This window comes from Onychostoma macrolepis, chromosome 20, assembly GCF_012432095.1.
Source record: "Onychostoma macrolepis isolate SWU-2019 chromosome 20, ASM1243209v1, whole genome shotgun sequence".
NCBI lineage: Eukaryota > Metazoa > Chordata > Actinopteri > Cypriniformes > Cyprinidae > Onychostoma > Onychostoma macrolepis.
Window position 1 is genome coordinate 27326681 of NC_081174.1, and position 143364 is coordinate 27470044.

General features: G+C 36.7%; 3 protein-coding genes, 1 long non-coding RNA gene and 44 other non-coding genes across 53 annotated transcripts; 45 read left to right on the forward strand and 3 right to left on the reverse strand.

Annotated features, from left to right (window-relative positions):
* Positions 1-17215: 17215 nt before the first annotated feature.
* On the reverse strand, positions 17216-27809 carry LOC131527704 (uncharacterized). 3 transcript variants are annotated; one of them, XR_009267724.1, is made up of 6 exons: positions 27672-27809; positions 20386-20460; positions 19839-19896; positions 19538-19616; positions 19309-19413; positions 17216-19206 (listed from the first exon to the last, which is right to left on the reverse strand). It is a non-coding gene; the product is annotated as an uncharacterized LOC131527704 (long non-coding RNA). The 3 variants fall into 3 exon arrangements; XR_009267725.1 differs by lacking the exon at positions 27672-27809 and adding an exon at positions 23365-26315; XR_009267723.1 differs by lacking the exon at positions 27672-27809 and having other exon boundaries at positions 20386-26305.
* Positions 27810-36172: 8363 nt separating this feature from the next.
* trnal-uaa (transfer RNA leucine (anticodon UAA)) lies at positions 36173-36255 on the forward strand. Its single transcript has one exon. It is a non-coding gene; the product is annotated as a tRNA-Leu (tRNA).
* A 397-nt stretch (positions 36256-36652) lies between these two features.
* trnal-uaa (transfer RNA leucine (anticodon UAA)) lies at positions 36653-36735 on the forward strand. Its single transcript has one exon. It is a non-coding gene; the product is annotated as a tRNA-Leu (tRNA).
* A 403-nt stretch (positions 36736-37138) lies between these two features.
* On the forward strand, positions 37139-37221 carry trnal-uaa (transfer RNA leucine (anticodon UAA)). Its single transcript has one exon. It is a non-coding gene; the product is annotated as a tRNA-Leu (tRNA).
* Positions 37222-37709: 488 nt separating this feature from the next.
* On the forward strand, positions 37710-37792 carry trnal-uaa (transfer RNA leucine (anticodon UAA)). Its single transcript has one exon. It is a non-coding gene; the product is annotated as a tRNA-Leu (tRNA).
* A 414-nt stretch (positions 37793-38206) lies between these two features.
* Positions 38207-38289, forward strand: trnal-uaa (transfer RNA leucine (anticodon UAA)). The gene has a single exon. It is a non-coding gene; the product is annotated as a tRNA-Leu (tRNA).
* Positions 38290-38591: 302 nt separating this feature from the next.
* trnal-uaa (transfer RNA leucine (anticodon UAA)) lies at positions 38592-38674 on the forward strand. Its single transcript has one exon. It is a non-coding gene; the product is annotated as a tRNA-Leu (tRNA).
* A 766-nt stretch (positions 38675-39440) lies between these two features.
* On the forward strand, positions 39441-39523 carry trnal-uaa (transfer RNA leucine (anticodon UAA)). The gene has a single exon. It is a non-coding gene; the product is annotated as a tRNA-Leu (tRNA).
* Positions 39524-40273: 750 nt separating this feature from the next.
* Positions 40274-40356, forward strand: trnal-uaa (transfer RNA leucine (anticodon UAA)). The gene has a single exon. It is a non-coding gene; the product is annotated as a tRNA-Leu (tRNA).
* Positions 40357-41032: 676 nt separating this feature from the next.
* Positions 41033-41115, forward strand: trnal-uaa (transfer RNA leucine (anticodon UAA)). Its single transcript has one exon. It is a non-coding gene; the product is annotated as a tRNA-Leu (tRNA).
* Positions 41116-45222: 4107 nt separating this feature from the next.
* On the forward strand, positions 45223-45305 carry trnal-uaa (transfer RNA leucine (anticodon UAA)). The gene has a single exon. It is a non-coding gene; the product is annotated as a tRNA-Leu (tRNA).
* Positions 45306-45507: 202 nt separating this feature from the next.
* Positions 45508-45590, forward strand: trnal-uaa (transfer RNA leucine (anticodon UAA)). Its single transcript has one exon. It is a non-coding gene; the product is annotated as a tRNA-Leu (tRNA).
* A 403-nt stretch (positions 45591-45993) lies between these two features.
* trnal-uaa (transfer RNA leucine (anticodon UAA)) lies at positions 45994-46076 on the forward strand. Its single transcript has one exon. It is a non-coding gene; the product is annotated as a tRNA-Leu (tRNA).
* Positions 46077-47488: 1412 nt separating this feature from the next.
* trnal-uaa (transfer RNA leucine (anticodon UAA)) lies at positions 47489-47571 on the forward strand. The gene has a single exon. It is a non-coding gene; the product is annotated as a tRNA-Leu (tRNA).
* Positions 47572-49661: 2090 nt separating this feature from the next.
* On the forward strand, positions 49662-49744 carry trnal-uaa (transfer RNA leucine (anticodon UAA)). Its single transcript has one exon. It is a non-coding gene; the product is annotated as a tRNA-Leu (tRNA).
* A 401-nt stretch (positions 49745-50145) lies between these two features.
* Positions 50146-50228, forward strand: trnal-uaa (transfer RNA leucine (anticodon UAA)). Its single transcript has one exon. It is a non-coding gene; the product is annotated as a tRNA-Leu (tRNA).
* Positions 50229-50429: 201 nt separating this feature from the next.
* trnal-uag (transfer RNA leucine (anticodon UAG)) lies at positions 50430-50512 on the forward strand. Its single transcript has one exon. It is a non-coding gene; the product is annotated as a tRNA-Leu (tRNA).
* Positions 50513-51098: 586 nt separating this feature from the next.
* On the forward strand, positions 51099-51181 carry trnal-uaa (transfer RNA leucine (anticodon UAA)). The gene has a single exon. It is a non-coding gene; the product is annotated as a tRNA-Leu (tRNA).
* A 399-nt stretch (positions 51182-51580) lies between these two features.
* trnal-uaa (transfer RNA leucine (anticodon UAA)) lies at positions 51581-51663 on the forward strand. Its single transcript has one exon. It is a non-coding gene; the product is annotated as a tRNA-Leu (tRNA).
* Positions 51664-53381: 1718 nt separating this feature from the next.
* trnal-uaa (transfer RNA leucine (anticodon UAA)) lies at positions 53382-53464 on the forward strand. The gene has a single exon. It is a non-coding gene; the product is annotated as a tRNA-Leu (tRNA).
* Positions 53465-53573: 109 nt separating this feature from the next.
* Positions 53574-53656, forward strand: trnal-uaa (transfer RNA leucine (anticodon UAA)). The gene has a single exon. It is a non-coding gene; the product is annotated as a tRNA-Leu (tRNA).
* Positions 53657-54045: 389 nt separating this feature from the next.
* Positions 54046-54128, forward strand: trnal-uaa (transfer RNA leucine (anticodon UAA)). The gene has a single exon. It is a non-coding gene; the product is annotated as a tRNA-Leu (tRNA).
* Positions 54129-54528: 400 nt separating this feature from the next.
* trnal-uaa (transfer RNA leucine (anticodon UAA)) lies at positions 54529-54611 on the forward strand. The gene has a single exon. It is a non-coding gene; the product is annotated as a tRNA-Leu (tRNA).
* Positions 54612-54724: 113 nt separating this feature from the next.
* trnal-uaa (transfer RNA leucine (anticodon UAA)) lies at positions 54725-54807 on the forward strand. Its single transcript has one exon. It is a non-coding gene; the product is annotated as a tRNA-Leu (tRNA).
* Positions 54808-55596: 789 nt separating this feature from the next.
* Positions 55597-55679, forward strand: trnal-uaa (transfer RNA leucine (anticodon UAA)). Its single transcript has one exon. It is a non-coding gene; the product is annotated as a tRNA-Leu (tRNA).
* A 1442-nt stretch (positions 55680-57121) lies between these two features.
* On the forward strand, positions 57122-57204 carry trnal-uaa (transfer RNA leucine (anticodon UAA)). The gene has a single exon. It is a non-coding gene; the product is annotated as a tRNA-Leu (tRNA).
* Positions 57205-58461: 1257 nt separating this feature from the next.
* trnal-uaa (transfer RNA leucine (anticodon UAA)) lies at positions 58462-58544 on the forward strand. The gene has a single exon. It is a non-coding gene; the product is annotated as a tRNA-Leu (tRNA).
* Positions 58545-58647: 103 nt separating this feature from the next.
* On the forward strand, positions 58648-58730 carry trnal-uaa (transfer RNA leucine (anticodon UAA)). The gene has a single exon. It is a non-coding gene; the product is annotated as a tRNA-Leu (tRNA).
* A 600-nt stretch (positions 58731-59330) lies between these two features.
* Positions 59331-59413, forward strand: trnal-uaa (transfer RNA leucine (anticodon UAA)). The gene has a single exon. It is a non-coding gene; the product is annotated as a tRNA-Leu (tRNA).
* A 1421-nt stretch (positions 59414-60834) lies between these two features.
* trnal-uaa (transfer RNA leucine (anticodon UAA)) lies at positions 60835-60917 on the forward strand. The gene has a single exon. It is a non-coding gene; the product is annotated as a tRNA-Leu (tRNA).
* Positions 60918-61991: 1074 nt separating this feature from the next.
* On the forward strand, positions 61992-62074 carry trnal-uaa (transfer RNA leucine (anticodon UAA)). Its single transcript has one exon. It is a non-coding gene; the product is annotated as a tRNA-Leu (tRNA).
* Positions 62075-62475: 401 nt separating this feature from the next.
* On the forward strand, positions 62476-62558 carry trnal-uaa (transfer RNA leucine (anticodon UAA)). The gene has a single exon. It is a non-coding gene; the product is annotated as a tRNA-Leu (tRNA).
* Positions 62559-62746: 188 nt separating this feature from the next.
* trnal-uaa (transfer RNA leucine (anticodon UAA)) lies at positions 62747-62829 on the forward strand. The gene has a single exon. It is a non-coding gene; the product is annotated as a tRNA-Leu (tRNA).
* A 587-nt stretch (positions 62830-63416) lies between these two features.
* trnal-uaa (transfer RNA leucine (anticodon UAA)) lies at positions 63417-63498 on the forward strand. The gene has a single exon. It is a non-coding gene; the product is annotated as a tRNA-Leu (tRNA).
* A 597-nt stretch (positions 63499-64095) lies between these two features.
* On the forward strand, positions 64096-64178 carry trnal-uaa (transfer RNA leucine (anticodon UAA)). Its single transcript has one exon. It is a non-coding gene; the product is annotated as a tRNA-Leu (tRNA).
* Positions 64179-66559: 2381 nt separating this feature from the next.
* On the forward strand, positions 66560-66642 carry trnal-uaa (transfer RNA leucine (anticodon UAA)). The gene has a single exon. It is a non-coding gene; the product is annotated as a tRNA-Leu (tRNA).
* Positions 66643-67045: 403 nt separating this feature from the next.
* Positions 67046-67128, forward strand: trnal-uaa (transfer RNA leucine (anticodon UAA)). The gene has a single exon. It is a non-coding gene; the product is annotated as a tRNA-Leu (tRNA).
* A 188-nt stretch (positions 67129-67316) lies between these two features.
* On the forward strand, positions 67317-67399 carry trnal-uaa (transfer RNA leucine (anticodon UAA)). The gene has a single exon. It is a non-coding gene; the product is annotated as a tRNA-Leu (tRNA).
* A 596-nt stretch (positions 67400-67995) lies between these two features.
* On the forward strand, positions 67996-68078 carry trnal-uaa (transfer RNA leucine (anticodon UAA)). Its single transcript has one exon. It is a non-coding gene; the product is annotated as a tRNA-Leu (tRNA).
* A 403-nt stretch (positions 68079-68481) lies between these two features.
* On the forward strand, positions 68482-68564 carry trnal-uaa (transfer RNA leucine (anticodon UAA)). Its single transcript has one exon. It is a non-coding gene; the product is annotated as a tRNA-Leu (tRNA).
* A 1134-nt stretch (positions 68565-69698) lies between these two features.
* Positions 69699-69781, forward strand: trnal-uaa (transfer RNA leucine (anticodon UAA)). The gene has a single exon. It is a non-coding gene; the product is annotated as a tRNA-Leu (tRNA).
* Positions 69782-70523: 742 nt separating this feature from the next.
* On the forward strand, positions 70524-70606 carry trnal-uaa (transfer RNA leucine (anticodon UAA)). The gene has a single exon. It is a non-coding gene; the product is annotated as a tRNA-Leu (tRNA).
* A 1760-nt stretch (positions 70607-72366) lies between these two features.
* trnal-uag (transfer RNA leucine (anticodon UAG)) lies at positions 72367-72449 on the forward strand. The gene has a single exon. It is a non-coding gene; the product is annotated as a tRNA-Leu (tRNA).
* A 300-nt stretch (positions 72450-72749) lies between these two features.
* trnal-uaa (transfer RNA leucine (anticodon UAA)) lies at positions 72750-72832 on the forward strand. Its single transcript has one exon. It is a non-coding gene; the product is annotated as a tRNA-Leu (tRNA).
* A 2348-nt stretch (positions 72833-75180) lies between these two features.
* Positions 75181-75263, forward strand: trnal-uaa (transfer RNA leucine (anticodon UAA)). Its single transcript has one exon. It is a non-coding gene; the product is annotated as a tRNA-Leu (tRNA).
* A 24978-nt stretch (positions 75264-100241) lies between these two features.
* On the forward strand, positions 100242-108126 carry gzf1 (GDNF-inducible zinc finger protein 1). The gene is made up of 6 exons (XM_058757032.1): positions 100242-100336; positions 102106-103370; positions 105472-105566; positions 105644-105811; positions 106099-106256; positions 107056-108126. Exons 2-6 carry the CDS (start codon positions 102124-102126, stop codon positions 107716-107718), a joined length of 2331 nt encoding a protein of 776 aa, XP_058613015.1. The 5' UTR covers positions 100242-100336; positions 102106-102123; the 3' UTR covers positions 107719-108126.
* A 406-nt stretch (positions 108127-108532) lies between these two features.
* On the reverse strand, positions 108533-118454 carry napbb (N-ethylmaleimide-sensitive factor attachment protein, beta b). 2 transcript variants are annotated; one of them, XM_058756879.1, is made up of 11 exons: positions 118255-118454; positions 117019-117098; positions 116600-116716; positions 115490-115536; positions 115026-115103; positions 113964-114019; positions 113742-113826; positions 113539-113643; positions 113386-113454; positions 112459-112509; positions 108533-109795 (listed from the first exon to the last, which is right to left on the reverse strand). In XM_058756879.1, the coding sequence occupies exons 1-11, from the start codon at positions 118350-118352 to the stop codon at positions 109694-109696; spliced, it is 888 nt and encodes a 295-aa protein (XP_058612862.1). In that variant the 5' UTR covers positions 118353-118454; the 3' UTR covers positions 108533-109693. The 2 variants fall into 2 exon arrangements, with proteins under 2 accessions (XP_058612862.1, XP_058612863.1); XM_058756880.1 differs by lacking the exon at positions 115490-115536 and having other exon boundaries at positions 118255-118315.
* A 1854-nt stretch (positions 118455-120308) lies between these two features.
* gpcpd1 (glycerophosphocholine phosphodiesterase 1) lies at positions 120309-140632 on the reverse strand. 3 transcript variants are annotated; one of them, XM_058756402.1, is made up of 20 exons: positions 140338-140632; positions 139637-139724; positions 137995-138085; positions 137813-137897; positions 136557-136632; positions 134877-134918; positions 134657-134780; positions 134143-134371; positions 133829-133991; positions 132686-132815; positions 130101-130155; positions 129922-130014; positions 129625-129702; positions 129487-129526; positions 129075-129133; positions 126510-126575; positions 126293-126429; positions 125132-125267; positions 124710-124870; positions 120309-121422 (listed from the first exon to the last, which is right to left on the reverse strand). In XM_058756402.1, exons 2-20 carry the CDS (start codon positions 139683-139685, stop codon positions 121239-121241), a joined length of 1998 nt encoding a protein of 665 aa, XP_058612385.1. In that variant the 5' UTR covers positions 139686-139724; positions 140338-140632; the 3' UTR covers positions 120309-121238. The 3 variants fall into 3 exon arrangements, with proteins under 3 accessions (XP_058612385.1, XP_058612387.1, XP_058612388.1); XM_058756404.1 differs by lacking the exon at positions 140338-140632 and adding an exon at positions 139814-140097; XM_058756405.1 differs by lacking the exon at positions 140338-140632 and adding an exon at positions 139810-140097.
* Positions 140633-143364: the final 2732 nt, after the last annotated feature.

Below are 143364 nucleotides of genomic sequence, written 5' to 3' on the forward strand. Positions count from 1 at the left end.
ATTTTTTATGAGCAGTAGTGAATACATACACAAAAGTACAGTATAAAAGTAAAAATCTCTATCAAAATCCTAAAAATGGCATGCATAACTATTAAGAAAAAAAGAGAATAGTTTCAGAATAGTTTCAGATGGCTGAATAGTTTCTAGCCAATGCATGCACGATCGTGCTGTTTCAGTGAAAATCCCCCCATGTTTATTTGTAGCGTTTGTGGCCTCAGCCCACAGATTCAGAGCTGCTGTGCCCACTCACTCACCCAGAGCTTTCTCATTCTGAGAGAGAGCGTTCGTGACCCACCTACGTCTGATTCATGATCAGCCAGTCGTAGGCCACTCTAAAAGCAACCTGACGGCCATAAACCATCTCTGACACAATGTTTCCAAGGTCAACTGGTTATGAAAAAAGAAGATTAGAGTCCCACATTAGGCCACACATGCAGTTTCCTCACCATGCAGATAAATGCAATATGAATTTAACATGCAAAGCATATGGTAAGAATATAGCTCCAAATTCTGATCCATCTGCACAAAATATCACACAAGAGGAAATGCAGTTGTTTTGAAAATTAGCAAAGTAGTTCACACGACTTTCACCGATTTCATGTTAAGATTTAATGTTAAATGGATGTTTGGTCACATGGCATGCAAGAAGTGATTTAGTAAATAATGGCTTAGATTTTTCACACAAAATGGTTTTATGTTGTTTTTTTAAAGTTTTACCAATATTATTACTATGTAATAAATATCATTGTATGTGTAAAGAAAATTAAAATACTGTCATTTTCATGTTCCACATAAATAAAATTACAAAATAAATCACAGTATACAGGTTTGAAGCAACAGAAAAGATGATGAAATATGCAAACTTCTTTACACCATGGAATAAATAAATAAATAAGGTAATTGTGACTTTTTATTTCACAATTCTGATTTTTTTCCCTTGCAATTCTGAGTTTATATTTCACAATTCTGACCTTTTTAAATATATATATATATATATATATATATATATATAAAGCGCAATTTTATATACACTCACAATTGCTACAAATTTTTTAAATTGCCTTTTTTATTTTACGGAAGAAACTGAAAAACAAATTTCCAGATGCAAATAAGAATTAAAGGAAAAAAGTCAGAATTGTGAGTTTATATCCCATAATTCTGTTTATATCTTGCAATTCAGATTTTTTATTTTTTTTTTTCAGAATTGCAGGAAACAATTTTCAAATTGTGAGATATAAACTCAGAATTGCAAGACAAATTCAGAATAATGAGATAAAAAGTTGCAATTACCTTTTTCATTTTGGCAGAAATGGTCTTCCATTATTAAATAAACAGTAAAAATAGTAAAATATTTCTTTACATTTTTTACCTAACAGTCATTTTGCCAAGTAAATGATTTATAGCAGCATAAATTAGCAAATGCACTGTGTGCATGAGCATTTTAACATATTAAGTAACATTACATAATGTAGATATACATGAGTTTTCAGCACAATGAAACACACACACACACACACACACACACACACACATACACTGTACAAACAAACGCACCTATACATGCAGACATATGCAAACAAAGAAAGAGGAAAAGAGAGATAGTAAAAGAGAGAGAGAAAGAGAGGTAGAGCTGGTCACAGTGGAAACTCTGACTCATCTGCTCCTGCCACTCGGAGCCCAAATCAATTTACCATTGAGTCATCACAGGACTTCCTCCCTCTCTCTCTCTCTCTCCCTCTCATTCGGGTTCTTTCTCACCCTTTCTCTTTCTGTTGTCAGCTGAACATGCTTTGAGGTTATAGCCATGTTTTCCTGTGTGCTCCAGGGCACATTTTTACGCAGTCCAAATGCATCATAGCTGCTTGAGTAATTATGGCAGCACCAGCAGGTTTTATAGTGTTCAGCTGCACAAAAACAGTTCCTCTCAATGAGACACACGACAGAAACTGCCCTTCGCTTCTCTGAGCACACGCTGAATCTGTATATGGATGAGACTACAAAGAGAAATTCCTGATAAAACAGCATCTTTACATGCAAAAGACCTCAAACCATGAGGGCTGAATTTAAGAGCAGTTGCTCCACTTTTGCATGCAGTTTTCATGAACAATCCAGTTTAAGCACACTGGTAAAGGTTTAATATTTATATAATTAATAATTAATATAAGAAATGTTTGCATACAATTTATATTGCTCACAGCAGCAGTAATACATCAATGTATTTAGTGTATATAATTATTTAATTATATATAGTGTACCAGGGTTACTGTAGTTAACAATTAAATATATATATATATATATATATATATATATATATATATATATATATATATATATATATATATATTCTCCTACTTGGAAAAAAAAAGTTAACTGAAATAAAATAAAATATAAAACAACTTATTTTTCAGCAAAATGAAAATGCAATATTTCTCATTTTTAACTTATCAATTTATTTATTTTTCTTAATATTTTCTCCCCCACCTTGTTATACTATCGGCCTACAAAAGAATTACTTGTAAATATCTCATTATGGTATAATTTACAAATATTGGATTCAATCTTTTTATCAACCTTTTTTTTGGGTGAAAATGACAAAAATTATCCACAAATAAAGCTTTTTTCACTCAAAAAAAAAAAGGTTGATAAAAAGATTAAATCCAATATTTGTAAATAGTACCAATTAATACCAAATAATACCTTCGCATACTAAATTTCATATAGGATTTTCAGTACAAGGGTTAACTTGAAGTACTAAACTAATTAAAACTAAATAAACTAAAACTAATAAATAAATAAAAAACTGTAAAGACATATTTAAAATTATGACAAAAGCACACAAATTACTAAACCTACAATGAAAGTGAAAATATCTAATTACAATAGTATATAAATGATAGGGCCTACTAAAGTAACACTTTAGTGTAGTCTGCAATATTTCTGGATTTTTTAAGATTTAGTTTAGGTGTTTAGATCACAATAATGGTGAAATGCTGTACAGTACCAGTAAAGTTTACCAGATAAAGTTAGTCTGCTGCATCCTCCAGGAACTAACCCACAAAAACAGCCTACAACACTGCATCATGCAAATTACGCTCAACACTATTTTTCGAGCATGTTTGTTCCGTTACCTTTTTTTGCATACTTCCTTTAATCAATCAGGTGTTTAAACAACACAGACAGCACATGCAAATTCATGCACACTTCATTCTGCATGCACAGCATGTCTTAAATATGCACAAACTCCACAACGGTTTCTCAAACGATCTCGTGAAGACCCTCCAAACCACAGGAGAATACGAAGAGGAGAACCTCAGTGACCCCATAATGCAATGCACCGCTAGCCAATGCGAAGCAGATGATGGCGTGGAGCCTCAGCCATTAAAGACCACAGAGCCCGGGGCCAACGCACAAAGACCTCCAACCACTGACCAGCCCAACAGATTAGCCTGTTACTCACGCTTCCATAAATCACATGAGACAACTTATATTCTCTGCACGGAAAGAGAGACAGAGACAGGCGGAGGGAAGTGTTTTAAAGTTGCATGCAGCCTGAAAGCTCTTCTCACATGTCTCAGCTGGAATCCAATTTGATGCAGACTGTTATTGTTGCTGGTGACCTGAACCAGAAAGCAGAACAGTGTTTAATGAGGGTGTGCGATTTTGTGGTTTAGCACTTAGGTTGACATTTCCTTGAAGATGTCAACACTCTGTTTACTGTGCTAAAGAGGATCTTGTGATTTATTTATGATGGATACCAGATCAGCTGTATTTGTGAAGAGTCAATTTCTTAAAGAATGTATACTTTTATTCAGCAAGCACACATTCAATTTATCAAAAGTATTCGTAAGGACATTTATAATGTTAAAAAAATAAAAAAATTATTTCAAATAAATTGAACTTTCTATTCATCGAAGAATCACCGTTTCCACAAATGCATCACCACGAATGTTTTCAACATTGATAATAATCAGAAATGTTTCTTAAGCGGCAAATCAGCATATTAGAATGATTTCTGAAGGATCACGTGACAATGAAGACTGGAGTAATGATGCTGAAAATTCAGCTTTGTCAACAAATTACATTTTAAAATATATTTAAATAGAAAGCAGGTATTTTAAATTCTAATAATATTTCATAATATTACAGTTATTACTGTATTTTTGATTAAATAAATGGAGCCTTGGATGAGCAAAAATAAATAAATAAGTAAAAAAATAAAAAAGGCCAAGAACAATAACTATAAAGATAAAAAATAACTATATTATTGTCACAGATCCGCCCACAGCGTCATCCACACCAACCACCTACACCCGTTCGCAATCACCGGAGTACTGATTACCACCTGTCATCACTTACCTGCTCGCTATATCAAGTCACTCACCACAATCCTGCGTTGGTTGGTATCAAGGTCGTAAGCCTGGCTCACTTCCCTACTCACCTCTTGGATTGCCTGGATCCTCCGTCCTGTAAGCCTCACCGACCGACCTATCACAAAAGTGTCACTTTGAGTTGGACGAAGTCACTGAGTTAAAGGACCCCTTTGTTTTAAGTTACGTTTTGTTTGAAATCCTTCGGGATCAGTTTATGTTTGTGGGAAGGAAATAAAAGAAGTGTGTTCCCACTAACCCTGTGTTTGCCTCTCCGTCCAAACCTGACAGAATACCAACCCCTCAAAAAGGAGTATTGGACGTTGTTAAACTGAGATGGAAGACCAAGCTCTTCCAACACCGGACCCATTCACCGAACTAGTTCACGCTCTCCATGAAGCCCTCCAGCCTCCTCCGGCCATCCCATCTCCTTCCGGGTGCCCAATGGCCAAACCTACCCTCTACTCCGGCGATGCGGCCACCTGTAGTGGCTTCTTGCTTCAGTGTTCCCTGTACTTTGAGTTTCAACCTCACCAATTCCTGAACGATCGGGCAAAGATAGCTTTCATCATGTCCCTGCTGTCCGGAAGAGCCCTACAGTGGGCTGAGGCGCTCTGGAATTCACACAGCCCGTCGTGCGGTCACTGGGTGCCTTCACCGACCATTTCAGTGAAGTGTTCAGCCATACAGCCTCCTCCATCTCCGCTCACGAAGAGCTCTTTCAGTTACGACAAGCCAACATGTCCATCCATGATTACACCGTGAAGATTTCGCACTCTAGCCGCCGGCAGTGGGTGGAACGAGACAGCACTTCTCGCCGCCTATCGACGGGTCTTGCACCCTCCATAAAACAGCAGATGTCTGTTATTGAAGACTCAGTGGGCTTGGAGGGCTTTCTCCAGAAATCGTTGCACATTTCACAACAGTTAAATGCTTGTCGCTCGGAGACTACCCCAGCAACCACCTCACAAGGATCGGTCCCACTTGTACCGGAACCCATGCAGGTGGACCGGTACCACCTATCTCCGGAGGAACGGGCCCGCCGGAGAACCCACAATCTTTGTATGTACTGCGGCTCGAAGTCACTCCCTGGTAGCCTGCCCGTTCGCCCGCGAACTCCACGGTGAGTACGGTCCATCTTCACCCTGATGTTTCCAAGATTCCACATAGTGATGCTCTAATCATTTACCTGAACCGATCCTTTCCAGTTAAAATCCTCATTGACTCGGAGCCGCGGAAATTTCATCTCTTGACCAGCCTCCTTCAACTCCAACTACCCGGCTCCGAGTACTACATCCCACCGGATTTCCACCATACAAGGCAAACCGTTGAGCAAAGGGCTGGTACGCCACCACACTCCAGAGGTCACGCTCCGCGTTGGACACTTTCACGAGGAACAAATCTCCTTTCTTATCTTGGAGGAAGCCATTGTGGATGTGGTGCTGGGTCGTCCCTGGCTCGTAAAACATCATCCAGACTTGCATTGGAGTTCGGGAGAAATCCTTCGTTGGAGTGCTTCCTGCTTTGAAAAGTGTCTCCCCAGTCTCCCGGTACCTCGCCAGTCCGTACCATCTCTCCCACTCAACTCCACCACCGTGAGAGCCCTACCACACTTACCTCGGTCAAGATTCCCAGAGCCTACCTCCCTTACCAAGACGTGTTCAGCAAAACGGCCGCTACTCGTCTTCCTCCGCACAGACCCTGGGACTGCACCATTGACCTGTTACCCGGGGCCAAACTGCCTAAAGGTCACGTCTATCCCCTCTCAATCCCGGAACGCATCGCCATGGAAGAATATGTGAGAGAGGCGCTACAGCAAGGGTTCATCCGTCCCTCCACATCTCCCGCAGCCTCCAGTTTCTTCTTTGTCGCCAAGAAGGACGGGGGCCTCCGCCCATGTATAGATTACAGAACGCTCAACGCACAAACAGTCAAATTCGCCTATCCCTTACCACTGGTCCCAGCTGCCTTAGAAGAACTGTGGGGCCCGAGTTTTCACCAAACTCGACCTCCGCAGCGCCTATAATTTAATCCGAATACGGAAAGGAGATGAATGGAAGACAGCCTTTATCACGCCCACCGGGCACTACGAATATCAGGTTATGCCGTATGGCCTTTCGAACTCTCCATCAATATTTCAGAACTTCATGAACGAGATCTTCCGGGACATGCTCAACCGATTCACCCTCATTTATATCGATGACATCCTGATCTACTCTTCCACCCTCGAGGAGCACCAAGACCATGTTACCCAAGTTCTCCAACGCCTCCGCCAGCATCAACTGTATCTCAAGCTCGAAAAATGTGAATTCCATCAAACAAAGATCCATTTCTTGGGATACATCATCGACGCGGATGGAGTACAAATGGATCCAGCCAAGGTGAAAGCCGTAAAGAATTGGCCACAACCATCTTCTATCAAGGAGCTCCAACGGTTCCTCGGGTTCGCCAACTTCTATCGACGTTTCATAGCCCATTATAGCCATCTGTCAGCTCCTCTAACCTCTCTCCTCCAAGGAAAACCGAAATCCCTTACCTGGACGCCTCAAGCGATGCAAGCCTTCCAAAGGTTAAAGTCCTCCTTTTGCACCGCTCCAACACTCACCCATCCAAACCCCAATCAACGCCGTGGTGGAAGTGGATGCTTGACGGTGGGAATTGGCGCGGTCTTGTCGCAGCTAAAAGGCGAACCTCCAGTGCTTCACCCCTGTGCCTACTTCTCCAAGAAGATGTCCCCAGCAGAACAAAACTACGACATCGGGAACCGCGAATTACTGGCAATCAAACTAGCACTGGAGGAGTGGCGGCACTGGCTAGAAGGCGCACAACATCCGTTTGAAGTGATTACTGACCACAAAAACCTCCAGTACCTTCGCGAAGCCAAGCGCCTAAACCCCCGACAAGCCCGCTGGGCCCTTTTCTTCACTCGATTCAAATTCACTATCACCTATCGTCCGGCCACAAGAACCTCAAGGCCGATGCTCTGTCCCGTCTGCACCAGCCCGACCCATCACCCGAACATCCAGAACCAGTCCTGCCACCCAAAATATTCGCTTGCCCCATCATATGGAAGGTGGATGACCAGATCCGTGCTGCCACTCAATCTGAGCCTGCTCCGCCGGGAGTTCCAGAGGGGAAGCTGTACATACCAGCCACCTTCCGTCTCCCCCTTCTGGACTCTCTACACACGTCTCCGGGATCCGCCACCCGGCCACAACGCACTCTCTCGCTCCTTCGAACAAGTACTGGTGGCCCAACATGAACCAGGGCGTTGCCCGTTCGTCCGAGGCTGTGCCGTCTGTGCCATCACCTCGACCCCCCGTCACTTGCCCGAGGGAAAACTGGTCCCCCTGCCGATCCCACGCCGGCCCTGGTCCCATATCGGAGTTGACTTTGCCACAGACCTACCACCCTCCAACGGATCTACCACCATTCTCGTTGCGGTCGACCGGTTCTCTAAGGCCTGCAAATTGATCCCCACGAGGATTACCCACAGCCCTCGAAACTGCGGAAGCTCTCTTCCAACATGTCTTCCGGAACTTTGGCCTGCCCGAAGATATTGTCTCCGACCGAGGGCCTCAGTTCACTTCCAGGGTCTGGCGTAGTTTCTTCCGGCTACTGGGAGTCTCTGTCAGTCTGTCCTCCGGGTATCACCCACAGACCAACGGCCAAACGGAACGGAAAATCCAGGAGATTGGGCGCTACCTGCGCGCCTATTGCCATCGTCACCAGGACCACTGGAGCAAGTACCTACCCTGGGCCGAGTACGCCCAAAACTCACTGCGGCAAGAAACTACCGGTCTCACCCCATTTCAATGCTTGTTAGGATTTCAACCTCCGCTCTTCCCTGGACCGGAGAGCCTTCAAGTCCCGGCGGTTGACTTCTGGTTTCGAGAGAGCGAAGAGTGTGGGACACGGCGCATGTCCATCTCCAGCGGGCAGTGCGGAGGCACAAAAGACATGCAGATACCCATCGCGCCGCCACGCCCCTATACCGTCCGGCGACCGAGTCTGGCTCTCCACTCGGGATATTCGCCTCCGTCTGCCCTGCAAGCTAAGCCCTCGCTATGTCGGTCCCTTCCCTATAATAAGACGGATAAACGAAGTCACCCACGAGCTCCAGCTCCCAGCAACTTACCGCATTTCACCTACCTTCCATGTATCCCTATTAAAACCGTTCACTAATCCCGTTCTCCCTCCTTCCGCAGAGCACGGCACCTCCTCCTCCCGAGGCCGACCCCAGTGGGACCATCTACAGAGTCGAAGAAATCCTAGACTCCCGTCGACGGGCGGCCGACTCCAATACCTGGTGGATTGGGAGGATTCGGCCCGAAGAGATCATGGGTAAACCGAGAGGATGTACTGGACCCTCGCTTCTTTCCGACTTCCACCGGTCGTACCCGACCGCCCTGCCCCAAGAGGACGTGGTCGCCCTCGCCGTCGGTCCCGGGCGCCAGGAGACGCCCGTGGGGGAGGGGGTACTGTCACAGATCCGCCCACAGCGTCATCCACACCAACCACCTACACCCGTTCGCAATCACCGGAGTACTGATTACCACCTGTCATCACTTACCTGCTCGCTATATCAAGTCACTCACCACAATCCTGCGTTGGTTGGTATCAAGGTCGTAAGCCTGGCTCACTTCCCTACTCACCTCTTGGATTGCCTGGATCCTCCGTCCTGTAAGCCTCACCGACCGACCTATCACAAAAGTGTCACTTTGAGTTGGACGAAGTCACTGAGTTAAAGGACCCCTTTGTTTTAAGTTACGTTTTGTTTGAAATCCTTCGGGATCAGTTTATGTTTGTGGGAAGGAAATAAAAGAAGTGTGTTCCCACTAACCCTGTGTTTGCCTCTCCGTCCAAACCTGACAATTATCTTCTAAATGATGTACAAAAATATTGTTTATTACACGTGCACACTGCAGTTTTGTTGTCCACCACTTGAAACGCTCAAGCTTTTTAAAACAGGATGGATTCTGATTGGCTGTCAATGTTTTATTATTCAACAGCTCAAAAAAAAAAAAGTAAAAAGTTTAGTTGTGGTAAAAAAATAAAAACTAATTTTAGAACAACTTTTAAAACTAATGTTACATCTTTCCCATTATAGTTATCTTCCTTGGTGTGAAAACTTTTTAACGGTAACTTTTTTTGCATTTTCAAATTAAATTGTAAGTATTTACCTACAAATTTAAGTCTCAATGGAATTTTTTTTCTTCAGTTTTTCTGTCTTTTGAACAGGTATTGAGCATGTATTACTGCTTTAATCAGAAATTATGCAGTTACTGCACCTAAAAATGAAAATTCTGTCACGATTTACTCACTCTCATGTTGTTCCAAACCCATATGACTTTCTTTCTTTTTGTAATGTTCACATTTATGCATAGTGCCTCAAGACACACTGTGGCACATCAGTGATATGAAACATCATTGTTTTCTATATATCTTGTTACTGATCATGATGTAATGTGCTTGACTGTTTTGAATTAACTGCGAGCATGAATTAGATTTAAGAGCTTGTCTGCGCACAAATCTATGACTTGAGAAGACTCTGAATGTAATGCAGTTGTGATACTTTTTGGGGTTTTTTGAGATTAAATCACCACTTTCATTAAGAAAAAGAGCAGCTTGGACATTCTGCAAAACATCTGCTTTTATGTTCCACAGAGGAAAGTCACACATTAAACTGTTTTTAATTTGAGTAAAGTAATCCTTTAACAAAAGCTTTCCACTTCATATCCACCATCTTTATGAAAAAACATGACTACTGACTTAATAAAACTAAATGTGCTGAACTTTTCATAATGCAATACCCATGCAACAGTCACATCTGAGTAATGTATGTGAGAATGGAAAAAGTGCTCCAACTTTTTCGGCACGCGCTGAAAGTTTCGACACGTCCGTCTAGCCGAGAGACAGAAAAAAGGAAATGCATTGAAAACTGAATCTCCGAGACTTCCTCTGGTGCTGGAACGGGTTGCCACGACCACCCTGATGCCTGCTGTATTTGTCTCGTTTATCTAGACATGATGCAACACTGAGCTCAGAGTTAGAAACCCACCGATTGGCCGCTGCGCAACAGCCTTAAGGGATGAGGGGGGGGGGAGTAGCAATGCATCACCTCAACTGGTGGCAATAAATCTGGAGTCTTTCTTTGGGTGTGCTCCAGTCATGTAAAAGCCGTTTAAATCACCATCCTTCCTGTCATATTACTCACCCTTGACTGCCGTACGCTAAATTACATTTGGGCTTGAATTCCAGCCCTCTCACTGCGGGCGGCTTAACGCGTGAATGGGAATTGATCCGCTCTTTCAGGCCACATCAGGTTGATTTCTCCGTCTTACAGAACGGGGGGAGTGACCTTCCGCGCCAGGTTTCAGAAAGAGACGAGTCGAATCAAATTCCTTTTGCTTAATTCAGGCACAATGAAGGGATTGTGGTGGGCAGTGTTCGTGCACGTGTCGACTGAAGGACCGAGGGCCGATTAACCTCATCTCCACGCCTGCTGCGTCGCTCGCATTCATGCTCAAAGAGAGGTCAGAGGTCACATTCCAAGTCTGAATACTTGACCTCCTCAATTAATGCTCATATATTTAATTCGGTGAACAACACAAGCACTAGAACCTTTAGAAGCAGATGCAGTTGCATTTGTTGTTGTGATGTTTTCATGAATCAGTATTCTTTGCATAGAAATTGCTTTCTAATTGAAGAAAATATACTAAAGCAATATGAGATTCATGCATTTGGAAAACCTTTTTCATCCAAAACAAACTATTCAAAAAATGTATTTAGGACATACATACATACACATATAGATTTACACACACACATACATATTATATATACACATATATATAGTGCATTCCTTAGTAATGAAACACGCAGTGCTGATGTGGTAAAATACTACTGTTTTTTTTTTTTTTTTTGTATCATTGAGATATTATTATAGTTTTTATTCATAATTTGAATTGGATGTTATTTTTGTTTTCATTTTAATTTTAGTTAAAGTTTTGCAATTTACTTATATTTTTGCATTTTTTATTATTTTATTATTATTATTATTGTGCCTATATATTTTTTTACATTATTTTTTTATTTTAGTTTTAGTTATTTTAGGGCATCAAGTTAAACTAACTAAAAACTGAAAAATGCCTTGGCAAATAGATAACAAAAGTTTGTTGATTTAGTTAACTCAAGTTAAATGGGGTTGTTACACTGTTAGACATTTCAAAGGGTTTTTACAGTAACTTAAGTTACTGTAATTAAGATTTGCAGTAGCAAACTGTATTTGATTTATCAGTATACTACTGTAATTCATTCATTTTAATATAGATTTCATTAGATTTTATCATTTTTATATAGAATTCATTTTATTTTTAAACTCTACATAGGTACTACTGGCATTCAATTAAAACAGACACAATAATTACAAAATGTCAAATTCTTTATTTAAAACATTGCATGTATAACACTTAAAAATACAGACTTCCAATGCTGGAACAGTGCATCTTCACCATTTCTCCTGTCTTAGGACGTTTTGCAGTGCATTATGTTGTGTCCTCTGGATTTATCCTCACAAAGAATCTTTAGGCAACAGAAGTAGAAATAGTAGAAATAGCACACTTTTAAAAGGCAAACCTCATAAAGAATACACAAATCTCTCAAAACCATAGTTGTTCTCTTACCATGAATTATCAGTCTCAGGGTGGCTGGCCTGCTCATGTCTTTCTTGATGCTTCATTGCAGTTGCCTTTAAAACACGAATACAAAAAAATTCCATTAAAAACTATAACAAACTAATTCTAAAACTAGAAAGGCAGCTAGCCATAAAACTAGTTTAACCTAGCTAACATACGATTTTATTTTCTCAGGCTACTGGCCAACATTACTAACACCTGAACTAAATTGTGTCAATCCAAATGTAAGAAATTAGGAAAATAAAACGACCTCAGTATAATGGCGCCAAAGAGACCGTTACAGTAGTATACAGCAATTTTAAAAAATACAGTAAGTCACTGTATGTGGGGTCTGACCTCACAGAAAATTCCCATGATGCAAAGGGTATTACAGTTATTCACTGTAAAGGGAATTTGCAGTATTACACTGGGTGATATACAGTAAATAACTGTGGAAATTACAGAAATGTCTAACAGTGTAGGTGAGGTTGGAGTGCTTAAACTTCCTTAACCATGCTAAAAATCACAGTTCACAGTAATACTCTGGTCCAAGAGACATAATCACTTATATATAATGGTTTAGGTTCAGCAAAAGACAACATTTAAACAATTATTTTTTAAGGAAAAAGTTTATTAAGAGTATCAAAATGTTCTTCACACTGAAGAAAAAAAGTGGTTCTGTTCACTGAAAGGTTCAAGGAAGCCAAAATGCTGCTTCTATGGCATCACTGCAAAAAAAAAAAAAAAACCTTTTAGAATCTTTATTTTTAAGAGTGTTCTATAATCAAATGATTGACATAGAACATCAACATAGAATTCTCATTATCCGCAGTCACAGATGTGCATATATTGGTTACTTTCAATTGTAGCTCATCTAGTCTGAATTTACAACTGGATCATAAAGTAAATTTACAACAGTCCTACAGTTTTGCAACAGTTCTTGCACTGATGGTAAGTCCATGAATTTCCACTTCTGTGTCTCAAACCTACAACTTCACCAGCACAGAGCTTTAACCATTAAGCCACAGCACTCAATCGAATTTAATTTGAATGTGTATCAGTAGGCAAATCAGATTATTCATCATTCCAAGGAATCTGTAGGATGGCGGCCAGATACACAAACAGTGCAATCCACATTCCGGTATGTTGGTTTGTCTCTCAGTTTTCTTAAGGGGTCAGTCACTCTTCCTGACACACAAACCACAGAATCTAGCAGGAATCACTTAGCAGGCCACAGTTTAAACTCTGAAGGGACATAACATGGAAAATGGAAGTTTTCTTACTCTTCTGAACTGAAAAAGCTTGCTAATTTACAGTTCATTATCATTCATTTATAATTAAACTTACTAAAACTTGGCATGACAAGAATGGATAGTCATATTTTTGATGAAAATTCGCTCATTATACTTTACATATAGTTATAAAATAACTGTTTACACATCAACGGGGGTGTGGGAACAATCTGAAATGGATGAGGAACACATCATTTTGGCTTATGAGTATGAATTATGTAAGGAGACAGTCAGACCTGATTGGCTAAATGAAGTTGGTTATAACGTCAGTAATAATTGCTATTTTACTCTTAAGGGGTTGAACTCAGGGGTTGTGTAAAAATACTGCAAAAATGCCTTTTCTCTTTCCTAAGGCTCAAACTGAAAGTGTAAAATGGTTGAGTAAAACAAAATACTAAATTTCGGGAGGCAAAACTCACTTCATAAATGGACTTAAGGGGAAAAAAGTATCAAAATGCTATTAAAGAGCAGAATATGACCCCATTAACCACTGTGGGTCTGACAGAAGCTTCCTCGTACCAGAGCCGATAGGACATAAAGCCCCTGCGGAACAGCACAAGACTCATTATCTAGACAGATGAGCAATGGACATTACAAAGAACTGGAATCCACAGTGAAAGACTTTCCATTTATGTGCTGTTAATGGATGGCTGATCATTGTGGTATGTCGTGGTTTGGCCGACCCTCCGCTGGACTGTAACACCCTCGCTTCATTGTGGACGCTCTGCAAAATAAAAGGCTGCATGCAGACAATCACTGATATCTAAATCTGCACATTGTTCTACTGTAATAGCAGGGTATGCAAGGTTCGCCCCCAATATCTGGTGTTCATATGAGCTTTCAAGACATCATAAGTAATTAATGGTGTTTGCTAAAGCAAGCCTCACTGTTATTGTTGCTTATACTAGTACAAAGGCTTAGGGACCCGAACAAACCCCTGAACTCTTGCATTAAACTTTGGTGTGCAACTCGTTCCCTAAATCGTGCAGTGTGTTGAGGAGGGATGCTATACTTTTCTAGTAGGACAATAAAAATAGTTAAAAACAATGGCATGACAAGAATGCATAGCCAAAAGCATAAGCATAAAGCATAAGTCAAAATCATATAGTCATAGTTTTGATGAAAATTTCCTTTAGTCTGTGTTTTATCATGTCATAGTCATTAAAAGAATAATTAATCCAAAATTGAACATTTGCTAAAAATTTACTCATCCTCAGGCCATCCAAGATGTAGATGAGTTTGTTTCTTCTTGAGAACAGATTTGGAGAAATTCAGCATTACGTCACTTGCTTACCAATGGATCCTCTGCAGTAAATGGGTGCCGTCAGAATGAGAGTCCAAACAGCTGATAAAAACATCACAATAATCCACATCACTCTAGTTCATCAATTAAAGTCTTGTGATATGAAAAGCTGCATGTTTGTAAGAAATAGATCCATTATTATGATGTTTTTAACTTTAAACTGTTGCTTCTGGCCAAAATATGAGTCCATAATCCAGAATAACGCTTCCTCCAGTGAAAAGTCCATCCTCTATTGTCCTCTCACATCAAAATCCACTGACATATTTGTTTAGAACTGTTTTAGCTTGTAAACGGTGCTTGATCTGTGCATATTGACTGGAAGGGTGTGGATTATTGTGATGTTTTCATCAGCTGTTTGAACTCTGATTCTGACGGCACCCATTCACTGCAGAGGATCCATTGGTGAGCAAGTGATGTGATGCTAAATTTCTCCAAATCTGTTCTGATGAAGAATCAAACTCTTCTACATCTTGGATGACTTAAGTGTGAGTAAATTTTTAGCTAATTTTCATTTTTGGATGAACTATTCTTTCAAATGTTGTCACTTTTTCACTTACTAAAATGGCATATTCAAATAAGAAGAAGAAAAAAAAAAAAGTTGACAAAAGTCTTTTTACCTATAATCATTATGTGCAAAATTAAAATAAAAAAATAAATAAAAAAAGACAATTTTTTTGACCATATCGATTTTGATATTTAATATATACAAATTCATTCATTTAAAAATGCGTCAAACTACTTTTTAGTAGTTATATCAGTATTAGCTTTTATTTGCTTGATGACAAAATTAAAACTAGAAATGCAACCACACAAAAACGTGCATAGTAATATCCCAGAACACTTATTCAGAAAATGTAAAACTCCCGTACAGCATGTTTTATATGTAAAGTTGTGAGCACGTACCTCATTCCTGTCTTTCAAAGCCTTGTCTGCTTTGCATATCTGAACACAAACACAGACAAACATTCTCCCTCATTTACCATCAACTTCCTCCAAACCTTTCTGGGTCAACAGACTCTGTTTATGATACTTTCAAAAGAGGCCTTGTGAATTTCAATGGAATTTGATCTGAGAGCATGCATACATCTGCTCACATGGCTTTATTAGATTTACTCACTGTTTGACAACACACTCTCACAATTTATTCCCAACAGCACTTGCAAATCGTACAAGGATGCGTGCCATACAGAGCAGGCCTAAACTGCGTTATAGAAGTGCACCTAATTAAGGTCTCGTTCTAGAGGACTGGGTTGATTTACTGCAGCTTCTCGAAACTAAAAGCATTCGGTTCATATGCGTGAGTGAGAGAGAGATGTATGGAAAAGTAGACAGGTGTAACTTCCTGTTTTCAGTGGTTGAGCCGAGTTCATAACTCAAAACTCAAATGATCCACTCAAAACATAATTTAGATGAACTTTCAAAGAGGATTAGATAAGATGCCGTTTATATTCCTACCGCATTGCAGTCGATGTCGATGGGATTGCATAAACATGTTTCTCCAGGGGATCATCATCCAAACCAGCTAATGGAAAGTTCTGAGAGACATTTCAATTATAAATTACTGGAAACTTCAGTCACGTTTTTTTTGTTTATTGTACACGGGTCATTTGGGATGCTAGAGTCGCTGGCCCTCTTGTGTAGTTGTAGTCTTGAAGAGGCCATATGCTAATATCTGAATATTATTAACATACATTTGTGTACATTGACATTGAAAACAACAAACTGCACCGGACATGGTACTTTCATAAAACTCGCCATACTTTTAGTATGTGTGTTTTGATTTTAACCTCTGTAGTCATTTAATGACATTAAAGTGAATCAAAGTGAATAAGTAACTGTCCAAGTACATGCAGACAAAGTGTTTATTATTTCACATTTCATACAAAAGGGTAATTTAAAATGCTTTATACAGCCATACCGTCATTTTGAAAAGAAAAAAAAAAGAAGAAGAAACAATAAAGGGTCAGTGAAGGTCCCATAACTTAAGCATTAGATGCACAAAAAGGCAGCTGTTTTGTAGTTATTGCCATCAGTTCTGTTCAAAACGCTAATGTTTAACATAAGTATAACCTAGCAGGAAAAATGACTTAAATGATATAAACTTCTGTATTCTGTTTTCCTTACAGAATGACAATTATTCATGCTGAAAGAAAAAATGGTAACACTTTACCATAAGGTTCATTAGTTAACTACATTAGTTAACATGAACTAAGAATGAACAATACTTCTACAGCATTTATTAATCTTAGCTAATGTTCATTTCAGCATTTACTAATGCATTATTAAAATCACGAGTTGTTCTTGTTAACATTAGTTAATGCTCTGTGAACTAACATGAACAACTCTATTTTTATTAACTAATATTAACAAAGATTAATAAATACTGTAATAAATGTATCGTTCATGTTAGTTAATACATTAACTAATGTTAACAAATGACAAAAAAAAAAATCACATTCAATTTTAGAAAGGTTAAGAAAATTAAATTAGCTTAACCTATTTATTTTTTCTTACACAATTAAATATATTCATTATATATTTTAAATTAACCTAATCATTCAATCTTATGTATTTACTTATTTATTGCGTGATTTAAAATGGCAAAAAGGTACAATTAATACATGTAAGACTGGAGACAATTAAATGAACTTTACCATTCAGTGTTGTTATTTTTGTATTTATTTATTTATTTATTTATTGCACATATCTTAAAATACAGACAACAAAACTAGCAAGAGTACTGTTAATATACATAAAAACTGATAAAAATTAATCAGAGGTTAATCATTTAGACTGATTATTGATTGATTGCACAATTTAAAAATATAAACCAAAAAAACGGCAAAAGAAAATACAATTAATATGTAAAAATTGTGTGTTGCAATAACTACAATACAACACTTGGCCTGCCTCTGCTAAACCTGCAACCCTACTAGGGCCTACCCATTAATAATGAAAAAAAAAGTAAAATAAAACACTAATATTTTAAATCAAATTATAGAAAAAACAGGGTTTTAAACTATATTCTGACAAGTCCCAAACTGCGGTGTTGCAAAAGTTTGCAAGCCTCATATAATATAGATGCAACAAAACAGCTCATATAATATTTAGCTTGACCTCCCAAGATAGACGATCAACATTTTCTGAAGGTTAAGCACCTCCATTCACTGATCCTTGACTGAAAAAGTGCCAGAGAAAGAAACAAAGAAGAAAAATAAACCTCCATCTCCATGCACGCTGATTCACAACGTTCCATTACTGTTGTGTCAAATCTTTCTCTTTCAGCTCTAAATGGATCTCAGCTCTGGTCTGTGTGTGTCTCGTGGACCATTGTGTTGCCGTGTTTGTGGAACTGAAGGGAACAGAACAAGCAGTCTGTCATTTACTCATGACTCATCGAGGTTGATGCCTCCGCTACATCGGCTCCCGAGGATGCACAGCAAGCAAACCAGGCAATCAATCATATTTTAATACAAAACAGCCCCATTTTCAACGAGACACATCGCTATCAGAGAGAAGACCTAATTAGATAGGTGCAGAAACAGCATAATCCTGCAGAGAACGATCATTACCAACACGGCGAAAAGCGTTAACCCAATGATGGATGGCGGCTGATATCCGAGCCGTTCGGAGAGTAATTGCTACAACGCCAGCAGAGCAGACGCGTACCAAAGTGCGGCAACTAGAAAAGAAAGTCATTATGATATACTTTTTAGAGAAGTTGTTGAATATCCTCGGGTAACACGGCTAAATCTGAACTGACAACACTTCCTGTGCTCCGCTTCAGAAATTAGGCTGCATCAATATCGGGCTTGTAAATCCTGTTTAGCATACCGGTGGCAGGTTTTGCATATGGGCTGCATTACTGTCGCCTTACTGAATGGTATTATCGTGATTGACCGTGAGGTAGGGGAACAAAAGGGTGACCCGCATGCCGAGCTGTGGTTATCATTTCTCTTTATCTATGTGTGCCGGTATCAGCGAGTAGTATGAGCAATCACACGTCTAGTAGGCCTAATGGGGGTGAAAAACGCTTAGCGCATGGCATGGTTATTATGGTAAAAGGAATAGTTAACCCAAAAATTTACTCCACCTCAGGCCATCCAAGATGTAAATGAGTTTGTTTCTCATCTGAACAGATTTGGAGAAATTGAGCATTACATCACTTGCTCAGCAATGGATCCTCTGCAGTGAATGGGTGCCGTCAGAATGAGAGTCCAAACAACTGATAAAAACATCACAATAATCAACAAATAAGAAATATATCCATCATTAATGCATTTCAGCTTTAAACCGTTGCTCCAGCCAAAATATAGATCCTGCATACATTGCTTTTGTCCACTGAAAATGTAATCTTGTCTGAATCAGGAGAGAAATATGCACAGATCAAGCACTGTTTACAAGCAAAAACAGTACAAAACAGAGGGTGGACTTTTTCACTGGAGGAAGCGTTATTGTGGATTATGGACTATATTTTGGCCAAAAGCTACGGTTTAAAGTTAAAAACATCGTGATGCAGCTTTTTCGCGGATTCCAACTGGAACGTTTTGGTGTGACTCATCAGAAGCCTGGACATGAAGGAAATTAATAAAACAAATTTTAGCTAAACACTATGTTATGACCCCTTTAGTTTACATCATTTATAACAAAGAAAAATCAACGATACTTACAAAGCATGCTTTGAAGAACTTCATGAAGTTCTTCAAAGGAGGGTGATCAGGTATTACAGGAATCCCTCTTATGGCAACACACTTCATGTCAGTGAGGTCAGAGGTCTGAGGTGGCAGAGACAACAATGTATCAATGAAAAATGAAAATCACATTTCCATCGATTATTGCTTTTTTCCATATTACAGGAAAAGTTCACCCAAAATGAAAATTTGCTGTTAATTTACTCACCCTCAGGCCATTTAAAATGTAGGTGACTGAATCCATGGTCCTTGGTGATTCATAAAATGGAAGTGAAGGGGTTCCATCACTTTGAGAGTAAAAAACAAAAAGAAGCAGATACAGAAAAGACAAAATTAATACCCCTGGCTCTTGACGATATACTGAGATCTTATGAAGCAAAACAATGAGCACATTGACTGTACATTGACATCATTACCTGTAATCCATAGCCTTAACATAAATAAAATGTTTAGTCTAATATGTTTTAACAAGTATCCCCTTTTGCCACAAGCAAATTGACAGCACTTACATTTCCATCTTTTCATTCCCATCATCTTATTTTAGCTCAGCACAGCTCTTCTTGGAATCTGTGGAGTGACAACAAAGCACATTAGACTTTTTTTTTTAACAAGCTGATAAAGCAAAGTGTCATTAAGATGTGACCTGTTGAGTTATCCATAAACTGCTTCAAAAAATTGCAGTAAAGTTATCCCGCATGACATGGAAAATGCATAGACTTCAAAATAGAAAAGACTTGGTATTAAATGAAATGTATTCAGTAGCTAACTAACACAATGTGGACGAGAGATTGCATTTCTTGGGCTAATATCCGCACATGCACAAAGTTTTTCAATGTAAGCTTGTTTGTGTAATAGCTACTCGCAAAAGTAAAAAAAGGAAGAAAAAAAAAAAAAAAAAAAGTCGATCCGTAAAAGACCGTGGCGAAATGTTTGCAATCGACATTCATGCAGTCTTAAATTATACATTTTTTTTATTAGCAAACTGTTATACCTTTCATTTATTAATAATGGTTTCAGAGTAAAAGGTAAAGAAAGAAAGAAAGTGTTTCAACTCACCAGCAAATACTGACAGAAATGCGCATCCTCGGGGCGTCAGTTCAAACAGCCAATCAGCTTCTTTGTGTCGCGTTCCTGGCAACAGACTCAAATAAGCTTAGTTGAGTTGATTCAACTTAAAACATTCAATAGAGTGAGGAAACTCATGTAAATCGTACACCTAACTCAAAAAATTCAGTGCTACATACAAAATTGTATTTTTTGTGTTTAGTGTACTTAATTAATTTGGGTTAATACAATTTCAGGGATAACAGTTGTGATGTTTTTATCAGCTATTTGTGACCCTGGACGACAAAACCAGTCTTAAGTGTCAATTTTTCGAAATTGAGATTTATACATCATCTGAAAGTTGAATAAATAAGCTTTCCATTGATGTATGGTTTGTTAGGATCGGACAATATTTGGCTGAGATATAACTATTTGAAAATCTGGAATCTGATTTTCAAAATGCAAAAAAATCTAAATATTGAGAAAATCACCTTTAAATTTGTCCAAATGAAGTTCTTAGCAATGCATATTACTAAACAAAAATAAAGTTGAGATACATTTACGGTAAGAAATTTACAAAATATCTTCATGGAACATGATCTTTATTTAATATCCTAATGATTTTTGGCATAAAAGTAAAATCGATCATTTTGACCCATACAATGTATTTTTGGCTATTGCTACAAATATACCCCAGCGACTTAAGACTGATTTTGTGGTCCAGGGTCACATTTGTATTCTCATTCTGATGGCACCCATTCACTAGTGACTAGAGGATCCATTGGTGAGCAATTGATGAAATGATAAATTTGCCAAAATCTTTTCCAAAGAAGACACAAACTCATATACTTCTTGAATGGCCAGAGGGTGAGTATATTCTCAGCATATTTTCATTTCTGGGTGAACTATTCCTTTAACCAAAATAACTCAAACCATTTTTCACCTATTACTAGACACGTGATTTTTTTCTTTTCTTTAGCAAAAACTAAAATTAAAACTAAAACCATTAAAGAATATTTTTTTATGACTTTAAAAAAAAATGCTAACTAAATTAAAATAATTTAAAAAGAACGAGTTGCCATGGCAACATTTCTCATTTTAATTTAGTTTAGCTTGATGTAGTAGAAAAAAAATGAATCTCAAATAAAATAACTTTAACTAAAGTTGTAGCAGAAAAAGAAAACTAAATTAATAAAGTTATTAATAAAAACTATAATGACAATAAAATAACACTGGTTCACAGTCTCTAGGGACATGCCAACATGGTTGAAGTACGTGCAAAGTGCATGTATGTGTTTGTTTGTGTGTGAGCCGTCACATGAGGGAATGGACATCACAGCGGAAGGACAATCACACACACATATGCCGTGACAGATTGTTGCCATGGAAGCATCACTGCCCCTTAGATCATTTTCAGCCTCTCAGTCAGAAACAGACGGGAGAGGAAGAGGTAGTAAAAGCAGGAAGAGCCCTCGGCTGACAGCGCCCAGCTGTGCTCATTAATGTACGAGCGACGCTTCTGAAGAGCGCATCCAGGTATCGTTTAACTCGTTTTCACATCATGGACGTCCCCGCAGGGAAGACGAAACACAAATGAGGTCTCTTTAAAAGGAACAATTGACCCGAAAATGTCATTTCTGGCATTATTTACTCACCCTTCTGTCATTCCAAACCTGTGTAGTTGCTTTTTATGCCTAAAAACACGATGTTGTTCTTTTCTAAACAATGACCATTTATAGTGAAGCTTAAGAAGGCCAATAAAGCACCATAAAAGTATCATAGTCCATGCGGCTTATGCACTATATTACAAGACTTCTAAAGTCATGTGATAGAGAAACGGGATGAAATTTAAGTCATTATTCACTGTAGCATAAGGGTTTATAACAAAATTTTCAGTTTGGTTGAGATGAACATTTTCATCTCAATTGTTTCTGCTGGACTGTAAAAATGTTCAATTCAAAGCAAACTGAGAGACTTTTAAATGAATTCTCCAGCTTCCCGGATGTTTCTACTGAGGAAAAGACCCCAGAGCTTCAGAGATCTCAACAAAGTCTCGGCCTCTGCTCAGATCTGCTGCCCCTAGACACCAAGGCATGTAGACCTCAACATGAACATTTCTTAACAAATACATTCAAAATGATCTTAGCTGTGCCATCAACATTCATTGTATAACTCTATAATCTTACTCTGTATCAACAACTGTCTGATTTGTTCTACATTTACATTATGCATTTTAAGATTTTTTTCTAATTCAATGTACATTTCTGTTAAAAGGATTTTTTTTTCTGAATGAATTTAATGCTTTTATTCAGCAAGGATGCATTAAATTAATCAAAAGTGACAGTAAATACATTTATAATGAAAATTATAACGATTAAAGCAAAATTACAAAACAAAATGATCACATTTTTAACAAAAATATGAAACAGCACACTAATAATAATCACAAATGTTTCTTAAGCAGCAAATCAGCATATCAGAATGATTTCTGAAGGATCATGTGACACTGAAGACTGAAGTAATGATGCTGAAAATTCAGCATCGTATCACAGGAATAAATTATATTTTAAAACATATTTAAATTGAGATCAGTTATTTTAAATTGTAATAATATTACTGATTATTTTCTGATCAAATAAATGAAGCGTTTGTAAGCATAATAGATTCAATCTCTAAGTCTTACCACCGGCCCTAAACTTTTAGCATGCTGTATATATTCATAGTTCATACATTCTATGAGAAACGAACCCATGACCTGAGTGTTGCTAGCTAACATCTGTACTAATTAATTCTACTAATGATCTTAGGAGAAACATCAAAACACACTTAAGTGCAGCATAACATGAGAACTCAATTAAGTCTCATGAGCAAAGCAAGAGCCATCTGGGTGCCTGTTCTCATGCTCACACACATAAACACACACAAAGATGGCCATCTTAGTGCATTGAATTTGCACCTATTTGCACATTTGAAATGACTGAGCTGACTTACTCAGAAATGTAAAGGAAATCATGAAATCTGTAGGTTTCAGAGCTGTTGACACAACTACAGGTATGACTCAGCCAGTATGCTGCAGATGTGGTCGAGAGCAACTTCAAACGGACTAGAAAATGCTCTCTCCACAGTAACACAGACGAGGTAAACAGTCTCAGCTGGGGTTATTGATGCCTAATTGACTTCAGTACATCTACAATTCCATTTGCTTGGTTAAGCGTTCATAAGCAGTTTGAAGGCATTAGTGAAATTCACCAATGTTGAGGGATGTTCGACTGTTCTTTATGCAACTGCATAAGTGGCGCATCTGTTGCATACAGAAATGAAAACAAATATGAGGTGGATGTTGAGATTATTCTAATCCTTGTTTGCAAGTGACTGATTTATGTATCTGCTAATGCAGGCATCTCGGACGGAGGCTGTAGCCAACGACATTGAATAGCTTTTTCAACATGAGGTTATGTAATTTAACTTATATCAATATTTATCATTATTTACCTGCCACAGAAATAATAAGGATCTTAAGTGTATTTTTTAAATGCAGTGTATAAAATGACAAATCCGTTCAAAGCTATTTTTTAGCATACTCTTGGGAAGTGCAGGAACCCTCGAAGTAAGCATTATAAAATATTGTATCATTGCTCATGGGAATAGAGAAATGCAAAGAGAAATGTGTGCATGCATAGAGATTCACAAGATGACGTCAATGCAACGCTGATTGACTGAGGGCAGCACAACACCACACACAGGACCGAATTCTTCACTAGTGACTAACTGAGATATGACGTCAAAGACAGGAAAGACAATTGAACAGGGAAAAATAAGAGCCTGCAAAAAATAAATTAAAAATAATATTGAAAAAATTGCTCCTTGATAAAACATGTAATATTATATAATGAAAGATAGTGATGTATATGTACATGGCAAAATACAGTATATAGCCTATAGATAGATAGAATCAAACTACATTCCAGCAAAAAAAAAACAACAACAACATACTCCTAATGTTAGCATATGGTTCTCATTTTGCTATTTTTGGGGGGAGCCAAACGACAACAATCGAGTTTAGTAACCAAAAACTAACCTTGAAGGTTGCAAAAAGGGTTTTTATACACAGTATTTTCTAATGGCTATTTTAGGGTTTATTTTACAACTAAAAACTAACATTTTCAGAATGATTGGGGAACTAAAAATGGCTTTTTAAAAAGCCATTAAAGATGCTTTTTGGTGCAGTTACAATTCACCAACACGGGCTAAAATATTATCCAGCTAAACTGCAAATCCTGTCTGTAAATAGCAAAAACGAAAAACAATAAATTAATAAATATACCAAAAAAGTATAAAATTATACTACTACTACTAATATGTAATATTTAATTTGATATTATTAAATATGACTTTTTATAAAAATTAATAAATGTTATAAGAATAAATACTATTTTATTTACATGACTGAATCAAAAATAAATAGTGCTGAACAGTTTTTAAATACTACAAAAAAAAAGAGAAGACATAAATGCTATATGGAGATTTTATTTTATATTATTTTATTTTATTTTGATCAGTGAAATTACCCGTACGCTAAAATGAGCAACTTAGCAGTAAATATCCGCAATAAAATTGTGTGTGCCAAAAAATGCATCGTAAAACAGCAAAGAAATGCTTTGTCATATATAAGTTGTGGCAAAGAGTACATTGATGTGGACAAACTTTTTTTTTTTTCATGTCATGATAATGAACAATATAGTTGTTAGATAGAGTTATCTAAAAATAAAGTAAAATATAGTTCACAGCTTTAGGTTTGTCCTGTTAACAGCAACCATGCAACAAAAATAATGCACATTCAGGTAGTTCCCCTTCACGAGAAAATACCAGTGCCGTAAAACAAAGCCTGACGTTACGAAATCTCACCCCAATCGGTTTCTGTTTACAACCCTAAAATATGAACATAGAGCTGAGACAATGGAGCCTCCGGCTCGCAAATGTCCAGCAATTTGTGGTTATGTAAGACAAGCAGACTGAAAGCACCAGCCCGGAGGCCAGTGTTTGCATTTCCTGTAATCTGAGTATCCGTTCACTCAAGCATGATGTAAATGGATGCCAGTCTTTACTGTGGCCAGCCTTGGCAGCGTTAGCAGCTATACGCCCTGCAGAGCCTGCATGTTCCACCAGGTGAACACGCTTGTATTTTAGTGCATTCTTCTGGTGCTATGCATTTAGAGAACAACTGCACAATACAGGGACTCGCTTGCATAGGACGCTCTGAGAATAATGTAGGTAGCGAGGTAAAGCAGGGCCGCTCACTGCTGTGTGGAAGATTGTCTTTCATTGCATCATACTGTTTGGAGGACAGAGCTACAATGTCATCAAGATATGGCTGCAAGCCAAGAAACAAAGCTCCCCTAAATATCTATCTAGGTTGCCTGATGTGCCGGCACCCCTACCTGTTTATAAGGACGCCATTGTTTTACCATAATTAGGTTGTGCATCAAATCGTCTCTAAAGACTGGAGGAAGTTAATAAAATCTACTGACTTTGGCAAACAGTGATATTATGATCTGTACACAAAAGAGAAGCTATAAAACACAAGCTGTAAAAAAAGAGTCAATATTAATTTCATGCTGTCTTGACATTGTAAAACCAGTATGGTCATTTTAACAATAAATGCACCAAAAACACAGACTTTTAATATTCTCTGCATTTTGAGATGGTTTTGTTTTTGTCTAAGTTTTCTCGGAAATCCATGCTTTAAACACAAGGTCATGCACTATTTAGAACTGAAGTGAGTATGTATTGCAGTTCAATTCCAGAATTTGATTTACATTTGAATTCACATAGCAAATGCAGAACCAAAATTTCAATTTTAATAGAAGTAGAGTTACAGTAAAATGACTTCAAATAATTTCAATAACTGTACATTTTAACTAGAAACACAGCTCATCTCGACAAACTTTTTATGTTGGCTTGAACTGTGTATTTTGGCTTGTTTTAAAAGCTTTAAGTTTATATTAATATGATATATATATATATACAGTATATATATACTGTATATATATATATATATATATATATATTATATTATATTATATTATATTATATTATATATATTTTTAACTATTTATTTTACTACTATAAATGCTACTTTTGGTATATACTATACTTAGTATAAATATATAATATTTATATATACTTTTGTCAACTGTGGTGGAAAAACGTAATTTCCCAGAAGGCATGACCTGTGTTGAATTTCTTTAAATTGCAATAATTCCTCATGCTGTCATTCCAGTTCACATTTAAGTTCCTATTAACTTCCTGTTATGCTGGATACACACTAAAAGATTTTTAAAATCTTATAAAATCTTCAAAATGTGAGAGACCACAAACATGAGGACAAAAAATCCTAGATTTTACCGTTTTGCTCCTATAGTGTGTGGTGTCCTCGGGGTTCCCCCCACACATCAGGATTTCTGATCGTAAATAGATTCGCGATTGGGGTGTCTCCGACATTCTTCCGAGCAGATTCAGTCACTCTTAACACACCTCACACCACAGGAAAATCTGATAAGATAATATTTAGAACCACTAAGATAATCGGGACATTGATTGTCGTAAGGGGAGAAATCGGCCCAAAATCAGCCCGATTAGGTGTGGCCAATTTGATTTAAATTCACACTCATGAACTGCAAACCAGTTCTTAAATTCTGAATTCTACACAACCCGGTCTACAAAACGCTCAGACTGTATGTCACAGTCTTCCAGCCTCATTCAAGCACTGCTGCAGATGACAGGCATGGCTGTGCCAGGAACCCGCTGTGGCACACTGCTGATGTGTTTCCTGTATGGCACTGGCCTCTGGACACAGAAATGGCTTTCTCATTTTGTCCTTGACTACAGATTATGGGGAAACAAGTGCCAGGCCGCAGCATGAAACGCCTAGAGCAACAAAGACACTGCAGGAGACATTTGGAGAAAGCATGTCAATACTGCATGAGCATGTGCATGTCTGATCTCTCAAAACATATATGTACCAAAAAGATCTCCTCCAACCTCCTCATTTCTGCAATCTCACTGATTTTAAAGCAACACTGCAAGATATTTTGAGCATAAAATCTATGGCCCTCTGCTATCAATTACAGCAGACAGTAACAGAGAGCATAAACAAACAGGAAACATGTTTACAGTAAAACATTCGTAATGGTAAAGTTTGCAGCACAGGAAATAAACAATTAAAATATGCAACTTTTGAAAGCACAGACAAACCACATTAAACATGTTAGCATGAAACTGATGATGGAATCACTTACCATGCAAAGTTAAATCCAGTCTTTTAGCTAAGTTACGTTTGCTTGTCACCTGTACGGGTAACGGAAAGGGACATAAAAGGATATTTAACAGTGAAGTAGGCCTAATGTTTACATGAAGCAGACTCCGCCCACAGGAAGTTCATCTGCCTAAAAAAGTGCTTTAGGAAACTGCAGAGCTCAATTATGTGCTTTGAGGAAATTATGAGCCTCACATGTATGATTTTAAAACCTCTGACCTGCCAGCCAGCTAGGTTAAGTGTATTTAGTGTAAACAGGTTTTCCATTCATTCATAGATGTTTCCTCAACTATAACTTTACCATTCACTCTGTGATGAAAATGATGGTGGTGGAAATTTTATTTTATTATTATTATTATTAATTTAGATTTTAAACATTTTGTATAAAATGCTTAGCAAGCATTTTATGTATCCTAAATACGTAAATTTATATTTTTTTAAATTAAATTATTATTATTATTAACAATAATATACAAATTATCTTGTATTTTTGGGAACAGTCATACTTTGTGAGAAAATGTAAAGTATGTAAATCACTTTCAAACAGTTTAATATTGAAATTTAGTTTACTTTATTATTTCACTCTTTAGATTACCATAATCAATATACATATATATATATATATATATATATATATATATATATATATATATATAACATTTTAGTATTTTCCTATTTTAAGATAAATGAAACCATAAAAGCTACATAAAACTCAATAAAACCAAAAATGATGAAGGCATAGAAAAAATGTTATATAACAAAAAGAAAAAAAGTTGAAATCTGTTAGTTTCAACACAAAAAAATAAAAGCCTCAGGGACATAAAAGTGCCTGTATTTGTCTGCGGTAATTGACAGCAGGCCACACATGTTGCATGTAGCCATTAAGTTGAAAATAACCCTTACATTTCCTTGAATTGGGATGGTTTCCATTATTTCGTTGAACTCCTGAGTTGTAAAACATGAAGACAACATCCAAGTATGATGTAGTAGTTTAGTCTGCACCGGTCTGACTAACCACACTGAGATCATAATGAAATAGTAGCTCTCTATGGGGTGTGTCCCTCTGAAATCCACTGCACACTGTGATCTGCGAGACAAAATGTTTTTTTTGTCATTTTAGTTGATGAGTTACTGTCAATACATATTTGCATTGACACTTCTTAAAGAATAATGCACCCAAAAATGTAATGTTGTGATCATTTACTGACCTTCTATGTAGCAGCTATTATTAGTTTCTGTGGAAACATTTTGAAAAAATGGCTATGCAGCTCCTGCTCCTCTCCTATTCATTTAAAGAGTTTTTTTTGTATCATCTGACTATCTGGATTTTTTAATTATCCCAGCTGCACCCTAAAGGCATCTTGGGTTCACCACTTAAATAATCTCCACACGTTCAAACTTGACTCACATGCTCCAAATAGCCTCTTTTCAGTGAGATATCGACTGAAGATTGCTTGTTGCATTGCTGTAAATAACAATTAGAGACATTTGTGCTTACACAACAGGATTGCTGTCATGCTGTGCGCTTGCATCCGAGCGCTAAACCTATCAGTCGACATCGCAGCCGATGGGGATTCCTGTTTGGACGTGTGATATAGGTCACCGGCAAAGCCGAGTGGAGCACTAGCCACTCAGTATAGTTCGGTACGTGTCGTTTTGTCCATGACCCACTTGCAGATCGAAGGAACACAGTGTTCCCCTATCGCTCCAGTTGCTATGGTAACACGGCGGGAGAGAGACGCAGGCCGTGGACATCATTTATGCTGTCAGGCAGGGATGTGAGCAATAGGAGAGTGACAGAGGAATAGAGACGACAAACACACAGAGATCAATACATCTACATGGGAGTAGATTTATGAAATCCCTAGAGGGCAATCCAGAACTCCCATTCATAAAAAAAAAAAAAAAGAGAAAGGGAAAACCACAGTCGCACATGCCAATTAGTGTTTCAACCAAAAGAGACTTTTCTGCCAGTGGAGAGAAGTAAAAGCAACCACACATATAAATTAAGGCTTTTCCACTCATCTGAATGGGGCAGAGCATTTAGGACCAAGATCCAAGCACCAGGACGTCAGAGCGCTTAACCCTGTAAAGTCTGACATAGGAAATAACAGTCAGAAAATTCACTTATTTGAAATGGAATGAATTATTAAACCTTTAGACAAAATATTACAATTTGCAAGTGTTTTTGTTGAATATCATATACACATACACCAGGCCTTTATGGTTCATATGCATAGCTATTCCAATAACTTGTAATGTACATATAAAAGAGAAACTTTAGGATGTATTCATGTATGGCAGATCTTTAAAACCTCTGAAAGAGTAAACTGAAATTGCTTGTATTACAGTCATTAAACTTGTATAGCTGAGTTTTATGGAATTACAAAGTGCCCACAAATGTTTGAACCACACTTCTGGTATGGGTAAATGCCTTATGCATCGAAAATAATTTTTTTCGGGGTTTGTTGGCATATGAAGGAAAAAATGCCAAATCACTTTTAACTATGTTACCAGGATGGCTGAGCGGTTAAGGTGTTGTATTTAAGAGCCACTGGGCAAGTTTCCTTGTGGGTTTAAACCTCACCTCTGGTCAAGGTAAACATTTAAAAAGCAGTCATAAGGGTGTATTTGTAGGAGGCAAATACTCAAAGCATGAAACATACTGCATGATTTTCGGAAAAACTACAACTGCTAAAGTGTGATTCATCATGCTCGTTTTGTTTACCACTAGCGCATGCTGAAGACGTTTTATTCTTCTATAGTAATGTGCGTCATAGCGTACAAGTCAATAGATGTCATCATCATACAGTCTACATGCATGTCGCACCTGAGTTTATTAGAGCCATGCTGCACAGTGTGATCTGCAATGATCTTACAGGATTGCTAAAATCGTGCATTGTGTAGAAGGCTTAAAAGAAATACATGACAAAGACTGATTTGCTTATAACAAATGTGGATAGATGAAAATCATAGTAATTATAAAAATCCAAAATAATCACCTAACATTTGACCAGGTCGAATGGTAAAGGCGTTGGACTTAAGATCCAATGGACAAATGAGTTTGTGCATCTGAACCCACTCCTGGTAGGGCTAATCTTTAAAAAACCTAAAAGACATACATGACAAAGATTGATTTGCCTATAACAAATGTTAAAAGATAAATTCAAGCATAAAAATCACAGTAATAATCACTTAACATGTAACCAGGATGGCCAAGTGGTAAAGGCATTGGACTTAAAGGGGTCATCAGATGCGAAATGCACTTTTACATGTTGTTTGAACATAAATGTGTGTTGGCAGTGTTTGTACACAACCACCCTATAATTTATAATCTCCTAAAATCATTACCCCTTTCTCAAATCAAGCCGTTCTCAGATTCCTGCCAGTGTGAGGTCAGACCCAGGCCTCCCCCATGATTGTAGACTGACAGTGGTGTTTTACCTTAGATCCGCCCTGAGTGAGCTGTCATCAGTCCGTCATTGTTTCACCGCCGGAGCAGATGTAGACAAGAATGGCTCCTAAGCGATTATAGTGTTTTGTTGTTGGATGTAATAATGGACATAGCAGTTGTCATTTACTCCTGACATCTGATAACCTGAAGACACAGTGGATTATGTTTGTTTTTGAAGGGAATGCGCCGACGATCTGCCTAAATGTGTCTATCCTCGCACTAATCATTCGTGATCTAGCTTCACCTACAGTAGTTACGTAAGGTTTTTTTAATGAATCTTTGCAAATCGCCTTTCCTAATAATGAGCTAGTTAGCAAGTTTCACGATGAATGTGGCTAAAGTAAACAGTCTCTCAGAAAACGGCGCGTATAACAAATGCAGATAGATAAATTCAAACATAAAAATCGCAATAATAACCACATAACATGACCTGGATGGCCGAGTGGATTTGCCTATAACAAATGCTGACAGATAAATTCAAGCATAAAAAGCACAGTAATGACCAGGATGACTGAGTGTTTAATGCGTTGGACTTAAAGTCCTATGGACAAATGTCTTCATGGGTTCATACCTGGCTCCTGGTATGATCTCTAAAACACATTCATGACAAAGATTGATTTGCATAAAACAAATGCTGATAGATAAATTTAAGCATAAAAATCGCAGTAATAACCGCATAACATGACCTGGATGGCCGAGTGGTTAAGGCATTGGAGTTAAGGTCCAATGGACAAATGTCCTCGTGGCTTCAAACCCCACTCCTTGTAGGGCTAGTCTTCAAGAAATCTGACAGAAAAACTAATGATTTACCTTTAAAGGAAGGACAGAAAAATGCAAGCATTAAAATCAAAGTAATAACCTCTGAACATACGTCCAGGATGGCCGAGAGGTTAAGGTGTTGGACTTAAGAGCCAACTGACAAATGTGCCTGTACACAACCATCATAAAATGATAAAAATCCATCCAGTGTTTTTTTTTTAATCTCTTTATTTGTTTTACCCTGTCTCAAATCAAGCCGTTCGACCGTGTGACGCCACACGGTCGGACGCCCCTCCCACGATGGTTGATTGACAGCAGTGTTTCAACACAGACCCGCCCTTGCTCGTGAGCGAGCTGTCAATCATAGTCCGCGCGTCATTGTTGATATACGCTGGAGCTGTCTATGAGCAGAATGGCGTCTAAGCGATTGTGGTGTTCTGTTCTCGGGTGCAATAATGAACACAGCAGTCATTTTGATGTTCCTAAGTCCGAACCGCTGAAGACACAGTGGCTGAGTTTTGCTTTTGAAGGGAATATTCCCCACGAGCAACGTCAATGTTTTCATGTTTGCTCGAATCATTTTTCACCAGACTGCTTTATAAATGAAGGTCAGTATAAAGCTGGTTTTGCTAAGAAGCTGCTCCTGAAAAAAGAATCGGTACCAACTATTCGTGTTTCTGCTGAACCTCCAGAAGAAGTGAGTGTAACGTTTAATTAACCTTTATATTAATCTTTATATTAATCTTTGCAAATCGCTAGCACGCTTCACGATGTATGTGGCTAATGTTTACATTCAGGGTACATGTTTTCTATTTACGACGTTCTCAATATGAAAAATTCCTGCCGTGACCTCATATCAGTGTTTCCGCCCTGAGAGTTGTACCTAACACTGCATAGATAACGTTACGCATCACTGACAAGCCTACATTTACCGAATTTATTTTTCATGACCATTAGCTGTAACATCAATCTGTCAATGAACTAACGTATCAGTAAACACATAGCGTTCGTATCTCACTACTCTACCTGACAGTACACACAAAAATAGATAAAAGTGACATTACGTTAACCAACCATTCAGAAACGTCCGTTCGAGCCTTAATTGTCGAACTTCTTCGGGCCGTCATCCTGTTCCGGTCCGACTCGGTTCGAATTGATAAGGTTGCACAGTATCCTCAGAGACTCCCGCTGCCATTCTTCAAAATATACCCTCAACTGTTGTCAAGGCAACACTCCACGTGTGTTGTGTCAAAAACGCCCCACAGAACAGAGGGGCGGGGCGAGCAAAGCTCATTAGCATTTAAAAACACACGCACTAAAACTGTGTGCTGAAAACAGAGCTGTTTTTGAGCAGGTAAAATGAGTGTTTTCTTACAATACTAATGAGAATTTTTAATTAAAGTATATTACAAACTTTCAATTTAGACCCTAAAGAATCATATTAGCTTGTACAAAAATGGCATTATATGACCCCTTTAAAAGACCTAAAAGAAATGCATGACAAAGATTGATTTGCTTATAACAAATGCTGATAGATAAATACAAGCATAAAACCCACAGTAATGACCAGGATGGCCATTTTTAAAAGACATACGTGACAAAGATTGACTTGCCTATGACAAAGATTGACTTACCTATAACAAACGTTGATAAATTCTGGCAAAAACCAAAAATTTAGTTATTTAGTTATTTAGTTATTATATAGATTTATATAATTATATGATTTATATTATTATTAATCCATTACACAAAAGCAATTTTAGTTTAACAGTTATTATAAATCATTTATTTTAAATGAATGTTAATATATACAGATTGTATATAATATAAATAACCTGTAGAATCAATAGATAACGCTTTAAAAATGACTACGTGACCTTACATGTTCGAGTCTCTATCGCTGTATATTTCCAACTATAAAAACTAACTTCAGTTTCACTTGTGAATGCACTGATAAAGCAAGATAATTTATTTTATTTGTCTTCTTTCATGAACAAGTACTTGTAATTGTAAATGCATTTAAATTCATCATATTCTTCAATCTCTTAACATTTAGCATAACCTTTAATCTTTAACCAAGGCTCGTGATTGGCTGTTCGCCAGTGATGTCACACATTCATGTGCACGTGCTCCAAAAACTCAAGATCAAAGCCTGTGTTGACAAAGAAAGTTGATGATCAGCATCATGGTACCAACAAAGCTGGATTGGAGTGGTTTGGTTTTGTCAACTCGAAACTAATCCTGTAACTCTGAATTTGTTCATCTACCATCATGGTACAGGCCCCAGGGTGGTTAAGTCAAGTCAAGTCAAGTCGAGCTTTATTGTCATTCCTCTACATGTGTGGACATACAGTGGAACGAAATGTCGTGTCTCGCAGGACCACGGTGCTACATAAATAAGCATAAATATAAACATACAACACTAGATGTAAGAACAGTTTTTAGTGCCTGGTGCGTATGGAGAGGAAAGAGTGTGTTTTTCCACAGGTGGTTTGTATAGCCCACTCACCTGTGTGTAGCTCACTCAGAATTGCATAATGTTTTTGAGGTTTCCAACAGTTTTCTAGTGGTGCGTGTAGTGTGGTGTTGTGGGATGGGGGGGAGAGAGGATCCTGGTTTCAGGAGCTAGAGTTATGGATGAGGTTTTAGAAAGGGGTCAGGTGATTGGAATTGAGGGCTCTCACAGCCTGGGGGAAAAAGCTGTTGAGCAGTCTGGCAGAGCGGGCTCTGATGCTCCGGTACCGACTTCCTGATGGCAAGAGCTGGAAGAGACTGTGGGAGGGATGGGTGGGGTCTTTCACGATACTGGTAGCTTTACTGGAGCATCGTGCAAGGAAAATGTCCAGGATGCAGGGGAGAGGTGCACCGATGATCTTTGCAGCTGTGTTCACTGTCCGCTGTAGGGTCTTGCGGTCAGCAGCATTGCAGTTCCCGTACCAGACAGTGATGCAGCTGGTCAGCACACTCTCAATTGTTCCCCTATAGAATGTGGTAAGGATGGGTGGAGGGAGACTTGCTCTTTTAAGTCGGCGCAGGAAGTGGAGCCGCTGTTGTGCCTTCTTGGAGAGTGATGTAGTGTTGGTGGTCCAGGTGAGGTCTTCTGTTATGTGCACCCCAAGGAATTTAGTGCTGCTGACTCTCTCCACAGTCGAGCTGTCTATGGTCTTAGGGGGTGTTCAACAGAGTTCCTCCTGAAGTCCATCACAACCTCCTTTGTCTTATTCACATTGAGGGACAGGTTGTTTGCACTACACCATTCAACCAGTTGTGCCACTTCCTCTCTGTAGGGTGTTTCATTTTTGCTGATGAGGCCTACCACAGTTGTGTCATCAGCAAACTTGATGATGTGGTTGGAGCTGAACTTGGCAGTGCAGTCGTGGGTCGTGTATGTTGTCGGGACCTGCAGCCTTGCGTGGGATAACCCTAGATAGTGTCTTCCTTACATCGACTGGAGACAGACACAGTACCTGGTCGTTGGGAGGTGTGGGTAGTTTTTGTGCAGGTTTGTCATTCTGCATTTCAAACCGTGCATAAAACTCATTGAGTACATCTGAGAGGGATGTGTCATCATCACAGGCCTGTGGCAGGGGCTTGTAGTCTGTGATGGTCTGAATAGCTTGTGATTGGACTTAGGGTCCAATGGACAAATGTCCTCGTGAGTTCAAACCCGGTAGGGCTAATCTTCAAAATATCTAAAAGAAATACATGACAAAGATTGACTTACCTACAACAAACGTTGATAAATTCAAGCATAAAAATCACAGTAATAAAAACCTAATGTAGTGACCAGGGATACTGAGTGGTTAAGGCGTTGGACTTAAGATCCAATGGACAAATGTCCTCGTGGGTTCAAACCCCACTCCTGGTACGGCTGATCTTTATAAAACCTAAAAGAAATACATGACAAAGATTGACTTGCCTACAACAAACGTTGATAAATTCTAGCATAAAAGTCACAGTGATAAAAATCTAATGTTTGTACATTAAAATCCAATCTTTGTACGTGACAAAGATTGATTTGCCTATAACAAATGCTGATAGATAAATTCAAGCATAAAAATCACAGTAATAACCACATGACATGACCAGGATGGTTAAGTCGTTGGACTTAGGGTCCAATGGACAAATGTCCTCGAGAGTTCAAACCCGGCTCCTGGTAGGGCTAACCTTTAAAAAACCTAAAAGAAATACATGACAAAGATTGACTTGCCTACAACAAACGTTGATAAATTCTAGCATAAAAATCACAGTAATAAAAATCTAATGTAGTGACCAGGGTGGCCGAGTGGTTAAGGCGTTGGACTTAAGATCCAATGGACAAATGTCCTCGTGGGTTCAAACCCCACTCCTGGTAGGGCTGATCTTTACAAAACCTAAAAGATGTACATGACAAAGATTAATCTGCCTATAACAAATGCTGATAGATAAATTCAAGCATAAAAATCACAGTAATAACCAAATGACATGACCAGGATGGCCGAGTGGTTAAGGCGTTGGACTTAAGATCCAATGGACAAATGTCCTTGAGAGTTCAAACCCGGCTCCTGGTAGGGCTAACCTTTAAAAAACCTAAAAGAAATACATGACAAAGATTGACTTGCCTACAACAAATGTTGATAAATTCTAGCATAAAAATCTAATGTTTGTACATTAAAATCCAATCTTTGTACGTGACAAAGATTGATTTGCCTATAACAAATGCTCATAGATAAATTCAAGCATAAAAATCACAGTAATAACCAAATGACATGACCAGGATGGCCGAGTGGTTAAGGCGTTGGACTTAAGGTCCAATGGACAAATGTCCTCGTGGGTTCAAACCCCACTCCTGGTACGGCTGATCTTTATAAAACCTAAAAGAAATACATGACAAAGATTGACTTGCCTACAACAAACGTTGATAAATTCTAGCATAAAAGTCACAGTGATAAAAATCTAATGTTTGTACATTAAAATCCAATCTTTGTACGTGACAAAGATTGATTTGCCTATAACAAATGCTGATAGAAAAATTCAAGCATAAAAATCACAGTAATAACCACATGACATGACCAGGATGGTTAAGTCGTTGGACTTAGAGTCCAATGGACAAATGTCCTCGAGAGTTCAAACCCGGCTCCTGGTAGGGCTAACCTTTAAAAAACCTAAAAGAAATACATGACAAAGATTGACTTGCCTACAACAAATGTTGATAAATTCTAGCATAAAAATCACAGTAATAAAAATCTAATGTAGTGACCAGGGTGGCCGAGTGGTTAAGGCGTTGGACTTAAGATCCAATGGACAAATGTCCTCGTGGGTTCAAACCCCACTCCTGGTAGGGCTGATCTTTACAAAACCTAAAAGATGTACATGACAAAGATTGATCTGCCTATAACAAATGCTGATAGATAAATTCAAGCATAAAAATCACAGTAATAACCAGATGGCACGACCAGGATGGCCGAGTGGTTAAGTCGTTGGACTTAAGGTCCAATGGACAAATGTCCCTGTGGGTTCAAACCCCACTCCTGGTAGGGCTGATCTTTACAAAACCTAAAAGATGTACATGACAAAGATTAATCTGCCTATAACAAATGCTGATAGATAAATTCAAGCATAAAAATCACAGTAATAACCAAATGACATGACCAGGATGGCCGAGTGGTTAAGGCGTTGGACTTAAGATCCAATGGACAAATGTCCTTGAGAGTTCAAACCCGGCTCCTGGTAGGGCTAACCTTTAAAAAACCTAAAAGAAATACATGACAAAGATTGACTTGCCTACAACAAACGTTGATAAATTCAAGCATAAAAATCACAGTCATGACCAGGATGGCCGAGTGGTTAAGGCGTAGGACTTAAAATCCAATGGACAAATATCCTCGTGGGTTCAAACCCCACTCCTGGTAGGTCTGATCTTTATAAAACCTAAAAGAAATACATGACAAATACATGACAAAGATTGACTTGCCTACAACAAACGTTGATAAATTCTAGCATAAAAATCACAGTAATAAAAATCTAATGTTTGTACATTAAAATCCAATCTTTGTACGTGACAAAGATTGATTTGCCTATAACAAATGCTGATAGATAAATTCAAGCATAAAAATCACAGTAATAACCACATGACATGACCAGGATGGTTAAGTCGTTGGACTTAGGGTCCAATGGACAAATGTCCTCGAGAGTTCAAACCCGGCTCCTGGTAGGGCTAACCTTTAAAAAACCTAAAAGAAATACATGACAAAGATTGACTTGCCTACAACAAACGTTGATAAATTCTAGCATAAAAATCACAGTAATAAAAATCTAATGTAGTGACCAGGGTGGCCGAGTGGTTAAGGCGTTGGACTTAAGATCCAATGGACAAATGTCCTCGTGGGTTCAAACCCCACTCCTGGTAGGGCTGATCTTTACAAAACCTAAAAGATGTACATGACAAAGATTGAACAAATGCTGATAGATAAATTCAAGCATAAAAATCACAGTAATAACCAAATGGCATGACCAGGATGGCCGAGTGGTTAAGTCGTTGGACTTAAGGTCCAATGGACAAATGTCCCCGTGGGTTCAAACCCCACTCCTGGTAGGGCTGATCTTTACAAAACCTAAAAGATGTACATGACAAAGATTAATCTGCCTATAACAAATGCTGATAGATAAATTCAAGCATAAAAATCACAGTAATAAAAGTCTAATGTAGTGACCAGGGTGGCCGAGTGGTTAAGGCGTTGGACTTAAGATCCATTGGACAAATGTCCTCGTGGGTTCAAACCCCACTCCTGGTAGGGCTGATCTTTACAAAACCTAAAAGATGTACATGACAAAGATTGACTTGCCTACAACAAACGTTGATAAATTCTAGCATAAAAATCACAGTAATAAAAATCTAATGTAATGACGAGGGTGGCCGAGTGGTTAAGTCTTTGGGCTTAGGGTCCAATGGACAAATGTCCTCGAGAGTTCAAACCCGGCTCCTGGTAGGGCTAACCTTTAAAAAACCTAAAAGATGTACATGACAAAGATTAATCTGCCTATAACAAATGCTGATAGATAAATTCAAGCATAGATAAATAACCAAATGACATGACCAGGATGGCCGAGTGGTTAAGGCGTTGGACTTAAGATCCAATGGACAAATGTCCTCGAGAGTTCAAACCCCTCCTGGTAGGGCTAACCTTTAAAAACCTAAAAGAAATACATGACAAAGATTGACTTGCCTACAACAAATGTTGATAAATTCTAGCATAAAAATCTAATGTTTGTACATTAAAATCCAATCTTTCTACGTGACAAAGATTGATTTGCCTATAACAAATGCTGATAGATAAATTCAAGCATAAAAATCACAGTAATAACCACATGACATGACCAGGATGGTTAAGTCGTTGGACTTAGGGTCCAATGGACAAATGTCCTCGAGTTCAAACCCGGCTCCTGGTAGGGCTAACCTTTAAAAACCTAAAAGAAATACATGACAAAGATTGACTTGCCTACAACAAACGTTGATAAATTCTAGCATAAAAATCACAGTAATAAAAATCTAATGTAGTGACCAGGGTGGCCGAGTGGTTAAGGTGTTGGACTTAAGATCCAATGGACAAATGTCCTCGTGGGTTCAAACCCCACTCCTGGTAGGGCTGATCTTTACAAAACCTAAAAGATGTACATGACAAGGATTGAACAAATGCTGATAGATAAATTCAAGCATAAAAATCACAGTAATAACCACATGACATGACCAGGATGGTTAAGTCGTTGGACTTAGGGTCCAATGGACAAATGTCCTCGAGTTCAAACCCCACTCCTGGTAGGGCTGATCTTTACAAAACCTAAAAGAAATACATGACAAAGATTGACTTGCCTACAACAAATGCTGATAGATAAATTCAAGCATAGATAAATAACCAAATGACATGACCAGGATGGCCGAGTGGTTAAGGCGTTGGACTTAAGATCCAATGGACAAATGTCCTCGAGAGTTCAAACCCGCTCCTGGTAGGGCTAACCTTTAAAAACCTAAAAGAAATACATGACAAAGATTGACTTGCCTACAACAAATGTTGATAAATTCTAGCATAAAAATCTAATGTTTGTACATTAAAATCCAATCTTTCTACGTGACAAAGATTGATTTGCCTATAACAAATGCTGATAGATAAATTCAAGCATAAAAATCACAGTAATAACCACATGACATGACCAGGATGGTTAAGTCGTTGGACTTAGAGTCCAATGGACAAATGTCCTCGAGAGTTCAAACCCGGCTCCTGGTAGGGCTAACCTTTAAAAAACCTAAAAGAAATACATGACAAAGATTGACTTGCCTACAACAAACGTTGATAAATTCTAGCATAAAAATCACAGAATAAAAACCAAATGACATGACCAGGGTGGCCGAGTGGTTAAGGCGTTGGACTTAAGATCCAATGGACAAATGTCCTCGTGGGTTCAAACCCCACTCCTGGTAGGGCTGATCTTTACAAAACCTAAAAGATGTACATGACAAAGATTGAACAAATGCTGATAGATAAATTCAAGCATAAAAATCACAGTAACAACCACATGACATGACCAGGATGGTTAAGTCGTTGGACTTAGGGTCCAATGGACAAATGTCCTCGTGAGTTCAAACCCGGCTCCTGGTAGGGCTAACCTTTAAAAACCTAAAAGAAATACATGACAAAGATTGACTTGCCTACAACAAATGCTGATAGATAAATTCTAGCATAAAAATCACAGTAATAAAAATCTAATGTAATGACCAGGGTGGCCGAGTGGTTAAGGTGTTGGACTTAAGGTCCAATGGACAAATGTCCTCGAGAGTTCAAACCCCACTCCTGGTAGGGCTAACCTTTAAAAACCTAAAAGAAATACATGACAAAGATTGACTTGCCTACAACAAATGCTGATAGATAAATTCAAGCATAAAAATCACAGTAATAACCACATGACATGACCAGGATGGTTAAGGCGTTGGACTTAAGATCCAATGGACAAATGTCCTCGTGGGTTCAAACCCCACTCCTGGTAGGGCTGATCTTTACAAAACCTAAAAGAAATACATGACAAAGATTGACTTGCCTATAACAAATGCTGATAGATAAATTCAAGCATAAAAATCACAGTAATAACCAAATGACATGACCAGGATGGCCGAGTGGTTAAGGTGTTGGACTTAAGGTCCAATGGACAAATGTCCCCGTGGGTTCAAACCCCACTCCTGGTAGGGCTGATCTTTACAAAACCTAAAAGATGTACATGACAAAGATTAATCTGCCTATAACAAATGCTGATAGATAAATTCAAGCATAAAAATCACAGTAATAACCAAATGACATGACCAGGATGGCCGAGTGATTAAGGCGTTGGACTTAAGGTCCAATGGACAAATGTCCTTGAGAGTTCAAACCCGGCTCCTGGTAGGGCTAACCTTTAAAAAACCTAAAAGAAATACATGACAAAGATTGACTTGCCTACAACAAATGTTGATAAATTCTAGCATAAAAATCTAATGTTTGTACATTAAAATCCAATCTTTGTACGTGACAAAGATTGATTTGCCTATAACAAATGCTGATAGATAAATTCAAGCATAAAAATCACAGTAACAACCACATGACATGACCAGGATGGTTAAGTCGTTGGACTTAGGGTCCAATGGACAAATGTCCTCGAGAGTTCAAACCCGGCTCCTGGTAGGGCTAACCTTTAAAAAACCTAAAAGAAATACATGACAAAGATTGACTTGCCTACAACAAACGTTGATAAATTCTAGCATAAAAATCACAGCATAAAAACCAAATGACATGACCAGGATGGCCGAGTGGTTAAGGCGTTGGACTTAAGGTCCAATGGACAAATGTTCTCATGGTTTCAAACCCCACTCCTGGTAGGGCTGATCTTTATAAAACCTAAAAGATGTACGTGACAAAGATTGATTTGCCTATAACAAATGCTGATAGATAAATTCAAGCATAAAAATCACAGTAACAACCACATGACATGACCAGGATGGTTAAGTCGTTGGACTTAGGGTCCAATGGACAAATGTCCTCGAGAGTTCAAACCCGGCTCCTGGTAGGGCTAACCTTTAAAAAACCTAAAAGAAATACATGACAAAGATTGACTTGCCTACAACAAACGTTGATAAATTCTAGCATAAAAATCACAGTAATAAAAATCTAATGTAGTGACCAGGGTGGCAGTGGTTAAGGCGTTGGACTTAAGATCCAATGGACAAATGTCCTCGTGGGTTCAAACCCCACTCCTGGTAGGGCTGATCTTTACAAAACCTAAAAGATGTACATGACAAAGATTGATCTGCCTATAACAAATGCTGATAGATAAATTCAAGCATAAAAATCACAGTAACAACCACATGACATGACCAGGATGGCCGAGTGGTTAAGTCGTTGGACTTAGGTCCAATGGACAAATGTCCTCAGAGTTCAAACCCCACTCCTGGTAGGGCTGATCTTTACAAAACCTAAAAGAAATACATGACAAAGATTGATTTGCCTATAACAAATGCTGATAGATAAATTCAAGCATAAAAATCACAGTAACAACCACATGACATGACCAGGATGGCCGAGTGGTTAAGGCGTTGGACTTAGGGTCCAATGGACAAATGTCCTCGAGAGTTCAAACCCGGCTCCTGGTAGGGCTAACCTTTAAAAACCTAAAAGAAATACATGACAAAGATTGACTTGCCTACAACAAATGTTGATAAATTCTAGCATAAAAATCACAGTAATAAAAATCTAATGTTTGTACATTAAAATCCAATCTTGTACGTGACAAAGATTGATTTGCCTATAACAAATGCTGATAGATAAATTCAAGCATAAAAATCACAGTAACAACCACATGACATGACCAGGATGGTTAAGTCGTTGGACTTAGGGTCCAATGGACAAATGTCCTCGAGAGTTCAAACCCGGCTCCTGGTAGGGCTAACCTTTAAAAACCTAAAAGAAATACATGACAAAGATTGACTTGCCTACAACAAATGCTGATAGATAAATTCTAGCATAAAAATCACAGTAACAACCACATGACATGACCAGGATGGTTAAGTCGTTGGACTTAAGGTCCAATGGACAAATGTCTCATGGTTTCAAACCCCACTCCTGGTAGGGCTGATCTTTAAAAACCTAAAAGAAATACATGACAAAGATTGATTTGCCTATAACAAATGCTGATAGATAAATTCAAGCATAAAAATCACAGTAACAACCACATGACATGACCAGGATGGTTAAGTCGTTGGACTTAGGGTCCAATGGACAAATGTCCTCAGAGTTCAAACCCGGCTCCTGGTAGGGCTAACCTTTAAAAAACCTAAAAGAAATACATGACAAAGATTGACTTGCCTACAACAAACGTTGATAAATTCTAGCATAAAAATCTAATGTAGTGACCAGGGTGGCCGAGTGGTTAAGGCGTTGGACTTAAGGTCCAATGGACAAATGTTCTCATGGTTTCAAACCCCACTCCTGGTAGGGCTGATCTTTATAAAACCTAAAAGATGTACGTGACAAAGATTGATTTGCCTATAACAAATGCTGATAGATAAATTCAAGCATAAAAATCACAGTAACAACCACATGACATGACCAGGATGGTTAAGTCGTTGGACTTAGGGTCCAATGGACAAATGTCCTCGAGAGTTCAAACCCGGCTCCTGGTAGGGCTAACCTTTAAAAAACCTAAAAGAAATACATGACAAAGATTGACTTGCCTACAACAAACGTTGATAAATTCTAGCATAAAAATCACAGTAACAACCACATGACATGACCAGGATGGTTAAGTCGTTGGACTTAGGGTCCAATGGACAAATGTCCTCGAGAGTTCAAACCCGGCTCCTGGTAGGGCTAACCTTTAAAAAACCTAAAAGAAATACATGACAAAGATTGACTTGCCTACAACAAACGTTGATAAATTCTAGCATAAAAATCACAGTAATAAAAATCTAATGTAGTGACCAGGGTGGCCGAGTGGTTAAGGCGTTGGACTTAGATCCAATGGACAAATGTCCTCGTGGGTTCAAACCCCACTCCTGGTAGGGCTGATCTTTATAAAACCTAAAAGAAATACATGACAAAGATTGACTTGCCTACAACAAACGTTGATAAATTCTAGCATAAAAGTCACAGTGATAAAAATCTAATGTTTGTACATTAAAATCCAATCTTGTATGCGTGACAAAGATTGATTTGCCTATAACAAATGCTGATAGATAAATTCAAGCATAAAAATCACAGTAATAACCACATGACATGACCAGGATGGTTAAGTCGTTGGACTTAGAGTCCAATGGACAAATGTCCTCGAGAGTTCAAACCCGGCTCCTGGTAGGGCTAACCTTTAAAAAACCTAAAAGAAATACATGACAAAGATTGACTTGCCTACAACAAACGTTGATAAATTCTAGCATAAAAGTCACAGTGATAAAAATCTAATGTTTGTACATTAAAATCCAATCTTTGTACGTGACAAAGATTGATTTGCCTATAACAAATGCTGATAGATAAATTCAAGCATAAAAATCACAGTAATAACCACATGACATGACCAGGATGGTTAAGTCGTTGGACTTAGAGTCCAATGGACAAATGTCCTCGAGAGTTTAAACCCGGCTCCTGGTAGGGCTAACCTTTAAAAAACCTAAAAGAAATACATGACGAAGATTGACTTGCCTACAACAAACGTTGATAAATTCTAGCATAAAAATCACAGTAACAACCACATGACATGACCAGGATGGTTAAGTCGTTGGACTTAGGGTCCAATGGACAAATGTCCTCGAGAGTTCAAACCCGGCTCCTGGTAGGGCTAACCTTTAAAAAACCTAAAAGAAATACATGACAAAGATTGACTTGCCTACAACAAACGTTGATAAATTCTAGCATAAAAATCACAGTAATAACCACATGACATGACCAGGGTGGCCAGTGGTTAAGGCGTTGGACTTAGATCCAATGGACAAATGTCCTCGAGAGTTCAAACCCCACTCCTGGTAGGGCTGATCTTTAAAAACCTAAAAGATGTACATGACAAAGATTGATTGCCTATAACAAATGCTGATAGATAAATTCAAGCATAAAAATCACAGTAATAACCAAATGACATGACCAGGATGGCCGAGTGGTTAAGTCGTTGGACTTAAGGTCCAATGGACAAATGTCCTCAGAGTTCAAACCCCACTCCTGGTAGGGCTGATCTTTACAAAACCTAAAAGAAATACATGACAAAGATTGACTTGCCTATAACAAATGCTGATAGATAAATTCAAGCATAAAAATCACAGTAATAACCAAATGACATGACCAGGATGGCCGAGTGGTTAAGGCGTTGGACTTAAGATCCAATGGACAAATGTCCTCGAGAGTTCAAACCCCACTCCTGGTAGGGCTAACCTTTAAAAACCTAAAAGAAATACATGACAAAGATTGACTTGCCTACAACAAATGTTGATAAATTCTAGCATAAAAATCTAATGTTTGTACATTAAAATCCAATCTTTATACGTGACAAAGATTGATTTGCCTATAACAAATGCTGATAGATAAATTCAAGCATAAAAATCACAGCATAAAAACCAAATGACATGACCAGGATGGCCGAGTGGTTAAGGCGTTGGACTTAAGGTCCAATGGACAAATGTTCTCGTGGGTTCAAACCCCACTCCTGGTAGGGCTGATCTTTATAAAACCTAAAAGAAATACATGACAAAGATTGACTTGCCTACAACAAACGTTGATAAATTCTAGCATAAAAGTCACAGTGATAAAAATCTAATGTTTGTACATTAAAATCCAATCTTTGTACGTGACAAAGATTGATTTGCCTATAACAAATGCTGATAGATAAATTCAAGCATAAAAATCACAGTAACAACCACATGACATGACCAGGATGGTTAAGTCGTTGGACTTAGGGTCCAATGGACAAATGTCCTCGAGAGTTCAAACCCGGCTCCTGGTAGGGCTAACCTTTAAAAAACCTAAAAGAAATACATGACAAAGATTGACTTGCCTACAACAAACGTTGATAAATTCTAGCATAAAAATCACAGTAATAAAAATCTAATGTAGTGACCAGGGTGGCCGAGTGGTTAAGGCGTTGGACTTAAGATCCAATGGACAAATGTCCTCGTGGGTTCAAACCCCACTCCTGGTAGGGCTGATCTTTACAAAACCTAAAAGATGTACATGACAAGGATTGAACAAATGCTGATAGATAAATTCAAGCATAAAAATCACAGTAACAACCACATGACATGACCAGGATGGTTAAGTCGTTGGACTTAGGTCCAATGGACAAATGTCCTTGAGAGTTCAAACCCGGCTCCTGGTAGGGCTAACCTTTAAAAACCTAAAAGAAATACATGACAAAGATTGACTTGCCTACAACAAATGTTGATAAATTCTAGCATAAAAATCTAATGTTTGTACATTAAAATCCAATCTTTGTACGTGACAAAGATTGATTTGCCTATAACAAATGCTCATAGATAAATTCAAGCATAAAAATCACAGTAATAACCAAATGACATGACCAGGATGGTTAAGTCGTTGGACTTAGGGTCCAATGGACAAATGTTCTCATGGGTTCAAACCCCACTCCTGGTAGGGCTAACCTTTAAAAACCTAAAAGAAATACATGACAAAGATTGATTTGCCTACAACAAATGCTGATAGATAAATTCAAGCATAAAAATCACAGTAACAACCACATGACATGACCAGGATGGTTAAGTCGTTGGACTTAGGGTCCAATGTACAAATGTCCTCGAGAGTTCAAACCCGGCTCCTGGTAGGGCTAACCTTTAAAAAACCTAAAAGAAATACATGACAAAGATTGACTTGCCTACAACAAACGTTGATAAATTCTAGCATAAAAATCACAGAAAATAAAAATCTAATGTTTGTACATAAAAATCCAATCTTTGTACGTGACAAAGATTGATTTGCCTATAACAAATGCTGATAGATAAATTCAAGCATAAAAATCACAGTAACAACCACATGACATGACCAGGATGGTTAAGTCGTTGGACTTAGGGTCCAATGGACAAATGTCCTCGAGAGTTCAAACCCGGCTCCTGGTAGGGCTAACCTTTAAAAAAACCTAAAAGAAATACATGACAAAGATTGACTTGCCTACAACAAACGTTGATAAATTCTAGCATAAAAATCTAATGTAGTGACCAGGGTGGCCGAGTGGTTAAGGCGTTGGACTTAAGGTCCAATGGACAAATGTCCTCATGAGTTCAAACCCCACTCCTGGTAGGGCTGATCTTTATAAAACCTAAAAGATGTACGTGACAAAGATTGATTTGCCTATAACAAATGCTGATAGATAAATTCAAGCATAAAAATCACATTAACAACCACATGACATGACCAGAATGGTTAAGTCGTTGGACTTAGGGTCCAATGGACAAATGTCCTCGAGAGTTCAAACCCGGCTCCTGGTAGGGCTAACCTTTAAAAAACCTAAAAGAAATACATGACAAAGATTGACTTGCCTACAACAAACGTTGATAAATTCTAGCATAAAAATCACAGTAATAAAAATCTAATGTAGTGACCAGGGTGGCCGAGTGGTTAAGGCGTTGGACTTAAGATCCAATGGACAAATGTCCTCGTGGGTTCAAACCCCACTCCTGGTAGGGCTGATCTTTATAAAACCTAAAAGAAATACATGACAAAGATTGACTTGCCTACAACAAACGTTGATAAATTCTAGCATAAAAGTCACAGTAATAAAAATCTAATGTTTGTACATTAAAATCCAATCTTTATGCGTGACAAAGATTGATTTGCCTATAACAAATGCTGATAGATAAATTCAAGCATAAAAATCACAGTAATAACCACATGACATGACCAGGATGGTTAAGTCGTTGGACTTAGGGTCCAATGGACAAATGTCCTCGAGTTCAAACCCCACTCCTGGTAGGGCTGATCTTTATAAAACCTAAAAGATGTACGTGACAAAGATTGATTTGCCTATAACAAATGCTGATAGATAAATTCAAGCATAAAAATCACAGTAACAACCACATGACATGACCAGGATGGCCGAGTGGTTAAGTCGTTGGACTTAGGGTCCAATGGACAAATGTCTCGAGAGTTCAAACCCGGCTCCTGGTAGGGCTAACCTTTAAAAAACCTAAAAGAAATACATGACAAAGATTGATTTGCCTATAACAAATGCTGATAGATAAATTCAAGCATAAAAATCACAGTAACAACCACATGACATGACCAGGATGGTTAAGTCGTTGGACTTAGGGTCCAATGGACAAATGTCCTCGTGGGTTCAAACCCCACTCCTGGTAGGGCTGATCTTTATAAAACCTAAAAGAAATACATGACAAAGATTGACTTGCCTACAACAAACGTTGATAAATTCTAGCATAAAAATCACAGTAATAAAAATCTAATGTTTGTACATTAAAATCCAATCTTTGTACGTGACAAAGATTGATTTGCCTATAACAAATGCTGATAGATAAATTCAAGCATAAAAATCACAGTAACAACCACATGACATGACCAGGATGGTTAAGTCGTTGGACTTAGGGTCCAATGGACAAATGTCCTCGAGAGTTCAAACCCGGCTCCTGGTAGGGCTAACCTTTAAAAAACCTAAAAGAAATACATGACAAAGATTGACTTGCCTACAACAAACGTTGATAAATTCTAGCATAAAAATCACAGTAATAAAAATCTAATGTAGTGACCAGGGTGGCCAGTGGTTAAGGCGTTGGACTTAAGATCCAATGGACAAATGTCCTCGTGGGTTCAAACCCCACTCCTGGTAGGGCTAAACTTTAAAAAACCTAAAAGAAATACTTGACAAAGATTGACTTGCCTACAACAAACGTTGATAAATTCTAGCATAAAAATCTAATGTTTGTACATTAAAATCCAATCTTTGTACGTGACAAAGATTGATTTGCCTATAACAAATGCTGATAGATAAATTCAAGCATAAAAATCACAGTAACAACCACATGACATGACCAGGATGGTTAAGTCGTTGGACTTAAGATCCAATGGACAAATGTCCTCGTGGGTTCAAACCCCACTCCTGGTAGGGCTGATCTTTATAAAACCTAAAAGAAATACATGACAAAGATTGACTTGCCTACAACAAATGTTGATAAATTCTAGCATAAAAATCTAATGTTTGTACATTAAAATCCAATCTTGTACGTGACAAAGATTGACTTGCCTATAACAAATGCTGATAGATAAATTCTAGCATAAAAATCTAATGTTTGTACATTAAAATCCAATCTTTATGCGTGACAAAGATTGATTTGCCTATAACAAATGCTGATAGATAAATTCAAGCATAAAAATCACAGTAACAACCACATGACATGACCAGGATGGTTAAGTCGTTGGACTTAGGGTCCAATGGACAAATGTCCTCGAGAGTTCAAACCCGCCCTGGTAGGGCTAACCTTTAAAAACCTAAAAGAAATACATGACAAAGATTGACTTGCCTACAACAAACGTTGATAAATTCTAGCATAAAAATCACAGTAACAACCACATGACATGACCAGGATGGTTAAGTCGTTGGACTTAGGGTCCAATGGACAAATGTCCTCGAGAGTTCAAACCCCTCCTGGTAGGGCTAACCTTTAAAAACCTAAAAGAAATACATGACAAAGATTGACTTGCCTACAACAAACGTTGATAAATTCTAGCATAAAAATCACAGTAATAAAAATCTAATGTAGTGACCAGGGTGGCCGAGTGGTTAAGGCGTTGGACTTAAGATCCAATGGACAAATGTCCTCGTGGGTTCAAACCCCACTCCTGGTAGGGCTGATCTTTATAAAACCTAAAAGAAATACATGACAAAGATTGACTTGCCTACAACAAACGTTGATAAATTCTAGCATAAAAATCACAGTAATAAAAATCTAATGTTTGTACATTAAAATCCAATCTTTCTACGTGACAAAGATTGATTTGCCTATAACAAATGCTGATAGATAAATTCAAGCATAAAAATCACAGTAACAACCACATGACATGACCAGGATGGTTAAGTCGTTGGACTTAGGGTCCAATGGACAAATGTCTCGAGAGTTCAAACCCGGCTCCTGGTAGGGCTAACCTTTAAAAACCTAAAAGAAATACATGACAAAGATTGACTTGCCTACAACAAACATTGATAAATTCTAGCATAAAAATCACAGTAATAAAAATCTAATGTAGTGACCAGGGTGGCCGAGTGGTTAAGGCGTTGGACTTAAGATCCAATGGACAAAAGTCCTCGTGGGTTCAAACCCCACTCCTGGTAGGGCTAAACTTTAAAAAACCTAAAAGAAATACTTGACAAAGATTGACTTGCCTACAACAAACGTTGATAAATTCTAGCATAAAAATCTAATGTTTGTACATTAAAATCCAATCTTTATGCGTGACAAAGATTGATTTGCCTATAACAAATGCTGATAGATAAATTCAAGCATAAAAATCACAGTAATAACCACATGACATGACCAGGATGGCCGAGTGGTTAAGGCGTTGGACTTAGGGTCCAATGGACAAATGTCCTCGTGGGTTCAAACCCCACTCCTGGTAGGGCTGATCTTTATAAAACCTAAAAGAAATACATGACAAAGATTGACTTGCCTACAACAAACGTTGATAAATTCTAGCATAAAAATCACAGTAATAAAAATCTAATGTTTGTACATTAAAATCCAATCTTGTACGTGACAAAGATTGATTTGCCTATAACAAATGCTGATAGATAAATTCAAGCATAAAAATCACAGTAACAACCACATGACATGACCAGGATGGTTAAGTCGTTGGACTTAGGGTCCAATGGACAAATGTCCTCGAGAGTTCAAACCCGGCTCCTGGTAGGGCTAACCTTTAAAAAACCTAAAAGAAATACATGACAAAGATTGACTTGCCTACAACAAACGTTGATAAATTCTAGCATAAAAATCACAGTAACAACCACATGACATGACCAGGATGGTTAAGTCGTTGGACTTAGGGTCCAATGGACAAATGTCCTCGAGAGTTCAAACCCGGCTCCTGGTAGGGCTAACCTTTAAAAAACCTAAAAGAAATACATGACAAAGATTGACTTGCCTACAACAAACGTTGATAAATTCTAGCATAAAAATCACAGTAATAAAAATCTAATGTAGTGACCAGGATGGCCGAGTGGTTAAGGCGTTGGACTTAAGATCCAATGGACAAATGTCCTCGTGGGTTCAAACCCCACTCCTGGTAGGGCTGATCTTTATAAAACCTAAAAGAAATACATGACAAAGATTGACTTGCCTACAACAAACGTTGATAAATTCTAGCATAAAAATCACAGTAATAAAAATCTAATGTTTGTACATTAAAATCCAATCTTTGTAAGTGACAAAGATTGATTTGCCTATAACAAATGCTGATAGATAAATTCAAGCATAAAAATCACAGTAATAACCACATGACATGACCAGGATGGTTAAGTCGTTGGACTTAGGGTCCAATGGACAAATGTCCTCGAGTTCAAACCCGCTCCTGGTAGGGCTAACCTTTAAAAACCTAAAAGAAATACATGACAAAGATTGACTTGCCTACAACAAACGTTGATAAATTCTAGCATAAAAATCACAGTAATAAAAATCTAATGTAGTGACCAGGATGGCCGAGTGGTTAAGGCGTTGGACTTAAGATCCAATGGACAAATGTCCTCGTGGGTTCAAACCCCACTCCTGGTAGGGCTAACCTTTAAAAGAAATACATGACAAAGATTGACTTGCCTACAACAAACGTTGATAAATTCTAGCATAAAAATCACAGTAACAACCACATGACATGACCAGGATGGTTAAGTCGTTGGACTTAGGGTCCAATGGACAAATGTTCTCATGGGTTCAAACCCCACTCCTGGTAGGGCTAACCTTTAAAAACCTAAAAGAAATACATGACAAAGATTGACTTGCCTACAACAAATGCGTTGATAAATTCTAGCATAAAAATCACAGTAACAACCACATGACATGACCAGGATGGTTAAGTCGTTGGACTTAGGGTCCAATGGACAAATGTTCTCATGGGTTCAAACCCCACTCCTGGTAGGGCTAACCTTTAAAAAACCTAAAAGAAATACATGACAAAGATTGACTTGCCTACAACAAACGTTGATAAATTCTAGCATAAAAATCACAGTAACAACCACATGACATGACCAGGATGGTTAAGTCGTTGGACTTAGGGTCCAATGTACAAATGTCCTCGAGAGTTCAAACCCGGCTCCTGGTAGGGCTAACCTTTAAAAAACCTAAAAGAAATACATGACAAAGATTGACTTGCCTACAACAAACGTTGATAAATTCTAGCATAAAAATCACAGTAATAAAAATCTAATGTTTGTACATTAAAATCCAATCTTTCTACGTGACAAAGATTGATTTGCCTATAACAAATGCTGATAGATAAATTCAAGCATAAAAATCACAGTAACAACCACATGACATGACCAGGATGGTTAAGTCGTTGGACTTAGGGTCCAATGGACAAATGTCCTCGAGAGTTCAAACCCGGCTCCTGGTAGGGCTAACCTTTAAAAAACCTAAAAGAAATACATGACAAAGATTGACTTGCCTACAACAAACGTTGATAAATTCTAGCATAAAAATCACAGTAATAAAAATCTAATGTAGTGACCAGGGTGGCCGAGTGGTTAAGGTGTTGGACTTAAGATCCAATGGACAAATGTCCTCGAGAGTTCAAACCCGGCTCCTGGTAGGGCTAACCTTTAAAAAACCTAAAAGAAATACATGACAAAGATTGACTTGCCTACAACAAACGTTGATAAATTCTAGCATAAAAATCACAGTAATAAAAATCTAATGTAGTGACCAGGGTGGCCGAGTGGTTAAGGCGTTGGCCTTAAGGTCCAATGGACAAATGTCCTCATGAGTTCAAACCCCACTCCTGGTAGGGCTGATCTTTATAAAACCTAAAAGATGTACATGACAAAGATTGATTTGCCTATAACAAATGCTGATAGATAAATTCAAGCATAAAAATCACATTAACAACCACATCACATGACATGACCAGAATGGTTAAGTCGTTGGACTTAGGGTCCAATGGACAAATGTCCTCGAGAGTTCAAACCCGGCTCCTGGTAGGGCTAACCTTTAAAAAACCTAAAAGAAATACATGACAAAGATTGATTTGCCTATAACAAATGCTGATAGATAAATTCAAGCATAAAAATCACAGTAACAACCACATGACATGACCAGGATGGTTAAGTCGTTGGACTTAGGGTCCAATGGACAAATGTCCTCGTGGGTTCAAACCCCACTCCTGGTAGGGCTAACCTTTAAAAAACCTAAAAGAAATACATGACAAAGATTGACTTGCCTACAACAAACGTTGATAAATTCTAGCATAAAAATCACAGTAATAAAAATCTAATGTAGTGACCAGGGTGGCCGAGTGGTTAAGGCGTTGGACTTAAGATCCAATGGACAAATGTCCTCGTGGGTTCAAACCCCACTCCTGGTAGGGCTGATCTTTACAAAACCTAAAAGATGTACATGACAAAGATTGACTTGCCTACAACAAACGTTGATAAATTCAAGCATAAAAATCACAGTAATAACCAAATGGCATGACCAGGATGGCCGAGTGGTTAAGTCGTTGGACTTAAGGTCCAATGGACAAATGTCCTCGTGGGTTCAAACCCCACTCCTGGTAGGGCTGATCTTTACAAAACCTAAAAGATGTACATGACAAAGATTGATTTGCCTATAACAAATGCTGATAGATAAATTCAAGCATAAAAATCACAGTAATAACCACATGACATGACCAGGATGGTTAAGGCGTTGGACTTAAGATCCAATGGACAAATGTCCTTGAGAGTTCAAACCCGGCTCCTGGTAGGGCTAACCTTTAAAAAACCTAAAAGAAATACATGACAAAGATTGACTTGCCTACAACAAATGTTGATAAATTCTAGCATAAAAATCTAATGTTTGTACATTAAAATCCAATCTTTGTACGTGACAAAGATTGATTTGCCTATAACAAATGCTGATAGATAAATTCAAGCATAAAAATCACAGTAATAACCACATGACATGACCAGGATGGCCGAGTGGTTAAGGCGTTGGACTTAAGGTCCAATGGACAAATGTCCTCGTGGGTTCAAACCCCACTCCTGGTAGGGCTGATCTTTAAAAACCTAAAAGAAATACATGACAAAGATTGACTTGCCTACAACAAACGTTGATAAATTCTAGCATAAAAATCACAGTAATAAAAATCTAATGTTTGTACATTAAAATCCAATCTTTACGTGACAAAGATTGATTTGCCTATAACAAATGCTGATAGATAAATTCAAGCATAAAAATCACAGTAATAACCACATGACATGACCAGGATGGTTAAGTCGTTGGACTTAGAGTCCAATGGACAAATGTCCTCGAGAGTTCAAACCCGGCTCCTGGTAGGGCTAACCTTTAAAAAACCTAAAAGAAATACATGACAAAGATTGACTTGCCTACAACAAACGTTGATAAATTCTAGCATAAAAATCACAGTAATAAAAATCTAATGTAGTGACCAGGGTGGCCGAGTGGTTAAGGCGTTGGACTTAAGATCCAATGGACAAATGTCCTCGTGGGTTCAAACCCCACTCCTGGTAGGGCTGATCTTTACAAAACCTAAAAGATGTACATGACAAAGATTGACTTGCCTACAACAAATGCTGATAGATAAATTCAAGCATAAAAATCACAGTAATAACCAAATGGCATGACCAGGATGGCCGAGTGGTTAAGTCGTTGGACTTAAGGTCCAATGGACAAATGTCCCCGTGGGTTCAAACCCCACTCCTGGTAGGGCTGATCTTTACAAAACCTAAAAGATGTACATGACAAAGATTGACTTGCCTACAACAAATGCTGATAGATAAATTCAAGCATAAAAATCACAGTAATAACCAAATGACATGACCAGGATGGCCGAGTGGTTAAGTCGTTGGACTTAGGGTCCAATGGACAAATGTCCTCGAGGTTCAAACCCCACTCCTGGTAGGGCTGATCTTTAAAAACCTAAAAGATGTACATGACAAAGATTGATTTGCCTATAACAAATGCTGATAGATAAATTCAAGCATAAAAATCACAGTAACAACCACATGACATGACCAGGATGGCCGAGTGGTTAAGTCGTTGGACTTAAAATCCAATGGACAAATGTCCTCGAGTTCAAACCCCACTCCTGGTAGGGCTGATCTTTATAAAACCTAAAAGAAATACATGACAAAGATTGACTTGCCTACAACAAACGTTGATAAATTCTAGCATAAAAATCACAGTAATAAAAATCTAATGTTTGTACATTAAAATCCAATCTTTGTACGTGACAAAGATTGATTTGCCTATAACAAATGCTGATAGATAAATTCAAGCATAAAAATCACAGTAATAACCACATGACATGACCAGGATGGTTAAGTCGTTGGACTTAAGTCCAATGGACAAATGTCCTCGAGAGTTCAAACCCGGCTCCTGGTAGGGCTAACCTTTAAAAACCTAAAAGATGTACATGACAAAGATTGACTTGCCTACAACAAACGTTGATAAATTCTAGCATAAAAATCACAGTAATAAAAATCTAATGTAGTGACCAGGGTGGCCGAGTGGTTAAGGCGTTGGACTTAAGATCCAATGGACAAATGTCCTCGTGGGTTCAAACCCCACTCCTGGTAGGGCTGATCTTTACAAAACCTAAAAGATGTACATGACAAAGATTGACTTGCCTACAACAAATGCTGATAGATAAATTCAAGCATAAAAATCACAGTAACAACCACATGACATGACCAGGATGGCCGAGTGGTTAAGTCGTTGGACTTAAGATCCAATGGACAAATGTCCTTGAGAGTTCAAACCCGGCTCCTGGTAGGGCTAACCTTTAAAAACCTAAAAGAAATACATGACAAAGATTGACTTGCCTACAACAAATGTTGATAAATTCTAGCATAAAAGTCACAGTAATAAAAATCTAATGTTTGTACATTAAAATCCAATCTTAGTACGTTACAAAGATTGATTTGCCTACAACAAATGCTGATAGATAAATTCAAGCATAAAAATCACAGTAATAACCAAATGACATGACCAGGATGGTTAAGTCGTTGGACTTAGGGTCCAATGGACAAATGTCCTCATGAGTTCAAACCCCACTCCTGGTAGGGCTAACCTTTAAAAACCTAAAAGAAATACATGACAAAGATTGACTTGCCTACAACAAACGTTGATAAATTCTAGCATAAAAATCACAGTAACAACCACATGACATGACCAGGATGGTTAAGTCGTTGGACTTAGGGTCCAATGGACAAATGTCCTCGAGAGTTCAAACCCCACTCCTGGTAGGGCTAACCTTTAAAAACCTAAAAGAAATACATGACAAAGATTGACTTGCCTACAACAAACGTTGATAAATTCTAGCATAAAAATCACAGTAATAAAATTCTAATGTTTGTACATTAAAATCCAATCTTTGTAAGTGACAAAGATTGATTTGCCTATAACAAATGCTGATAGATAAATTCAAGCATAAAAATCACAGTAATAACCACATGACATGACCAGGATGGTTAAGTCGTTGGACTTAGGGTCCAATGGACAAATGTCCTCGAGAGTTCAAACCCCACTCCTGGTACGGCTGATCTTCATAAAACCTAAAAGAAATACATGACAAAGATTGACTTGCCTACAACAAACGTTGATAAATTCTAGCATAAAAATCACAGTAACAACCACATGACATGACCAGGATGGTTAAGTCGTTGGACTTAGGTCCAATGGACAAATGTCCTCATGAGTTCAAACCCCACTCCTGGTAGGGCTGATCTTTATAAAACCTAAAAGATGTACGTGACAAAGATTGATTTGCCTATAACAAATGCTGATAGATAAATTCAAGCATAAAAATCACATTAACAACCACATGACATGACCAGAATGGTTAAGTCGTTGGACTTAGGGTCCAATGGACAAATGTCCTCGAGAGTTTAAACCCGGCTCCTGGTAGGGCTAACCTTTAAAAAACCTAAAAGAAATACATGACGAAGATTGACTTGCCTACAACAAACGTTGATAAATTCTAGCATAAAAATCACAGTAATAAAATTCTAATGTAGTGACCAGGGTGGCCGAGTGGTTAAGCCGTTGGACTTAAGATCCAATGGACAAATGTCCTCGTGGGTTCAAACCCCACTCCTGGTACGGCTGATCTTCATAAAACCTAAAAGAAATACATGACAAAGATTGACTTGCCTACAACAAACGTTGATAAATTCTAGCATAAAAGTCACAGTAATAAAAATCTAATGTTTGTACATTAAAATCCAATCTTTGTACGTGACAAAGATTGATTTGCCTATAACAAATGCTGATAGATAAATTCAAGCATAAAAATCACAGTAATAACCACATGACATGACCAGGATGGTTAAGTCGTTGGACTTAGGGTCCAATGGACAAATGTCCTCGAGAGTTCAAACCCCACTCCTGGTAGGGCTGATCTTTATAAAACCTAAAAGATGTACGTGACAAAGATTGATTTGCCTATAACAAATGCTGATAGATAAATTCAAGCATAAAAATCACAGTAACAACCACATGACATGACCAGGATGGCCGAGTGGTTAAGGCGTTGGACTTAGGGTCCAATGGACAAATGTCCTCGAGAGTTCAAACCCGGCTCCTGGTAGGGCTAACCTTTAAAAAACCTAAAAGAAATACATGACAAAGATTGATTTGCCTATAACAAATGCTGATAGATAAATTCAAGCATAAAAATCACAGTAATAACCACATGACATGACCAGGATGGTTAAGTCGTTGGACTTAGAGTCCAATGGACAAATGTCCTCGAGTTCAAACCCGGCTCCTGGTAGGGCTAACCTTTAAAAAACCTAAAAGAAATACATGACAAAGATTGACTTGCCTACAACAAACGTTGATAAATTCTAGCATAAAAATCACAGTAATAAAAATCTAATGTTTGTACATTAAAATCCAATCTTTGTACGTGACAAAGATTGATTTGCCTATAACAAATGCTGATAGATAAATTCAAGCATAAAAATCACAGTAATAACCACATGACATGACCAGGATGGTTAAGTCGTTGGACTTAGAGTCCAATGGACAAATGTCCTCGAGAGTTCAAACCCGGCTCCTGGTAGGGCTAACCTTTAAAAAACCTAAAAGAAATACATGACAAAGATTGACTTGCCTACAACAAACGTTGATAAATTCTAGCATAAAAATCACAGTAACAACCACATGACATGACCAGGATGGTTAAGTCGTTGGACTTAGGGTCCAATGGACAAATGTCCTCGAGAGTTCAAACCCCTCCTGGTAGGGCTAACCTTTAAAAACCTAAAAGAAATACATGACAAAGATTGACTTGCCTACAACAAACGTTGATAAATTCTAGCATAAAAATCACAGTAATAAAAATCTAATGTAGTGACCAGGGTGGCCGAGTGGTTAAGGCGTTGGACTTAAGATCCAATGGACAAATGTCCTCGTGGGTTCAAACCCCACTCCTGGTAGGGCTGATCTTTACAAAACCTAAAAGAAATACATGACAAAGATTGAACAAATGCTGATAGATAAATTCAAGCATAAAAATCACAGTAATAACCAAATGACATGACCAGGATGGCCGAGTGGTTAAGTCGTTGGACTTAAGGTCCAATGGACAAATGTCCTCGTGGGTTCAAACCCCACTCCTGGTAGGGCTGATCTTTAAAAACCTAAAAGATGTACATGACAAAGATTGACTTGCCTATAACAAATGCTGATAGATAAATTCAAGCATAAAAATCTAATGTTTGTACATTAAAATCCAATCTTGTACGTGACAAAGATTGATTTGCCTATAACAAATGCTGATAGATAAATTCAAGCATAAAAATCACAGTAATAAAAATCTAATGTTTGTACATTAAAATCCAATCTTTATACGTGACAAAGATTGACTTGCCTACAACAAACGTTGATAAATTCTAGCATAAAAATCACAGTAATAAAAATCTAATGTTTGTACATTAAAATCCAATCTTTGTACGTGACAAAGATTGATTTGCCTATAACAAATGCTGATAGATAAATTCAAGCATAAAAATCACAGTAATAACCACATGACATGACCAGGATGGTTAAGTCGTTGGACTTAGAGTCCAATGGACAAATGTCCTCGAGAGTTCAAACCCGGCTCCTGGTAGGGCTAACCTTTAAAAAACCTAAAAGAAATACATGACAAAGATTGACTTGCCTACAACAAACGTTGATAAATTCTAGCATAAAAATCACAGTAATAAAAATCTAATGTAGTGACCAGGGTGGCCGAGTGGTTAAGGCGTTGGACTTAAGATCCAATGGACAAATGTCCTCGTGGGTTCAAACCCCACTCCTGGTAGGGCTGATCTTTACAAAACCTAAAAGATGTACATGACAAAGATTGAACAAATGCTGATAGATAAATTCAAGCATAAAAATCACAGTAATAACCAAATGACATGACCAGGATGGCCGAGTGGTTAAGGCGTTGGACTTAAGATCCAATGGACAAATGTCCTTGAGAGTTCAAACCCTGCTCCTGGTAGGGCTAACCTTTAAAAAACCTAAAAGAAATACATGACAAAGATTGACTTGCCTACAACAAATGTTGATAAATTCTAGCATAAAAATCTAATGTTTGTACATTAAAATCCAATCTTTGTACGTGACAAAGATTGATTTGCCTATAACAAATGCTCATAGATAAATTCAAGCATAAAAATCACAGTAATAACCAAATGACATGACCAGGATGGTTAAGTCGTTGGACTTAGGGTCCAATGGACAAATGTTCTCATGGGTTCAAACCCCACTCCTGGTAGGGCTAACCTTTAAAAAACCTAAAAGAAATACATGACAAAGATTGACTTGCCTACAACAAATGCTGATAGATAAATTCTAGCATAAAAATCACAGTAACAACCACATGACATGACCAGGATGGTTAAGTCGTTGGACTTAGGGTCCAATGTACAAATGTCCTCGAGAGTTCAAACCCGGCTCCTGGTAGGGCTAACCTTTAAAAAACCTAAAAGAAATACATGACAAAGATTGACTTGCCTACAACAAACGTTGATAAATTCTAGCATAAAAATCACAGTAATAAAAATCTAATGTTTGTACATTAAAATCCAATCTTTGTACGTGACAAAGATTGATTTGCCTATAACAAATGCTGATAGATAAATTCAAGCATAAAAATCACAGTAACAACCACATGACATGACCAGGATGGTTAAGTCGTTGGACTTAGGTCCAATGGACAAATGTCCTCGAGAGTTCAAACCCGGCTCCTGGTAGGGCTAACCTTTAAAAAAACCTAAAAGAAATACATGACAAAGATTGACTTGCCTACAACAAACGTTGATAAATTCTAGCATAAAAATCTAATGTAGTGACCAGGGTGGCCGAGTGGTTAAGGCGTTGGACTTAAGGTCCAATGGACAAATGTCCTCATGAGTTCAAACCCCACTCCTGGTAGGGCTGATCTTTATAAAACCTAAAAGATGTACGTGACAAAGATTGATTTGCCTATAACAAATGCTGATAGATAAATTCAAGCATAAAAATCACAGTAACAACCACATGACATGACCAGGATGGTTAAGTCGTTGGACTTAGGGTCCAATGGACAAATGTCCTCGAGAGTTCAAACCCGGCTCCTGGTAGGGCTAACCTTTAAAAAACCTAAAAGAAATACATGACAAAGATTGACTTGCCTACAACAAACGTTGATAAATTCTAGCATAAAAATCACAGTAATAAAAATCTAGTGTAGTGACCAGGGTGGCCGAGTGGTTAAGGCGTTGGACTTAAGATCCAATGGACAAATGTCCTCGTGGGTTCAAACCCCACTCCTGGTAGGGCTGATCTTTATAAAACCTAAAAGAAATACATGACAAAGATTGACTTGCCTACAACAAACGTTGATAAATTCTAGCATAAAAGTCACAGTGATAAAAATCTAATGTTTGTACATTAAAATCCAATCTTTGTACGTGACAAAGATTGATTTGCCTATAACAAATGCTGATAGATAAATTCAAGCATAAAAATCACAGTAATAACCACATGACATGACCAGGATGGTTAAGTCGTTGGACTTAGGGTCCAATGGACAAATGTCCTCGAGTTCAAACCCCACTCCTGGTAGGGCTGATCTTTATAAAACCTAAAAGATGTACGTGACAAAGATTGATTTGCCTATAACAAATGCTGATAGATAAATTCAAGCATAAAAATCACAGTAATAACCAAATGGCATGACCAGGATGGTTAAGGCGTTGGACTTAAGATCCAATGGACAAATGTCCTCGTGGGTTCAAACCCCACTCCTGGTAGGGCTGATCTTTAAAAACCTAAAAGAAATACATGACAAATACATGACAAAGATTGACTTGCCTACAACAAACGTTGATAAATTCTAGCATAAAAATCACAGTAATAAAAATCTAATGTTTGTACATTAAAATCCAATCTTTGTACGTGACAAAGATTGATTTGCCTATAACAAATGCTGATAGATAAATTCAAGCATAAAAATCACAGTAACAACCACATGACATGACCAGGATGGTTAAGTCGTTGGACTTAACGTCCAATGGACAAATGTCCTCGAGAGTTCAAACCCGGCTCCTGGTAGGGCTAACCTTTAAAAAACCTAAAAGAAATACATGACAAAGATTGACTTGCCTACAACAAACGTTGATAAATTCTAGCATAAAAATCACAGTAAGAACCACATGACGTGACCAGGATGGTTAAGTCGTTGGACTTAGGGTCCAATGGACAAATGTCCTCGAGAGTTCAAACCCGGCTCCTGGTAGGGCTAACCTTTAAAAAACCTAAAAGAAATACATGACAAAGATTGACTTGCCTACAACAAACGTTGATAAATTCTAGCATAAAAATCACAGTAATAAAAATCTAATGTAGTGACCAGGGTGGCCGAGTGGTTAAGGCGTTGGACTTAAGATCCAATGGACAAATGTCCTCGTGGGTTCAAACCCCACTCCTGGTAGGGCTGATCTTTATAAAACCTGAAAGAAATACATGACAAAGATTGACTTGCCTACAACAAACATTGATAAATTCTAGCATAAAAATCACAGTAATAAAAATCTAATGATTGTACATTAAAATCCAATCTTTACGTGACAAAGATTGATTTGCCTATAACAAATGCTGATAGATAAATTCAAGCATAAAAATCACAGTAACAACCACATGACATGACCAGGATGGTTAAGTCGTTGGACTTAGGGTCCAATGGACAAATGTCCTCGAGAGTTCAAACCCGGCTCCTGGTAGGGCTAACCTTTAAAAAACCTAAAAGAAATACATGACAAAGATTGACTTGCCTACAACAAACTTTGATAAATTCTAGCATAAAAATCACAGTAATAAAAATCTAATGTAGTGACCAGGGTGGCCGAGTGGTTAAGGCGTTGGACTTAAGATCCAATGGACAAATGTCCTCGTGGGTTCAAACCCCACTCCTGGTACGGCTAACCTTTAAAAAAACTAAAAGAAATACATGACAAAGATTGACTTGCCTACAACAAACGTTGATAAATTCTAGCATAAAAATCTCATGTTTGTACATTAAAATCCAATCTTAGTACGTTACAAAGATTGATTTGCCTATAACAAATGCTGATAGATAAATTCAAGCATAAAAATCACAGTCATGACCAGGATGGCCGAGTGGTTAAGGCGTAGGACTTAAAATCCAATGGACAAATATCCTCGTGGGTTCAAACCCCACTCCTGGTAGGTCTGATCTTTATAAAACCTAAAACAAATACATGACAAAGATTGACTTGCCTACAACAAACGTTGATAAATTCTAGCATAAAAATCACAGTAATAAAAATCTAATGTTTGTACATTAAAATCCAATCTTTATGCGTGACAAAGATTGATTTGCCTATAACAAATGCTGATAGATAAATTCAAGCATAAAAATCACAGTAACAACCACATGACATGACCAGGATGGTTAAGTCGTTGGACTTAGGGTCCAATGGACAAATGTCCTCGAGAGTTCAAACCCGGCTCCTGGTAGGGCTAACCTTTAAAAAACCTAAAAGAAATACATGACAAAGATTGACTTGCCTACAACAAACGTTGATAAATTCTAGCATAAAAATCACAGTAAGAACCACATGACATGACCAGGATGGTTAAGTCGTTGGACTTAGGGTCCAATGGACAAATGTCCTCGAGAGTTCAAACCCGGCTCCTGGTAGGGCTAACCTTTAAAAAACCTAAAAGAAATACATGACAAAGATTGACTTGCCTACAACAAACGTTGATAAATTCTAGCATAAAAATCACAGTAATAAAAATCTAATGTAGTGACCAGGATGGCCAGTGGTTAAGGCGTTGGACTTAAGATCCAATGGACAAATGTCCTCGTGGGTTCAAACCCCACTCCTGGTAGGGCTGATCTTTATAAAACCTGAAAGAAATACATGACAAAGATTGACTTGCCTACAACAAACATTGATAAATTCTAGCATAAAAATCACAGTAATAAAAATCTAATGTTTGTACATTAAAATCCAATCTTTGTACGTGACAAAGATTGATTTGCCTATAACAAATGCTGATAGATAAATTCAAGCATAAAAATCACAGTAACAACCACATGACATGACCAGGATGGTTAAGTCGTTGGACTTAGGGTCCAATGGACAAATGTCATCGAGAGTTCAAACCCGGCTCCTGGTAGGGCTAACCTTTAAAAAACCTAAAAGAAATACATGACAAAGATTGACTTGCCTACAACAAACGTTGATAAATTCTAGCATAAAAATCACAGTAATAAAAATCTAATGTAGTGACCAGGGTGGCCGAGTGGTTAAGGCGTTGGACTTAAGATCCAATGGACAAATGTCCTCGAGGTTCAAACCCCACTCCTGGTAGGGCTAACCTTTAAAAACCTAAAAGAAATACATGACAAAGATTGACTTGCCTACAACAAATGCTGATAGATAAATTCAAGCATAAAAATCACAGTAATAACCACATGACATGACCAGGATGGCCGAGTGGTTAAGGCGTTGGACTTAAGATCCAATGGACAAATGTCCTCGAGAGTTCAAACCCCACTCCTGGTAGGGCTAACCTTTAAAAACCTAAAAGAAATACATGACAAAGATTGACTTGCCTACAACAAATGCTGATAGATAAATTCAAGCATAAAAATCTAATGTTTGTACATTAAAATCCAATCTTTACGTGACAAAGATTGATTTGCCTATAACAAATGCTGATAGATAAATTCAAGCATAAAAATCACAGTAATAACCACATGACATGACCAGGATGGTTAAGTCGTTGGACTTAGGGTCCAATGGACAAATGTCCTCGAGGTTCAAACCCCACTCCTGGTAGGGCTAACCTTTAAAAACCTAAAAGAAATACATGACAAAGATTGACTTGCCTACAACAAACGTTGATAAATTCTAGCATAAAAATCACAGTAACAACCACATGACATGACCAGGATGGTTAAGTCGTTGGACTTAAGATCCAATGGACAAATGTCCTCGAGTTCAAACCCCACTCCTGGTAGGGCTAACCTTTAAAAACCTAAAAGAAATACATGACAAAGATTGACTTGCCTACAACAAACGTTGATAAATTCTAGCATAAAAATCACAGTAATAAAAATCTAATGTTTGTACATTAAAATCCAATCTTTGTACGTGACAAAGATTGATTTGCCTATAACAAATGCTGATAGATAAATTCAAGCATAAAAATCACAGTAACAACCACATGACATGACCAGGATGGTTAAGTCGTTGGACTTAGGGTCCAATGGACAAATGTCCTCGAGAGTTCAAACCCGGCTCCTGGTAGGGCTAACCTTTAAAAAACCTAAAAGAAATACATGACAAAGATTGACTTGCCTACAACAAACGTTGATAAATTCTAGCATAAAAATCTAATGTAGTGACCAGGGTGGCCGAGTGGTTAAGGCGTTGGACTTAAGGTCCAATGGACAAATGTCCTCATGAGTTCAAACCCCACTCCTGGTAGGGCTGATCTTTATAAAACCTAAAAGATGTACGTGACAAAGATTGATTTGCCTATAACAAATGCTGATAGATAAATTCAAGCATAAAAATCACAGTAACAACCACATGACATGACCAGGATGGTTAAGTCGTTGGACTTAGGGTCCAATGGACAAATGTCCTCGAGAGTTCAAACCCGGCTCCTGGTAGGGCTAACCTTTAAAAAACCTAAAAGAAATACATGACAAAGATTGACTTGCCTACAACAAACGTTGATAAATTCTAGCATAAAAATCACAGTAATAAAAATCTAATGTAGTGACCAGGGTGGCCAGTGGTTAAGGCGTTGGACTTAAGATCCAATGGACAAATGTCCTCGTGGGTTCAAACCCCACTCCTGGTAGGGCTGATCTTTATAAAACCTAAAAGAAATACATGACAAAGATTGACTTGCCTACAACAAACGTTGATAAATTCTAGCATAAAAATCACAGTAATAAAAATCTAATGTTTGTACATTAAAATCCAATCTTTGTACGTGACAAAGATTGATTTGCCTATAACAAATGCTGATAGATAAATTCAAGCATAAAAATCACAGTAATAACCACATGACATGACCAGGATGGTTAAGTCGTTGGACTTAGGGTCCAATGGACAAATGTCCTCGAGAGTTCAAACCCCACTCCTGGTAGGGCTGATCTTTATAAAACCTAAAAGATGTACGTGACAAAGATTGATTTGCCTATAACAAATGCTGATAGATAAATTCAAGCATAAAAATCACAGTCATGACCAGGATGGCCGAGTGGTTGAGGCGTAGGACTTAAAATCCAATGGACAAATATCCTCGTGGGTTCAAACCCCACTCCTGGTAGGTCTGATCTTTATAAAACCTAAAAGAAATACATGACAAATACATGACAAAGATTGACTTGCCTACAACAAACGTTGATAAATTCTAGCATAAAAATCACAGTAATAAAAATCTAATGTTTGTACATTAAAATCCAATCTTTGTACGTGACAAAGATTGATTTGCCTATAACAAATGCTGATAGATAAATTCAAGCATAAAAATCACAGTAACAACCACATGACATGACCAGGATGGTTAAGTCGTTGGACTTAACGTCCAATGGACAAATGTCCTCGAGAGTTCAAACCCGGCTCCTGGTAGGGCTAACCTTTAAAAAACCTAAAAGAAATACATGACAAAGATTGACTTGCCTACAACAAACGTTGATAAATTCTAGCATAAAAATCACAGTAAGAACCACATGACATGACCAGGATGGTTAAGTCGTTGGACTTAGGGTCCAATGGACAAATGTCCTCGAGAGTTCAAACCCGGCTCCTGGTAGGGCTAACCTTTAAAAAACCTAAAAGAAATACATGACAAAGATTGACTTGCCTACAACAAACGTTGATAAATTCTAGCATAAAAATCACAGTAATAAAAATCTAATGTAGTGACCAGGGTGGCCGAGTGGTTAAGGCGTTGGACTTAAGATCCAATGGACAAATGTCCTCGTGGGTTCAAACCCCACTCCTGGTAGGGCTGATCTTTATAAAACCTGAAAGAAATACATGACAAAGATTGACTTGCCTACAACAAACATTGATAAATTCTAGCATAAAAATCACAGTAATAAAAATCTAATGTTTGTACATTAAAATCCAATCTTTGTACGTGACAAAGATTGATTTGCCTATAACAAATGCTGATAGATAAATTCAAGCATAAAAATCACAGTAACAACCACATGACATGACCAGGATGGTTAAGTCGTTGGACTTAGGGTCCAATGGACAAATGTCCTCGAGAGTTCAAACCCGGCTCCTGGTAGGGCTAACCTTTAAAAAACCTAAAAGAAATACATGACAAAGATTGACTTGCCTACAACAAACTTTGATAAATTCTAGCATAAAAATCACAGTAATAAAAATCTAATGTAGTGACCAGGGTGGCCGAGTGGTTAAGGCGTTGGACTTAAGATCCAATGGACAAATGTCCTCGTGGGTTCAAACCCCACTCCTGGTAGGGCTAACCTTTAAAAAACCTAAAAGAAATACATGACAAAGATTGACTTGCCTACAACAAACGTTGATAAATTCTAGCATAAAAATCTCATGTTTGTACATTAAAATCCAATCTTAGTACGTTACAAAGATTGATTTGCCTATAACAAATGCTGATAGATAAATTCAAGCATAAAAATCACAGTCATGACCAGGATGGCCGAGTGGTTAAGGCGTAGGACTTAAAATCCAATGGACAAATATCCTCGTGGGTTCAAACCCCACTCCTGGTAGGTCTGATCTTTATAAAACCTAAAAGAAATACATGACAAATACATGACAAAGATTGACTTGCCTACAACAAACGTTGATAAATTCTAGCATAAAAATCACAGTAATAAAAATCTAATGTTTGTACATTAAAATCCAATCTTTGTACGTGACAAAGATTGATTTGCCTATAACAAATGCTGATAGATAAATTCAAGCATAAAAATCACAGTAACAACCACATGACATGACCAGGATGGTTAAGTCGTTGGACTTAGGGTCCAATGGACAAATGTCCTCGAGAGTTCAAACCCGCTCCTGGTAGGGCTAACCTTTAAAAACCTAAAAGAAATACATGACAAAGATTGACTTGCCTACAACAAACGTTGATAAATTCTAGCATAAAAATCACAGTAAGAACCACATGACATGACCAGGATGGTTAAGTCGTTGGACTTAGGGTCCAATGGACAAATGTCCTCGAGAGTTCAAACCCGGCTCCTGGTAGGGCTAACCTTTAAAAAACCTAAAAGAAATACATGACAAAGATTGACTTGCCTACAACAAACGTTGATAAATTCTAGCATAAAAATCACAGTAATAAAAATCTAATGTAGTGACCAGGATGGCCGAGTGGTTAAGGCGTTGGACTTAAGATCCAATGGACAAATGTCCTCGTGGGTTCAAACCCCACTCCTGGTAGGGCTGATCTTTATAAAACCTGAAAGAAATACATGACAAAGATTGACTTGCCTACAACAAACATTGATAAATTCTAGCATAAAAATCACAGTAATAAAAATCTAATGTTTGTACATTAAAATCCAATCTTTGTACGTGACAAAGATTGATTTGCCTATAACAAATGCTGATAGATAAATTCAAGCATAAAAATCACAGTAACAACCACATGACATGACCAGGATGGTTAAGTCGTTGGACTTAGGGTCCAATGGACAAATGTCATCGAGAGTTCAAACCCGGCTCCTGGTAGGGCTAACCTTTAAAAAACCTAAAAGAAATACATGACAAAGATTGACTTGCCTACAACAAACGTTGATAAATTCTAGCATAAAAATCACAGCAATAAAACTCTAATGTAGTGACCAGGGTGGCCGAGTGGTTAAGGCGTTGGACTTAAGATCCAATGGACAAATGTCCTCGTGGGTTCAAACCCCACTCCTGGTAGGGCTAACCTTTAAAAAACCTAAAAGAAATACATGACAAAGATTGACTTGCCTACAACAAACGTTGATAAATTCTAGCATAAAAATCACAGTAACAACCACATGACATGACCAGGATGGTTAAGTCGTTGGACTTAGGGTCCAATGGACAAATGTTCTCATGGGTTCAAACCCCACTCCTGGTAGGGCTAACCTTTAAAAAACCTAAAAGAAATACATGACAAAGATTGACTTGCCTACAACAAACGTTGATAAATTCTAGCATAAAAATCACAGTAACAACCACATGACATGACCAGGATGGTTAAGTCGTTGGACTTAGGGTCCAATGGACAAATGTTCTCATGGGATCAAACCCCACTCCTGGTAGGGCTAACCTTTAAAAAACCTAAAAGAAATACATGACAAAGATTGACTTGCCTACAACTAACGTTGATAAATTCTAGCATAAAAATCACAGTAACAACCACATGACATGACCAGGATGGTTAAGTCGTTGGACTTAGGGTCCAATGGACAAATGTCCTCGAGAGTTCAAACCCCACTCCTGGTACGGCTGATCTTTATAAAACCTAAAAGAAATACATGACAAAGATTGACTTGCCTACAACAAACGTTGATAAATTCTAGCATAAAAATCACAGTAATAAAAATCTAATGTTTGTACATTAAAATCCAATCTTTCTACGTGACAAAGATTGATTTGCCTATAACAAATGCTGATAGATAAATTCAAGCATAAAAATCACAGTAACAACCACATGACATGACCAGGATGGTTAAGTCGTTGGACTTAGGGTCCAATGGACAAATGTCCTCGAGTTCAAACCCGGCTCCTGGTAGGGCTAACCTTTAAAAACCTAAAAGAAATACATGACAAAGATTGACTTGCCTACAACAAACGTTGATAAATTCTAGCATAAAAATCACAGTAAGAACCACATGACATGACCAGGATGGTTAAGTCGTTGGACTTAGGTCCAATGGACAAATGTCCTCGAGAGTTCAAACCCGGCTCCTGGTAGGGCTAACCTTTAAAAACCTAAAAGAAATACATGACAAAGATTGACTTGCCTACAACAAACGTTGATAAATTCTAGCATAAAAATCACAGTAATAAAAATCTAATGTAGTGACCAGGGTGGCCGAGTGGTTAAGGCGTTGGACTTAAGATCCAATGGACAAATGTCCTCGTGGGTTCAAACCCCACTCCTGGTAGGGCTGATCTTTATAAAACCTAAAAGAAATACATGACAAAGATTGACTTGCCTACAACAAATGCTGATAGATAAATTCAAGCATAAAAATCACATTAACAACCACATGACATGACCAGAATGGTTAAGTCGTTGGACTTAGGGTCCAATGGACAAATGTCCTCATGAGTTCAAACCCCACTCCTGGTAGGGCTAACCTTTAAAAACCTAAAAGAAATACATGACAAAGATTGACTTGCCTACAACAAACGTTGATAAATTCTAGCATAAAAATCACAGTAACAACCACATGACATGACCAGGATGGTTAAGTCGTTGGACTTAGGGTCCAATGGACAAATGTCCTCGAGTTCAAACCCCACTCCTGGTAGGGCTAACCTTTAAAAACCTAAAAGAAATACATGACAAAGATTGACTTGCCTACAACAAATGCTGATAGATAAATTCTAGCATAAAAATCACAGTAACAACCACATGACATGACCAGGATGGTTAAGTCGTTGGACTTAGGGTCCAATGGACAAATGTCTCGAGAGTTCAAACCCGGCTCCTGGTAGGGCTAACCTTTAAAAACCTAAAAGAAATACATGACAAAGATTGACTTGCCTACAACAAACGTTGATAAATTCTAGCATAAAAATCTAATGTTTGTACATTAAAATCCAATCTTTGTACGTGACAAAGATTGATTTGCCTATAACAAATGCTGATAGATAAATTCAAGCATAAAAATCACAGTCATGACCAGGATGGCCGAGTGGTTAAGGCGTTGGACTTAAGATCCAATGGACAAATGTCCTCGTGGGTTCAAACCCCACTCCTGGTAGGGCTGATCTTTATAAAACCTAAAAGAAATACATGACAAAGATTGACTTGCCTACAACAAACGTTGATAAATTCTAGCATAAAAATCACAGTAATAAAAATCTAATGTTTGTACATTAAAATCCAATCTTTGTACGTGACAAAGATTGATTTGCCTATAACAAATGCTGATAGATAAATTCAAGCATAAAAATCACAGTAACAACCACATGACATGACCAGGATGGTTAAGTCGTTGGACTTAGGGTCCAATGGACAAATGTCCTCGAGAGTTCAAACCCGGCTCCTGGTAGGGCTAACCTTTAAAAAACCTAAAAGAAATACATGACAAAGATTGACTTGCCTACAACAAACGTTGATAAATTCTAGCATAAAAATCACAGTAATAAAAATCTAATGTAGTGACCAGGGTGGCTGAGTGGTTAAGGCGTTGGACTTAAGATCCAATGGACAAATGTCCTCGAGAGTTCAAACCCCACTCCTGGTAGGGCTGATCTTTATAAAACCTAAAAGAAATACATGACAAAGATTGACTTGCCTACAACAAACGTTGATAAATTCTAGCATAAAAATCACAGTAATAAAAATCTAATGTTTGTACATTAAAATCCAATCTTTGTACGTGACAAAGATTGATTTGCCTATAACAAATGCTGATAGATAAATTCAAGCATAAAAATCACAGTAACAACCACATGACATGACCAGGATGGTTAAGTCGTTGGACTTAGGGTCCAATGGACAAATGTCATCGAGAGTTCAAACCCGGCTCCTGGTAGGGCTAACCTTTAAAAAACCTAAAAGAAATACATGACAAAGATTGACTTGCCTACAACAAACGTTGATAAATTCTAGCATAAAAATCACAGTAATAAAAATCTAATGTTTGTACATTAAAATCCAATCTTTGTACGTGACAAAGATTGATTTGCCTATAACAAATGCTGATAGATAAATTCAAGCATAAAAATCACAGTAACAACCACATGACATGACCAGGATGGTTAAGTCGTTGGACTTAAGATCCAATGGACAAATGTCCTCGAGTTCAAACCCGGCTCCTGGTAGGGCTAACCTTTAAAAACCTAAAAGAAATACATGACAAAGATTGACTTGCCTACAACAAACGTTGATAAATTCTAGCATAAAAATCACAGTAATAAAAATCTAATGTAGTGACCAGGGTGGCAGTGGTTAAGGCGTTGGACTTAAGGTCCAATGGACAAATGTCCTCGAGAGTTCAAACCCGGCTCCTGGTAGGGCTAACCTTTAAAAACCTAAAAGAAATACATGACAAAGATTGACTTGCCTACAACAAATGCTGATAGATAAATTCTAGCATAAAAATCACAGTAATAAAAATCTAATGTAGTGACCAGGGTGGCCGAGTGGTTAAGTCGTTGGACTTAAGGTCCAATGGACAAATGTCCTCATGAGTTCAAACCCCACTCCTGGTAGGGCTGATCTTTATAAAACCTAAAAGATGTACATGACAAAGATTGATTTGCCTATAACAAATGCTGATAGATAAATTCAAGCATAAAAATCACATTAACAACCACATGACATGACCAGGATGGCCGAGTGGTTAAGTCGTTGGACTTAGGTCCAATGGACAAATGTCCTCGAGAGTTCAAACCCGCCCTGGTAGGGCTAACCTTTAAAAACCTAAAAGAAATACATGACAAAGATTGACTTGCCTACAACAAACGTTGATAAATTCTAGCATAAAAATCACAGCAATAAAGCTCTAATGTAGTGACCAGGGTGTCCGAGTGGTTAAGGCGTTGGACTTAGGATCCAATGGACAAATGTCCTCGTGGGTTCAAACCCCACTCCTGGTAGGGCTGATCTTTACAAAACCTAAAAGATATACATGACAAAGATTGATCTGCCTATAACAAATGCTGATAGATAAATTCAAGCATAAAAATCACAGTAACAACCACATGACATGACCAGGATGGTTAAGTCGTTGGACTTAGGGTCCAATGGACAAATGTCCTCGAGAGTTCAAACCCGGCTCCTGGTAGGGCTAACCTTTAAAAAACCTAAAAGAAATACATGACAAAGATTGACTTGCCTACAACAAACGTTGATAAATTCTAGCATAAAAATCACAGTAATAAAAATCTAATGTAGTGACCAGGGTGGCCGAGTGGTTAAGGCGTTGGACTTAAGATCCAATGGACAAATGTCCTCGTGGGTTCAAACCCCACTCCTGGTAGGGCTGATCTTTATAAAACCTAAAAGAAATACATGACAAAGATTGACTTGCCTACAACAAACGTTGATAAATTCTAGCATAAAAATCTAATGTTTGTACATTAAAATCCAATCCAATCTTGCCTATAACAAATGCTGATAGATAAATTCTAGCATAAAAATCACAGTAACAACCACATGACATGACCAGGATGGTTAAGTCGTTGGACTTAGGGTCCAATGGACAAATGTCCTCGAGAGTTCAAACCCGGCTCCTGGTAGGGCTAACCTTTAAAAAACCTAAAAGAAATACATGACAAAGATTGACTTGCCTACAACAAACGTTGATAAATTCTAGCATAAAAATCTAATGTAGTGACCAGGGTGGCCGAGTGGTTAAGGCGTTGGACTTAAGGTCCAATGAACAAATGTCCTCATGAGTTCAAACCCCACTCCTGGTAGGGCTGATCTTTATAAAACCTAAAAGATGTACGTGACAAAGATTGATTTGCCTATAACAAATGCTGATAGATAAATTCAAGCATAAAAATCACATTAACAACCACATGACATGACCAGAATGGTTAAGTCGTTGGACTTAGGGTCCAATGGACAAATGTCCTCGAGAGTTTAAACCCGGCTCCTGGTAGGGCTAACCTTTAAAAAACCTAAAAGAAATACATGACAAAGATTGACTTGCCTACAACAAACGTTGATAAATTCTAGCATAAAAATCACAGTAATAAAAATCTAATGTAGTGACCAGGGTGGCCGAGTGGTTAAGGCGTTGGACTTAAGATCCAATGGACAAATGTCCTCGTGGGTTCAAACGTGGGTTCCTGGTAGGGCTGATCTTTACAAAACCTAAAAGATGTACATGACAAAGATTGATCTGCCTACAACAAACGTTGATAAATTCTAGCATAAAAATCACAGTAACAACCACATGACATGACCAGGGGCCTGGGGCCTGTTCCATAAAACTAGTTTACCAAATAAGCCAGGCTTATTTCAGTAATTCTGACTTATTTTCACTTGATTTGGTTTCTGAAAGCAAAATTACCATAGCTCAAGCACAGTCACTGTGGCAACTTATGCTGGCAAACTAACCTGGTCCGGAGCAGGCTAACTGTCAGGCTAAACTGAGCTCCTCTAACACTGACCAATAGGAACACATCGATATTACCACTGACTCTCTCACATACAATTAGTTGACTTTATTATTAGTCCAAAAATAAAAGTATACAGAAAATACACCTTAAATAATCAAATACATAAAAAATAGGCTACAACCAACTGTATTTAATGTATTGTGCCCAAAATGTAGGCTAATGATATTTTAACGTAGTTGCTACTTGCGCATTTAGTTGATCAGCGGTTTCTAGCCATGCAGCCTTTCTCTCTGAATTTATGACAGTTGCACCTTTTATGGTTATTAGACCATTAAAACATTGCAATCTAAAATGGCTCTTTAAAGCATTAAAAACACTAAATCAAAAGTTAAAATCACTGAATTAAAAAATAAAATAAATAATAGAAATCAGACTACATTTTAACTAATAAGAGGAACACACATTTAAGTCATTTGAGCTAGTATGGCTGTATTAGCCAGCTTACATTTGATTTACAGTTACTGCTATCATAAAAATACACTTATATGTAGGATTAAAATTCTATGTGTCACATTTAATGTCCAACAACAAATATTTGAGCAGAATGTATATTGTATTCAGAATTCTTCCGCTATTATTCTATTCTGCTCCGTCTGTGTAACGCGCATGCGCTCAGCAGCGCTAGTTTGCTCGCTAAGCCTCGCCCACTCCTGACAGCAAAATGGATATATTTGCATGACTTTCTAACATTTACAGATGAAAAATATACTTGTGACGTGTCAGTTATGCACTGAGGAAAACACAACGTCTCAAATGCATTAAACAACACAAATATTCGCTGTTTGCCATGGTGGATCAATTTGATCCATGATCGACTTTAAGGGCTGCTTAAGAATAAGTGTGCACATCAAATTATCCTGACTCACTGAACCTGGCTCGAATTAGTGAGATTGCGTGAACTTCAGTTTTTGTTTATGAAACCGCTTTAGTCCCGATTGATTTGTTAGGCTATTTCAAGTCAGGTTTTGGACTTTAATCCCCGCTTTTCTTAGCGTCTTTTATGGAACAGGCCCCAGGATGGTTAAGTCGTTGGACTTGGGGTCCAATGGACAAATGTCCTCGAGAGTTCAAACCCGGCTCCTGGTAGGGCTAACCTTTAAAAAACCTAAAAGAAATACATGACAAAGATTGACTTGCCTACAACAAACGTTGATAAATTCTAGCATAAAAATCACAGTAATAAAAATCTAATGTAGTGACCAGGGTGGCCGAGTGGTTAAGGCGTTGGACTTAAGATCCAATGGACAAATGTCCTCGTGGGTTCAAACCCCACTCCTGGTAGGGCTAATCTTAACAAAACCTAAAACACATACATGAGAAAGATTGATTTGCCAAAATGTTGATAAACTCTAGCATAAAAATCACAATAAATGCAGTGGCCGAGTAGTTAAGGCGTTGGATTGTAAGAACCAATGGACAAATGTCCTTGTGTGTTCAAACCCCACTCCTGGTAGGGCGATCTGTAAAACATCTGACGGGCAGAGAGAAGGTTACAAACATTTATTGGTTTGAAACTAATGTGGACAGATAAATCCAAAGTGACTTAAAAGGGTAAAATGCTAGAAGCCATAATATTCCTTAATCCAATTTTTTTTTTTAAATAGCTATGTCTGTGGACGGACCGTATATTTAAGGAATGGAGAACATTTGTATTTGCATTTGCTTTGTGATTTCACTGCATATCAATGGATATGAAGCACTTTAATCAATGTCTAAGCTTATTAAAAAGCATAAAGCAAACAAGCCATGTATTCTGGTTTAATCTCCATGTACTCTTTGTGGATTTCAGCGTATATTGACGTTGAGTCACTGTTCATCCTTCTCATGTGGATTTTCTGAATACATTTGAATGTAATCACTCCAGGGCTCACATCAGGTCTGATGGTGAACTGCTTACCATGCATTCTCTCTGGGAAGGAAGTCTCGTCCCACCGGAATACCGATCAGCTACATTGCACCTGTTGTCTATGCTGAGACATCATCTTTATGGCTGATTAGAGTGGTGATTACTTCCTGATAGGGTGGACCGTTGGGTTTGCTGGAGCTGGTTCCACTGCAGCTCATTAGAAGAAGGCCAGTGAAGTCTTACTAAGCAGAACTTGCAAAAGGTTTGGACTGCAAAGTGCAGCCAGCAGCAAAAACGTAAAAGAGAGAAGTATGAAATTTTTGATATGGCGGTTTCATTATTGTTCTTTAATCTTCTGGGTTATGCTGTCTTTCTGAAGTTTTTTGATGCAGTTTGGTATAAAAACCTTCACAATTCCTGTAAATGGGATATTGTCTATATTTTTCCATCTCATTTTATTATATTATCTTTCCCCACGTCCATTTAAAATGTCAATCAAATGTTGTTGTTTTTTTGTTTGTTTGTTTTTTGCACCACAAAAAGTTGCCATTTAGTTTTGCATGACCTTTTTATTTTACTGTAGTCATTGCAAAAATTTCTGGGAATATCTACAGTATTTATTTATCTTGAACAGAAACCAAAAAATACATGATAAATTATATAATTTTATATATACACACACAAAAAAAAGTAATGCTAAATTACATTTTAAGGCATTTATGTTTGAATTTCTTATGCTTTCTGAGTCTGAGTCTCTTAAAAATATTGATAATAAAAAAATCAATTCAAGCTAAAAAGCTAAAACTAATTTAAGAGTAAATATATGAATCTGCTGACTTTAATGATTTATTTTTGCATGTATGTATTATATTATTTGTAAATTCTGCATGTTTCAGTCTCTTGCATTTAGTTTCACTGAATGGACTGGAATGATAAAGTATGTCTACAAAGAACATCGACATCTTTTACTTGCATTTTAACTAAAGCAGCTCTCTTAATACTGCATTCAAGCTGTGCATTTGATCAATTCCTGTGAAATGAATCATTGACCTCGGCATTGCTAGCAGCATGTTCTACCAGCTACGAGAATAAGAAAAAAAGCACATAAAAAAGCCACCATAAAACCTTTTTAACACAGAATAAATGATGTTTTTCTCGAGCCCAAAGCTGCACAGTCTCCACAGTTGAAAGGCGTAAGGTGGGCGGTGCATAAACTATATGTCATTCTCAAAATAGCCGTAAATGAAAGCTAAGGCTGTAATCAGAGAGTCTTACTAATTAATGAAACATGAAGGCAAAAAGGACCCCAAGCAGATTGTGACCTCAAACCTCCTCTGTCGTTACGAACTCTCAGTGGAAACACCAACTATGCACAGCGTGACACTTTTCTGGGGTTTAGACTCAAGGGCATCCTTGGATAGCACACAGACACATGGTGAATCACCTCCGCACCCATCCAGTGGGGTTTCTAGGGATGAGTCATCCTCATTAATGGTCGGCTGTTCGGGAACATCCGCGCAGCCGCAGAAACGCTCATGCACGCTCTGTCTTAGGCGGGATTCCCCTCTCTGCATGCTTAACAGAACTCCAGCAGCCATGCAGTGCAGCGGATGGAGTCCACAAAGTTGTCGTTTCAGGTTCATCTGCACAATGAGTCATCGACCGTATGGGCTGGTCATGCACACATACTCGACCATTATTGCGTGGCAGAGATGAACTGTGCAATAATAAGAACATTCAATCAAAGGTTAATGTGATGCATATTTTTATTCAAGATACATACCGCGTCCTTGCCTCATCTGCAATAGTAGCGGTCATTTTTCACACATTACCGGCACATATATCATCAGAGAAGTCGATAAGAGCCCTGGAGGTATTTAGATTGGCTGGTTTCACAAAGCTATTATTCTGCTGCGGCTCCTTGACATCATTGACATTGAGCTTGTCCTGGCTAATGCTTCCCCAGCCTGTAATGATAACACATCTGAAAGGTTTTGAATGAGAAGACACATTTGTCTTTGGCATGACATATTTCATTAGCTGTCGAGGCCAACCAATATGCCACCAAATGCTGCCAAGTTCCTGGGAAGAGCACTGCATTAAGATTAACGTCACCTGCAAACATGCTACATAACTTAATGAAATATAAAAATACAAAAAAGGTTTTGTGTGAGGGTTAGGTTTATATTAAGGTTATATCATTAGATAGATAGATATATAGATAGAATCCATAATATATATTAAATATTTATATAATTTTTAGTGATGTCAAATCAATTAATGTGTGTATACGTATATACTTAAGCAAAAAAAAAAATACATTTAATTATAAATATATATTTAATATATTTCTTAAATATATACGTGTGTGTGTGTGTGTGTGTGTGTGTATACACATAGATAGATAGACAGATTTCATAATATACATTATATAAATATAATTTTTAGTGCTGTCAAATCAATTAATGTGTTTATATGTACATATTTAAAGGGGTCATCGGATGGCCATTTTACACAAGTTCATATGATTCTTTAGGGTCTTAATAAAAAGTCTATAACATACTTTGGTTAAAATTTCTCAATGATAGTGTAAAACAATACCTTTACCCTGTCAAAATCAGCTCTGTTTTCAGCAAGCTGTTTTAGTCCATGTTGCTTTAAATGCTAATGAGCTCTGTTGACTCCACCCCTCTCTTCCGTGGGGTGACAAGCAGACTGTAAACTCCAGCCACGAAACTGGCTAACTAGCACATTATTAGGAAAGGCGATTTGCAAAGATTCATAAAAAACCCTTACACTAACTTCTTCTGTAGATGAAGCTGGATCACGAATGATTTGCGTGAACATAAACACATTTAGGTAGATCGGGGATCGGCGCATTCCCTTCAAAATGAAAGTATCATTAATCCTCTGCGTCATCAGTGGAGATTTTTACGTGCACACCTAGTTTTCTCTTCCTCTTCTCTAAAGCAGCACAGCATGGCCTCGCCCCCTTCGTTACATGTTCCCGGGGGCGGGGTTTATCTGGGTTTGTGACGTAACGGACCCGGGAAGTAACTCGTTGTAGTCCCTTACCAGCCATTTTTGTAGGCATTAAACTGCCAGAATTTTAAAAGACATATCTCCGTTTGCTTTGAACTTTTAGCATTATAACTTTGCAGATATTGTTTATGCTCAAACAGCAACATTACACATTAACTAACATTAAAAAAGTGAAATCGCAACCAACCACCCCTTTAATCAGAGACATTCTTGTCTTCCCCTGCACCGGACTCGACACAATGGCACACAGCTCTCAGCTCACTCAGGGCGGGTCTAAGGTAAGACGCTAGTCTCAATCAACTATTGTGGGAGCGGCCTGTACAGAACTACGTCATTCTGATAGGATTCTCAGAATGGCCTGATTTGAGAAAGGGGATTAAAACAGGGATTTTTAAAAAACCACTGGGTGGATTTTTATCATTATAGGATGGATGTGTATACACATGTACATTTATTTTCAAACAACTTGTAAAGTGAATTTTGCATCTGAATTTTGCATTGTGAATAAAATATTGGCTCAATTGATTTGAAAGTCTTTTAGTTTTCATTTTATTCAAATTTAAAAAACGTCCCAACATTTCCGGAAATCGGGTTGTATTAAATATTGTAAAAAATCTACAAAAAAAAACATATTAATTAAATGCATCCATCGAAGGGTAAATGCTTGTAAAGCGGTTTTGATGGTCTAGGAAACAGAATGCAGAAATGACCAATGACATTTGCATGCATGTAAACAACTGTACACATCAACCAGTGTTTGTTGTCTGCGTGAATGTTGTATTTCTTTACTGTAGTCAGCATGTGTTCATTGATTCTATTTAAAGTAGATTCATGCTTCTCTTCTGTCTAACAAAATGACCTGTGCTCTCACATCATCAGGGATATAGACTTCAACCAAAAACAACGCGCTTATCACCACGGCAACCCGACTCATTGAGCTGCAGAGAGCATGCTAGCCTAATGAGGGATACATAGTGTTCCCTCTCCGCTCGTGGCTGCGGTACATGGTACGATTCACACCGCACCTGTTGATTTAGACTGTCAGACAGACATGACAACAGACAGCTCACGTCTCAATTCACACATGCACTAGACTGACTGCATCTACAGTACAGCATCTATTTAAAGTCTTTTCTTTGTTCTCTCAGTGTTTGTCATTGCATTTCAGTGCATCGTTTAATCTAGGATGGCAGGGAGACCCAGAGGAAAACTGCAGAGATTGCTCTTTCATAGCTCAGGAGACTGATATACAATATGCTTCAGCTGTCTCCAATGCTTCTACAATTCCATTAATAAACCGACAAAAATGAGCTTCTTAGATTTGGCAGATGCTTTTATCCAAAGCACTTTGCATTTAGTGCAAGTTCATGCATTCAAAAGTCATAATTATGACATAAAAAGTAAATTATTAGATACACAGTTAAAAATATGAGATGAAATGTCAAAATTATGACATACTATGTGATAATTATGAGATAAAAAGTCAAATTTATAATATATTAAGTTGCAGTTCTATATAACGTCCAAATTATGACATACTTATGAGATAAAAAGGCAAAATTAGGAGATAAAAAGTAATAATTAAATAAATTCCAATTTTTACATAAACTCATATGGCTAATACACTAAGCTACATTTATATATAAAGTCAAAATTATGACATACTAAGTCATAATTGAGATTTGAAAAGGGCAGAATCATGAGATAAAAAGAGATTATGACATGAAAAGTCAAATGTATTATATACTAAGTTACAATTATATAAAAAAGTTATTTTAAAATTATGACTTTGTCACACTTTTGACTGATGTCATAATTGTGTCATAAATCATTCTTTAGTAAATCTAATTATGACAAAGTCAACATTATGACATAAATCGAAATTATGGTATAAAATGTCATAAATATGACAAAAATTGACTTTTTATGTCAATTTCTGTCTTAGCATCTCATAATTCAATATTTTGTCATATTTTAACTTTTTATTTGATTATGACTGTCATACTTTTGAATGTTCATGTAATAATTGCAAAAATTATGCTTTTTATCTAATTATGAAATTATGAGAAAAATCGAAATGAGAAAACTTTTGACTTTTTAATGCCATAATTATGACTTACTATCTCGTAATTTCAGCTTTTATGTCATAATTTTGATTTATTTCATAATTATGACTTTTTGTCATTATTTCAATTTTTATGACATAATTAGATTTACCAACACATATTTTTTTTTTCTTATGTAACAGAATGAGAAATTCAAAAAATGAAGCTATACAAATGATGTTTATGTTCATATGGAGACCATTGATTACATGCTTTGGTAAATCTGAGAACAATTTGAGCCATTATCAAGGTCTTTTCTGACACTCCAGAGGAGACATTTTTGAGATTACTAGGGTCTTTGGAAACACAAATGTAGGCAGAATTCTCCATTTATTCTAACTGCTTTGGAGAAACAACTGTGATTTTTCTCAGTATAGGTGGGTGCAGATGTTGGCCGTAAACCTTCAAGCTTATATGAGCGACAGTGACCTGGAGCAGGGAGAGATTGATATCTGCAGTAATTTGAGTGGGTTTCTGCCCAGCGCAAGACGTGGCATGAAGTCAAGCCTCATTACAAGTATTAGTCAAACATTTATGCCTGCTGTTCGAAAGATCAAAAACAGCCACATAAACAGTCGTGTGGGACCGATTTACTGTACGTTTCTCTCCTGGAAGGCATTACTGATAATTCAACCACCATAAACAATTTAGAAAATAATACTGTCACAATGCAACAATAGCATAAACGTCTCTTATACTAGTCTTTTTTTAACCGTGCATGACTGTAATCGTGCCTCCCTCCCCCGCATGTGCGGATGATGTCATCGCTGGCAAGAAGGTGGGGGTTGTGATTATTTTGTTTATCACAGTCGATATTATTCATATTTTGATGTATTCCTCTACAGTAACTGTAATTGTGACCGTCGCATTGGCCTTTTGAAATCGTGATTAATGAAACGCCCAAATCCGTGCAAACTGTGCAACGGCTTTGACTTTGCCAGCTGAACACAATGTCAAAGTTAATGGAAAGTCAAGGAAATCCTTCAAAATCTGGATAATCTGTGATATCTAAATCTTTCCACTAAAACCACCCCAGGCGGTTATGACTTGGCAGTCAAAAGAGGGAAAGGATAACAAGCAGCAAACATGTTTGGCTCTAACACCAGAGAGAAAACTGCATCTCCTGCTGGATATCACCTGCGAGACAAATGCTGCTAAAACAGAACATGCAGGCATGAAATTTTGGAGACATAAAAGAGAGCAAGGCATTGAAATGATTTTGTTGCATTGCATTTACTGTTGGCTTGGCTATTTAGAAAATTATCTAATTGATTTTTTGTATTCAAGTACAGAACTGTCACAAGTGACAGCGCATCATATATTCTGCAACAATGCAGTATAATAAAATGGTTGGCAAACATATAAGCCTGCACTTTATAATAACAAACATTCAGGATGATCAGTCTGTCTGGGATTATACACAGGCCAGGGTGTAAAACAGCGGGGTGTGACTGTCAACTTGAAAAAAAGTGTGACTTTATGAATAAGTTAGAAGGCAAACCTCAGCTGTTGACCTTCTGATGTCCTCAGAGATGCTGCCTATTTAATTCTGCTTGAGCAAAGTTCACATCACCATAGAGGAAAAATTGTGCATTTAGAGCATTCAATATAGAGTCACGGCACATGGTTTCCTGATCAAATCTATTTAAGTTTAAAACAGATGTGTTTATTCTATTGCAAATTAGGTCAATTAGGTGTCATAGTTCTTTAAGATTCAATATCCAATCAATGTAAACAATGGCCATAATATTACCTAATTCAAAGAACTTAATTTCATTACTTTAATGCAGCACAGATCAACAAAAACCCCGTAAGCTTTTAGCTTTTAATGTAAAACTAAAAGAATCTTTTGTGTAGTTGACAACAACTGCTTTAATACACTTCTAATTACAATAAAATCACAATACAAGTGATATGCTATTCAAACAAACAAACAGAAGCTGAGATTTGCAATGTTTTTAGTTGCTGGGCAGGTAATTTCATGTAAAATGGGTTAGGTTTTCTGGCACATATTTTAACGTAAAATGGATGAAGAGCCCTGACATAACACACAAATAAAGCCTGGAAATTGTGCATTTAGATTTTAAATCTGCTTCAGGTGAAAACGTTTCCATTTTTTTAAAATGGATTTTATTGCTCGATAGTGGATAGTACCAGGACTTATTTTCTTAGTTCAAACTTTTTTTTTCTTTCAAAAACTGAACAGATATCCATCTTTTTATTATATTAAGGAATAAAAAATAAAAAAAAATTACAAAATGAATATATCTGCATTTTATTGATAAAATTAAATCAATTACACCAATGTTTATACACATTTTCCCTGAATAGACTACCTCTTTTTTTATTTTTAAAATGCTCTAATGCCTCACTTTACTTGTCAATTTTCACAAAATGTAATAAGTACTATCTACTTGTTTTAATGTGAACCATGAAAAAAGGGGCAAACAGCATAATTTATAATATTGCTAATGATATTAGTATTCTATCAATGCATGTATGATTAATATTATTAAAAATGTTTTTAGACAACACTATTAGGGGAAAAAAGGAACATAAGCTGCCACTATGGCAGTACCCTTTCAAAAGGTACTAATATGTCATTTTAAAGTACTAATTTGTAGCTGTAAGGTCTAATATGCAACCATTAGGGGTAAAAAGGTACAAAGGTGTACCTTTTCAAAGGGTACCATCCCAGTGACAACTTTGTACCTTTTTTCTGAGAGTGTATTTTGCCTGTGTCGTTTAGGCATTTGGTGTTGGTTCTCTGTGGACGTTATTGCGCCAACAAATATCACTGACTAGTCTTTCTATAAGTTTGTTTCAGGTTTATTTTCATGAAAGCTCTATTCAAACACAGGACGGGATGAGCACATCGTTTCACCCGGCTGCTTACACAAGTAGGCAGAATCCGACCATGTTATGCAATGCCCCACGTAAAGGGCTAACCTGTCCATGCCAGAGCACCTTATTTTAGATGTGTAAACCCTTCTCATGGGAACACAATCATCTCCCATGAGGCAGCTGTTTGACTGAGGCCTTGGACCCCTTCAGAGAGAACGAGTGTCTGGCTGAATTGTGTGGTTGAGAGCGATCTCTGGAGAACGCAGAGCCCGGCATGTGTTTTATATGAAGGCATATCCGGAGAGATCAGACCTCAACCACGGGGTATTTTTTTAGCTTGAGGGTAGGAGGAGGAGGGATAGAGAGGGAGGAGTGAGAGAGAGAGAGAGAGAGAGAGAGAGAGACTGTACTCCTAATGGATACTAGCATGCATGCTTGCAGCATACTGTGCACTATACACTGACTGCTGCCTACTTTTTGTGAAATAATTATGACATAAAAATTACATTTCATAATGTAATGTCTTTTTATGTCTTAATTTTGACTTTTGTCATAAGTTTGACGTTTCTAATGTCAAAGTTGTTTTTTAGATTATAATTTAAACTTTTTTAAATGCCATAATTGTTTTTTTTTGTCAGTTTCAGTATTTTTTTAGACTTTGCATCGTAACTTTGTCATAATTTTGACTTGTCATGAACTTTTTGTCATAATTTTGAGAGTCTGTCATAACCTCTACATTGTTAATATCATAATTATGCTTTCTGTGTCATAATTATGACTTATCTCATCATTTTGACTTCTGTCATAAGACTTTTTGTCATCATTTTTACTGTTTATGTTATATTGTAGACTTTATCATAATTTCAGCTATTTTATTGTCAATATTTTGTTTTTGTTATAGTTTACACTTTTAATGTCATAATATTGACTTTATATCTCATAATTTTGACTGTCATCATTTTAAGTCTTTATGTCATAATCACATCATAATTTATACTTTTCATGTCGTAATTTACTTTTCATCTCATCATTTTTGTTGTATTTTTTACATTTTGTCAATTTTAACTTAATTTCTTAAAGCTATTTTTATGTTTTGATGTCGTATTGTAGACTTTTTATCCCCCAAAATTATATAAAAAAAAAATAAACATTTCAAACAGCAGTATGCTTGTATCGTTGTCACATTACTTTATTAAATTAGTCACATGACATGCATGTTAATTTGCCTTTTTAATTCACTGTGTCAAAAAAGACAAAGCGACACTAGCTCAACCAATGGCATGAGTCTGGGGGCGGGATATCTGTTGTCTGACCAATGGCAAACGGAGTTTTCACAAAACTAATTAATTTGGTCTAAATTCATTCCTATTTATTTTCAATGTTAAGTGACTTAATTACATACTCTCAACACTGAAAATGGAATTCTGAAAAGTTTTCTTTGCACTGTGCGCTGTATATAAACCTCAGAAACAGTAAAAGTACAATATAACAGTACACTGTTCCAAACAAAGCCAGTGAGAAATAAACTGAAAGGAAGACTCCTTAATGAATACTGCGCTTATTGAATGCTGCCTACTATTATTTAAAAATAGTAGAAAAATGCAAAAGTGCATTGTTGTCACTATCCACATACTACATACTGCAGACATATTAAAAGTAGCATGCTAGTATGCTATTCCAAAATAGCCAAGGTCTAGGAGCCACTGTGGGAAAGCATCTGGACAGCCTCCAGCGCCTCCCTTTGCTAACCAGGCATGAAATTCCTGCGGCAGCGAGCAAAATGAAAGAGTGTGTATGTTTGTGTGTGTGCGTGTGTGTCTGTTTTCAGACAGATATAGAGGAAGAGAGAGAGAGAGGGTGTCCCGTACACAACAAGCACAGAGGAGGGCAACATGTAATCATAATGACCGAGCTGAGAGGACGTGGGATGATGCAACATAATGAACATAAATGCAGGAATGCAGGGAGAGAGAGAGAGGTAAAAAGGAGGACAGGACGAAACTTAATGGCTTTTCCATTCGTCAGGAATGTGCTGACGAGCTTGTCTCCTCAAATTAAAACACAAAGAGACAAAACGGAGAACATGCACAAACACATGGCTGATAAAATCACCTGGCACTGGAAAACACCAATTAACAAGCATGGCTGGTGTTCGGCACATGACCTCACCATTGCATGCCTATTCAGTGAGTGCTGTGCGGTTATTATGACTGAAACATTTGAGAATACAGATATCTTACATGTTTCATACACTGTGCAGAAATATCATAACATTTGACATTTTGATCAAATGAGTATAAAAAAAAAAGACCACACACTGCATACTACTCCATACTTGCAAAAAAAAGTCTCTTGGCAGTCTGATGAAATAATGAACAAAAAAAAAAAAAAAAACATTTCACAAACCAGTTGTTTTTTATATGTTATATATGTTTTGTAAAATTGCTTATTTATCACAACAGAAATTAAATGTTTTTAAAATTTCAACCAATTTTGGGGAAAGTTACTCTATATGGAAAGTAATGCATAACGTTACTTTTGCATTACTTTTTGTCATCTAGACTGGGATTGCTTTTTTTGTTTTAATAACAAAAACCCCAAAAGTTATATTTTTGGCACCTTTCACACCAAAAGAAAAATTAATAAGCCTCCGGCTGAATGAAGTGCCTCTGTGCCTTACTCCCAATTTCTCTCAACACAAAGTCAGGAGATGTGTCAGTAATGAATAGTCATATAATGTAACTTGCGTTACTTATTTGGAAAAGTAACTCAGATATTTCTTTGTAAATTTAAAATTAATATATTACTTTAATAGTTACTTGAAAAAAGTAATCTGATTACTTAACTCGCGTTACTTGTAATAAAAAATACATTGAAAGTACGTTTTGTTATAATTTGATTTTTTTAAATGACATAATTATGTTTAGCCACAATTATGGCTTTTTATCTCATAATTTTGCCTTTGTCATAATTTAGATTTTGTCATAATTTTGACTTTTTATATATTAGCCTATGTTTTGTAGACCATTTTCACTTTTTATAACATAATTATTACGTTATCTCATAAATAGGCATAATTTCAAACAACAAATATCTGGATGGCCCAGAATTGTGAGGGAAAAAATTTTTTTTTTAATATATAAAATCTTGACTTTTTATATACATATACTTAGAATTGTGAGGGGGGAAAAAGAATCGTGAGATAAAGCAATGCAATGCGGTCTGATGAAATAATGAATAAAAATTATGTCACAAACCACAGCTGTATTTTATATTTTGTACATGTTTTGTAAAAATCTGCTTATCACACTAGAAATGACTGTCAGGTTGAGCACACTGCATTGAGGGATACAGTGTGCTGTAGTATATTATACTACTATTGTAGTATATATACTTGTAGTATATATACTGCACATTTTGGCAATTTTGCCATCTTGTGATTTTGTGCTACATATAGAAAATTACCATTATGTGCACAGTTGTATATACTGCATACTACTTTTCAAAAATGTAGTTGAATCTAAAAATGTCTCGACTCTTGGCATTCCAATGAAATGTAATGAATAAAAATACATGTTAAACATTTATTTTTTGTAAAAACAGAACATCAGAAATATCCATTTAGGTTAAATGCATTGCATTGTGGGCTACAGTGTGCTCTAGTTTAGATACTGCACTTTACAGCAATTTTAGTAGGCCACCTGGGGATTCTGTACTACATATAGAAAAGCAATTTGCATTCTGTGCACTGTATGTATACTGCATACTACTTTGTTAAAATGCAATTTAAAGCCTATATTACATCTAAAATGTGCATGCAGTGGGATACAGTATAGATATAGTCAATTAATTTACATTTTTGTAAATACACATTTTAGCAAATGTAGTCATCCACGTATTTTAAGCACACACAAATTCACATACTGTGCACAGTATACTTACGCACTGCAGAAACAGTACGATTAGTATAATAGTGTATTATTCTGACATATCACATGTCTTTCAACTGCAACTGACTTCATGCAATTGCATCTGGCATGACCTTTAACTGAAGGTTATCTGGCAGAGCGATATGCATTAATCACCACACTTTTGTGAAGCATCGATAGTGTGATCAGTCTTCCTGATTGGCTGAAGATCAAACAATCAGTGATAACACAACAGAAAGACGAGTTATTCAAGGGCAACACAGGGAAACTTGAGCCCTCAGGATGATCAAACCGACAATATTAGACTTGTCTAGCTAACAAGATGACAATATCTATTTCAGGATAATGACATCATATCCAGTGCCGCAGGTTCATTGATATAACACTCGTTCCATTCACGACTGCAGTATGACTCATGTTATGGTGAAGGTTATTTTCATATCTGTGGCCATCCAAACTCTACTTTCCCTGGTGTGACTACCTTAGGATTAATCACACAAGAGGAACTGTGTGACTTCAAAACCGCACCACAATCACATCCATATTGATGATATAACTATACACAAAATATAGAAGTATTAAAGTAAAGAAAATACTTCAGAAAATACTATACCATGGGAACTTTTTGTGCCAGGGGTTAAACTGTATTGAAACGTTTTTCTTCTTTATATAAAGGTCACAAAACTGTCTTTTATATATTTTTTTTACCCCATACCATTACCAGATCAGGAAAATCCATAATAAAAATATTGCCACCAATTTAAACATCGGTTATTTTTGCTTCTTTTCAAATAATTTATATTTTACCCTCATACCATCCCCATATTTTCAATCTCAAAATATACCAAATTCATAATCGAAATATTACAACCCAAATTCCGGAAATGTTGGGACGTTTTTTTTTTTTATTTGAATAAAATGAAAACTAAAAGAATTTCAAATCACATGAGCCAATATTTTATTCATAATAGATCATAGATAACATAACAAATGTTTTAAACTGAGAAATTATTATTTTTTGTAATTTTATGCACAAAATGAGCTCATTTCAAATTTGATGCCTGCTACAGGTCTTAAAATAGTTGGTACGGGGGCATGTTTACCGTGGTGTAGCATCTCCTCTTCTTTTCAAAACAGTTTGAAGACGTTTGGGCATCGAGGTTATGAGTTTCTGGAGTTTTGGTGTTGGAATTTGGTTCCATTCTTGCCTGATATATATGTTTCCAGCTGCTGAAGAGTTCATGGTCGTCTTTGACGTATTTTTTGTTTAATGATGCACCCGGACTCTTCTACTACGAAGCCATGCTGTTGTAATAGCTGCAGTATGTGGTTTTGCATTGTCCTGCTGAAATACACAAGGCCTTCCCTGAAATAGACGTCATCTGGAGGGGAGCATATGTTGCTCTAAAACCTTTATATACCTTTCAGCATTCATAGTGCCTTCCAAAACATGCAAACTGCCCAAACCGTATGCACTTATGCCCCCCCATACCATCAGAGATGCTGGCTTTTGAACTGAACACTGATGACACGCTGGAAGGTCTCCCTCCTCTTTAGCCCGGAGGACACGGCGTCCGTGATTTCCAATAAGAATGTCAAATTTGGACTCGTCTGACCATAGAACACTTTTCCACTTTGAAACAGTCCATTTTAAATGAGCCTTGGCCCACAGGACACGACGGCGCTTCTGGACCATGTTCACATATGGCTTCCTTTTTGCATGATAGAGCTTTAGTTGGCATCTGCAGATGGCACGGTGGATTATGTTTACCGACAGTGGTTTCTGGAAGTATTCCTGGGCCCATTTAGTAATGTCAATAACAATAAGAATCATGCCGATGAGTGATGCAGTGTTGTCTGAGGGCCCGAAGACCACGGGCATCCAACAGAGGTCTTCGGCACAGAGATTTCTCCAGATTCTTTGAATCTTTTGATGATGTTATGAGCTGTAGATGATGAGATTTGCAAAGCCTTTGCAATTTGACATTGAGGAACGTTGTTTTTAAAGTATTCCACAATCTTTTTATGCACTCTTTCACAGATTGGAGAGCCTCTGCTCATCTTTACTTCTGAGAGACTCTGCCTCTCTAAAACATCCATTTTATAGCTAATCATGTTACAGACCTTATGTCAATTAACTTTATTTATTTGATAGATTTTCTCCCAGCTGAATCTTTTCAAAATTTTTTGCTTTTTCAGCCCTTTGTTGCCTCCGTGCCAACTTTTTTGAGACCTGTAGCAGGCATTTAGTGGATAAAATTGTAATATTTCTCATTTTAAACATTTGTTATATTCTATATGTTCTATTGTGAATAAAATATTGGCTCATCTTTTAGTTTTCATTTTATTCAAATTTAAAAAGCGTCCCAACATTTCCAGAATTCGGGTTGTAATTAAAAATATATGATAGATTTTCAATAAAAAGACTATGATAATCTAAAGATAAAGTGAGATAATCACAAAAACTGTCTTGAAAACATTTAATATAGCTTCTTCAATTACTTTTAAATGCCTTTTTTATTTTACCCTCATGCCATTTCCAGACTTTTAATCTTAAATATGAAAATTGATCATACAAATATTAACATCAATTTAAACATCAATTGTTTCTGTTGCCTTTTTGGTATTTTACCCATACTATTCAGAGATGTAAAATCTTAAAATAAGAACAAATATTAATAACACTTATAGGATGGATTTTCATATTTTAATATTAAAATTCTGGGGATTGTGAGGGTAAAATATATTTAAAAAAAACTATGATAATCTCTGGAAAAAGTAAAATATCACAATTTAAAAATAATTTAATAACATAATTTAATACATTTCAAATGAATTTCAATATTTATTATGTAAAATTATATTGACAATTTTCCCCTTAATAAAATATTGAAAAGTTAGTGTACTTTGTTACCAGGGAGACAACAGCCAGTAAAGAGCTTGAAATGAAACAAGAGACATGCATGTGTGAAAAAAAGCAAAGAAAAATCAAGGTAAACACCGGTTATCACAGAATACATTATTGTGCACCATTCCCAATCAAGTTGTAATTTTATTAAAATTATGCAAAAAGGTAAGAAAATAAGATTTAATGTTGTGCATTTAGTATACACAAGCTAGCTATGACATAAGCCTTCCAAAAATGTTTGATATGCCATTAAAATGTTTGATATGCCATTAAAATGCCATAACATAATACGTAATTAGAGTTATGGTGGAAATGAGACTTCAGAAGTTTCAGAAAAATAAAAATAATGGATTAATTCATCTACACTGCTGTTTACTTCCTAAAAGTCCACAGGGCAGCTGAAGAAACACTTATATATCACAGTGTGAAAACATAAACTGCTAATACACTGATTGTATCGTGACACACACAAACACACACACACACACACTACAGAAACCAGAATTGCTCTCAGCCAAACATGTCTTTCTAATTTCGGCCATAATAGAGTGAAATCGATGACCAATCATCACACAAACACTCTATTCTTATCCTGCGGCTGTCCTTGAGTCAGGTTGAGAGTGTGTTAAGAGCCGTATTCTGTTACACCCTGGATAAAACACAAGGACGGTTGAAGGAGAAACTCAGGAAACAGACAGTGAGTCATGAGCCACGCTCATGGCAGTAAATCACTCCACTATCTCTCAAAGCTGGATATCTTTGTCAATTAAACAAGTGTTCAGCGGTATGCGTTCATCTGAAATATCTTCTTTCAATAAGAGCTGGGACAGTATGCAAGGTAAAACAAAGCTGAGATGATCTGCATTTCTGTTCCTCGGATTAGAAAATAATCCAATTGGATCCATTTACAGAAAATGAGAGCTAGGTGGAATAATGAAATTAATTTATGCATCACAAAAGCCAAATCTGACTTGAACAAAGCAAGACTGTCTTGCAGAGGTCAGTTCTTTGTGTCTGACGTCTGCGTTCTTTTTGAGCATGTAATTTAATCACTGCATTAAAAAATTAATGCCATTTAAAATGATTTCATAGTCAGACGCACCACTGTAACCTCAAGTGCTGGTTCGGAATATTTTTGATGCTCAATTTAATTTAAGGCTCTTAAAAAGGAACAAAAAAAAAATGCCTAAGAATTGGAGCCATGACATATTGATTATCATAAGAATTCCAGACAGTGTTATTTTAGTATTAATGATATACTATTATAATATTGCTTCTATTTTGAATTAGGTTTTAATGTAATGTCAGTCAAATTAAAATGTAATGTAGCTGGCAGTTCGGGTGAGTTGCCACATATTTTTAATGGGTTGAAACTTTATACAACTCCAAATTGCTGTTGGCAAAAATTGGTTATAATTATACATTATATAATGGTAAAAAAAAAAAAAAAATATATATATATATATATATATATATATATATATATATATATTATATAATTATATATTAAATAGTATATTTTATATATTTTATTATATTTATATGTGTGTATGTGTTTGATAAAAATAAAATCTAATTATATATAACATTATATATATAAAACAGGATTTTATTTTTCATATTTTCTGCTTTTACTTTAATATTAATTAAAGTTTTAGTCATTTTGTTGTGGTTTTTTTTATTATTTTATTAGTTAATTAGTTGTTTGTATGCGCTTTTGTTATTTTAGTAAAGTAAACTAAACAAATTTTAGAAATGTTGTCTTGCTATAATTTTTTTTAAAAATATTTTTATTTATTTATTTTGTATTTAGTTAACATTCATTTTATTTCAAGTAACAAAAATGTTTCTTATGGTTTTAATTTTAGTTCATAATAATCCTGACATGTTGGTAACAACAAAAATCTGCATTGATGCAATACAGTCATTTCTAAACATTTTATAAAAGTACAGTCCAAAAAAAAAAGGTTAAAAACTTTCCAAACCGCCTCATTTGTTCAAGTATATTGACATTAAAAGTTTCATGCAAGTCATGTCATTTCGAATGGACAGAAACATGCTCAGGAAGGTAAAAAGTTTAGACCGTCCTCTCATCATCATCATCATCACACGCTCATGTTGCTTCTTCTGAAAAATGGCTGGTCATCTTGTTGAGTTTCAAGCATAGTATTGTCCGTGATAACATTTATTTTGAATCGAGATGGAAGAAATACCAACCACAGAGGAACATTGGCCTGGAAGTTTGACTGGAAGATTATTAACAATGTGGTTAAATCCGAAACCGGGCAGAGATTTACGTGGTTATTTTGTATTGAAAGCTCCCTGTGGTCCAACGTGCTGATGCTTTCCAGCAAATGGGTAGAATTGAGAGCAGAACTGGGTCAGTCAAGGACAACAATCCCCCATTCCAGCAATACAGGAGCAAAACTATGACTACAGCTCACAACCAGAGCATATAAACACTAAGTGGTTATTTTGGTCACTTTGGTGGCATATGCTAAAACCTCCCATATAAATACAGAAGATATTTTTAAGAGCTTGGGTTAGTTTGGTGTCTTTCTGTCCACTACGAAATTTGAAAATATCTGTCACCATATTTGCATTTCATTATAGCATCTGTAATATTTTCAGCTTACCTTGTATATCAATAGAATAAGAACAAATTCTCAAAACCTATAATGGTAATATATTTGCTACTTACTTGGGATAGTTGTCACTTGTTTACTCCAGTGAATACATCTCAGTGTAGGTTTGCTTCTGAATGCCAATTTCTGCAAAGACATAAAGATTGACATTTTGACTACAAAAAAAGATAAGAAACCTATTAAACATTATTATATAAAAGTATGTAAATACTAAAAATGAAAAGAAAAAAAATATATAAAAAAGTAAAAATATCATACCATTAATAATATCAAACCTTTTTTTTTTTTTTTTTTTTTTGCCGTTTATATATAATTTCAAAAGATTACAATTGCCCTGAAAAAAAAATAAAAAGTGTAAAATCTAATTTAATATACCATTCTACCATTATTGGTATATTGTTATAAATTATTATAACTATGTTAAATAACATGCATTCTGTGCAAACACATGGAAATTTATAATGGAAGGAAAATAAAAAATAAACATACCATTTCTTTTAATGTATTTATATATATATATATATATATATATATATATATATATATATATATATATACAGGTGCATCTCAATATATTAGAATGTCGTGGAAAAGTTCATTTATTTCAGTAATTCAACTCAAATTGTGAAACTCGTGTATTAAATAAATTCAGTGCACACAGACTGAAGTAGTTTAAGTTTTTGGTTCATTTAATTGTGATGATTTTGGCTCACATTTAACAAAAACCCACCAATTCACTATCTCAACAAATTAGAATACTTCATAAGACCAATAAAAAAAACATTTTTAGTGAATTGTTGGCCTTCTGGAAAGTATGTACTCAATACTTGGTAGGGGCTCCTTTTGCTTTAATTACTGCCTCAATTCGGCGTGGCATGGAGGTGATCAGTTTGTGGCACTGCTGAGGTGGTATGGAAGCCCAGGTTGATTTGATAGCAGCCTTCAGGTCATATGCATTGTTGGGTCTGGTATCTCTCATCTTCCTCTTGACAATACCCCATAGATTCTCTGTTCAGGTTCAGGTCAGGCAAGTTTGCTGGCCAATCAAGCACAGTAACACTATGGTCATTGAACCAGCTTTTGGTACCTTTGGCAGTGTGGGCAGGTGCCAAGTCCTGCTGGAAAATGAAATCAGCATCTCCATAAAGCTTGTCAGCAGAAGGAAGCATGAAGTGCTCTAAAATGTCCTGGTAGATGGCTGCGTTGACTGTGGACATCAGAAAACACAGTGGACCAACACCAGCAGATGACATGGCAGCCCAAATCATCACTGACTGTGGAAACTTCACACTGGACTTCAAGCAACATGGATTCTGTGCCTCTCCACTCTTCCTTCAGACTCTGGGACCTTGATTTCCAAATGAAATGCAAAATTTACTTTCATCTGAAAAGAGGACTTTGGACCACTGAGCAACAGTCCAGTTCTTTTTCTCCACAGCCCAGTTAAGATGCTTCTGACGTTGTCTCTGGTTCAGAAGTGGCTTGGTAGCCCTTTTCCTGAAGACGTCTGAGCGTGGTGACTCTTGATGCACTGACTCCAGCTTCAGTTCTCTCCTTGTGAAGCTCTCAAGGATTTTGAATGAATTTGTTCTGACACAGTTTAATTCTGAGTTCTTGTCATATTTTAATACCATTTTTTAAACCATAGCGAATAAACTGTGATGATGTGAGAAATGCTGAAGCTGTGAATTTTGGTTTATAATTTTGGAATTTTTAATATGTGATTGTATAAACTCTGTATTATTACTAAAATACAATCAGTGACAACTATCCCTGGTTTCCCTTACAGCCCATGTACATTAACAGCTAAAACTTCACCTCAAAAAGAAAGGCAAACCACTCATTGCCATTATGGTGTTTGTCATGCAAGTTTACTACTTAAAATCTCTAAGAGAATTTCACTGCTCCACTTCTTCCTGCTGTCTTCCTTTTTAAAAGCATTCTGGGATTATTGGCATAGAGTTCAGCGTGAAAGCGTGACCTTAGCATTCCTTCTCCCTCTCTCCTGCTTTCTCCGACACTCAACAAGACTTCCAGACCAACAGTACCATAATGCACTGGGGCAGAATCAGATGTGGCTCCGTTGTTTCGAGCCGGGGGAGAGGGAGGGCTCTCTGTAGCTGTCTGGTTTTGAAAGCGTGCCGGGTTACAGCAGCGCAGACGCCGTGGCGGAGCTCCAGAGGTAAATGGAAAACCACAGTCTCCGGTCCACACAAGTGCAGCATGAGTCACCGGAAGAAGCCGCGCACTTGCAGAAGTCATTAAGGGAAATGCGAGGCATATGGATTTCCTATGTCAATAAAGAGCGCTTGGCAGGCCACGCAAACCCCCCGGTGAATCCTGGAGAACTAACGCACGCGAGAAAACGTCTAAACTTGCATCTGATTATCATGAAAGAACATGACTCCAATGAATAATTTAAGAGTCCAGTTTTCTCTCAACACATCATTAATAACAAAAAAAACGAAGCGTTTTTATGAACCCTCACGGTGTGCGTGAAACGCGAGCGGCGTTGAGGGGAAACATCTTGGCAGTGGAGGCTCCAAAAATGCCTGTGTCACTTTCAGTCAGGTTAAACTTGACATGTCTTGCATGTTTGTCTTTTGCAATTACCGAGGAGGGATTCTGCATTACTGTCTTGTATTTCCAAGTCTGTGTTTAGTTTTCAGTGTCTAGCGGGTGGGTTTTGTCCAGATCAAATTAATGCACAGTATCAGATGTAACTGTGCAAAGGCCGGACATGCATACCATACTCTGGTCCAGTTTTTCCATTGCCTGCTTTCAGTTAATCTGTGTGTAACAGCGCCATCTGGTGGATACGAACTACTCGAACCTGCTGTAGCTGTAAGATGGTAGTGAAAACATACCTGAGGATGTTGTAACAAAATACTAATAAATATGTAAAAAAAATAATAATAATAATACAGACATTGTATTAAATACAAGGCATAATCAAAGTGAGGTGTTTAAAAGTTTGTGAATATGTATGTAAATATATATACACACACACAAACGTGTATATACACACATGAGGACTTTTAAATATATAACAGGTGGCACACAGCTTATACTGCATAGTATTATGAGTGATAGTACATACATATATAGTCTTGGCAAAAATATCGGCACCCTTGCAATTCTGTCAGAAAATGTAACCCTTCTCTCAGAAAATTGTTGCAGTTGCAAATGTTTTAGTACTCACATGTTTATTTTTTATTTATTTATTTTTTCATTGGAAAAACAAAAAAACTGAAGAAAAGTCAAATCTGATATAATTCCACACAGAACCCAAAAAATGCACTGGACAAAATTATTGGCACCCTTAACTTAATATTTGGTAGCACCCCCTTTGGAAAAAATAACTGAAATCAATCGCTTCCTGTAACCATGAATGAGTTTCTTACACCACTCTACTGGAATTTTGGACCACTCTTCTTTTGCAAACTGCTCCAGGTCACCCATCTGCTGTTTTGAGATCTCTCCACAGGTGTCCTATGGGATTCAGATCTGGACTCATTGCTGGCCATTTCAGAACTCTCCAGCGCTTTGTTTGTAACCATTTCTGAGTGCTTTTTGAAGTGTGTTTCAGGTTATTGTCCTGCTGGAAGACCCATGACCTCTGGTGGAGACGCAGCTTTCTGACACTGACCACTATGTTGCACCCCAAAATTCTTTGGTAATCATCAGATTTCATGATACCATTTACACAGTCAAGGCATCCAGTGCCAGAAGCAGCAAAACAACCCCAAAACATCTTTAAACCTCCACCATGTTTGAATGTAGGGACTGTGTTCTTTTCTTTGAAGGCCTCATTTCTTTTTCTGTAAACAGTGCCATGATGTCCTTTACCAAAAAGCTCTACTTTTGTTTCATCTGTCCACAGTACGTTCTCCCAGAAGGATTGTGGTTTTGTCACTTAAGTATTGGCAAACTCCAGTCTTGCTTTTTTATGCCTTTGTGTCAGCAGTGGTGTCCTCCTGGGTCTCCTATAGCTTCCCTTTTCATTCAGGTGGCGACGGATAGTGCGAGCTGACACTGTTGTACCCTGTGTCTGCAGATCAGCTTGAATTTGTTTGGAAGTTAATCGGGGTTCTTTATCCACCATTCGAACAATTCTTCATTGTAATTTTTCATTAATTTTGCTCTTCTGTCCATGTCGAGGGAGGTTAGCTACAGTGCCATGGGCTGTAAACCTCTTGATGATATTACGCACAGTGGACACAGGAACATTAAGATCTCTGGAGATGGACTTGTAGTCTTGAGATTGTCCATGTTTTTCCACAATTTTTTCTCTCAAATCCACAGACAACTCTTTACACTTCTGTCTTTTCTCCATGCTCAGTATGACACACAACACAAAGGTTGAGTCAACTTTTCTCTGTTTTAACTGGTTGCAAGTGTGATTACTATATATATATATATACATATATATATATATATATATGTACTGATTTCTCATGTAAAAATCCGGTTATATCAGAAATTTTAACCCAATTATATATATATATATATATATATATACACACAGTATCTCACAGAAGTGAGTACACCCCTCACATTTTTGTAAATATTTTATTGTCTTTTCATGTGACAACACTGAAGAAATGACACTTTGCTACAATGTAAAGTAGTGAGTGTACAGCTTGTATAACAGTGTAAATTTGCTGTCCCCTCAAAATAACTCAGCACACAGCCATTAATGTCTAAACCGCTGGCCACAAAAGTGAGTACACCCCTAAGTGAAAATGTCCAAATTGGGCCCATAGTGTCAATATTTTGTGTGGCCACCATTATTTTCCAGCACTGCCTTAACCCTCTTGGGCATGGAGTTCACCAGAGCTTCACAGGTTGCCAATGGAGTACTCTTCATCTGTCTCTTCGACATAACGGAGCTGGTGGATGTTAGAGACCTTGCGCTCCTCCACCTTCCATTTGAGGATGCCCCACAGATGCTCAATAGGGTTTAGGTCTGGAGACATGCTTGGCCAGTCCATCACCTTTACCCTCAGCTTCTTTAGCAAGGCAGTGATCGTCTTGGAGGTGTGTTTGGGGTCGTTATCATGTTGGAATACTGCCCTGCGGTAGCATGATCCCAGTCTCCGAAGGGAGGGGATCATGCTCTGCTTCAGTATGTCACAGTACATGTTGGCATTCATGGTTCCCTCAATGAACTGTAGCTCCCCAGTGCCGGCAGCACTCATGCAGCCCCAGATCATGACACTCCCACCACCATGCTTGACTGAAAAATTATCCAAACTTTATTCAATTATAATTCGTTATTATTATTTTAAATCAGAGGGGTTTAAAAATAGTTAACCAATGATAAGCATTAAAAAGAGCTTGTCAGTAAAACTTCATAACGCCATTGGATCATCAAGCTTTCAGCGAAACCTTGTAACTTCACCCCGCCTCCATTCAGATTGACGCCAGATCCTCAGAGAGTTCTTTGCCATGAGGTGCCATGTTGAACTTCCAGTGACCAGTATGAGAGAGTGAGAGCGATAACACCAAATTTAACACACCTGCTCCCCATTCACACCTGAGGCTTTGTAACACTAACGAGTCACATGACACCTGGGAGAAAAAATGGCTAATTGGGCCCAATGTGGACATTTTCACTTAGGGGTGTACTCACTTTTGTGGCCAGCGGTTTAGACATTAATGGCTGTGTGTTGAGTTATTAACTGAAGTTATATATAACTGTGAGATACTGTATATGTATATATAAAACTGATTTCTCATGTAAAATTCCAGTTATATCAGAAATTTTAAAATTACAATCAGGAAAGTAATGTTAAAATGTGGGATAATATAGATTCAGATGCATTCATCAAACAGGAAATAGAAGGTCAAGTCAAGCACTTTACATTATGGGGTACATTGTTCGATAAAGTGTACTCTGTTGTATATTGAACTTTTTAGAATCATTTTGAGAGATTGCTTATTACAGAAAACACACATATTGCGCAGTTTGCATATTGCAGATATATTATGAATAATTCCTAACTATTCCTAACACAGCTTTAATCTGTAGAATATGTATTTTTAATATTAAATAGCTAGAGGCTTTACATAACATCAGAAGATGTGTTTAAAACGTGGCTACATGTGTGATGCAATTTTAGTGTGATTCAGTTCTGAGCCCATTCATTTACTGCAGAGATTTACTGCCAGCAGCTCTGTAATAAAACCTAAAACTAAGCTTGTTGGGCTTCATCTATATTTATCTCTGTCCATCTGTGAACATGAGTCTGGAGGCTGGTGTTTCAGATTGTATTGGAAGGCTGCACAAATCTCTATACACCTGCACTGGTATGGTCTGAGAAACATAGAAAAAGAACTGCTGACTGGTATTTTTGTTCCTCCAAAATGCATGCAGACTGTATATCTGCAGACCTCTATTGTATACTGTACATTCACAGGTAAAAATAGCAAGGGTGGGTTACCCATGAACTCAGATGCCCTTCCTTTAGTATTTTAAGAGCAATATCTTGTTTAGCAAAGGTCACAAGGCACAGGACCAGAATAAGTGGGCGGCTGTGTTTACAGCGCAAGCAATATTTTTCCACCACTGACAAAAAATAAATAAAATAAAAAAGAATGACAGTAGGAAAAATCTGAAAATATTAAACAATAACTGATTGGAGGAGTGATCAAGCTTTCATCTAATATAGGCCTACACACACACACACACACACACACACACACACACACTGTTACTAATCTCAACTAACCATACAATACAACCATACATGCAAACAAATAAAACTTAAAAGAGAACTTTATATTTTACATATTTGCACTTTATATGCACAACAAAATAATTAAGTTTATTATTATTATTATCAGATAGAATAAGTAATTTAAAAATACGCCATTAAACCTATCGGGAATCAGGATCATCTATAAAAGAAAAACTCAATTTCCCATGATGCCATCGGCTCTAATGTGCGCTGGGTGCGCGTTCTACCGGAAATACTGTTGTTGTGCCTGTGGATTTGATTTGTACAGGGCTGCCGTTTTACTGGCCTTACGGTAAGAAATCTCCAGCCTGCTATGCAAACCCTCCTTTCACTGCATGTCACAGATGGATATTAAACATATGATCTATTGACGTGTGGTTCGCTCTTAAGTTCCTTTAGCACAGATATCGCTCAGCTGAATACAAAGCTAATGATGCTAACTGCTTTAGCGTCTCCTTTTATTACATTTTTTTATTTTCTCTTGTCAGTTTCTGCAACAAAACAGTTAAATGAACTCGTAACGTTTTAACGAATTATGCAAATAAAAGGCATTTGAATGGGATTGAACTATTGGTTTATTTTGGGCCGTTACCGTGATATACAAAGCTAAAGTTTAGCATGTACAATAAATTACTTAATATTTATGTAGATAAAAAGCCTTTTGTACAGAAATTCAGAGGTTAGAATAATTTATTAATTATAAAACAAACTCAAAGTGATTTCTAAGGTGTTTAAAAGTCTGTGTTTTTATTTATCATAATATTAACAGCCAGTTTGTACAACTTCAATAGAAATTTGTCACAGTAAATGCATTTATTAGTGTGTGTGTGTGTACATACATACATATACACTAGAGGTCGACCGATAGTAGATTTTACCGATAGCTAGGTTGGACCACACTGGCCGATACCGATTAATCAACCGATAGTTTTCAAAATGGATACTGAAAGAGAGCTAGTGCTTTACTATTAAAAAAAAAAAAAAAGCAGCAACAGTACTGAACCATACTTTGTAAATGACTAAAAATATTAATATTATTTACTATATTGATCATTAAAGTTATTTCATAGTTTGCTAATGTTAAAAGAAGTTTAAAATTTAATAATGTAGCCTATTAGTAGCTAAAAGTGAATGTTGAAATGAACACACTCTAACAAGGAACAATACTTCTACAGTTTTCATTAATACTATGAATGGACTATTATTGTTAAGTGTTACCATTTAATTTAAACAGTCATGCTTAAAGATGGCCATCTTTAAATACCTACACAAGGCCATAGCATTAAAATTACGTGCATATGGAATATTGTATGTGTACTGACACACTTTATTTGCGTCTATTTTTTAACACTTGATAATTATCTAATCCAAAAAATAAAAAAGTTAGTCACACAACTCAGAGGTAACACACACAAACACACACACACCAGACGCTTTGCGTTCAATTCAAGTGGCGGTCTAAAACAATTTATTTAATCACCAAACGGACATAAGTTTGCTTCAAGAATGAACAATGTGGCATAAATGAGTTTGAAGTTCGGTGTTTAAAAAAAAAAAACAGAGCAAGCGGAAAGAGAACGCGCGATCTGTTTTACAGCTCTGTAGATTTCCGCCTCTAGAGGCCGCTCTCGTACTGTATAATGCCAGCAGACCCTTCTCAGCCACTCCAGCAACGGTTGCAAACCGGAAAACTATCGGCATGGATTTTTGCCGATAACCGATAGTTGTGGCAATCAACTATCGGTGCCGATTAATCGGCAAAACCGATGAATCGGTCGACCTCTAATATACACACACACACACACACACACACACATACATATGTACATACACACACACACACACACATATATGTACATATACACACACACATATGTACATATATATATATGTGTGTGTGTGTGTGTGTGTGTGTGTGTGTGTGTGTGTGTATGTATGTATGTACGTATGTATATGTACATATATGTGTGTGTGTATGTACATATATGTATGTATGTGTGTGTGTGTGTGTGTGTGTGTGTGTCTAATAAATGACTTGCTTTATTTACATTCTTCCGGCAGCTGCAGAAACCAGAGAAAATGAGCAATGGATTGGTTCAACTGCAATCCAGCTCTCACCATAAAAATCTGCTCAATGCCATGTGGAAGCTGAGGACCATGGGAAACCTGTGTGACATCACGGTGCAGGTGGATTTTCAAGGAGAGCTGGAGGAGTTTGAAGCCCATCAGGTGGTCCTCGCCGCATCCAGCGGTTACTTCGAATCCCATCTGTTAGCTAATGACCAAGTGAAAAAGATATTCTTGTGTGACATCTTACCACATGCATTCGAGAAATTCTTAGAGTATGCGTATTTTGGAAAAATCAAGGTGGAGAAAAGTTACATCAGCACAGTACTGCAAATGGCTAAACTCCTGAAGTGCCAGGACTTAGTGGATGCTTGCGAGGCAGAAATTCCCAGCAGCGTTTCAGATGAATCTCTGCAGAAAGATGGAGTGGATTCAACTGCTCCAAATACTGAAGTCAAGACAAAACAAGAATCTGTGAAAAGAGCGATGAAGAGGAAAAAGTCTTTAAAAGTGCCTGAAATTGTGAAGGAGACAGAACCAGACAGGAGAAGCAGCAGGTTAGCGGGTCGCAGAGTGTCTGTGGACTTTGATCTGAAAAAGTCAAAGATGCAAGCAGAAACCCTTGATGAATCCGACACAGGAGAAGAGGAGCAAACGCCACAAGATCCTGAGGCAGAATCATCGCAGGACGCACTGGGTGAAAAAGACACTTGTGATGACACTGGGTCCGAATCATCTCCTGATGTGCCTGAGGAAGACCCTCAAGAATCAGACTTCCAGCCTAATGAGGAAATGGACGAGGCCGATGAAGCCGAGAAGGAAGTCAAGAGAGGAACCGCAAAGTACAGATGTGAGAAATGCAGCCGTTCCTTCTATTATGAGAAGAGCTACCTGAAGCACTTGAAGGTCAACCACGGGGTCCAGATGGACACCACGTTTCGCTGTGACATCTGCCAGCAGACGTTTGCCAACCGCTGCAACCTGAAAATCCACCAGCGCCACGTGCACAACGACGAGAGGCTATTTCCCTGCGAGATCTGCAACAAAACCTTCAAGCGCAAGAAGGATGTGACCCGGCACAGGCGGCAGGTGCACGAGGGCGGCACAGACAGACACTACTGCCACATCTGCGGCAAATCTCTCAGCTCCAAAACCGCCCTGACGCTGCATGAGAGGACACACTCAGGGCACAAACCCTTTAAATGTGATGAGTGCGGATCCAGATTCTCCCAGAGTTCAGCGCTCAAGACACATCAAAGGTAGTGGGCAACATCAGGGATGCACTAGTTTAGGCCATACAATTAGTATGAACAAACCCCAAACCCTACACCCAAAATATTAGGGTACTCTACAGCGTGTTTTGCACAAGCAATCACAAAATATAAAAATCAACATAAAAAAGTTGTTTTTATGTAATGGTTAATAACCGATCATAATATAATATTTGCAAATATATTATTTACATTTATAAATATATGTATCTGCTAAATGCATAAATGTATGTTATATCTTCCTCAGAAAATGTCAAATAATTCAGTCGTTTTTATGTTATAGTCAATGACTGACCATATTATAACATTGGCCATCATATATTATTTTATAGAAGAAATACTTCCAAGGCACTCACAGGGTGGAGTAAAAAGCCTTTAATATATTGGGCTTAAAGCATTACAAATAATTAAAAGTAGATAATTTAATTGAATATGTTATATTTACATTTATGAATAAAAGTTTCTGCTAAATGCGTAAATGTATATTGTATTATATTATATTATATCAGAAATGTGGGCAATCACAAAATTGTAAAATATAGTTGTTTTTATGGTATGGTCATATTAAGTCATATTATTCAAATTTATGAATGAAAGCATCTGCTTAACACATAAATGTAAATTATATAATATACCATTTAATTTAATATATAATTTACATGTATGAATAAGTGTCTGCTGAATGCAGAATATTTTATTATATATATATATATATATATATATATATATAGTGCTGCTTGAAAGTTTGTGAACCCTTTAGAATTTTCTATATTTCTGCATAAATATGACCCAAAACATCATCAGATTTTCATATAAGTCCTGAAAGTAGACAAAGGCAACCGAATCAAACAAGTGAGAGAAAAATATTTTCTTTGTCATTTATTTATTGAGAAAAATGATCCAGTGTTACATATCTGTGTGTTGCAAAAGTATGTGAATCTTTGCTTTCAGTATCTGGTATGACCCCCTTTTGCTGCAGTAACTGAAGGTAAAGTTTCTTGTAAATGCTGATCAGTCCTGCACAATAACATGTAGGAGTTTTAGCCCATTCCTTGATGTTGGTGGGTTTCCTCCTATGAACTGCTTGCTTAGGTCCTTCCACAACATTTTAATCGGATTAAGGTCTGAACAGTGGCTTTCTTCTTGCAACTCTGCCATGCACACCATGGTTGTTCAGCGTTCTCCTGATAGTGGGCTCATGAACATTAACATTAGCCAATGTGAGAAAGGCCTTCAGTTGCTTCGAAGTTACCCTGGGAACTTTTGCAACCTCGCAGACTATTACGCGTCCTGCTTTGGAGTGATCTTTGTTGGTCGACCGCTTCTCGAGAAGGTAACAGTGGTCTTGAATTTCCTCCATTTGTACACAATCTGTCTGACTGTGAATTTGTGGAGTCCAAACTCTTTAAAGATGGTTTTGAAACCTTTTCTAGCCTGATGAGCAACATCAAAAGTTCCGAGGTCCTCAGTAATCTCCTTTGTTCGTGACGTGATTCACTTCCACAAACATGATCAGACTTTGATAGATCCCTGTTCTTTGAATAAAACAGGTCACGTACTGACATTTGATATTCATTGCACTGACTGAAAACACCTCTGCACAGATGGACTCTAATTTCACCTTTAAATTAACTGCTAATCCAAGAGATTCACATACTTTTGCCACTCAGATATGCAATATTGGATAATTTTCCTGAATAAATAAATGACAAAGAAAATATTTTTGTCTCACTTGTTTGATTGGGCTCTCTTTGTCTACTTTCAGGACTTATATGAAAATCTGATTATGTTTTGGGTCATATTTATGCAGAAACATAGAAAATACTGAAGGGTTTACAAACTTTCTAGCAGCACTGTGTATATATGTGTATATATATATGAGTAAACAACCATTATATAACATTGGCCATTATATTATATTATTTACATTTATGCATAAAAGTGTCTGCATATAAAAAGTTTATATTATAATAGTCATGCAGAAAGATTATATACTAAAAATTGGTGCATTCATATTTATTTGATAGCTATGCATCCCAACTGAACATCATTTACTATTTACATATTCCATCTTGTATTTTTAATCCAGGATCCACACCGGAGAGAAACCTTTCGCTTGTGACCTCTGTGATGCCAGATTTACCCAGAACCACATGCTGTCTTATCACAAGAGATGCCACACAGGTGAGCCAACTGATTCCTGTGACATAAAGAGAAATAATATGAGGGCAAAAGTTGACGACTTCCTCTTCTCTGTCTAGGCGAAAAGCCGTTCATGTGTGAGAACTGTGGGAAGAGCTTTGCATCCAAAGAATACCTGAAACATCACAACAGAATCCATTCAGGATTCAGACCCTACAAATGTGAAACCTGCGGAAGAGCGTTTGCTCAGAGGAACTCCCTCCACCAGCATATGAAAATACACACAGGTATCCTTCACAAATTACCCAATATTGATATGCATTTCACTCAAAAAGTGTGAAAATGGTCTTTGAAGTCACACGTACTAAAGCATATTGATAATGTAAAACAATTTCAACTGCAATTTGATGAAAGACACCAATGTGCTATAAATAATTGCATTAGAAATATAGTTCTAGATTGGCAATTATTAAGCAATGCACAATTGATGTACGGTTCACAGGTTTGTGTATATTTTACAAAATGCATGATTATTAAATCCAAAACTTATCAGCTGACACCGCCTTCTTCACAGGTGAAAGGCCGTATCATTGTAAGGACTGTGATAAGCAGTTCACTCAACTCAACGCCCTGCAGAGACATCAGAGAATCCACACGGGAGAGAAGCCGTACATGTGCAGCATGTGTGGAAGAACGTTCACTGACAAATCCACCGTACGCCGACACACCCTGGTAAAGATCCTGCCACGCTACACAGCTCGGTTTTAGAAGTGGGTTTATAGAGGCTATAAAAAAAATATTCACGCCCACAGGCTTTAAGTTCATTGCATTACATTAAATAATGATGCATTGATCTATAAATGGTGCAAAAAGTCCAGAAAGGGCTGTAAATATTTTTATAGGCACCAGTATGCATATAATAAATCCCAACTAAACCTGTTACTGAATTTCCAACATGTACACTACCATTTAAACGTTTGGGTAAGATTTTTTTATTAAGAAATTAATACTTTTATTCAGCGAGGGTGCATTAAATTGATTAAAAGTGTTACAAAAGATTACCATTTCAAATAAATGCTGTTCTTTTGAACTTTCTATTCAAAAAATTTGGAAAAAAGTTAAATGGATTCCACAAAAAAATTTATGCATCACAAGCGTTTTTAACATTTAAAATAATAAATGTTTCTCGATCAGCAAATCAGCATATTAGAATGATTTCTGAAGGATCATGTGACGCTGAAGACTGGAGTAATGATGCTGAAAATTCAGCTTTGATCATAGGAATAAATTACTCTTAAAATATATTCAAATAGAAAATAATTATAAATGTCACAATATTACATTTTCTTTTTTTTTTTAGAACACATTAAATCAATGGTAAATGTCCTGTTAGCAATTTCAGAATGCACCAGTTCCTCTTTTTTTGGTTATTAATAGTAATAAGCCTGGGCTGACAACAAGCAAGTTAACCTAGTAGGGATTTAGTAGTTTGCATTGGGACTCAGTATAACCAGACTTTTTCTCTATGCAGACCCATGACAAACAAACTCCATGGAAGAACTACCTGGTTGTTCTGGAGGGAAACGTTGAAGACAGAGCCAAGAAACCGAAAGGCTCTTCTCAGAAGAAGGACAAGGCGTCCGCTGCTGTTTCCGAAGCGCAGGCTCCTGAGAGCAACACACAGAAGACACAAGAAGTCTTGGCTGTGTCCGGAGAGCCCGTGACCATTTCCGGAGACTGGGCCGGACCTGGAACCATCGCTCTGGTCAGCCACACGGCCCTGGGCGGCCTCACGGTCATCCAGACCGAAGTTCCCGCAGGCACGCAACTGCAGCCCTTAGTCACCACGGACGGCACCAGTGTGATCTCTCTGGATGCTTCTGCGGTCGGGATGCCTGTGACCGTTCCCTTTTCCATCCCCATAACGGTCGCGCATTCCATCGGAGTTTCTTCATCGATATCCGGTTCCGTGCCCATCACCGTGGCCGGTCACGTTTCAGACGCAATACTTGCTCCGGTAACGACTGTGACGACATCAGAAGCCGAAGCAACAGAGAATGGTCTGGCTGAGTGTATGTCAGTCCAGGCTGTTACGGTGGGAGAGACGGACTGTGCAGACACCCAACAGGAAGTCAGCGAAAGCATTCAGACTGCAGAGGCTTCAAACAACATGGAAATCTCAGTAGGAGAGTAGATTCTACCTGCTTTAGTTGCAAATACTTGTTAATCATGTCACAGTCAAGCTTTGTTTTAAATTATCAGCTGTAAATACACTTTTACTTTATAAAACGTGTAACGAGTACAATTCTTCAATCACAATGTTCAATTCTGCTCAGGTTTGTTTTTGACAACATATACGATTTCCCCTTCCATTTCTAGGGAACATCTTGTCATTAAATGATTTTTTTAGTGATTCTTGTAAAAACAAAAATTAGCTTTTTGTCAGTAATGCTTTTTGCTGCTATTTATTATGCTCAACACTACATCAATGTGAACTGCATATTATTAACATAATACTCCATTTTTAGTACCCTATTACGTGTATAATGATTTGCAGTCATGACAGCGCTCCTTAAAACCACTCAATAAAGTGTCAATTGAATTCAGCTTCCCTTTTTTATTTTTATTTTTATTTCTAATTTCTTATTTTTTTACATTTTTGATTTAGTTTTGGATTGAAATATAGAGATAAGTGATTTTAATTTTATATTTCTATATGATAGATACATATATAAAATGATAAATATAGTTATATACATATAATTTATTTTTAATATATAATATTATTAATTATATATATATATATATATATATTTAAATGTGATATTTTATTTTTTAAATATTATTTATATACACTTCTTATGGTTATTTTTCTTAACTTGCCATATTCTTTGAGTTTTCGTCAATGTTGCAGCACACACATTGCTGGAGTTGCTCACCAAAAATGTAAAACTATTTTGTAGCATTACTAGGCAGTATAACAGATTTTCACTTGCTTGAATCATGTGGCCATTTCAGTATTGGTTTTTATTTCTGTACATTCTCACAGACATTCAGCAAAGACATCAGTTGTTCTGTGGGAAAGTACATTGTTTGGTACTGTAGGTCTTCATGGCTTCTTAAAAACTCTAGAATATGGTAAAATACAGACATCACGACACGTAGAACACAGATGACATGCGCTACTAAAGACCACAGGAGTGAAGAGTGTACATGAGCTATGCATTCAAAACACGACACACACAGAGAGCATGTTAATAAAGGTTATACAAGGATTTTACAAACACATCAATTTCAGTGCTGATGGAGATGATAGACAGTGTAAAAATATAATGTTAAATAATTTGTTTTACTAATACAATATTATTAGACTAATAAATATATTTTTGACTAATAATATTATTAGACTCATAATATTATATGACTAATATTAATAGTTCAGATAATAATTTAATTAAATAAATATACATTTAAGAAAACAACCCAAGAGTTAAATTTCAGAGAGTGGATAAAAAAAAAAGTACTTCCATCAGGTATGACACAAGACATTTTTTTTATTTATTATTTAAATACCAATTCAAAATGGTGGACTGTGGAAAACTGAAATTTTCTCGGTCCTGCATGAATGTCTGATGTTATTAATAGCTGCATTTTGAGGCCTGCATGCCAACTAGTGAGCAGACTACAAAAAACGGCACAAATAAAAACAATATCTAAATAATAATAATAATAATAATAATAATAATACACGATCCCGCTGCACTGACGGAATAATTATATCTGTACAATTCATGCAGCTCTAGCACGTCGCAATTCAGTGACCGTTGCAAAAGAACTCGAGGACTATCTCAAATCCCCACTGTATACTTGAATTTCCCTTTCCTAAATCGGTTCACTCCATGTTTCCAGAAATACCCTCGTAATGCGTAACAGAGAAACCGGAGCAGATCTTTGAACTGGAGTGCTAAATTTTTGATATGTGCTATATTATATAACTGGATATCAATGTAACAGTACAGGCTTATAAGTATATTCTCTAGAAATGTTGCAGCAATACATTTTGACATACTGTTTTGGGAAACCCGGACTTGGCCATTGCACAAAACTGATGTGAAATGGAAGGGGGGAAGGAGGGTGCCATGCAGTGGGTGATCGCCCCACTGTCCAGATCATTTTAGGTCGCCCTCGTCCCCCTGAATGGTCTTCTTGATCCGCAGAAGCATGGTGGTGAGCCACTGATCCAAGCGTGAGATGGAGTCGAACTCCTTCACCTGAATGAACACAGTACAAGATTTCTGCGGTTAGCGTCACCAAAAAAGACTGCAAAACTAAGAAACTGGCCAAGTAGATATAGTGTGTTCAAGTCCTCTTGGGATGTTTGGATTTATGAATACGACATCAGATGTGTTCAAGTTACTTGTCAGAGAAAGATGGCAATGTAACTTTTCAGCAAAAAAAAAATCTAGAAAAAAATTGTTTCATCTACTTCTACAAAATGATGAATAAAGAACTGCACATCAGATGTGTTTTTGCTCTTTTATGTTTTTATCAATTTATGAAGGTACTGTAAATTGAATTGTTTTATATTCTATTATAATTCTACAATACTACCATATTTTGTACATCTAACTCAGCTAGTTCAGTTTTATAGTAGTGCTGTTAAACGATTAATCGCATCCAAAATAAAAGTTTTTGTTTACATAATATATGCGTGTATACGGTGTATATTTATTATGTATATATAAATACAAACACATGCATGTATATATTTAAGAAAAATATGTTTACATATTAAATATATTTATATATAATATAAAAATTAAATATAAAAATGTATATACAGTCATGGCCAAAAATATCGGCACCCTTGGTAAATATGATCAAAGGCGGCTGTGAAAATTAATCTGTATTGTTAATCCTCTTATTGATCTTATTTATAAAAAAAATAAAATTAAAATTAAAAAAAAAATCACAAAAATCTAACCTTTCACTGGATAATAAGAATTTAAAATTGGGGGAAATATCATTATGAAATAAATGTTTTTCTCAAATACACGTTGGACACAATTATTGGCACCCCTAGAAATTCCTATGAGTAAAATATCTCTGAAGTATATTCCATTCATATTCACAATTTTGAGCACTCCAGGGTGATTATGAACATGAAATTATCCAGCCATGGCTTCCTGTTTCACAGAAATATAAATATTAGGGAAAGCAAAGCCCAAATTCCCTTAATCATCCATCACAATGAGAAAAAACAAAGAATATATTTCTGATGTGCAGGAAAAGATAATTAAGCTTCACTAATAAGCGAAGTGGCTTTAAGAAAAGAGCTAGAGCAGTGAAAATTCCCATTTCCACCATCAGGGCAATAATTAAGAATTTCCAATCAACATAAAATGTTATGAAACTGCCTGGAAGAGGACGTGTGTCTATATCGTCCTAATGCACGGTGAGAAGGAGAGTTTGAGTGGCTAAAGGACCACAGCTGGAGAATTGCAGAAAATAGTTGAGTCTCAGAGTCAGAAAACCTTAAAAAAAAAAAATGTGTCAAACAGCACCTACATCACCACATGTTGTTTGGGAGGGTTTCAAGAAAAATTCTCCTCGCTCATCCAAAAACAATCTCCAGCATATTCAGTTATCAGACACGACTGGAACTTCAAATGGGACTGGCTTCTGTGGTCAGATGAAACTAAAAAATGAGCTTTTTAGCAGCAAACACTCAAGATGGGTTTGGTGAACACAGGGATAAAAAGACCCCATGTGTACAATGAAATATACTGCTGTATTTTTGATGTTGTGGGCCTATATTTCTGCTGGAGGTCCTGGACATCTTGTTTAGACACAAGGCATTATGGATTCTATCAAATACCAACAGATAAAAAAGTGACTGACTCTGTTATAAATCTTATAATGGGCCATGTTTGGATCTTCCAACTGGACAATAATCCAAACACAAACTTCAAAAACAACACAGAAATGGGTCACTGAGCACAAAACCAAGCTTCTGCTGGTCATTCCAATCCTCTGACCTGAACCCTATAGAAAATGAGTGAACTGAAGAGAAGCACCACCAACATGGAGCTGTGAATCTAAAGGGTCTGGAGTGATTCTGGATGAAGGAATGGTCTCTGATCTCTTGTCAGGTGTTCTCTAACCTCATCAGGCATTATAGGAGAACATTTAGAGCTGTTCAACTGGCAAATGGAGGTTTCAAAAAGTATTGAATAAAAGGGTGCCGTTAATTGTGGCCAATGTGTATTAGAGAAAAACATTTATTTCATAATGATATTCCCCCCCATTTTAAATTCTTATTATCCAATGAAAGGTTAGATTTTTGTGAATTTAAAAAAAAAAAGATCAAAAGGATTTAAAATGCAGATTACATTTTCACAGCCTTCTTTGATTATATTTACCAAGGGTGCCGATATTTTTGGCCATAACTGTATATGTAAATATTTTCAAAATATATACACTGTATGTGTGTGTATTTATATATACACATAATAAATATACACAGTACACACACACATATTATGTTAATCAAAAACTTTTATTTTGAATGCGATTAATTGTGATTAATTGTTTGACAGCACTATTTTATAGTAAATGAAAAAAAAAAAAAAAATTTCAACAAATTTATCGTCAAGACACTAAATGTACTGCGTCTGCAATATTTTCTCACTGATACAACAAAGAAAGTCCCTTCTTGTAATTTCAACACTGTGGGAATATTCATGTGTGTTCAACAAGTAAATACGATCTTTTCGACGTGACTTGAACACATCAACAGTCCCGATCCAGACTCATGCCAGTGGTTGAAGTATTAAGTACTTTAACGTTGAAAAAATTGTAATTAAATTTACTTTTTAAGAAAGATGATAACAAATGTATTTTTAAAAAAAGAAGCTGAAGTTAAAAGTCATACCGCTTCTGTGAAAGCCTCTGCGTTTTGCTCCTCATGGGCATCTAGAAGTTTCTGTAAAAACAAAACCTCTTGTAAGGACAACAATAAATATTAATTTTTGAAGGTGGTGCAAAACTCGATTGCGAAAATTGTATTTTCTGAGTGGTTTTTGTCATGATACTATGCAATTGCTAGGGTGTTTTGGGTGGTTGCCCATGGTCTGTCAAAGGATTCGGGAATTAATGAGGGCTTGAGGCAAAAATGCCATCAAAATGAACATAAATGCCCCCAAATTAAAAAAAAACAGACACACAGAATTGCCCTTCACAATTCAAGTGAAATATGAAAATTACAGCATTACATTCAGATATGCTCACGTTGCATCAAAGATTTCATTTTACACATGGTTTTTGCTGCACTATCATTGACTGCTTGAATGAGGAACATTCTTTTCTCGCTTTCTGTATATAATTTATTCTCAATATAAATAGCTATTTCGTTTTTTCACGCTACTAAGATAACCAATGTGAAGTCTTGATTTTATGCTAAAAAAGACTAAAAGGATTTGTAATATCTTACTTCACGTAGGCTATTTAAAATTACAATAATCTCATTCATAACATTATGCAACTGTCATGTAAATACATGTAGGCCACCTCTGAGCTGGACTAAATAGTTTGTGTAAGTGTAAATAAACAGGCCATGTGAGACACCTTAACAGGCACCTTAGCAATGTAAATATTGCTTTTGTTGATTGGTAACAGACTACAGTATTGTGAGTGGCTGAATGAATTGCCTCAATTTAATTATTTCTAATAAAAAAACAACACGGATGCATTTAATAAAGCAATAAGGCCTTTCAATGCAAGCAGACTTTACCTACTAAAGTCTAAACCACCCCAATTACAAAATGTGTTTTTATATGCTGGAAACTCTATTATCACAAACCTTCAGAAGCTTGCATTCTCTTGAATCTGAGAAGGCAGGAAACATCTCTTCATACTTTCCAACAGCGAGCTACAGCAGAAAAAAAAGACATGCATATTATCTGCTGCGGTTCTCCATATATATGCGTGCATTATGACCTGACGGAGAGCTGACCTTTGCGTTGAGCTCGTCCACGATGAAGTGGCACAAGGAAGCTTTGAAGAAGTATTCTTTGGCGCTGTATTTCAGCAGGGGATTGTCCATGGTGTTGGTTCCAACCTGTTTACAGACACAGACAGGAATTCCCGAGTGATCTAGCGAATGCTGGTGAGCGAGTAATGTGGTAAGAATCTGCAGGAGACAGACAGATGGCTTACCTGCTCATAAATCTCTATTGCTTTCTGGTACTGCTCTAACTGAGCGCTGTATGAAGCCACCTTCAGCAGACACTTGTTTGCAGAGCTGTAAATTAAGCAAACATACCATATCAAAGGTTAAAATAACATTCAAAATGCCTTAATTAACCTTAGAAACAAAGTGGTTAAACATGGCAGGAACAAAAAGACCTTGATTATTTGGCTTCTGCTAAGCAGGCTTACCTGTTTGATTCCTCTCCTTTGTAATAGTCAGCAGCTTGTTCATAATGTGCAATCGCCTTTGGACAATCAAAAACAGAATCCTCAATTTTAAACGGTGAGTGACAGAATTGTTTACATTCACAACAAATAACTACAGCCGATAACTATCAGAAGACAACTTCAGAAAAGATTATAAAAGCTGTTAACATTTGTAAAAATGTATTATGTGTTATTTATTATATTATATTCTATTCCTCATTTGTAAGTCGCTTTGGATAAAAGCGTCTGCTAAATGACTAAATGTAAATGTATTAATATTACTAATCTATTATTAACAATATTACAATAATTGTATTAATAATACAAATCAGTTATTATTGATATTAAAGATTAATTAATGATCTATTATTGATAACAATAATAATAAATTGTAATAATTGTCAGTAATATTTTTTTTAATTATTATTATAATTAGTCGGCGCCAACAGCCTTGTGAGCAGCGCACCAACATATAGCACCAACATTACCATTACATAATATTAAATGTTATTTTCTGTGAAAAAATATATTATTTTCCTTTTTTTTTTTTTTCTTGACTGTTTATGAACTTGCTGGGAAAAGAAAGAGTGTGACCTCAATTAATACATTATAAGCATTTATGATCAATAACTATTTATTATTATTATTATTATTATTATTAACATTTTTGTTATTGTTATTAAATAATATTATACATTATTTTCTTGACTGGGTTTTTGCTGAGAAAAGAACAAGCGTGACCTTAAATATTAAACATAATCAGTGTAACACTGTAAATGTACTAAATTTACACTTCAAGCCTTCATGTTGCTAAGATAGCAAACTGGCTAAAATGTATTTTGAGATGAGCAAAACTTCAATCAACATCTGTAAATCCAGCTTATGAATATTTGTTAAATTAGAAGCATCAATCCAGCTGTTTTTGTGTTTTATACTTATACTACTTATAATTCAACGTCCTACAAAATATAGCTGTCTTACAACACTCTACATTCTCAGCATGAGATGCACCTTCGGTTTACACTAAATAAAGATTTTTTGTACCTTCTCAATGTCCACCAGCTCTGACTCGTACACCTCAGCAATTGTGATATGATGCTTGGCTGCGATGGTGAATCTTCCCTGAAGACAGAACGAAGGAGACTTTATAAAACGGACTGTCACTTGAATATCTCAGTCAGTATCCATCAAGCTTTTCTTTCTGAACATCTACATGCTTTGGTGATTCCATATGTGCTTTGGATACAGATTCTGGGCCTCATCTGGGGACGTTTATGACATTTTTTTTCCAGATTTTGAATAGGGGAGGAATGCCTCACTGTCTGTTATAAAGTGTTCTGTTAAACTGCTCTTTGGGAGTTTCTGCAATAGTTGGTGGATTTCTAGACAGCTAAAAACATGAACTGCTGTTTAAAAATCTCCATGATGATGAAACACAGTACAGCAATAGAACAGCCTGGATGAACATAATATGAACTATGATTTTGACTGCTACAAAAACATCTTACCATGTCTGTGTAAATATCAATGGCTGCGTTTAAGCACTTGATAGCCTCTAATCGCAAGCATTAAAGAGAAGGAGGAGGAAGAGTTAGACAGTCAGACTTATGATCAATGATATAGAAATAAAACAATTTATCTAAAGCCGCTTTATGTTTATTCAGTGTTTTACTCCTCAACCTACTCTTTTAGATTTAACAAATTAGTCAAATGTAATTAATTTGATTACCTTTTTAATCAATTGACAGTCCATATACGTAAATGTATAAACATGCACTTTATCTCTCTATTGCATACACAGCTACACTGCTGAATTATTGTCTAAAGAACAGTTTACATTGTTTACATTTCTAATAAACTGTATGTTCAAATGCGCACTTTCTTTGATTTTTGCAACACATTTTTGAGTGGACTGTGCCATCATTTCTACCTTCACAAACTAATATCATCAAAAACTTCTAATATTAGTTGCAATGCAGCATTCATTCTTATGCTATACACAGTCAAAAGGACAATATTCTTTGGCTGAGCTTCACTGTTCTGATGTTCTTAAAACTTCCAGTACTGATATTGTTTTCATAAACTGAAATAGAACTGAAATGAAATAAAGTTACTTAATTACTTAAAATAAAATGGGGGGGGGGGGTGTAAATGAGAAAGGATTTATATAATATGAGTATTATATGATAACTGAAATAAACAAAATGCTGAAGTATTAAAATAATAAAAACTAAACCTAAAACTACAAATTAAAGCTATATAGAAACACGATTAAAAATATATTAACAAAAATGACAAGCACATAAGTTTAATAAAAATGAAAGAAAATAAAAAATAAACTAAAAAGGGTATTTCAAAATATTAAGAAATAATATATTAATACCAAAATAACACTGTTCAGTTCACACAGAAACAACTGTTTTATAAAAATGAGATTAATTTAATGAATCAATCCACTCAGCATTAAAGTGATAGGATAAACTTGTTTAGAATTATATGACGGATCAACAAGTCATATATTATATATTCATCTTGAGATGCATCAACATCGGTTTACTTAGAATAAATCAACTGATTGTCATGAAGCTGGGAGTTAACATGTGATTCTGTGGCCTCACCATGTGGATCTGCCTTCTTGAAGGCGTTTCCCGCATCGACGTAGCTGGTGGCCGAATCGTGTTTATTCTGAAGCTGCATGTGAAGTCTGGCCGCCTGACAGAAAGCATTGCCTGCAGCTGGACACAAACACACAAACCTCATCAGAAGAATATGAATATACAATAAACATCATAAAATATTACAAACAAAGCTGTAGAATTATTCAAGATAACATTAGGGTAACTTCACTAATGAGATTATATTCATTCAGAAATATTTATATTTTAACAGTTGGACATATATTAAAATGCACAAATTAAGGGTTCGTATTCAAACTATTTGAATGTATATTACATAACGACATTTTAAGCATTATATAATACAATAATGCTTGTTAAAGATGAAGTATGTCATGTCTGCACCACTAAAAAGCACATACCACTCCAGTTTTTGGCCATTTTGAACATGTTGGCTGCTCTGGCGTACATCTCACATGCCTCTTCCACTTTGTGATTTCCTCTGAAAGATGTGGGAAGATGCAGTTATATCCTTTTTCCACTTTAATATCTTAATGAAAACTATGTTTTCCTAATAAATCTACATGCCAGAAGGTAAACACTTTATTAATATCGGTTAGAATTTACCAGTAAAATTTGATTATATATATATATTATTGGGCTGAGTCAGAAAATTATAGCTGGTAATAAACAGAAAGGCCTAGATAGATAACTTGTGTCCTGGTGGGAATATTCAATTGGGTCAGTTTTTAAGTGCCTCATATCATATTAATTAAAACTATTTGAAATAAATCCATTTCACAACATACTAGGTCAAAGCTTGTTTACTATAAATAAGACTGAATATGTTTCATCTCATTTTTCTGTCGACACCAGGCTGTTACAAAAAATACAGATATAAACTAAAGAATGGATTTAATCGGCCATTTTTGTAAGGTGTAAAACCATAAGTTATAACTATTAAAATAAACATTAAAATTTATCTAATTTATTTTAATAAATGTAATATTTAGTTTTATTAATCATAATATTTATAATAAGTACACTTATAAATATTTTATTGTCCTACGTTTACTATGAATATTAAAATAGTACCATATTTTATTTCACATTAACTTTACATTATTATTACATAATGTGCAACAGATTAAAAATTCAAGTACATATATAAGCATTAATAAAAAGAAAATTGAAGCCCATATATAAATATGGTAGTACCACTGTACATGTGTTACCTTTCTGTTAATAGAGTGACATAAAACCAAAAATAATTATGTAAATACTGCAGCCACTGCGCCACTAATGCGCCAAACACAAAACACTTCACTTAGTGGCCCAATCATGAAACCACATCAATTATTATCATTATTTAAGTCATTATGATCTTGCAAAAATCGTTATTTAAAAAAATCAGCTCTACATTGTAATGAACAAGCCCTTTTTTCTATCGATTGATGCGCAAAGCGGCCTGTCACTGCTTGGGTCCTTGTACAATAAAATTCCTATATATTTGTAGTTTTTATGCAACTAAAAACTCAGTATTAACTGGTAAACATAAAACCAAAGGTTAGCAACATGATCATACTGACAATATGATATTTTAACAGACTAGCGGGCTGATCGGATAAACAGGGAAGGAAGCATGTATTTAATCTTACCCAAACATTCCTCCTAAAAACGAGCCGGAAGACTTCACTTTCTTATCGGCTTCAGCCATAAGCTGAATTGCCTCCTTTTCTTTCCCGGAACTGTCCATTATTTCTGTGGTTAAACGCACAGATAAACACTAAAATCTCTTTTCGTTTATCTACCCGCTTCTCTTGCGCTCTGTCACTATGGCAGCGGGAGATTACTGTCATTGCGTTTATTAAGCGTGGGCGTTCAGGACGCTCGAGCAAAGCATTATGGGATTTGGAGTTTTGCGACCAAGCTTAAATAAACAGCCGTTAAAAAGAATCGAACACAAATAAACTACAACTCCCATATACACTCATAAATGCGCGTTACGTAATATAGCACTATTATATTGTACGAAATTATGCCTGACTTCATATTGAAATCATTGTACCCGCAATTTTATAAACTTAACGTTATAAGAACAACTATAACTAAACAATAGCTGAATTAATTCGCGATTTGTAGTCGTTTAAATCTCTAGAATATGGTCAAATTATTATTATTATTTATTTTTATTTTACTTTGATTAGATTTGTAGTTTACTTTAGGTAGATTTTGTGAAGATAAAACATTGTAGGCTTGATTTTGGTTCATTATTGGTTTGCACAGCTCAAATAGGGTACAATTTACATATATAGAGAGCATGTTTTCATCACAATATTGATTAATCAGCAACAAGGTCCCTGAGCACTAGATGGTACTGTAGTAGATCACCAGGCTCGTTCATATTCCGAAGAAAACCTATTTAGAAAAAAAAAGAAGGCTAGAAGGGATACAGCAAAAACTACTGGGCATGCGCACATCAATTATAGCGTAGGCTAATTTTTCTCACACTCTACAACAATAGTTACTGTTTTTGAATTATTGTAAGGGGTAGGTGTAGACGTTAATAATAAAAAAAATAATAATAAAATAAAAATACACCTGTAATATTTCGTTTTTACTGTATGATTTGGACATAGCAAAATCATTTGCTAAAGTAGTCATTTAAAATTCACTGCATGTTCACTTAGTTTTCTTTTAGCATGAAATTAAAATGAGCTAATAAGATTTCTGCCTTTACTAATTTACTATTTTATCCAATATAGTAAGACATATTGGGACATGAAAAGGTACTGAATAACAAGAATAACCAATATATAAACACAGATGTGAAAATCCAAGCTATCAGTGTGACATTAATGAGACACTTAGTGCATCTGGAAGTTGTAAACACACCAAAGCAGTGGGCTGAAGTAGAACTTTATAGCAGTATAAACTTTCAAAACTCAAATCATATTCAAAGCACGGAAAAGCATCACACCTTTCCTCTGTTTATATAAAATTAATTTCAGGAAAGGGTGGTTTGTTTCCTGTCCTCTGCACTCTTGTTTGCAGCGATGAGAAACACACGTAGCTAACTGTATTGGCTGTATTAAAACTAGCTAGACAGCATCTCTGGGCATTATAAGTGGCTTCAGAATGTGAGCAGCTCACTATGATTTGAGACACAGCTTTTAGAGCGGGAGGGAGTTTTGCTGGTGATTTTCCTTTGACGTTTATATGTATAATGTGGGAGATCAAATAGGAAATGCACACCTGCGGCCAGAACAGTATGTTAAATATTAATGGACACGACCACAGCTGCAGAATGACATTACACACCAAAGGCCACCTCACCTGTGTCAGATAAAAGAGCACTTTAACATGAAACATTTAAACACCACATCTACTGCCCTTTAGTGAAGTCAACTTGCTCTAACATTTACAATCATCCTGTAGCCTACCAAAGATTTATATTCTTGGATTTGTTTTGTGAAAAAACATCACATGATTTATTAATGTAAAAAAAAGTATATATTGTTTTACTATATAGTGCACTATAAATTGCATTAGCCATTTTATAGTCTGAATTTGTAGTGTACACTTTCATTCCTATCCTATGTAGTGCACTACTTTCTTCCCATAATGCATAATCTTATTAATAGTGTGCAACCAATGTATAATAATGATTTGGTGATTTTGGGATCACCACGAACAAAAGAAAAGACATGGATTTCATTGGTTTTAAATATGTTTATTCTGGCTCTCAGAGAGTTGTTCTGGTTTATGTTGGCATGCTGACATCCACGACATTGAGTGTGGATTCATACAGCAAGTTGCTGGAGTCCAGTGTGGCATTGAACAGCAAACATGCATGATTTCACTGCCCTGCAGTGAGGAAACAGTACAAATACATGCTGAGAGACAAGACCGCACTGACGCTCAGCAGCATATACAGGTTTACAGAGGCACATTCATTCAAATATATACCCATTTACAGTAAAGAGCTCATGCCAGTTGCACATCTGAATAAAAAAGATGTAATTTTGTTCTGCTGAAACCATCAGTGTTTCATTTAAGAAAGAATATGTGGATGGATATAGTAGTGAAGAGAAAACTAAATACAGGGGAGAAACATGTTCAAAATCTTAGTTTTTAAGAGTTCTTTAAAGAGGCAGGCCTCACTTTTAGCTACTGAAATGCAATAGCTATTTAAAATCATTTGAATTATTCAGTCATATTTGCGTGGTATAATAATCCTGCATTTTTGTTGTTGAAGAAATTAAAATACTACATTGGGTGTTAATGTTCAATACTCAGTCTGCAGATAAAGAAATTGATAAATACTTGAAAGAGGAAAAAAAAATTAAAATCCCAAAAGGCGTTCCCAAAAATATTGAGAATTCTAAAACAAATATTACACATTGTATACACCATTTCTGCATCCAAATATACAGCAAATTGGCTACACAAAGCAAATATATTGCCTTTGTGGAAGCTAGCGTTGCGTAATTGTCCCCAATATCATTCTTTACACGTGATTGCACTCTAAAACATCTCAGGCTTAAGTTTGGTTTAATGACGGAGTGTATTTGTGCGTTAGTTCTGGTGCACTGTAGGAAGATTACAGACATAGAGTGAATGTAGACTGGCTGTGTGGGTCTCAAGAGGAACTAAGGCCGGAATCGGACTCCCCGTTGACCTCTTGGGCTTTTCCTGCACACGGAGTGGAGGAGCAGGGAATGCTGTAGGTGGAGCAGGCACATGTTTGAATGACCTCCTTTAGAGTTCCTCCCTGTTCCTCTACATTGAAAATGTTTGGCTGCTCGAGATTGTCGTCACAGATTCTGTGGATACAAAACATTATTTTAGCTGTGGGTCAATCTGAGTGAAAGAAAAAGGAGCGTCATCTAACAGGGAAAAAGATAGAAGGAAGTTTCATTAACGCAAAAGTAGCCATCTGGGGTGAAGGGGAGGGGATCATACCAAGGTTTTGACCAAGAGCAAAAAAATGTGAGTAGATTTCACTGTAGTTTTCAGTGTTTTACAGTAAGCATCTCCATATTTTTGCCACATCATGCCTTTAATTTCTGGTTCAGACCTTAAGAGTAGACAGGAGATTTAATATGACAAATGAAAATGAAGCTTTGAGCATTACAAGTACAGTCTGTGCAACGAAACATTAAAATGTCCTTCAAAAAACATGGAAAATGATGAGTTATGACATGTTAAACAGACTGATTGTACCCCATAGCCTCATTTTTATGCATATCAAATTAAAGTTAACATGAACTGCTGTTGCAACTGATTTCACTTCAGTAAAAAGGGATATTCAACACAAACATACACACACAAAAAATCATTTTAAATGAGAATCTATTTAGACTGAACACAAGTTTTAAAAAGAAAGAAAAGAAAAAAGCCTAAATACTCCACAAAACGTTTCTTTCTTTTGCTGAAGAAGATATAAAATTGAAGTAGTATGGAGAAAATACTATGGAAGTCAATGGCTACCGTCCGCTGTTTGGTTCCCAACATTGTTCAAAATATCTTCTTATGTGTTCAGCAGAAGAAAGAAACTCATGCAGGTTTGAAAAAAGTGGAGGGCGAGTAAATGATTTTTGAGAAAACTATCCCTCTAAGATGACCAATAGCTTCTTTGGTATATGAATCGTTTATATTAAGATCAGGGATGTGTGTTTAAAAAACATATTTTTAATTTCATGTTGACTTTATGATGTCTACTCTCACTGAGGTCGATAAATTAAAAATGCCACATTCTCTTTCGGAATAAACAAAAACAACAACAGTCAGCCTGAAAATCCAAGCTCACTGCTTGTGATGTTATTTAGATTCACAAGAACAAAATATTCATTAAATGTTTAGTCACCAGTGCCAGGAACTCAGAAAACATAACAACTTCAATACTTTATATGTGTAAAGCACATAAATATTGTGACAAGTCACAGTTGACGTCAACAAATTCACGTGTTCATGGTATATATATTCACATATTTATGTCTTCTACCATGATGTTGTCCGATGATATACATGTTTTCAAGAGCATTATGAATACTGGTGGGCTCATTTCCGTTGGCTCTTGGAAGACTTATGTTTATGTTTTGCATTTTCCATTACAAATGACATGCCAAAAGATGTTCAGTAAGCACGCAGCTATTAAAAATATATCCCAAATCTAACCCCAAGGAAAAGTAGTCATCCGTTCTAAATGTGTGGGAAAAGCACTTATCACTATTTACAATAGTCTATAATTATTCAATTATTCTAATGTATAATTTTCATTGTATTGTAATATCAAACAGACAATATTCAAATATAGTTGGGTTTAAGAACTGGCATGGCAAGTACGTTGAGATCATTCATATTTAGATAAATGCAGCTTTTTTCTGCCATGCCTTTATCAAGATCCTGAATCATGCTGGTTTGAGAGCAGAAGCCATTAATCCATCCATCCTTTCATTCACTCATTCGTTTATCCTTCAATGATTAAGTCATTGAGGTCCACGAAGGGGATTCATGCACTGTTAACGTGGCTAGTACTGAAAAATTCACAGCACTGTAATTTGTGTAATACGGGTTGTGGGAGAGAAACTAGGTCACCCATATAAAGAGGAAGTCTCGAAATCTCAGAATGATGTAACAGGCAGCTGAACCTTAACCCAGCGCTGAATAATTGAAAAAAAGCTAGTCAAAAACAAAACTCCACAGTTTTACTGCCTCACATCATTGCTGTAAAACACTACGGTTCTTGTGGTGCTAGTCGGCGAGAATGATCAGTCAGGCAGCAGCCAAATGCCAATAAAAAATACAAACAACCGGGAAACAGAAGACATTACGGGAGTCAGAGGAAGTTGACACATTGAGCTTTGGCACCAAGCATTCATGTATTCTGAAAAAAAGAGGCAAATTACCACAAAATGGTGTAAGGATTATTTAAAAAAGGAAAAATGGATTAAAAGTTTAAGGAAAGATGTGGAAAGAGTCAATAATGCATAGAAATATTTGGCTACTGAGGAAAACCGGAGTCACATCAAACAAATTAAAGGTTAAACTTGCAATTTTTTGCAGAATGGTTGGTTGGTTTTGGTATCATACGGTTATATATTTAAGCATTAAGTATTTTGTGTGTGTGTGTGTGTATGTATGTACACGAAAAATATAGAAACATTTTTCGAAATTGCAAGGAAAATAACTAACACTAAATAAATGACAAACTAACTCAACTACAAAAAAATCATACAGGTTTGGAATGAAGCGATAAAACATGATGATAGAATTTTCATTTTTGGGTAAATTATTCCTTTAAATTTCAATAAACAGGAACAGAGTTTCTCAGGTCTTGAGGGAACTCTCGGAAACTGCAAAAAAAAAAAAATAAATCTACCAACACTGCATTGTTATGTAAACATATGTCAGTGTTTGATGGACCTCAGAGCTGGTTTTACTGGATTAATCTTACAGCTGAATTTACACAACAGCCAGAGGTTCAGTGTGATTGTAACTAACTGAAAAGTGCATACAGGGCATAAACTGCATTACATAAACACAGAACATCATTGATTAGTTTAACCTTTACCCAGAACGAAACACAGCGTCACTTAGACATGTGCTGATATGCCCGGATCATCAGGGAACAGTCATAACCCACACGTGATTTTCACAGAAATGCATACAAAGGTCTGTGATGTATCTATATTGAAAGATTCAACATGGCAGTCAAATTACTGTGATAACATCACCTGCTGTGGGCTAATGCATTACGCTTTGACTTTTTGATTACTCTTTCAACAATGTCACCACATTCTACACGTTTGTAGCATTTACTTCTTATAGTTTTTGTTTCACACAACTGACCATTTTCCAGCCCTTTTCTGACCCTTTGAATTAAAAAGACTGTTCTTGCTACTGTACCTTTATGACATTTATGTACCCTTATATCTTTGCTATTGTACCTTTATCACTAGCTGATTTGCTTTTCACATGTGAAATGTTTAAATATATGATTTCAATATGTGATGCAAGTAAACATTCTCAGCCCTAATAAAGACTGCTGTTGGATTAGCAAGCGAGGAACCGAATGTTCCCTAGTACAGCAAGACAAATTAGAGCCCACCTGTCATATATGAGGCCATCAATGCCCTGTCCCCTCAACTTCATCCTGTTGTCATGGTCGTTGTTGTAGTCGCCCCAGCAGAAGACCACCAGCCCTTTAGACTGAGCCTCTCTGATGAACTCCATATTTCGCAAGAGCTCATCAGTGTGAGCGCTGATTCCCTGTGAGCACATACAAAAGTCTTTATTTCATCTGTGTCATGAAATCTGACATGGAAAACAATACAGCCACATTCCTTTTGCAGGTAAACAAATCTCACAGAAGCTAAACAACACGATTAGATCTCTTTCACTTCATAGGTTTGGATAGTTTGTGATTACACACATCTTTATTATGCTGCCAAACTGGGCATCTCTCCGTGCTATTTCACAACTATGTTATGAAGTGTCAACAGCTGTGCTGTTACACCACCGTTCTCGTACCAGTATGTTCTCACTCTGAGCAAAGCTCATGGCGATCTTAGTGCTCTGACAGCGGATGTCCATGAGTTCAGGGTAGAGGTCTGTCACTCCTTGGGTCAGAAACAGGATGGGGTATTTGTTCTGTTTTTGCCTCACCCTGAGGAAGACAACAATTTAATTGAACTGAACAACAACATCAAGGTTGACTATTTATTCTTTCAAGGAATAGTTCACCCAAACTAAATCTGCTAAAAGTTTACTCACCTTCAGGCCAAGATGTAGATGAGTTTGTTTCTTTATCAGAACAGTTTTGGAGAAATTAAGCATTACATCACTTGCTCACCAATGGGATCCTCTGCAGTGAATGGGTGCCTTCAGAATGAGAGTCCAAATATCTGATAAAAAATGTCACAATAATACACAAGTAATCCACTTCACTACAGTGCATCAATTACCGCCTTGTGAAGTGAAAAGCTGCATGTTTGTAAGAAGTAAATCCATCATTAAGGAATTTTAAACTGTTGTTTCTGGCCAAAATAGAAGTCTCACATCAAAATCCACAAACATATTTGTTCAAAACGGTTTTAGACTGTTTTCGCTTGTAAACGGTTCTTGACCTGTGCATATTTCTCTCCTGATTCAGACAAAACAACTTTTTCACTGGAGAAAGCAAAATAATGGATAGAGAACTCATATTTTAGCCAGGGGCAACATTTAATTAAAAACGCCTTAATGATGGATTTGTTTATTACATTTATTTATTCACAAGACGTTAACTGACAGACTGGAGTGGTGTGGATTACCTGAGGATTATCATGATGCTTTTATCAGTTGTTTGGACTCTCATTCTAACGGCACCCATTCACTGCAGAGGATCCATTGGTGGCCAAGTGATGTATTCCTTCATTTCTCCAAATCTGTTCTGATGAAGAAACAAACTCATCTACATTTTGGACGGCCTGAGGGTGAGTAAATGTTTTTAATAAATTATTTTATTTATTAAAAAAAAGTATATTTGAACTATTTCTTTAATAAATGTCCCTGGACTTATTGTGCACATACATTTTAAAGAAACCTGTGGTTGGTTTACACTGTGCTTAAATTGCCTGCCATATTACAAATATATATAACTTTAAAATATCAGTGCATTATTAGAATATGCACATGAACAAGACTTCTTACATTGTGCAGACATCAGGATCAAAACATGAGAAGACTATTCTCCTATTGCCAGCGTTCTGCAGCACACATGTGAGGATGATGTCCAAGAACTGATTCATGTTGAAGTAGGTGGAGAGTTTCGCATCCCAGGAGCCATCCTGTTTGGAGAAACGGATACAATGAGGGTGTTATTCTCTCCAATAACACTGAGATCAAACCAGCTTGAGGCAACACAAACCTTAAACTGAGAAATCCACTTTAGTTCAATGTTGAATCCCACATGATCTGGAACAGCCTGGAATATCTGAAACATAATATCAGATGAGAAGAGGTTAACCAAGCAGTACAGGTTGGCAATATAAGCAAACATTTACCACAATGTTCCTAAATGTTTGGTCAATAAACTACTAAAAAGATAAAAGTAAAAAAGCATATACAGCGGGTAAAATAAGTATTGAACACGTCACCATTTTTTATTATGTGTATTACAGTTATGTATAATAAAATGGAATGACAGAGGGAAGAAGTACTGAACCACTGAAATGTATTTAATACTTTGTCCAAGAGCCCTTGTTGGTAATGACAGCTTCAAGATGCCTCCTGTATGGAGAAACTAGACGCATGCATTGCTCAGGTGTGATTTTGGCCCATTCTTCAACAGAGTCTTAAAGGCTCTGTGAGCCTCTCTATGAACTCTGATCTTTTGTTCTTATTCTCTATTGGATTCAAGTCAGGTGATTGGCTGACCATTCTAGCAGCTTTATTTTCTTTCTCTGAAACCGGTCAAGAGTTTCCTTGGTTGTGTTTGGCATCGTCTTGCTAAAAATGTCCACCCTTGTTTCATCTTCATAATCCTGGTACTGTAGGTGTTGGGACTGAACCAGCTAATTTCCACTGACTATGGGGCAGGATTTCTTTCTAATTACTGATAGATTTCAGCTGGTGTCTTGGCTTTCCACGCCTTTTTGCACCTTCCTTTCTTCATGTGTTCAATACTTTTCCCTGTGTCATTCCATTTTATTACACATACCTTAATTTCTGAACTTGTTTGTTTTCTTTTCTTTTCTTTGTATGTATGGATTACTTGGGTTGTTACCGACATCTGGTGAAAATTTCAAGTCAACAGCACCTTTAGAAATATATTTACTGGTGAAAAATGGTGACGTGTTCAATACTTACTTTACCCGCTTATATATATATATATATATATATATATATATATATATATATATATATATATATATATCAGTGGCGGCTGCTGGTCTTTCAAAGAGGGAAGCTCATTTTCGGCCTACATCATAAAAATTGTCCATTTATTTATACTTAAATTCTGCCCTACGTTCCTTTTCATGAAAATGCTCTGTGACCCTGTCGTACCAACTAGGCGTCTTTTCCAGTGAGGCTAGCCTAGCTTACTGTATGAATGAATGAATGAACAAACAATCTAAAAAAAAAGATATTAAACTCGACGGAGGAAATGTGGGAATTAGGTTAAACTGAAACAAGGAATGTGGTGTAATAGGGTTGTCACGATACCATAAAAATGTCTTACGATACTATACCAACTTAATTTATAATTCAATTCTACAAAATTAATCAAAATTTAATAAATAAATAGATGTAAGTGAAAACAGACAATATTATTCTCTGAATACTTAATTAATGTGAATGAATGACTGGCTATTGTTATCCATGAAATGATCTAAACAAAATTCATCTCAGCACTGCACAGAAGCTGCATGAAGTGACATTTAAATGTGGCATTTATTCATTTAGACTGTATTTATAATTGCATAATGTTATGAGATTAATGTTTTAAATACTAAATTCTGAATATAGAAATATGTTGGAAAATAATGTAATATGCCTACTTTTAGACGGGAAACTTAAAAACGGCCAGCAGGTGGCAGAAGTTCGTGATTGAATCACTGAGTCATTCAAATGATTCTTTCAAAACGGCTGAATCCTTCAAGAGCGAATCAAATGACTGTTTTTATGAATGGCTCAGTGAATCAGTGATTCGCCCAAATCAACGCGGATTTGGATTCGAACACAAACGAAACAAAAACAGCACTCTTGCTCGTGTCGTATTGCCTAAGTGTTAGGAGCATTTTTTGCTCGCATATCTTGAAATTTCCGAGTTAGCAGCATGTATATTAAAACATAACATTATAAATGAATAAAAAATATATATAATGATTGATAAGAACCAAGTGCAAAGCCGCTATGTGACTGAGCTCGAATAGCTTCAGCTTCAGCGACTTTTTATAGTACAAAATCGCTGTCAATCAAAAGGAGATGCAGTCTTTCGACAGAGCCTCCAATCATCACGCAGAAGCCCGGCGTCCAGGCACGCCCACCCCTCCATTCACCCCCAGAGACGCTGAGCGTCCGTGGGCGGGACATAATCGCAGCATTTATCCAATGACCGTCTAGTTTCGAAGTACTGAAAAAAACTGTTCAAAGCAGCCCCATTGAAGTCAATGGACGCTCGGCTTCAACAGAGAAATACACTGAAGCTACAGGAATGTATGAGAAGGAAATCGAGTCAGCCGACCTGCTGTATGTAGCTGATTCTGAACGAACTCGTCTTCGAGATGAACGTGTTCTAACGCATTTTTAGTCAATAAAATGTTAACACAACAGTACATATTTGACCATTAATTTTTTGACATTATAGGGGAAGCAGAGCTTCCCTTGCAGTCTTAAAGAAATCCCCACTGATATATATATATATATATATATATATATATATAAGTGTAATATGTATAATATATAAATTTGTTTATAATTCCTGTCATACCTGTGAAAGGGAAGGGAAAGGCTGGTGCTCATCTACATACTCCTCTTCATCCTGCAAGTCTAGACAAAGCAACACCACAAAAACAATTATCTTTAACTATTTAACAGTTAACTGTTTATTTAGCTCAATACAGCTCAACAGAGGCTTGGATTCTAAACCCTAAACAAAAACAACCAGATCCGAGATGAATCACAACACTGACTTACAGCAAAAAAAAGTATTTGAACTTTTTAATTTCCTAGCATGAAAAAAATCATTTTGGAGATTTTGAATTCGATTTGTACTTCTGGAACTTCTGGATAACAGACGAAACACTGCACATTAATCTGTCCTTAAAGCCACCAACTAGTTTGACAAGTAGTTATATAATGATCTGCATTTGTATTGTGACATAAATCAATCCAAATTCTACCTTTGTGGTCATGAACTTCCAAGGCGGTTGTATGGGCGAGCTGAGAAAAACAAACACATTCACACTCATCAATATCAGCATGGAGATAATTGCATTTCATTGATCAATCGCAGCAAAAGAGTCTGAAATAAGTCTTACTTTTAAAAGCTGAAGTTGATCAAAGGTAAGATCCTTGACAGGAACTTCGAACAATACCATTGAGTTCTTGTCATTTTTCTATAAAAGGATACAAGAAATGTAATGCACAAGAGAAGAGATTATCTTCCTTTCGTTTTGCAGTTTTGATCAGTGTTTACGAATGTTCGAGTCTGAATTTGAAAGGTTAGGAAGTCTTCAAACGGAGTCAAAACAAAAGCTTTACTGAAGGACACTAAGTGAGTTGTGCAAACAGTGACTTTTCACTGTCAAGTACGGGGAGTCAAATGCGATTGTTACCTTTTTAGTAGAAATACAGCAGGTGAGATCGTGGTACACGATTGGAACTAAATCTTTAGAGAGATGAACATCAAACTCTACATAAGCAGCTCCCTGTGGAAAAAACAAGATATGCTTTATATTTCATATTAAAAAAACAATGTATTTTTTGCATTGTTGCATTCTTTATTTACACTCACATGGTTGGCTGCACTTAGAAATGAGGCAATTGTGTTTTCCCTGATCTTGTGATGCCTGAAATAAAAGAGAATAATATTTTCTTTCAGCAACATATTTCTTTCTGTTAAACATGTACTTCTCTCTCAAACTTTGTTCATGCTGCAACACTGAATTTGTGTTATCATAAACTAAGGTGTGTTTATTGGGTTTTCCTGCTTTATAGTTTTTGTTACACAGGCTGTGCAAAAATTCAGAAGTCAATACACACCTTAGATTTTTAAAAGGGAACATTTGCTAAACTAAAAAAAAAACAACAACAATATAGGACTGAGGTCAATATTTGTTTACTTACAATTTCAGTGCAAAATGTCAGGTCATCTGAAGGGATTTTACTAATGTGAAATTGTAAATAAATAAAAAAATAATTTTATAGGACCTTTTTTAACCTTTTTTTTGCATTCTGACATTATCATCATGACAATAAAGCACATATTTCTCCCTAATTTTTAGTAGATGACTGCAATGCAAATAACAATAATTATTATAATATAATAAAAAATAATATTAAAGAAATTACGTAAATAGTAAAAATACACTTGTAAAGTACAACTAACAGAAGTCTTGGTCTTATATTCAGTTCTTAAAGGGGGCATCAGATGCTAAATTCACTCTTGCATGTTGTTTGAACATCCATCCTATAATGATAAAAATCCACCCAGTGTTTTTTTTTTTTAAATCCCTATTTTAAAATCTCCTTTCTCATATCAGGCTGTTCTGAGATTCCTGTCAGAATGACGTAGTTCTGCGCAAGCCACTCTCACGATAGTTGATTGACAAGGCCGTCATAGCGTAGACCCGCCCTGAGTGAGCTGTCATCAGTCAGCCATTGTGTCAACTCCGGTGCCGGGGAAGAGAAGAATGTCTCAGATTAAGCGATTGAGGTGCTTTGTTGTTGGATGTAATAATGAATATAGCAGTCGTCAGTTACTTCCGACATCTGAGCCGCTGAAGACGCAGAGGATTAACGTTACTTTCCTTTTTGAAGGGAATGCAGCGATCCCCGAACTGCCTAAATACGTCTATGTTTGCGTGAATCATTCGTGACCCAGCTTCATCTACAGAAGAAGTGAGTATTAGGGTTTTTTATGAATCTTTGCAAATCGCCTTTCCTAATATGTGCTAGTTAGCAAGTTTCGGGGCTGGAGTTTACAGTCTGCTCGTCACTCCACGGAAGAGAGGGGCGGGGTCAGCAGAGCTCATTAGCATTTAAAGCAACATGGACTAAAACAGCTTGCTGAAAACAGAGCTGATTTTGACAGGGTAAAAAACGTTTTTTACACTACCATTCAGAAATTTTAACCAAAATATGTTATAGACTTTTCATTAAGACCCTATAGAATCATCCGATGACCCCTTTAATATTAGTCTAATGTTTATAATTAATTTACTAATTAAAAATATCTGGGAAAAACAACAAATATATTTATTTTATTTGTGTATTTATATATATATATATATATATATATATATATATATATATATATATATATATATATACAAGGGCTTAACCATGGTATAGATATTGGGGGGGTCCAAATGTGAACCCCCATAATAAACATTACTTATTGCAAATAGTGGCACTTATCTGCACCTCTGCATTGTAATACATTATAAAATAGTATGCAATAACTTATTGAGTGTCATTTTTAAATTTTATTTAAAATTATTAGGACAAAAGCCCTCCCTACACCTACCCTAACCCTACCCGATACTTTATGTTCAACGTTTTGATTATTTACTTCATTTTTATTGGAAAATAAATGCTTTTCTGATGTGATTTGAAATTTAAAAAGGCAGAAAAAGAGTTCGCCAAAAGGCAGATTCGAACCCCAGTCGAGCGTGTCAAAAGAAGCGTAACACACGCTTTACCATCTGCGCCACTGAATCTAACGAATGATAACCGTCATTTGCTAATTTGACTACCCCAATAATACGTTTGTGGGTGGAATTAGTGTAAATAGCCTCTGTCAACAACATGGATATTGGCACTTAGACACTCCGATTTGTTTTTTTTTTATTCCCAACAATTAAACAGTTGCCCACAGAAAAAAACAGGGGGTGCTACAGCACCCTCAGCACCCCCACTTCCCGCGCCTCTGTTACCGTCTGAAAAAAAAAGGCGAATGTCCGCCTGTTCGTCCTGCTTCTTTCTGTTAGCTCCTACCTTCATTTCATTTAAGCACCAGTTACAGTCGGACTGAGCGGTTTTTTTCAAACGATGCCGCAAGCCGGCGTTTACGGGCTCAACCAAGTGTACAATCGAGGGGGGGTGGTCACACAGTTTTATTTCCCTTGTTTTTCCTAAATTGAAAGTAAATCGGAAATAACAGATCCACTAGGCTACAACCAGGGTTCATTAAAGGAGGGCATACCATATGTCACATATTACAATATAATAGGCCTATTATTGGGGGGGACAGATTGGTATTTTTCCAATTTTGGGGGGAACGTATATGGTGGTTACGCCCATGTATATATATATATATATATATATATGTGTATGTATATGTACATCATGCCGATCATCCACATGGTTGCTACTCACCTGGGAGCATGTGTGCTTCCTGCTCCTCTGTGTCCAACATCCAGAGCGCTCCTTTTCTTCCAGTATTTGGCGAAAGACTGACTCATGTCACACTGAAAGCCTTGGATAGGACGCGTCACCAAGTAATCCACTGAAATCCCATCAAAAATAAAAGCATTTATTTTATTTAATGTTTAAGCCAACACTTAATGCTTAATTTGAATGAAATCAGCACATCAGTAAATGAATGGCATCATAACCACAGTATCTAGCTACTAGGGTTGGGTGATGTCTACCAAATTGGCATCGGACGATGTCTACAGTGAAACATTGTGACATCGGTGGGCGGGGTTAGGGGTGTGCCCGAAGCGTGAATCAGTATGCAGAAACGTACGGAAAACAAATAACATGTTCTACGGAGCCACTAAAGGGACATTGTTAGCCGCTTGCTAGCAGCCCGTTACATTACAGTACATGAAAGTTCACTTACCACATACACAGAGTAAGGTGATGACTGATAGGACAATGGCGAATGATTTGCAGATACTGAGCACCACTGACAGACATCTAACCTTGTAAAATGTATGGTACTGCTGGTCCGTAGTATAGAGTCTGTGTGATCGTGAATCTCGAAAGTGAAAGTAAAATGAGAGCACGCATTCAAAAGCGGTTTCAGTGCCCTGCATATTAGTATATATATTTATATACAGTATAAATACCCAACAATATAATTGCGAGAGAAAATATATATTTTTTTATCTCCCCATCTCGTAGGCTATTTATTCCCCTTAGGGGTTCCGTAGAATACTTAATTTCCTTTCCAAACATGGAATTGGAATGCAGCGGATTGTGGAAGAGGGGGTGGGGGGGAAGGAATCATGATGCCGGTTCAACATTGTGATGTCTGTCAGCCATCGGCGTTGGATGATGGCATCGTCTATCGGCCCAACCCTACTAGCTACTTTGCAATAATGCAAGCAGGGTGGATCTTTCGAACATGAGTGACTTTACCCTCTATTTACATGTTGTGTGCATGCAGTAAAAGAACAGATACTATCATGGGTGGCAGGAATGTGCATTAGTTTTATGGTGTAAAATAAATGAGATGTTTAGACTTTGAACATCAGTGTGCACATTGCAGTGCATAATCAGTACTGATTATACCTCTAACTTTTCCAAAAGTCTGTCTGGCATTTCGGCTCATGATGGGTAGGGTGACCACACCCTGATCTCTGCCACTCTCCACAAAAGTGGACGATAAGAGACATGCGGTGCCCACGTGACCTGGATGGACATCACCCTGAACCACGGCCTCACTAAGGTCCTCCTAAACAACAAAGATGTAACATAAAAGTCACAAGTCACCAAAAGGATTCATGTTAAATTAATGTAAATAAATTTTAAAACTCCATCAAAATGCTTTGTAATGCAATTGTGGACAAAATCTTCCTGTTAAACAATACCAAAGACTTCCGTACCTCAAAGAACTCAAAAGTGAGCTCTAGGTTGTCAGGGACCATGGTGTGAAAACTGTATTCGGTCCACCGGGACGGTTCAAGGGCATATCCACATTCTGGCTGGGAATGACGAGACTTATATCCGCTTTCACTGATCATACTGATCTCCAGCGTAGTGGTCATCTTATGCCATGATGAAGGGCTTTCTTCTTCTTCCTCCTCCTCGATACCTTCCAGCGTCAGCTTCAATCTAAAATATATGAATTATATTTTAGCATATTCTTTGAGTGAAATCAGGCATCAAAACAATATAATAAGAATTTGAAAAGACAAATAAATGTTTAGTACTTGGTCTATAAAAATGTATAGTGCTTGAACTGAAAAAATATTGCAATATTTTGCATCCCACTAATTAATTGATCAATTTGACTAGTAATTTTTTTCTTAGAATGGACTTCTAAGGACCTTGTGACTGACTGACCTTGAGATAAGCTTTCTAAGAGTTAAATATCTATTCTGTACTGAAGGATATTACCTGAAGCGTGACTTCTTAAATTTTTTCTTAGTAATAGATACTGGAGGTTTCACAGAGTGATGAAGCCTGAGACGAATTTCTGTCTGGCACGTCAACCAGCCAGAGTCCACACACTCAACACCATCTGCAGATCAAACAAATTTTATTTGCATGGTAAAATAAGATAACATGACGTTGTTTTGCATTAACGAGTTTATGTAGTTTAAATGATCAAACTTACTATGGACTCCAAAATGTCCATCGTCAATCACAAGCTCAGGTTCTGCAAGACATAACAAAATTTTATATGGAAGGTCAACCACTCCTGCTACACATCTACAAAATGTAAGAGTCACCAGTACAGAGTAAATAGACACCACCACCATGAGACATTCATTTTCTGGTTTGTTTCTTAAACAATCAAAATATACAGATAAAATAAGTGTTCAGTTTGCTCTGTACTGGATGGAGCTCTGCACATTTGTAGCCTGTATATTATACAAGCAAGAAATGCGCATGCTAGAATCTTAGAGTAACACTAAAGATAATTATAATAGATTAATACTTGGGTGGCAAAAGTTAAATAACAATAATCTAAATGCATAATCAAGCAAGTGTTACCATGCAAGCAAATTGTTTTGTGGCAACACAAATGCAAAGAAATGCTGACAAACATTTAAAGAACATAACACATAACATCTGGAGCAAACGGTTACATGATTCAAATGACGGATCCTGTAAAAACTACAAAAAAAATTAAATAAATAAAAAAAACAATAGTATAGATGTGTTTTGCATACTATGTTAAATGTGTGTTGTGCATGTACGTAAATACAGAAGCATTAAATGCATGTGTGCTTTAAAATACATTTTTAATGTAAAAATCAACTCAAGATAATTGAGAAAATTATTTTAAGAAATTATTTAAAAAACTTCTTTCAAAGAAAAAAGTATGTTGTGCATGTAAATAAAGAAGCGTTAAATGCATTTGTCCATAAAATGGTTTTTAAATGTAAAAATTAACTCAAAATAATGGTATTATTAGAAAATAAATCAAGGAAAAAAGTGTGTTGTGCATGTAAATACAGAACCGTTACATGCATATGTGTTTAAAAAAATATTTTTTACTGTAGCTTCAAATGTAAAAATCAACTATTAAAAATGAACACAATTATAAAAATAAATAAATAAATAAATAAATAAATAAAAACTTCTTTAAAGAATTAAACCCAAAAATTTAAAGTGGCTAAATTAGAGGAAGGGAAAATGAAAAAAAAAAAGGGGTTGCATGTAAACCCAAGAATGCGCCAGTGAAAACTGCTTCGCTCTGTTTGTCTGAGGAGTAATAGTCCACTAAATGTTATGGTTTCTAATAATTAGGTTCCATTAGATTCCCTTAAGTGGCTTTTATTGACATTACATCTGTCCATGACAAATAACATGAAATCAAAATTTATTATTTTCTTTACAACATGCATCAATGATTTATGCACAATAAGACCAGATGCATTAATTTAGAAAGTAAATAGGGATATTTACTTTCAGAAATAAATGCTGCTGGTCTTATTGTGCATGATACACTGATGAAAATAAGAAAATAATGTGGGTAGGGGAAAATAATATTAACCAACAACAATCATGGCCGCTCTAAAGTCTAGTAATGTTCTGAGAGATAAAATTAAGTCCCACATCACATTACTTTCCAATAGTTTCATTCATTTGGAAATACGTCATATTTCAAACGTGAAATGTTTGGTGAATGTTTCATGTTGTCTTTTAAAAAAGCTGAATTCAGCATGTATTGATAATCCACGCTTAGAGTTAAAGGGGACAAACTGATCTGAATGTAATAAGAATGAAGGAAGGAGTCTATGGGTTGCATTAGACACTCAAATGTGTGGACTATTCTGGGATCAGATACCTGAGGGACTCAATGAGCGTGGCAGCTGATGGGTCTCCCATCTATTGACTATGACTTGACATGGCCCACCTGCATTCTGTAATTCCAAATGGGGGTTAAGATTATGGACAGATTTTGGAAAAACAAAGCCCACTTTGGGTCTCACTCCCGAACAAGAATATGAGATATAGTCACCACTTTCTGCCAGCAAGCCAGTTGGTTGACATCTGAAAAGTGGACTGATTAGTCAGAAGAAACACATTGGCATTTTTCACAGTGTTTTACCAGAGATCTCCAGGTTATTTATATATGTGAAAAAAAGCTTTGGAAATCCTTGTACTTACCACCTTAAATAAGCGTACTTTTCAGCTAATACTTCCCTAACTATGAATAATTGTTTCTAAATTCTTAATTCTTGTTGAAAATATTTCCGTTCTAAATTCTAAAAGAATATTTCTGGCTGGGAGATAACAAATGACATATAAATATTATGTATAAAGGACACAGCATGTTAGGAGGGGCTCGCAGGAAACCTGTTCCAGAAATGTCATTCTCCAGGAAAAAAAAAAGAAGTACCCAGAACTGAGTGGAGTTCAGCTAAAAGAGATTAACAGCTGTGAGGAGAATGCCCTGGAAACCCCACACACTCACACAAAAGGATTTCAACAACTTAAACTCTTAAAAAATCTATAACATTTAATTACTTGCACCCTAAGAATTAAATATGATTGAAAGAAAGTCCTTGAGGAATATTTGAAACAGACATAAACCCACATATCCCACATGTGAAAATCTACAGTCATACATGTATAATAAAACAGCTGAAAAATCACAAATGTACAGTATATCACAATTTTAGATACTGCATAGATTATGAAGTGCATTTAAGAAGCCGTTCACACAGAACACATTTTTTATATTCCACTGTACTGCTTTTTAATCATTTTTCTACGTAAACATGTGCTTGACAAACATGTTTGACTGGTTGTGATCATGTCTCTTGCAGTGTTTTTAAAGTTAAACTTAAAAAAAAAAAATTGTCTCGAGGCCCTGCGCTTTTTCTCCATTCCACTGCCCACGTCTCGTGTTTTTTAATCTGTTCTGTGTGAATGGACCCTAACAGAATTATAAACAACATCTATAAATAAATATACAAGCTGAGGCTGCTTTTTAAAGGTGCTGGGTAATCAGGTCACCACTGGACCTTTAAAGGTTAATTGTGAACCTTCTAGGAATCAATTCTATCATGTTTCTTTACTAGGAAAAGAAAATCTCACCTTGGATTCCAAAATGAATCCCTTGAAGTAGCGATACTTGGTTTCACCCCCTCTAGGAACATCAACGGTTGTTCTCCACAAGGTGCTGTGGTGAGACAAGACACAGAAGATAAATATGTGGGTCAAGGGTAACTGTGCTTGCGCTGGAAGGTAAACATAAGATGGCATTGCACATCATGTACCCATCCTCCTCTGCTGGCTGCAGGGTCACGGCTTTTTGATGACACCAGCCACCCAGGGTTTCACAACTGCCAACCACTGCGATCACCTCACCTGATATAGAAACAAAATATAGTTTATTAATTCTCTCCTTTGTGGTAAGCAAAGGAATGTGTCTCCAGGTGGCACAGTGCAAAAATATGAAAATATATTAAAGGGATAGTTCACCCAAAAATGTAAATTCTGTCATCATTTACTCACCCTCAAGTAGTTCCAAACTTGTATGAATTTCTTTGTTCTGCCAAACACAAAGGAAGATATTTTGAAGAAAGTTTGTAACCAGGCTGTTTTGGGGAACCACTGACTTCCATAGTAGGAAAAAAAAATACTATGGAAGTCAATGATGCCCCAGAACTGCTCTGTTTCCCACATTCTTCAGAATATCTTCCTTTGTGTTCCTTTGGGTTTTTGGGTGAACTATCCCTTTAAGTATCACATGCCAACATTTGTCAGACAATAAATATAGATACAGGTTGTATTTGTGATGCAATCATGCATGGTTAAAATAACTTTTACCCAAAGCTACTTACAAATGAGGACAACAGAAGCAATCAAAACCAACAAAAGAGTAACAACATGCAAGTGCTATGACAAGTCTTGGTTAGCTTAACACAGTATACGTAGCAAGGTTTTGTTTTTTAAAGAAAACAAGTAGATAGAATATAGAAAAAAAAAGCTAGTGTTAGTTTTTCAAGAAAAGTTAGTAGTTAGAGAATAAATATGCAATTGCTAGAGGGTCAAGTGTGTTTGTGTGTATTTTAAAAAAAATAAAAAGTATTTTCTGAATTAATCATTAAATGTCTAATTACTTTAATAAATGTCCTCAAAAATGAAATCAGCATTTATTGATAATGTACTTATGTAACAAAAGATTACTGATCTATCATGAAGTTAATATTAACCTATCAACACTTATTATTAACTAAACAATATGTTATTTTCTCAAATATTTCATTTTAAATGTTAACATTTTATAAATGTTTAATAATAACATTTATTTAAAAAAAACAAAAAAAAAACCTATTCCTCTTGGGATAAAAGTGTCTGCTAAATTAATCAAATGAAAATGTAATGCATATATAATAACTTCAATTAATAGCATTATCACATTATTACATTATATAACACTTCAAATAACATCAAACAATGTACCTAAATAGCTAGAACTATAAAACACTGTAAAAAAGGTGACTTACAAATCTGAATTCGTACTTTTTCACTCAAGTTCAACGGGATGTTCTTAGCTCAATGTTGCAATTTCTTTAAACTAAATGATCTCAAAAATATTAAATCTATATAGCATGTGCTATAGAAGGAATGTTACGACTAGGTCAGTCATAGCATCAGAAAACACTCCAACAACTCCAAAATGTCACATTTACATTATTTTAATGAGTTTCATTATATTGTCTTGATTTAAAAAAAAAAAAAAAAAAAAATTATAAAAACTTTTAAAATTAGTAAGTGTCTAAAAGAAAACCTTCTGTCAACAGATATGCAAATATATTTCACATTTGAACTTCTGACTGATAATGTAATAATTGTTAATGACTTATTAGTGAAGTTGTACACTGTGTTATACTTCCGTTTAATTATTCCTCTTACCCAGTGTTGTGGTCCCTCTCACTGTCAGAGTGACTTTAGTGCTGTCCATGACTGGCACTCAGGCAGATGGAGAAGAGAATGAAGAGACCTAAAACACAGAGTGAAAGAAACACATCTGATCTAAGCCACGTTAACAGCATCAGCTGATCTGGATTTGCCCAGCGGTCTGGTACCTGCCTGTAGAAATGCTGTGCACTTTTAAAGCCCCTTCTGGTTCTTTAAAGAATTCGTTACATTATAAATGCATTTCAATTATTCGCCCTAAACAGAAACAGGAATATTTTTACTTCTGCTGGACGCAATATTAGAGAGGGAAATAATGGTATGTCAGATCCTTGAATCTAAACGCGATCTTAAGAAAGTAGCGTTCACCACGTTTCATGAAATTCCACCGTTTGAGTGGAGGAAGCAAAGACAACACGGTCTGAACCGGCTCCAGCCGGTTACTGTCAGTGACAACAACACCCGGTATCCAAGGGTGTTGTTCAAAACATGGCAAGCTATCTACCTAGAAAACACTGTTACGTTCTAAAGGTACTAAAAACGCTACCTAGATAGGGAGCTCACTAGGTTTTGAGACGCAGCCACTATTTGCAGAGCGAAAACGTGTATATGTGTAGCGTAAAACGAAATGTATAGCGTACATTCAGTGTGGAGTCCCACCGATATGGTGATTAAAAACATGATAAAGTGACAATTACCTGAGTTTAAAGACAAATATCCATCCTTTAGTACGGCGGTACCGGGAAACGTTAATCGCGCGCTGACGTGCCCATGTTTACATGCACGCGGATCTCTGCAAGCCCGGTGTTATGCGACACTGTTTACCATTTCTTAAAAGAAATTTATCGACGTATTAAGCTTATTATTGCGTCTCTCAATTATGCGAATCTATGTGCTGGTTAAAAATAATAATAATAATAAGATTTAAAGGTTAAAAAGAAGGTTACTTTGTTGTAGGAAATAAAATGAGGGAAGGAACAACTTGACTCCGCCTCTCTGCGTTTTCTGAACGCATATGATTGGTGGAAGAAGTGATTGACGTTCGATGGGCGGGACTTCTTGGGTTCTTGGAGTTCATCTGTGAAAGCTGATATGATCACGATGCAGTCAAATATAGAATTATTATTAGTGCAATATAGTAATTAATATTAAATCAATTATTAAACATACATTTTTATTTTTGCCTTTTAAACTGATCACAACATTTAAAAAAAAAATAATAATAAATTATCTATATCGGAGATTTTAACGCACTGTTTGAAGAGTGTAGTATTTTTCTATTGAGAGTATACTTGCAGAAAAATAAATTCACTGCTATAGCCTACAATTGGGTGACCATTACATTTGAAAACTTTGATACTTTTAAGATACTTCTTAACAGTTTTTCCATAGGCTATATTACTATTATGGCTGATGAACCAATACATAAACAAAACAGATTAAGTTAGTGTACTCAAAGTAACAAGTCAAGCATTATTATTAATTAATGTTTAATAGTATATGTGCGTGAAATCAAAAAGGTTGGCAAGGTCAAATGAACCTTTACTGTAAAATCAGGAGAATGTAGACTATCGATTCTTGCAGTGGCCCGCCTTTCAGCAGAACTGGTTGCATAATGAGGTGCCTCAGCAGGACAGAACACAGTCTGGAACTCTGTGTTGCATAACAGAGGTCAGTCGGGCTGAGCATATGCATGTCTAAGAAAAAGTTCAGGGGAAAACAGTAGGGTGAGAAAGTTCAGGACATCGTGACACAATGCAATGTAAAGATAAACCATCTCTTCAGTCATAAAGTTTTGCTGTGTCCTTGATTTCTTTCTGTTTGCCACCGCTGGTGAGGTAAAATACAATTGGTCTTTTGAAAAGAGGGCTATTGCTCCCAGAATGGTGAATGCTGTGTGTTTGACAGTGCTTAGCACCACTGAATGGATGGGACTGCAGGATTATAAATTTTTAATGAGTCAGTCTGTTTCTCTCTTGTATCATGTTTTCACACTCCCGGTGTTTGCCCTCGTCTGTGGATAAGATAATAGACAGATAATGAATAAAGTGCGTGGCTATAACTGGTTTAAATGGTGAATTAGTACAGTGCCAATTCCACCCCCAAACACACACAAAAGAAAATAAATATAATGAGGCTTTTCAGAATGCACTTGTGTGGTGTTTTTCTTGCTTATTGTCATGCTTGCATTTTCAAGAAAGGAGAAGTGAGAACTCTGGACAACTTCTTTGTGTGGTCATGTGATAAAGAACGCTGAGTTCTATTTTTCAACATGTCAAGACCTTTCTGGAAATATGCTGGGGAATGTGATTAAGGGGGTTTTCTGTCTGAATAAGCCTTTTAATACAAAGAAACTTTCATAGAAGCACATGTATATTTTTTGCCTCTATTCAAAAGGTAATATTAAGAATCACAATATATTATTCAATATTTCCTTCTCTTTAAATTTGGACTATAATATTAATATGATTTTTGTTACATTTTAAACATTTAATTGGATTTTTATCCATTTATCAGTTAACATTTTATTATGTTTGCAGTGCAAGATCTGTCTCTTATTGGGCAATTCAAATGCAAGCAGGTCAGTTTGGTGGGCGTTCATATTTTGCAAGAAACAGAAATACTTTGTGTTATATACACTATACCTTTCAAAAGATTAGGGTTAGTAAGATTTCATTTTATTGAAATGAATGCTTTTATTCAGCTAGGATGCATTAAATTGATTAAAAGTGAGACTAAAGATGGAGAAATGGCTGCTGAAAATTCAGCCTTGTCAGCTATGAATTACATTTTAAAATATATTCAAATATTCAAGTTATTTTGAATTGTAATAATGTCACAATATTACTGTATTTACTGTAGCTAATATTCCTTGGTGAACATATAAACATACACATTTCTAAGAGGTGGTTGTGGTTCTAGTATGAAAAACTCAAAAATCATGTAAAAGATTTCAGATTGTGGATGTGGAAGGAACAGCTCCACCTAGTGGAATGATGGGTATAGTGCACTCAATTCATATGCTGCAGTGTATATAGCATATCCATTTATGCATCCGTTTGCAACATTCATTCATCTTTTTCCTAGGGATGGTGAGTGTGAGTCACGGTTTGTAGCCTTTAAACTAAAGTACCTCTAATGTATTCAGAGTTCAGTGGAGTTTCATAGCAGTTCAAGCAGATACTGTGATGATTAATTCAAGGCATCAGCATTCGAAGAGCTGAAAAACACCTGGAATTTTCAGAAAAATCGTTTGATCTTCAACACATCAACCCTAAAAGTCCTATCCTGTTAGCAGAGTACTAGTTTAAAAAAGTTGTCTCTTTTGTGGTTTCTTCACCACGGTCTGTAATGTTGAGAAAGTTGTGTAGGAACAACAACATTTTAAGCAATTTGCTCATTTGTATCTCTGCAGAGAAATGCACATATCCTAATTTTGTGAATCACCAAATTTAGATGGATTAATTCTGCAAAAAGTAGAAGCAGAAGCTGACACAGTTAAAAGTCTCTTGGATGTTGTGACATTTTACTGTATATCCCATCTCTCCACAGATGAACCAATAAAGAATCTCGCTATTAAAGCAATTCTCCAAGTTTACTTCTACTACTACTACTAACTAACTAACTACTAAATAAATAATATTTTGAGCATTTTTTCTTTATTTATTTTATATGTATAGGCTATGCTATATGTATTGGTATATATACACGAGTTAAAGAGTTTG

What these genes read in the sequence shown, in the direction of transcription:
- napbb (XM_058756879.1), bottom strand. Translation starts at nt 118,352, where the DNA reads ATGGACAGTTCCGGGAAAGAAAAGGAGGCAATTCAGCTTATGGCTGAA. An exon ending in CAAGAAGGCAGATCCACATG is followed by an intron (nt 115,537 to 116,599) that starts GTGAGGCCACAG and finishes GCTTGCGATTAG; the next exon opens with AGGCTATCAAGTGCTTAAAC. An exon ending in CAGAGGCTTTCACAGAAGCG is followed by an intron (nt 109,796 to 112,458) that starts GTATGACTTTTA and finishes GTGTTCATTCAG; the next exon opens with GTGAAGGAGTTCGACTCCAT.
- gpcpd1 (XM_058756402.1), bottom strand. Translation starts at nt 139,685, where the DNA reads ATGGACAGCACTAAAGTCACTCTGACAGTGAGAGGGACCACAACACTG. An exon ending in GAGAGGGACCACAACACTGG is followed by an intron (nt 138,086 to 139,636) that starts GTAAGAGGAATA and finishes TTTCTATATCAG; the next exon opens with GTGAGGTGATCGCAGTGGTT. An exon ending in ACGCTCATTGAGTCCCTCAG is followed by an intron (nt 134,919 to 136,556) that starts GTATCTGATCCC and finishes TATGTCTTGCAG; the next exon opens with AACCTGAGCTTGTGATTGAC.
- gzf1 (XM_058757032.1), top strand. Translation starts at nt 102,124, where the DNA reads ATGAGCAATGGATTGGTTCAACTGCAATCCAGCTCTCACCATAAAAAT. An exon ending in GCGCTCAAGACACATCAAAG is followed by an intron (nt 103,371 to 105,471) that starts GTAGTGGGCAAC and finishes TTTTTAATCCAG; the next exon opens with GATCCACACCGGAGAGAAAC. An exon ending in GCATATGAAAATACACACAG is followed by an intron (nt 105,812 to 106,098) that starts GTATCCTTCACA and finishes CCTTCTTCACAG; the next exon opens with GTGAAAGGCCGTATCATTGT.